This window comes from Vipera berus (genome assembly GCF_964194415.1).
Source record: "Vipera berus genome assembly, chromosome: 8".
Taxonomy (NCBI): domain Eukaryota; kingdom Metazoa; phylum Chordata; class Lepidosauria; order Squamata; family Viperidae; genus Vipera; species Vipera berus.
This window is the reverse complement of record NC_138211.1, coordinates 9199305-9343483: the sequence shown is the minus strand read 5'-3', so window position 1 is coordinate 9343483 and position 144179 is coordinate 9199305. Positions and strand designations below refer to the sequence as shown.

Here is a 144179-nt window from a genome sequence, read left to right as displayed (position 1 = left end):
TGTTGGAAGCCGGCAGTGAAGATTGCAAATGGAGAACACATGAGCCTAAGACATTGCAACCATCGCAAATACATGTTGGTTGCCAAGCAGCAGGAATTGGATCACGTTACCTTTGGGATGCTGCAACAGCTGTAATAGTAATAGCACTTAGTCTTTATATACTGCTTCAGATTGCTTTGCATGGGGTTCAACCAAGCACACACAGCTCCATGGAATGGTGAGCGTACGCACCTGCCAGTTGTGGACCCATCCTAATTTAGCTATTGGAGTGTGGTTAAGCATTACCAGGGAAGGGGGGAATGCAAAAAAAAATCCTGGAAGTTCCCTTATGATAAGATACAGACCATGTTCAAACTCAAATCCTGCAGATTAGGAAATAGAGATGGCGCATTCCTGGGATCTGGTCCTTGATAGAAAACTGGTACCAGAAAGTAACCACCAAAGAATTGCTGTTGAGCTGTATGGCATTTGGTTTGGGACCCTCTGGGATACCATAATTCCTTCTCTATTTGGACAGTAGAAATAAATATCGTAGTATGTATCTTGGGGACAGAGATGACCTTCTTCTGGTGATCCAGCTGATGCAAATGATTTCTGAAAGGCTAGTCAACTATTTGTCCCCTTAGCCAAGTGTTTATTGGAGTCATTAGATGGCAGACAGGCAGATAAACAGACATTTGTGATTTGCATGTGTCAAGACTTAATATTCATAGGGAAATCTACACTGAATAGCTGATTGTTGGAAATGGGACATATTTTATCATTACTTCCACAGTTTCATTTAATTTCATGTGTGTGTGTGTGTGTGTGTGTGTGTGTGTGTGTGGTGTGTGTGAAGAGAAAGAGGGGGACAATGAGAGAGACTATGTGGGTGTGCATACACATACACACACATACATAAACACACATACACATACCCATCTTCCTGATAAAAGAAGAGAACCAGTGTTTAGAAGAATGAACAAGCACAAACTGAAGGATTATACCTCTCACAATTCATGCTTCTTTACCAGAACCAGAAATATGTCTATAATACTACAACCGTATCCCAAAACAAGCCATCACATCTTTAAAGCAATGGACTAATCAGGTCCTTTTTCTGCAAAAGTAGCCTTTAGAAGCTGGGGGAAACACACACACACAAAAATTGAAAGTAGTGAAGAAAAATACGTGCTGAATTGAAAGGTCATGTCGGAACACCACAGACTGCTTTTTTATGGTGTGTTGCAGAGGTCATGATGGTCGCAACAGATGCTTTCATACATTGTCCCTTCTTTCAATGAACCGGTGGTATTACATGGCATTTTAGGGTCAAGGCACCCTTGTAAAAATACACTTTTCATTTCTCCACCTGAAAAAGAAGAAACCAATTAGCACATTTACAGCATTGGTTGCACCACAAACCCTGAAGAATTATGCAAGAAACCTCCTTAGCATAACTTTCCCCCTTCTGGTACACACACACGCTCGTGTGCACACACAAACACATGCACAAACAAGCTATGGGCTTCCATTCCTGATTTGGATGGAAATTCTTAGAGCTGAGATAGTTTGTAAAAGAGAATAAAGATGCTTTAGCTCATAAATATTTATTGTATTTTTAATAGAATAATGTGTGCCATGTGCAGAAAGAATATTTTTATCAGAGTAATACCAGATTTTAAGTAGAAACACACATACCTTCAAAATATTTGATAATGTGACATGGTTGACGCGGGTTGGCGATACACGTTTTTGACTCATTGTTACTGACACATCTTGAAGGAACCTTTCTAAGATTTTTGCACTTGATGCAAGTAAGAGCTTCAGCTGCTGGAAAAAGAAGAAGAACAATCAAGGTAATTTCTTTACCGCTCATTTTCCCAATTGTTTAGCTGAGTAGCTGGTACCAACAGAATTTTGGGTTGTGGGTGCTCCAACACTACAGGTTTTTAAGAAGAGTGTGGACAACCATTTGTCTGAAATGGTATAGGGTTTCCTCAGTGGTGGGATGGAAATATGTCAACAACCGATCTCTGTGTGGATGCCGCTTCAGAAGTCACCCTGGGCAACAAAAAATTAGCTATCGGTTCTGCCGAACTTCTGCAAACTGGCTGAATCCCACCACTGGGTTTCTTGCTTGAGCAGGTGGTTGTCCTAGAGGTTCTTCTAGGCCCTTTCCAACACTGTTTTTCTGTTATTAATCTTGGACATTTTTTCTATCCATTTTTAAAATGTAAAACTGAGCGGAAACTTCCCCGCAGTTAAGTCAATACTACAATGGTCAAAAGAGTAAGCGATGTGGGACATAAAGCCCCAATCAGAAGCAGTATGCAGTATACAAGCAGTGGGATGCTTGGTTCTTGACTCAACTAAATGGAGAAAATGAGTTGTCGTTAGTTGCGAAGTCTTGTCCGATCCCTCGCGACCCCATAGACAACGTTCCTCCAGGCCTTCCTGCCCTCTACCATCTTCTAGCGTCCATTTAAGCTCACGTCTACTGCTTTAGTGACTCCATCCAGCCACCTCCTTCTTTGTCGTCCCTTTCTTCTACTGCCCTCAATCTTTCCCAGCATTAGGTTCTTCTCCAGTGAGTCCTTCCTTCTCATTAAGTGGCCAAAGTATTTGAGTACAGTACCCAAAAAATATACCCTTTGCATTGATACTGTTCAAAGCTCTAATTTTGGCTACTTACCCAAGGCAGAGCAGAGAAGGATGGCAATTGAGAACCACAAAGCTTTGCTCATGGTTTCTTTCCTTCCAGCAATTGTTACTTTGAAGTAAGGTTGAAAGATTTGGTGGAACTTTGACTGGTATTGATGAAGATAATCCTGACTTGTTATTGAAGTCAGTATTCTAACTCACAGAGACATGCTTTCAGAGCAAGTCACAGATGGATGTTAAGTTCTCTGGCTAATGAAGATGGTGTTATAAATACTCCAAAATTACAATAAAAATCTTATGACCAAAAATCCACAATAGCCCAGTGCAGTATGTTCTGTGCCTCATTGTAGACTACACCTGAATGCTTGATTATGACATTATGAACACTTTCTTAATCATCTGGAACTTACACTAAAATTAGACTCAATTGCCAGATTAACAATAGAAAGGTATTTTGAAGCAAAAAGTAGCATATTTAAGACAAATTTTCTTTCTTCTATTCTACATTCTGCTGCTTTTCCTCTCCAAATGGTGGCCTCCAACAGCTATCATCCATTTTAAAAGTCAATTATCCATTTATTTTTGAAGGCTCACTAACATTGAAGAAGTACAGTACCGTTATCTTGCACTGAGTTATCATGAATGTTTCTGGGTATTGAATTTTCTGAAAGAGATTGACAGGTTGACCGGTTGTAAAATTTCCTGGACAGCAACCGAGATGATGCTGAGACATTTCTCAGTGTACACTATGACTCTCACCTCCATTCACTTCCGTGGTGCCAACAGAGCTTGTGGAGACAGTAGACATGTTTGTGATTTGAATTTATGTTGAGATGTATGGCATTTGGTTTGGGACTTTCCAAGATACCATGATTCCTTCTCTATTTGGAGAGGACACTGCATATCATTGTATGAACCTTGGGAACAGTAGTGACCATCTTCTTGTGATCCAGGTAATGGAAATGATTTATGGTGGGATAATAAACTATTTGACTTCTTAGTGGTGTTTATTGGAGTTATTAGATGGTAGACAGGCAGACAGATAAAAAGTTGTTTGTGATTTGCATTTTGGAGTTGGCAGCATTTTATATTAATTGGCAAAACTGTCTTATATATTTCATGGCTGGAAATGGGACATATTTTGTCTTTGGTGTCCTCATTTAATCTAATTTCATATTACACACACACACACACATATTAGATTAAATTATATATAATTTAATATAAGATAGAAAGATAAAGTGCTTTTTTTGTCATAGAACGCACTGGAACAGCGTTCTGGCACGTTTTTTCGATGAATTTTCCAAGTTTTAAAAGTAACTTCTGAAAATTTTATGTTTGGTCCACGTGGACTTGAATTGCCCTGTTGAGCGTAGTAGTTTGGCGGCAAAATCGTTAAAACGATGCATGCAGTCTGCTTATGTGTTGAGTCCAATGCATGCGTATTTCATCTGCGGTGGTTGTGATGGCACTGCTTGGCTTGTGATTGGTCATGTGGTCACGCGCTGAGTGCTTACTGCGGGCAGCAACTGTTATGTTTCGTTATACAGTTCCACAGTTTCATTTAATTTCGTGTTTGTGTGTGTGTGTGTGTGTGTGTGTGTGTGTGTGTGTGTGTGAAGAGAAAGAGGGGGAGAACGAAAGAGACTATGTGGGTGTGCATACGCATACACATACAAACACATACATAAACACACATACACATACCTATCTTCCTGATAAAAGAGGAGAACCAGTGTTTAGAAGAATGAACAAGCACAAACTGAAGGATTATACCTCTCACAATTCATGCTTCTTTACCAGAACCAGAAATATGTCTACAATACTACAACCGTATCCCAAAACAAGCCATCACATCTTTGAAGCAATGGACTAATCAGGTCCTTTTTCTGCAAAAGTAGCCTTTAGAAGCTGGGGGAAACAAAAAGAAAAAACAAATGAAAGTAGTGAAGAAAAATACGTGCTGAATTGAAGGTCATGTCGGAACACCACAGACTGCTTTTTTATGGTGTGTTGCAGAGGTCATGATGGTCGCAACAGATGCTTTCAAACATTGTCCCTTCTATCAATGAACTGGTCGTATTACATGGCATTTTACGGTCAAGGCACCCTTGTGAAAATACACTTTTCATTTCTCCGTCTGAAAGAGAAGAAACCAATTAGCACATCTACCTTATTGGTTGCACCACAAACCCTGAAGAATTATGCAAGAAACCTCCTTAGCATAGCTTTCCCCCTTCTGGTACACACGCGCACGTACACACACACACACACACACACACACACACAAACAAACATACGCACAAACAAGCTATGAGCTTCCATTCCTGATTTGGATGGAAATTCTTAGAGCTGAGATAGTTTATAAAAGAGAATGAACATGATTTGGCTCATAAATATTTTACTGTATTTTTAATAGGATAATGTGTGACATGTGCAAAAGGAATATTTTTATCGGAGTAATACCAGATTTTAAGTAGAAACATACATACCTGCAAAATATTTGATAATGTGACATGGTTGACCTGGTTGGACGATACACGTTTTTGATGCATTGTTACTGACACATCTTGAAGTAATCAATTTAAAATTTTTGCACTTGATGCAGGTAAGAGCTTCAACTGCTGGAAAAAGAAGAAGAACAACCAAGGTAATTTCTTTACCTCTCATTTTCCCAATTGTTTAGCTGAGTAGCTGGTACCAACAGAATTGTGGGTTTTGGGTGCTCCAACACTACAGGTTTTTAAGAAGAGTGTGGACAACCATTTGTCTGAAATGGTATAGGGTTTCCTCAGTGGTGGGATAAAAATATGTCAACAACCGATTCTCTGTGTGGATGCCGCTTCAGAAGTCTGTTCTCACCCTGGGCAACAAAAAATTAGCTACCGGTTCTGCCGAACCTCTGCAAACTGGCTGAATCCCACCATTGGGTTTCTTGCTTGAGCAGGTGGTTGTCCTAGAGGTTTTTCTAGGCCCCTTCCAACACTGTTATTCTGTTATTAATCTTGGACATTTTTTCTATCCATTTTTAAATTGTAAAACTGAGCGGAAAGTTCCCCGCAGTTAAGTCAATACTACAATGGTCAAAAGAGTAAGCGATGTGGGACAGAAAGCCCCACTCAGAAACAGTATGCAGTATACAAGCAGTGGGATGCTTGGTTCTTGACTCAACTAAATGGAGAAAATGAGTTGTTGTTAGTTGTGAAGTCTTGTCCGATCCCTCGCGACCCCATAGACAACGTTCCTCCAGGCCTTCCTGTCCTCTACCATCTTCTGGAGTCCATTTAAGCTCACGCCTCCTGCTTCAGTGACTCCATCCAGCCACCTCCTTCTTTGTCGTCCCTTTCTTCTACTGCCCTCAATCTTTCCCAGCATTAGGTTCTTCTCCAGTGAGTCCTTCCTTCTCATTAGGTGGCCAAAGTATTTGAGTACAGTACCCAAAAAAATACCCTTTGCATCAATACTGTTCAAAGCTCTAATTTTGGCTACTTACCCAAGGCAGAGCAGAGAAAGATGGCAATTGAGAACCACAAAGCTTTGCTCATGTTTTCTTTCCTTCCAGCGCTTGTTGCTTTGAAGTAAGGTTGAAGAATTGGGTGGAACTTTGACTGGTATTGATAAAGATAATCCTGACTTGTTATCGAAGTCAGTATTCTAACTCACAGAGACATGCTTTCTGAGCAAGTCACAGATGGATGTTAAGTTCTCTGGCTAATGAAGATGGTGTTATAAATACTCCAAAATTACAATAAAAATCTTATGACCAAAAATCCACAGTGCAGTATGTTCTGTGCCTCATTGTAGACTACACCTGAATGCTTGATTATGACATTATGAACACTTTCTTAATCATCTGGAACTTACACTAACATTAGACTCAATTGCCAGATTAACAATAGAAAGGTATTTTGAAGCAAAAAGTAGCATATTTAAGACAAATTTTCTTTCTTCTATTCTACATTCTGCTGCTTTTCCTCTCCAAATGGTGGCCTCCAACAGCTATCATCCATTTTAAAAGTCAACTATCCATTTATTTTTGAAGGCTCACTAACATTGAAGAAGTACAGTACCGTTATCTTGCACTGAGTTATCATGAATGTTTCTGGGTATTGAATTTTCTGAAAGAGATTGACAGGTTGACCGTTTGTAAAATTTCCTGGACAGCAACCGAGATGATGCTGAGACATTTCTCAGTGTACACTATGACTCCCACCTCCATGCACCTTCCGTGGTGCCAACAGAGCTTGTGGAGACAGTGGACATGTTTGTGATTTGAATTTATGTTGAGATGTATGGCATTTGGTTTGGGACTTTCCAAGATACCATGATTCCTTCTCTATTTGGAGAGGACACTGCATATCATTGTATGAACCTTGGGAACAGTAGTGACCATCTTCTTGTGATCCAGGTAATGGAAATGATTTATGGTGGGATAATAAACTATTTGACTTCTTAGTGGTGTTTATTGGAGTTATTAGATGGTAGACAGGCAGACAGATAAAAAGTTGTTTGTGATTTGCATTTTGGAGTTGGCAGCATTTTATATTAATTGGCAAAACTGTCTTATATATTTCGTGGCTGGAAATGGAACATATTTTGTCTTTGGTGTCCTCATTTAATCTAATTTCATATGAACACACACACACACACACGTATTAGATTAAATTATATATAATTTAATATAAGATAGATAGATAGATAAAGTGCTTTTTTGTCATAGAACGCACTGGAACAGCGTTCTGGCACCTTTTTTCGATGAATTTTCCAAGTTTTAAAAGTAACTTCTGAAAATTTTATGTTTGGTCCGCGTGGACTTGAATCACCTTGTTGAGCGTAGTAGTTTGGCAGCAAAATCATTAAAATGGTGCATGCAGTCTGCTTGTGTGTTGAGTCCAATGCATGCGTATTTCATCCGCGGTGGTTGTGATGGCACTGCTCAGCTTATGGCACTGCTCGGCTTGTGATTGGTCGTGTGGTCACGCGCTGAGTGCTTACTGCGGGCAGCGACTGTTATGTTTTGTTACACACCACTGATTAACAAGATGTGAGTTCCAGCACCTTTTTTCTTACCTAGAAAAGATTTGACAATTTTACACTTTTGATTTGGTTTAGCAGTGCAAGGCAATGACGGTTTCTTAGTGACAACCAAATCCTATCTTAAATCATCTTCATTTCTCGCAGGTAAGAGCTTCAGTTGCTGGGGGAAAAAGAAGCAGGATATAGATTGTATAAATATAATTAATTTCCACAGCTCCAAAATTTCTTTACCTCTCATTTCTCCAAAGGTATAACTGAGTAGTTGGGACCAATGTTATTGTAGAAAAAAATAATGGAATGGGGGGGGGAAATGAGAGGGAGGCATGCATTGATTCACACGAAACCCCATATTTTAAGAATACCACAAAAGTTCAAGATAAAGAAGGTTTAGTAATCTTGGATGATGATCAGTGAATCTAGAATACTGTTCAGCTTCCTGAATGGCAGAGTACAAGGGGAAAATGATACATTTCCATTATATTTCTTAAATGCTCAACAGAAACAGCAGCATCAATTATGACATGGAAAACTATATACATCCGTGAAAAAAATGTAAAGAATTTAGAATATTGTAAACCTCTTTTTTTCATTCTTAGCTCAAGTTGCCAGATTCCTGTACTTAAAGCCACAGTGGCTTCTCAAGTTCTGGTTCACTTTATGGACCTGAAATATTGAACATTGTGTGTATGGTATATCATTATGGTAGACGTGTTTCCACAGAAATGTGGTTTTGAAGGGCTTAAGAACTTTGGGCTCGCATATATGATTCTGAATATTTTTTTCCAGTTCAGTTCCAGGTTATATTCATCTCCACCATTTCTTTTAATCCATTTGTAAGTGAAAACCTGAACTGAAACATCCCATCAATTCAGTCAACGCTACAACTGTCAAAAAATTAAAAATATGGACATAAACCACTCTTCAGAAAATGTATATTCACTGACAAGCAGTGAGACACTTGGTTTAAATGGACAAAATGAAGGAAATGAGTACAGTACCCCAAAAAATATGCCCTTTGTGTCAATACTGTTCAAAGCTCTAATTTTGGCTACTTACCCAAGGCAGAGCAGAGAAGGATGGCAATTGAGAACCACAAAGCTTTGCTCATGGTTCCTTTCCTTCCAGCAATTGTTACTTTGAAGTAAGGTTGAGGCATTTGGTTGAACTTTGACTGGTATTGATGAAGATGATCCCCAAAGTCAATATTAAAACTCACAAAGATGTATTTTTTGAGCAAGTCACAGATGGATGTAAGTTCACTGGATAATGAAGATGGTGTTATAAATGCTTGAAAATTACAAGAAAAATCTTAGGGCCAAGAATCAGCAATAGCCCAGAACAGTATTTCTGTGCCTCGTTGTAGGCTACACCTGAATGCTTGATTAAGACATTAAGAAAACTTTCTTGATCAACTGTAACACCAGCTGCCTGCAATTAGTGCAGGTTCGAGTCCCACCAGGCTCAAGGTTGACTCAGCCTTCCATCCTTCCGAGGTAGGTAAAATGAGGACCCAGATTGTTGGGGGCAATTAAGCTGACTTTGTAATAATGCCGCTGGGGTGTGTGTGAAAGCCCTAATAAGCAGGCATATACATAGAATGAAGGCTACTGCTAAGCTTGTAAGCTGCCCTGAGTCTTCGGAGAAGGGCGGGATATAAAATGGAATTAAAAAAAAATAAATAAAAAAACTGGAAATAGGCTGAAATTAGATTCAGTCACAGATATTATGCTCCTATTGGTAAGACTCAAGTTCTGTTAGGACCCTTCTTCTCCAGTCTGGGTGTATCTTAGGAAAACCCTTGTGTCATTTCCAAAGCATTTGGAGACTTTCTTGGGCCAAACATGTGCTTTGACATCACCAAATTAACAGCTAAAAGATGATCTGAGGCAGAAAATGAGCACATATAGGAAACGTTCTCTTTCTCCTATGCCATATTCTGCTGGTTTTCTGCTACAAATGGTGCTCTTGGCCACTGCCGTGAAATATGATGCTGGCTACCAGCTTGCTTGCTCCATTAAAGACATGTTATTTATTATTATATAGGGTGTCCTTGGTACTCTCTGAGCTTTGTTGTTCTCTTGCAGATATTTCTTTAACATTGATGAAACTTCTGCAAGAAAACAACCCAGCTCAGAGGATACCAAGGAACTCTCATTTCAACCTTCAGCTGTAAATATTCTCCTTATCATAGTACTTAAAGGAAGTGGTAAAGACTTTACATTTCAGTTATTGACGCTGGGCCCTTTCACAACTATTTCTGAGTTCCATAGATCGTATGTGTACCAGTGAGTGAGAGCTAGTGAATTAGAACAAAATCTATGAATTGTCTTCTGGATATATGTATACAAAGCAGTAATAAAAGGACAGATGCTTTTCAACAATTCTGTCCTTTGAACATAACTGTCCTTTTCCTGAAAATATTCCAAGTGGCTGAGTGCATTTCTTGGTTCCAGGGATATTGCTACCATAGATACGGGTAATCCCTGACTTACAACTAAACAAGGCAGTTGTTAAGTGAGTCACACCCAATTTTATGACCCCTCTTGCCACAATTGTGAAGTGAATCATGCAGCCATTAAGAGGACCTGGTTTCCCCATTGACTTTGTTGGAAGCCGGCAGTGAAGATTGCAAATGGAGAACACATGAGCCTAAGACATTGCAACCATCGCAAATACATGTTGGTTGCCAAGCAGCAGGAATTGGATCACGTGACCATTGGGATGCTGCAACAGCTGTAATAGCAATAGCACTTAGTCTTTATATACTGCTTCAGATTGCTTTGCATGCGGTTCAACCAAACGCATGCAGCTCCATGGAATGGTGAGCGTACGCACCTGCCAGTTGTGGACCCATCCTAATTTAGCTATTGGAGTGTGGTTAAGCATTACCAGGGAAGGGGGGAATGCAAAAAAAAAATCTTGAAAGTTCCCTTATGATAAGATACAGACCATGTTCAAACTCAATTCCTGCAGATTAGGAAATAGAGATGGCGCATTCCTGGGATCTGGTCCTTGATAGAAAACTGGTACCAGAAAGTAACCACCAAAGAATTGCTGTTGAGCTGTATGGCATTTGGTTTGGGACCCTCTGGGATACCATAATTCCTTCTCTATTTGGACAGTAGAAATAAATATCGTAGTATGCATCTTGGGGACAGAGATGACCTTCTTCTGGTGATCCAGCTGATGCAAATGATTTCTGAAAGGCTAGTCAACTATTTGTCCCCTTAGCCAAGTGTTTATTGGAGTCATTAGATGGCAGACAGGCAGATAAACAGACATTTGTGATTTGCATGTGTCAAGACTTAATATTCATCAGGAAATCTACATTGAATACTTGATTGTTGGAAATGGGACATATTTTATCATTAGTTCCACAGTTTCATTTAATTTCATGTGTGTGTGTGTGTGTGTGTGTGTGTGTGTGTGTGTGTGTGTGTGTGAAGAGAAAGAGGGGGAGAACGAAAGAGACTATGTGGGTGTGCATACGCATACACATACAAACACATACATAAACACACATACACATACCTATCTTCCTGATAAAAGAGGAGAACCAGTGTTTAGAAGAATGATCAAGCAGAAACTGAAGGATTATACCTCTCACAATTCATGCTTCTTTACCAGAACCAGAAATATGTCTACAATACTACAACCGTATCCCAAAACAAGCCATCACATCTTTGAAGCAATGGACTAATCAGGTCCTTTTTCTGCAAAAGTAGCCTTTAGAATCTTGGGGAAACACAAAAAAAAAACAATTGAAAGTAGTGAAGAAAAATACGTGATGAATTGAAAGGTCATGTCGGAACACCACAGACTGCTTTTTAAGGTGTGTTGCAGAAGTCACGATGGTCGCAACAGATGCTTTCAAGCATTGTCCCTTCTTTCAATGAACCGGTCGTATTACATGGGATTTTAGGCTTACCGCACCCTTGTGAATATACATTTTTCATTTCTTCGGCTGAAAAAGAAGAAACCAGTTAGCACATCTACCTCATTGGTTGCACCACAAACCCTGAAGAATTATGCAAGAAACCTCCTTAGCATAGCTTTCCCCCTTCTGGTAAACACACGCGCGCGCACACACACACACACACACACACACACACACACACACACACACGAACAAACAAGCTATGGGCTTCCATTCCTGATTTGGATGGAAATTCTTAGAGCTGAGATACCGGTAGTTTGTAAAAGAGAATGAACATGATTTGGCTCATAAATATTTTACTGTATTTTAATAGAATAATGTGTGCCATGTGCAGAAGGAATATTTTTATCGGAGTAATACCAGATTTTAAGTAGAAACATACATACCTGCAAAATATTTGATAATGTGACATGGTTTACCCGGTTTGGCGAAACACATTTTTGACGGATTCGCACTGATACATCTTGAAGTAATCTGTTTAAAATTTTTGCACTTGATGCAGGTAAGAGCTTCAACTGCTGGAAAAAGAAGAGGAAAAATCAAGGTTGTATAAATATAATTAATTTCTATATCCCCAGAATTTCTTTGCCTCTCATTTTCCCAATTGTTTAGCTGAGTAGCTGGTACCAATAGAATTGTGGGTTGTGGGTGCTCCAACACTACAGGTTTTTAAGAAGAGTGTGGACAACTATTTGTCTGAAATGGTATAGGGTTTCCTCAGTGGTGGGATGGAAATATGTCAACAACCGATTCTCTGTGTGGATGCCGCTTCAGAAGTCTGTTCTGGCCCTGGGCAACAAAAAATTAGCTACCGGTTCTGCCAAACTTCTGCAAACTGGCTGAATCCCACCATTGGGTTTCCTGCTTCAGCAGGTGGTTGTCCTAGACTAGAGGATCTTCAAGGCCCCTTCCAACACTGTTATTCTGTTATTAATCTTGGACATTTTTTCTATCCATTTTTAAAATGTAAAACTGAGCGGAAAGTTCCCCGCAGTTAAGTCAATACTAAAATGGTCAAAAGAGTAAGCGATGTGGGACATAAAGCCCCACTCAGAAAGAGTATGCAGTATACAAGCAGTGAGATGCTTGGTTCTTGACTCAACTAAATGGAGAAAATGAGCTGTTGTTAGTTGTGAAGTCTTGTCCGATCCCTCGCGACCCCATAGACAATGTTCCTCCAGGCCTTCCTGTCCTCTACCATCTTCTGGAGTCCATTTAAGCTCACGCCTCCTGCTTCAGTGACTCCATCCAGCCACCTCATTCTCTGTCATCCCTTTCTTCTACTGCCCTCAATCTTTCCCAGCATTAGGTTCTTCTCCAGTGAGTCCTTCCTTCTCATTAGGTGGCCAAAGTATTTGAGTACAGTACCCAAAAAATACCCTTTGCATTGATACTGTTCAAAGCTCTAATTTTGGCTACTTACCCAAGGCAGAGCAGAGAAGGATGGCAATTGAGAACCACAAAGCTTTGCTCATGGTTCCTTTCCTTCCAGCAATTGTTACTCTGAAGTAAGGTTGAAAGATTTGGTGGAACTTTCACTGGTATTGATGAAGATAATCCTGACCTGTTATCAAATTCAGTATTCTAACTCACAGAGACATGCTTTCTGAGCAAGTCACAGATGGATGTTAAGTTATCTGGCTAATAAAGATGGTGTTATAAATACTCCAAAAATTACGATAAAAATCTTATGACAAAAAATCCACAATAGCCCAGTGCAGTATGTTCTGTGCCTCATTGTAGGCTACACCTGAATGCTTGATTATGATATTATGAACACTTTCTTAATCATCTGGAACTTACACTAAAATTAGACTCAATTGCCAGATTAACAATAGAAAGGTATTTTGAAGCAAAAAGTAGCATATTTAAGACAAATTTTCTTTCTTCTATTTTACATTCTGCTGCTTTTCCTCTCCAAATGGTGGCCTCCAACAGCTATCATCCATTTTAAAAGTCAGGCTACACCTGAATGCTTGATTAAGAAGTTATGAAAACCTTTTTAATCAATGGGAAAATACATTGAAATTAGACTTAGCCACAGATATTATGCTCCTATTGATAAGACTCAAATTCTGTTAAGGCCCTTCTCCACCCTGTGTCTCTCTTATGATAACATTTGGACTATTTTCAAAACAATTGGAGATTTTCTTGGGTGAAACCCATGCCTTGAAATTAGCATATATTCTAAGACAAAAAGTAGTATATTTAAGAAAAAAATTATTTCTTCTACTCCCTATTCTGCTGCTTTTCCTCTCCAAATGGAGGCCTCCAACAGCTATCTTCCATTTTAAAATTCAACCATCCATTTATTTTTGAAGGCTCATAATATTCTAATATTTTTTACATTATTTTAGTTTGTTCTTATCATTATATGCATTCATTAATAACAAGCTGAACATGAATCAGGAGTGTGGGACATCTTCTAGAAGACAATAGAGAGTGCACAGCCCAGTGCCAAATGTATTGCAGGGTCTGTGGCATTTGGAGGGATAAAATTACCAAACTGTGGTGTAGATCATTTTTAGATGAAATCTGAGATACTAGATCTCCGCAAGTTGTTAAGTGAATGAGATGATTGGGATTGGAATGAGATGAATGGGACAGTTCACCATGGCCAAAGCACTGGGGGACATTTCAATCAGGGATAACTAAACATAAGATAACTGTACTGTTATTTTCCACTGACATTAATTTTTGTCATCCACATTTCATTGTCTCCCTTCTTTAGCATCCTTTCTGTAAAGATTCTATTCCAGCATTACCACACTAATATTAAAGAAGTACAGTACAGTTATTTTGCATTGAGTCATCCTGTGTTAAATTAGACCATGGGGAGTTGTCCATGGCAAGGTGGCCATGATGAATTGTCCTATCTTGAGTTGACCGAGGCAAGCTGGACATAGCAATACCGCTATGGCAAGTTGTCCTACACCCCCTTCAGGATTCCCTGATTCCTTCCCTATTTGGGTAAGACAAGACATGTGATGTTGATGATCTTCTTTGTTGTGATCCAGCTAACACAAATTAACTATCCTGGGTTGTCCTTAGTTGTGAACTAAGTTGTGTTATGGAACTCCTATGGAAAGTGTGCAAGTTCTCAGGTTGCTCAGATAGAAAGTAAAGTGTTCAAGATACCAAACCATTTGAAATGTGTTCTGGAACTGCAAGTTAGGTCTATTACTCTTATCACAATTCTTATGCAGAATAGAATAGAATAGAATAGAATAGAATAGAATAGAATAGAATAGAATAGAATAGAATAGAATAGAATAGAATAGAATAGAATAGAATAGAATAGAATAGAATAGAATAGAATAGAATAGAATAGAATAGAATAGAATGGAATGGAATGGAATGGAATGGAATGGAGTGGAGTGGAGTGGAGTGGAGTGGAGTGGAGTGGAGTGGAGTGGAGTGGAGTGGAATAGAATAGAATAGAATAGAATAGAATAGAATAGAATAGAATAGAATAGAATAGAATAGAATAGAATAGAATAGAATAGAATAGAATAACAGAGTTGGAAGGGGCCATGGAGATCTTCTAGTCCAACCCCCTGCACAAGAAGGAAACCCTATACCATTTCAGACAAATGGTTGTCCAATCTACAAGTATTCTTTAAAACTTTCAGGGTTGGAGCATTCACAACTTCTGGAGGCAAGTTGTTCCAATATAACTATTTTATGTACATTTGGATTATTCATTTTTGACAATACTGTGTTCTGTTCTAGTGTGGAATGCTGCCTTGACCAAGATAAAAGAAGAAATATCTTCTTTCTGCACAAGGAGATAGGATTGCTCAGGGATGAAAGGACAGCCAGCTACATTTGAGATGGAGAAAACATTTTGTCCTAACTTAATAAAATAGAATAATAATTCTATTATAGAGTACTACTGTGTCCTATTCTAATACAGTATTAGAAATAATACTGTAAAAATTTCAGTATTGGAAGGCATATCTCTATTTTGTAACCTCAACCCTTCATTATCTCAAGGAAATAGCTGGATGGAAGTGTGTTGTTTAGATCTGATTCTCCAGGATCTTTTCAGAAAGGATTCCATCCTACTAGAATTGGAATATGAAAGAAATCTGCCCCAGTTTTAATCAGACCAGAAAAGAGAGTTTAAGTATGTGTGCTGTACTGCAGCATGGATGTTCACCCTGAACATCTCATCAAAAATCACAAAAACGTTCCAATTGATCCCCAAAAGTAATTTATTTGCACATCATTTTGGAGAATGCACTGTTTATTGAAGGGATAGATAAATAAATAATCAATTATCCACATATCTGACATTTGTGATTTTCATTTTGCAGTTGTCAGCATTTAATATTGATAGGCCAATCTATATTAAATGTTTAATTGCTGGAAGTGTGATATATTTTATCATTAGTTCCTTAATTTAATTTAATTTAATTCATGCATACGTGTCTTCCTGATAAAAGAGAAGAACAAGCATTTAAAAGAGTAAACAAGCACACAACTGAAAGGATTATGCCGTTCGCAATTCATGCTCCCCCACTGGAACCAGTAAATGCCCGTAATACTATAATTGCAACCCAAACAAGCCATCACATCTTTTCAACAATGGACTGATCAGATCATTTTCCACAGCACGGCCTTTAGAAGCTTGGAGAAAGTAAAACACAACTGAAAAAGTTAGAGAAGAATATGTCCTGAAGTGGTGGTAATGTTGGAACACAATGAATTGCTTCTTTTATGGTACATTGCAAAGGTTAGTGTTGCAACAAATGGTATCAGTAGGACCGTTATTTGGATGGAGAACAGTCTGATCACATTCCTCATTAGGCTCAGTGCATCCTTGTGTAACTATATTTTTCATTCTTCCTTCTGTTAAAGAAGAAAATATATTAGCACATCCACATCATTGATTGCACAACAAATCCTCTGGAACATATCCAAGAAGCCCACTTAGAATAGCTTTCTCCTTCCTGGTATCCCAAGATATTGATATCCAAAGGGCAAAGTGGATGAGAAATCTGGAATTGAGACAGTCTGTAAAAAGTGGAATGTAGTTGATAGCTAGAAAGTAGAAACCACATACCCCCTATCTACATTCTCCTCTACCCACAGCACAGAAAAACAAAGGGGTTGTAAATGCTGTACTGTATTTCAGTTGGAAACTGTGTGATGTGTGCAGAGAGAATAGTCTTATCTGAATAATACCAGATTTTAAGTAGAAGCATACATACCTAAAAAAGTGTTTATAATTTTACACTTTTGACCTGGTTCAGCAATACAAGTTGTTTGAGGTGCACTCCTACAGCCAACTCCCACCTTAAATCTGTCACATTTATAACAGGTAAGACCTTCGGCTGTTGGAAAGAGAAGCAGCAAAATTTAGGATGTATCAATATAATTCATTTCTATAGCTACAGAATTAAAGAATATTCATTTCCCTGATATTTAAACTGCGTAGCAAGTATCAGATTACCACCGTGTACTTAAAGACACAATCGCTCTTCATAAGCAAGTTTACTTTACGGAACTATAATATTGAACTGTGTATTTTGCTATGATGGACATGTCTACACACAAAAAAAAATGTGGTGATTCCAACAGGGCTTGATTACTCTAGACTCACAACTTTGTTTCTGAAGCTTTTTTTTTTGTTGTTGTTTCATTTCTGGTTTTATTCATCATAAATTAAAGTGTTGATCTCCACCACTTTTTCTACTCATTTTTAATCTATAGAACTGAGCGGAAACGTCCCATCAGTTAAGTCACATTACAACTGTCAAACAATTAAAAATATGGGACATAAACCACTCTTTAGAAAATGTATTTTCCCTGACAAGCAGTGGGACACTTGGTTTACGGCTCAGCTAAATGGACAAAGTGAAGGAAATGAGTAAAGTACCCCAAAAATATACTCTTTGTGTCAATATTGTTTGAAGCTCTAATTTTGGCTACTCACTCAAGGCACAGCAGAGAAGGATGGCAATAGAGAACCACAAAGCTTTGCTCATGTTTCCTTTCCTTCCAGCACCTGTTGCTTTGAATAAGGTTAAAGAATTGGTCGAACTTTGATAGGTATAGATGGAGATGATCCTGAACTGTTATTGAAGTCAGTATTACAACTCATACAAAGATACTTTCTGAGCAAAGTCATAGATGAATGTAAGTCCTTTGGACATTGAAGATGGTGTTATAAATACTCCAAAATTACAATAAAAATCTTATGACCAAGAATCAGCAATGTCCTGGTGCAGTATGTTCTGTGCCTCGTTATCGGCTACACCTGAATGCTTGACTATGACATTATGAAAGCTTTCTTAATCAACTGGAAAATACATTGAAACTAGACTCGCTCAAAGATGTTGTATTTGTATTGGTACAACTGTATCTTATGATTACCCTTGAACCATTTGCAAAGCAATTGATGACTATCTTGGGCCAAACATGTGCCTTGAAATTGCCCGATTAACCTCATTTGAACAATCTGAGGTAAAAAGTAGCATATTTAAGAAAAAATCTCTGTCTTCTGAGGGGTCCTTGGTTCTCCTTGACCTTGATTGTTTTCTTGCAAACATTTCATTACCCAAACTAAGTGCGTCAATGCAGATGATGTTACTTAGTTTGGATAAGGAAATATCTGCATGAAAACAACCAAACTCAAAGACCTTCATGGACCGCCATTTCAGCCCTGAGCTACAAATATTTTCCTTTATTGGTATCTTTCTTCAAAATGTGATTGGTGTTCCATTTTAAAATTTAAGCATCCATTTATTCTTGCGGGATCATGTTCTTTGAAATATAATTTTATTAGAATTATAAATGCAGAATAAAAACCAACAAGAATCCATTTTAATTGTTCAACTGTGGTTCTCAATCATAGGCTGATATTAGAAGCATTTAATAATAAGTTGTGTGTTTGTTCCTGTGGATCATATCTATCTTGGGACAGCCTGTATTTTGGTATTATTATTTTTACTTCTTCCCTAAGTGTTGGCATCAAATACCACAACTGCCTTTTCAAGAAGCCACATAGGAATTGCATTACCTGGAAACATCCTTGAAACCTATTTTTCTACATATCCACAATCATTTTGAGCAGAGTTCTTATGATCTTTTTTACACATTCCACCAAAGTCAAGACACCTGGGTTTCTCCAAGATAGAAAAACTTTTCCAAGGAGGACATTTATGTTCGCAGACATTCTGGGACTGATTTTATCACTTAAAATATGTTATGGAGGTTTCACTTTTCGTTATTTATGCTGTGTTCCCCTTCACCAAAGACAGACCCCTAATCAGGATGGAGAAGACGACTAGGAAATGTGGAATATTCCTTTACAGTCTATCTGGTTTGGAATAAACTCATCTCACTCATATATGGCGGATCATGTTCATATAAGATCCCTAGAACGTACTCCTATGTTATCATCCTAATTCCTGCTGTGGCTGAAAGTCTAGCTTTTTCCACTCAAAAACATAAAAATGTTTAATCTTTCACAGAGCTCCTCCCCCCTCAAAAAAAAGGTCACAAACCATATTGATGTGAATGTTTAATTCTCTTACAAGAACATAGTGACATATCTCCATCCCTTTTCAAATGCATCGATCTGTGTGCTTCTTCCAAACCTCTACTGGTTTACATCATTCTTTCTTCTCCATTGCATTGTTTCCATTTTGTAGTTCAGTCCTTGCCAACTTATCCTGCTGGCCAAATTTAGATCGAATGGAAGAAGCAAAAGTAGAGGAAGATACATATTTTATTTTCTAATGGCTTCTTGTACAGTTCCTGATGTTGAAAATGAAGCTTGACCATTGCTAAATTGTACACCCACTGCATCTACTGTTTTTACAGCCATTCATTTTGTGTTAGAAGACTTCTAATTTACAGAAATGCAAAGATACCAGGTATCTGTTTTTGCTTTATGGATGAAGTGCCCATATCCAATAAGTGAATGACTTGTGAAAAGAAAATACTGGAAGAAACCCGTTCTTCGGAGAATCTCTTTGGATCTGAAAAAGATCTCCATCTCCATCAAATGGGTTCAAGGAAACCACATTTATTTCACCTTCCATAAGAATTTAAAGCCGCAGTTCTCCCTTAGCAGCAGGCTTCCTTTGTCTGTTTCCTTTTTTTTTCTGTAGAAAAAAGCCAAGGCATTCAGAGTTATACGGACCACAGAGATGGATATTTAAAAAAGGAGTCCTCAACTTACAACTGATCACTCAGCAACCATTTTAAGTTACAACAGACTCCACTAAAGCTACTTACAATCCAATTTCAAAGGTACAACACACAAACACACAGAGAGTCACATCATTTCATTTTGGGTACTTAAGTGCATTATACTGCAACATTTTTTTAAAAAAATCAAAATCTGTTAAACTTAAAGAATGCGTTAAAAAAAATATCTGGGAGACTTTACTCCTGTGGAATTGAGATTTCCACAATGTCCAGATCAGTGTTATTCACAATTTTGTGCTCGTTGCAGCATCCCCACAGTCATGTGGTCATGATTTCTGATGCTTCTTAACAACTTCCCACAAGCAAAGTCACTGGGGAAGCCGACAGGAAATCAGAAGTCTCTCTTGCTCCTACTGCTTTCTTGTTTACTTATGGTCCTTCTGTTTATCCTTTCAGGTAAGTAAATATTGACTTGGAGTTCATTTGCCAGTATAATTATTTGTCTATTTACTGAGACTACTCTTCACATATACACACGCACACATGCGCGTGCACGCTCACACACACATCCCTTCTCACCCTTATGGGTGGTATGCATCTTTCTCAATCTCGGGTCCTCCTCTACCATACACAGGTAGTCCTCAATTTACAACAATTGAGCCCAAAATTTCTGTGGTTAAGTGAGACAGTTGTAAAGTGAATTTTGCCCCATTTTACAACCTTGTTGCCTCAGTTGTTAAGTGAATCACTGTAGATGTTAAATCAGTAACACACTTGCTAAGTGGCTTCCCAATTGACTTTGCTTGTCAGAAGGTCGCAAAAGAGGATGGTGTGGTCATAAGTCACTTTTTCCAGTGCCATTGTAACTTCGACTGTTGTAAGTCAAAGACTATCTCTGTATGTGTGTATACACATATACCTTGTCCAATGGATCTTAATGGAAGGTGAAACAATAAAGGAAATTGAATGTGGTTGGCAGGCATTCTGCAAGCTAAGCATAATTTTCAAGAACAACCTCCCTCTATGCTTGAAGAGAAAAGTTTGCAATCAGCGTGTGCTACCTGCTCTAACATATGCCGGTGAAACATAGACAGTAACCTCACAATCGATACAAAAGCTAGGAACGGTGCAAAGACCCATGGAAAAATACGTGCTCAGCATCACAAGACAAGATAGAAAGAAGGATTAGAGAACAAACAAAAGTATACACCAAGAGAGTAAAAGAATTGAACTGGAAATGGGCTGGCTACATAGTAAGAAGAACTGATGGCAGGTGGACCAAGGCAGTTATAGAATGGATCCCACTTGATAAAAAGCATCCACAAAAGAAATCTAAAACAAGATGGACCAATGACATCAGCAAGTATTGTGGGCTCAATTGGCAAAAGAAAACTCAGGCCTGTATAAGGTTGGAAACATGCGGGAAAGGCCTTCATCCTGCAGTGGATAGAGAATGGCTAAAATGATGGTGGTAGTAGTGGATGTGTGTGTGTGTGTGTGTGTGTGTGTGTGTGTGTGTGTGTGAATTCATCATCATTTTAGCCATTCTTTATCCACTGCAGGATGAAGGCCTCTTATACATGGAAAACAACTGATTTGACCTATAAACTGCATTAAAATCTAATTGTTTCTTTACCAAAGTGGGTTCCTGAACAGGCAGCTCTTGTTCCTTCTTGGTGGAAGACCCATGCTTGCTGGTTTTATATTTCACAGGTTTTACAGGTGAGTCTTCCGTGGAAGAGCTTTCCGTCTCATCACTTTGCTGCAAAGAAGAAGACGATTCTCTCTCCTGGTCATCTCCGTTCCATTGCAAGCCAACTGCAAGACACATTGAGTTATAAAACGTTGCTAGTTTTATGGAAAGCTACCTTGACTGCAGCCACAGGCAATTTTCCTTAAAGGACATATGAAATGGAACGTTAGCTATATTCAGTCCGCATTTTTTGGGCATCACATTTTCAATTCTATGTGCAGAATTCAGTTCTGAGAACTTGTCATTCCTAATAAAGCAAACAAAGCTAAGATCTTCAAACTTTTAGAACTTCTTGTTTCTACCACACATGTGAACCCCTCAATTACTGTCAGTTCATAATCCACAGTAAATCCCTTTTTGCAAAGGGCAATATCATTATTTCAATCAACCTGTTTCTATCCTCGGAGAGATATTTTATCCGGCCACATCACCTCCATTTTTCTCTTTACAGCATGCATGGGGAACTAAGTGAAAAACAATAAGCTACTGAATATAGTTGAAGTTCCAATATAAGGCTTAATTTAAGATTCAACTAAATCTGGTTTTTCTTGCAGATTTTTCCTAGCAAAGGAAGTGGAGGAAGAATGGAAGGAAACATGAATTCATGCATTAAATATTTGTAATTAAATCTTTGCTAAACCTGGACTATGTATGTATATCTTCAGCCCAAACCTATCCATAATTGGATGGAGGTCTCTAGATTATTATTGACTGCAATATCCCATGCTCATATGGTGTGGGTGGTGGATATATATTTACACAGTCTAGAACTGAGAAAGTGACAATTCTGAAGTCACTCTTCCAGATTCTATACATAAAGGAGGAGTCATATGTGTGCAACTAATCTAGCACCTTAACCACTATACTACATTGGTTTTCATGCACAAACACACAAATTGGATTTGCAGATTAGAGTTTTAATAACAAACCATGGCTGGTTGTAATCATCTTGATTCATAACACATAATAGCATGTAGCTCACAGTTCGCCGACAGTTTCTTAATTATAATTGCTGGGTTCCCACAATACATTAATCCCAAACCAATCCAAACATATAACTGTACAATGTATAAACCGAATCTTAAACCGATCTGCAGGCGATCACAGCAAAACCTCTATAGACAGCATATTAGACAAATATTTCAAAATTCAAATAAATTTATTGTAATCATTAACCAGCAGAAAACATGTTTTCAGAAATTATACACACACACACACACATATATATAAAGATATCTCTCACAACACATTTGAGCAGATCTGAAGACCCACTTAATAGAGCCAAGATCAACTTCAGATTGTCTCAAGGACTTTGGATGTTTACCTGTTACATGTTGTCCAGCAAGGTATATGGGTCCAGATCCTGATTTTAGCCTAAATGTGATGGGAGGAGTCAAATCAAGCCCTGCTAGAGTAGCCTTTAAAACATAAAAAATTCATAGTCTGAGAAGCTATTCAACATTTCAATTAAGGAAAAATACAAAAACCATTAATGCTAACTTGAAAGACTGGACAGTGACTACCAAAGTCTACTGTTGCATCCATTGGAGGAGGTCAAGATGTTCTATAGCTGAACTGCACACGATAAATGTTTTAAAGAGTGCAACTATAGTCGCTAGAAAACTTTAGACGAAAAGCTAGATAGAAGGTGTTTGGAATTATCAAATGAGACATCCTAAAAAAATAATTATGATGATATCACTCACCATTGGAAGTACAGAGAGTTTCAAGGTTGCAATACGCACTGGAGTAGAATTTGTGCTACCCTTTGGTGGCAAGATCTCTACAACATTGAATTCATCCTTGGCGTTTTCCCCAAGGCAGATCTACTTGAAAGAAAGGCAGAGTCACCAGTGCTAAAAATATCAGAAGGACCTTCATTTCTGAATGTAGAGTTCTGGAGATAGTGTCTCACCAACAGACATTCTCTGACCAAGAAATGTGTTCAGTTTAGCCCTCATAAATCCTAAATATATAGCTCTTGAGGGTGAGATGACTGATGTTTTGACTTAATATGTTGCATAAACCTGTGTCATTCTAATGTATAAACCAGTGGTTGTTTATGTAAATTCAAATAACAATAGCATTTAGATTTATATACTCCTTCATAGTGCTTTACAGCCTTTTCTAAGCATAGGACCCAGATTGTTGGGGGCAATAAGCTGACTTTGTAATAATGCCGCTTGGGGGGGGGGGGTGGCGAAAGCACTAATAAGCAGGCATATACATAGAATGAAGGCTATTGCTAAGCACATTGGTTTGTGCTTAAATTGTAAGCCGCCCTGAGTCTTCGGAGAAGGGCGGGATATAAATGGGATTAAAATAAATAAATAAATAAAATATTGTCCCCAACAATCTGTGTCCTCATTTTACCAACCTCAGAAGGATGGAAGGCTGAGTCAACCTTGAGCCGGTCAGGATCGAACTCCTGGCAGTGGGCAGAGTCAGCCTGCAATGCTGCATTCTAACTTCTGTGCCACCATGGCTTTATAAATAACTTTACTGTGGTCATTAACCAGCAAAAAGAAAGAAAGAAAAAGATTAAGCAAACCATTTCACTGCATCCTTACTGGATAGTATAACCTCTTAGCAAGACTTTTTACGCAGTCCCAGACCTCTGAAATTTTATACATGAGGCAGAAATATTCCTAACCATTTGAATGAGGGAACTGGTTATGATAAAAAAAAAGTTTATTTACTACTTATGGTACTTCTATGGCACTATCCATTTTCCTCAAGCTGTGTCTTCATGCACCCCACAAGTATTCCATAAAATCTACAAGAGACCCCTGGATCTAAAGAAAAGCCCTGTGGAAGAGTTAAAAACCAGATTGTGTTTTGTATCTGTCATTTTCCTCTGAGGATTCACAAAGCCCCTCACCCAGAGTCTTTTGGAGGGGCAAACTATAATTCAAGATTCAAAATGCCCAAATTGGTGAGCGTTTTTTGTTTTTTTAAAAAAAAATGGGATGCTTTGAAACTAAGCTGTTAAATATATAAGCCCCAACATTATTTCAATGCTTTGCGTTCAACCGTATTTTGATCTCAACAGAGGAGAGGAAAACCACGGATGCAGCAGGCAGTAAGAACAAAACAGATGTGAAGCAGAGGGACCCATGAAGGAACATTCTGACCGCCACTCCCCCACCCCTTGGATTCTGCCTCCAGAAAGAAAGAAAGAAAGAAAGAAAGAAAGAAAGAAAGAAAGAAAGAAAGAAAGAAAGAAAGAAAGAAAGAAAGAAAGAAAGAAAGAAAGAAAGAAAGAAAGAAAGAAAGAAAGAAAGAAAGAAAGAAAGAAAGAAAGAAAGAAAGACCAGCCATTCACTTACTGTTCTTAGAGCTAACTGCTGCTCGCACGACCACTCTTCCGGAGTTTCAAATGTATAGACTGGGTTTTCCCTGCTGAGCTGACATCCTGAATGGGGAAAAAAAGGGGGATGTTAGAAAATTGTTTGGCCAACTCACTCTCTCCGATGGATGGCTTAGATTTGATCAAATCCGGAGAAAACATTTCTTACCCCAGATTACACAAACAGGCTTTTCTGAGCAAAAACTCTCATTGGTAGCAGAACTGGCTTCCAAGGCCATTGCTTCAAGAAAGATCCTCTTTAAAAAGACAAAGACAAGAGACTGTGTAAATTCTGGGCAGTTAAGCAGATGGACCGTTGAAAACGTATTGCAAAAGGGCCACATTTTGCTTCTTTGGGAATTTAATTGCAACTTGAGTCGAGCAAAAGCAGTGCTTATTTACTTTTGCTGGCTAAATGTCTTAGGCTTGTCTTACTTGCCTGCAAATAATCAAATACATAAGAATGCAACTGCAATTGTTGCCAGGATTCATAAATAAGATTAAACCATTTCACCTACAAACAAGTAACATTATAAAATCCATTTCTTGAGAAAGAACGTGCTCTCACTTAATACATTTTAAAAGAGATTATCTCCAATGAATATTTGGAAAATAAATATTATCAAATTTCAAATATCCACATTACAAAGCTCTGGGTCAAAGATCCCTGACACAACCTCCTGCAATGGTGTGCAAGTTAACCTGTTACTAAGTTAATCCGCTACCAAGTTAACCTGGTATCCAAGTTAACTTCTCCAAAAAGTTTCTCTCTCACAGTCTCTTTTTCTTTTCCACTTTAATTTTTAAATAGGGACACCAAGTCCAACTAGATGCTCTTTTAGAGACCATGTTTCAGCTGAATAAACAAGGGGGAAAAACACCACAAATTAGATGGTCAATTTGTTGAAACTATGCTCAGACAAAAAGAATGTATGTTTTTCTCCATTTTTTAGTTCAGATCAGCAGAACACACAAAATTTTCATGCAAGTAACTCACCCAGGTCTCAGAATGAACCACCAAAGGCGGCTTTGAACAGACATCCTTTATAAAAGGGAAAGCACATGCTTAACCTCTTAGGCCAATCAATTAAGCCTTGCACCTAGAATAAAAATTCTTAAAGAAAACCAACCCACCCCTATTACAATCTCTCTCACATTAGGGAGGGCTATAAACCAACTTTCTTCAAGCTGGTGTTCTACAACCACCACCACCTTAATCTGTAAATTCCAGTAACTTTGGTAGATAGCCCAGCATACTATACCTGAAGTGCATTGTGTAAAGGAGGGGAGGACAAGTTTAGCCATGATTTATTGAATTAATTACAATTGGCAACCAAACAACAAAAGAATCTACACCTAGGTTTGGGGCTTATGAGGTACATATAGCCTTTAGGGATCTCCTCCCCACCAACATTTAGAATGTAACTTCATTGTGCAGAGAAAGCTCGGTATGGCCTTCAAGCTGGCAGAAGTGGAACATCTATGCACTAGGATGCTGGTTTGTTGTGCAAACCTAGCTTATTACTTTGAGAATATGTTCCAGGTAGACACATTCTGTATTGATGGTTTATGGTTACAGAACTACGGAGTTACAGAACTGATGGTTACAGAACTGCAGAGAAAGATAACAAGCAAAGGAAGCCTTTTTATTTTTACAATGATTTGGATTCCCATCTTATTTTAAACCATAACATTTCTTTGGCTCGGAAGCAGCTTATGGGAACACAGTCCTTCTGCTTGTAAACCGAATTTTATGGCTCAGTGTAATGTGTGAGCACAGCCAGCTAATCAACAAGCCATGATTAAAAGTGTAATGATTCTAAAATGATGTATGAGCACAGCTGTTTGACTTTTTATCTTTGTTTGTGCTTGAATCCATGTGCAGGTGTTTCTATCTTGTCTTGTGATGCCGAGCATGTATTTTTCCATGGCTTTTTGCGCCACTCGTAGCTTTTGTATTGATTGTGAGGTTAGTGTCCATCTTTCGGGTTAGTGTCCATGTTTCAGAAGTATAGATTCGTGGACCTATACTTATCTTGAAATCATATTTCTATTATCCAAGAGAGAGATAGAGGGTTCTTGTAAAAGGATCAGCAGATGATAAGAAAATGTTGAAGTTTTCGTTGCTCCCATCTGGTGGTCATCCAGCTTTTTTGCAAGCCAAACTTTTGCAAAATGCAAGAGCAGAAGGTCACAAGAAAAACGTTGTCATGCAAATATCTCGATGCTGGGCTTTCGTTCTAAGCCTGTTTCCTTTCACATTCTGACTTATGGATTGCAATAATCTGTGAAGCAGCAAATTATCTCATGCCAAATCTTACGACCGTAGGTTCTGTAATTGTGACATTCTTGCATGCACCCAGCTTCAGAACTGATCACAGTTTTTGCTGGAAGGAGAAGAAGAAGAAGAAGAAGAAAGAACTTTACGAGTCATAATTCGAAGTACCTGATCCCTTTCTAGGTTATTATCTGGGGATCTTTTCTTGTTACCCCTAAGTCTGAAATCAACATGATCCATATTAAGTTTGGCACAAATAGCAAATCTCTGGTTCCATGTTTCTTCCCTTTTAAAAAAAATAGATTTTTTTTAGAATTTTCCAGTAGAAGTATAAAGAAAGAATAAAAGAATAAGAAAACAAAGAGTATAGAAAATAAGAAAATGAAGTAAGAAAAGAAAAGATAGGATTATAACTTCCATCCTTCTTTCTGTTGAGGAATTATCCCCTTACTCTCCCCCGCCCTTTTTTTATCCCCAAATTCATGTATCATCAATGCAGTCTTTTCTTCTTTCAATAAAAAGTGCATGGAAGGTTTCTAATCTTTTAAAAGATTCTCTATTATTTTTTGTCTTGACCCAGAGTCACTTTGGATAGTGAGATGGGTGGCACATAAATTTAATGAAGAAATACCTTTAATGATAAATAATAAATCAAGCTAATTTCATGCTAATTCAGGAAGCTGAAATCACCGTCATCTCTCTGAATAATAAGATCTTCATACCAATAATCCAGTCTCCTGAGTGAGAAGGAAGAGAGATCTATCTCACAGATTTAATCTGTGGTCTCCCTGCATTTATTGAAATGACATCTCCCCTTGCACACTTACAAAGGTAGAGTTTCAGTGTGTAGCAACCTGCTTCTTCTCCTGCCCAACACAATTCATTTTCTGGAGGGCAAATCCCCTTTGAAAGTGGCCTGAGACAGTGGAAACACCAAATAGCATTTGCTGCGAAAGAAACGTAAAGGTTCAAAGGTGGAGAAGATCGTGAAAATTATTCTAAGAAATTACCATTACAGATGAAGCTTCATGAAGTTTGAGACCGAGAGTAGATACTTTATGTGTTTGGATATGTGATGTGAATCTGGTTGGTAGGTGCTGGGAGTTATAGTCTAAGAAACTGTGGGAAGTCAGCTCCCCAGGGAAGGAAATATTAAAAGGGCAGGAAAATATATTTCCTCAAGGAGGCAGGAAAGCATGCCCACTTTTCTTAATAGCCCCAGGTCTCCCTCCTCCAAGCAGGGACCTGCTCTATAAAGATAGAGATGGAAATCCAGGGAGCTAGGAGATTAAGAAGACAAAGACACCTAAAATCTACATACCCCACCCAAAGTCTAAGACAGGACATAATAGGATTAACTCACAGATGCCAAAGGGCAAACTCAGAATACATGACACAGGAAATAGCCTCAAACAGGAACAGGAAACCACTCCAAACAAAAGGCTCAAGAGGGTATAAAAACCCACTCCCTACATGTGGTCAGTCCTCTTTTCTGCCAGCCATCTTCCTGTCTGGTTCTCCTTTTTAATAAACTACAACCTTCTTCCTAAAGCAGTCACCCATGTTTGTTTCCAGCTTGGACTGAACCACGATGAAGACTTCTCTTCCAACAAAACTAAGGCACTGAGTTTGGGAAGTGTGTAACCTGCAGTAAAGTTGTTACTTGATCTCAGAAATAGCATCTGAGCATAATTTTATTTAACATCTTGTTTTTCTGTGTGTGGACTGAGTTCTTTCTCTCATGCAGAAATATTAAAATACAAAATCTTTCCCTCATCATAATCTGCAGCCTAAACTTTTATATAGCCAAGGAGAAAAGCACATCGCCTACTATCTATGGAGATTCTCAATCATCCAGGTCATGTTTGGCCCCGTGATTCTTTCTCAGCTCTGAAGAACTGAAGAAGCTTCTTGGATGAGAAGTTAAACAATTTCAAACAAAAAACCAAGAAAATCTAGTTGCCATTTGGTAAAAGCACCTTTGAGACATCTCCTACTGTATCACCTGACTCAAGAGAAATAAATCCTAATGCTTTATATTACCAAAATAAATCTGCTTGACCTGAAAAGTCCCATTGAACTTTCAGCAGGATATTTGTGCTACCATCAAGAAGTCATTACTGGAGTAATAAAAGCAAAACATTGCTTTTGTTACTCCAATGTTAGACTTTCATTAGACAGTCAAATCCTACTTAACATCTTAGATGAATCAGAGTGCTAACTCAGGCAGTTCTGAGTTGGACAGTTGACATACAACATGGTAAGGGATGGTTTTGAGACTAAAAATTGTATTTCAATTTGTCCTGTTTTTCTTCATAGACATACCTGAGTATAGATGAAAGACCATCCATGGCCCATAGATTAGAAATTTATTCATCATCTGTGGTTGCTGTTTCAAAACACAAGGTATCCTAGATGGGTTGTTTAAAGAACTCTGCAATTTTGTGAGGTGAATGAGAGAAGAAACAAGGTCACAAGAAAAGTTTAGCTAACCTTTCAGACAATACTTCCTGAAACAATCAACTCAAAACTTGAGGAAGGACTGATCTTTGACAGCCTCACTAACAATACCATGCACGTTGTGAAAGGAAAGAGATTGACATATTGCACATTATTGCTGTATCATCTTACCTTTCTACAGTATTCAGTTCTTTGCCTTCTGAATCTCTAGTCAAGTTCTAATACTGCAAAAGAAGATTCCAGAAAGTCCCTAATGGCCTGATTTGAAACAAGGATTGATTGTAAAGGATGACATTCTCTCATTCCTGCAACATAGTGATAGGCATATGCAGTGGTGGGATTCAGCCGGTTCGCACCACTTTGGCAGAACCTGTACCTAATTTTGTGTTGCCCAGTCCCAGAATGGACTTCCGGAAGCAGCATCCACACAGAGAACCGGTTGTTCACATATTTGAATCCCACCACTGGGCATATGGTGTGGTCTCAGCCAAGCAGATCAAACAAACCTCCCACAGAAGAATTTATTAGGCTTTTGATAGCATCAGCTGGTGGGAGAAAAAATATGAGGGGTTGTGGTTCGCTCATCAAAACTGCTTATCTAGCAATCTTTTTGAAAAATTATATCAGCTCAGTGGTTAAGACACTGGGCCTGTTGGATGGAAAGCTGGCAGGCCAGGTTTGAGATGTGAGAGGCACGTGATGGGGTGAGCTCCCGTCCTCGCCCCAGTTCCTAACAACTTTGCAGTTCAAAAGCATGCAAATGTGGGCAGATAAGTAGGTACCACGTCAGGTAACAGCACTCTGTGGCATGCTGGCCACAGGACCATAGAAATGTCTTTGGACAGGACTGGCTCAATGGCCTTGAAGCAGAGATGAGCGCTGCCCCCTATAGTCATTTACCTTTACTTTCTAAAGTAGTTCTGATACACAATAGGGCAGGGGTGTCAAACTCGTGATGTATCAGAGCTTTTTCCCCATTGCCGGCAATGAGGTGGGCGCGGTTTTGTTGTGACGCATCCAGCCCATGGGCCGGCAGTTTGACACCCGTGCAATAGGGTAACCACCATCTACTCAATTCTGTGCAATTTGAACACACTATATCACAATACAAAAGCCATGGTGGCACAGTGGTTAGAATGCAGTGTTGCAGGCTAACTCTGCTGACTGCCAGCAATTCAATCTTGACCGACTCAAGGTTGACCCATCCTTCCATCCTTCCAATGAGGACTCAGATTGTAGGGGGCAAGAAGCTGATTCTGTAAATCACTTAGAGAGGGCTGTAAAGCACTGGGAAGCAGTATATAAGTCGAAATGCTATTGCTATACTGAGTCGTATCAACATGTAATAATGTCTGTGGCATATCTGCCTTGTTAAAGATGTACTTCCTACTCACAAAAGGAACCCAAATTCACATAGGACATTTAATCACAACGTGTTGAATAAGCCATAGTAGCTGGATTCATACATGGCTCTCTCATGGTGCATGATTTATAGAACATGATGTCACACTTTGTTGTTCTGACAGTAGCAAGCAAATACTGCGATATGAAAACCCACATTAAGTACGATCATTTTGCTGTACTTTACTAAATCAAGGAAATGTCTGAGGATCAATGGAAAACTCAAAACTTCTGAAGGCAAAGAGTTCCACTGGTTTATTCTTCTCACTGTCAGGAAATGTCTCCTTTGTTCTAGGTGGGATCTCTCTTTGTTAAGGTTCCACCTTTACAAATAAGTTGGCTCCCTCTTCTCTGTGACAGCCCCTCAAATATTGGAAGACGGATGTCATGTTACCCCTAGTCCTTTTCTTTATTGGACTAGACCAGGGGTAGGCAACCTTGGCTCTTTTATGACTCATGGACTTCAACTCCCAGAATTCCTGAGCCAGCATGGCTCAGCTTGGAAACCTCTCCCTTTCCCCTCAGCATGGCTGGCTTAGTAATTCTGGGAGTTGAAGTCCACGAGTCATAAAAGAGCCAAGGTTGCCTACCCCTGGACTAGACATACAGCACATTCATTACTATTAGCAAAACACATTTGAGAGAAGAAGAAATTATTTATTATTCAAAGTACCATTGACAGATTTTAGTGTTACAGCATCTGTTGTTCAAGGCTACTCAGTCCTTTTCCCCCCCCTCAGGATTCCAGCCATAAAACTAACTGTTGCAATAATCTGTGTAACAACAAATCATTCGAGACCCTTCAGGAGGTAACTCATCTGGTGTAGCCCTGCAGTTTTCCATGCAACCGGCTTCAGAAACGATCAAGCTAGTTCCTGGAAAAAGGTAAAAAGAACATAAAAAAACTTGGTTTTGTTACTGCTGGCTTCCATACCTTAAATGTTCTTCCATGCTTTGAATAGCATTATAATTGCATACGATAATATGATAATTGTATACATCTATGTAATGTTGTGGCCCACTCCATTTCATTGTATTGCCTAAGAAGGCAATAAACGTGGTCTTCTTCTGACTTTAGTCTAACAGCAGAAATTCCTGGTGAATTGGTTTGTTGACCCAATGATAGACATAATGATTTCTGCTTCTTAGATAGTTCAATCAACCATCAACTCCCCTCAGATTTCAGCTCTTACATTAAAATAATTTACCATTGATTCCTTACTTGGTATTCTCTTCACTAGAATTTGAAGAAGCAGAATAGAAAGAGTATTGACATTTTTGAATTTTGCTTTGTAGAAGACGCCTGAGAATACCCTGGACAGCCAAGAAAACAAATGGATGATTGAACAAATCAATCCAGAGTTTTCTCTTGAGGCAAAAATACAAGGATGAATCCTACTCCAGACACCTGGGAACAGCAAGCTCTCTAAAGAAGATTCCAGTGCTGCTAGAGATGGAAAGAAAGAGAAGAGGACAGCTAACAGCAAGGTAGACATACGCAGTTACAGCTGCAGTGAGCACACCACTGGAAAATCTGAAGGACCAAGTTAGAAAGAGATCATCCCAAAGAAAAGTATATGTGCTTGCTCAAGGTCAATGCCAACTTGATGGCACACAATCGATCAATCAATCAATCACTAGAGTTCTCCATAATTTGTGCTATTACAATATGTTGAATTTCATATGAATGAAAGTTCATTTGAAATTGTGCTGCCAAAGGCTGAATATCAGCAATATTCGGAGCTCTGCAAGAAGGATAAAAATGTATCTTGAGATCGATGGGCTTCAGACACAAAAGCTATCCTAAGAAAAGTGGAAATCTGCCCCCCTCAATATTAAATGAAAAGATGAAGACAAGGCTAACTTGAAGGGTGCTGTGCAATTAAGGCCAAAATTTTATTCTAGCCCTCTTACCAAAAAAGATGTTGTAGATATAACATGCAATATTTTCACCAGCCCAACAGAATTCATATTGCCCAATACATTTCTGAGAATGTAGTGACCTGGTACATTCGAAACACCAGAAGGCATTTGCTGCAAAAAGAGATTAGGGGGAAAAATTCATAGGAAATGGGTGTGGGTGGGAGAACTTTAAAAGCCATGAAATCACAGGACATGTAAAGCATTGTTAGCTATTAATACAACTAAAACAGGAGGATATAACCTACACTGTCCAGAATGCTCACTTGCATCTACCTCTCATGAAGACATACATTTTATATACATTTTATAAATATATAAGAAGACCATGAGAAGGATGTTTCCAAGCCAATTCCATTCTTGAACTCTACTGTACAAGTAGTCCTCAACCTACAACAGTTCATTTAATGATCATTCAAAGTTACAATTACTCAGGAAAAGTGACTTATGACTGTTTCTCACACTTACGACCATTGCAGTATCCCCATGATTGTGTCATCAAAATTCAGATGCCTGCCATGACCCCGGTTGCAGTGTCCCGGGGTCATGTGATCACCCTTTTGAGACCTTCTGACAAGCAAAGTCAACGGGAAGCCAGATTCACTTAACAACCCGGTTATTAACTTATCAACTGCAGTGATTCACTTAACAACGGAGGCCAGAAAGTTCGTAAAATAGAGCAAAATTCACTTATGTCTCACTTGACAACAGAAATTTTGGGCTCATAAGTCGTAAGTCACCCACTGAGAACTACCTATACTGATTTATAAAATGTTCTGATTATATTTCAAGATCTGAAATATTTTCTCCAGCTTTTCTGCAAGGGCTGAAGTTTAAAGACTTACCAGCGGATGTGATGAAAAGCATGCAAAGCACATAATTCACTTGTCTATCCATCATCCGTTGCTGTTGCTTGCATTCAAGAGATATCACCACTGTGACTTTAGTGAAGTGAAAATAATAATAGGAATAATGCCAGACCACAATGTAATGGGATGGCAAAAGAAGCTACAATGATTTGGGGGGGGGGGCTACAGTGATTTGGGAGATCTTCAACTTACCCTGTGACTGATTTGCAGCTGGTGCAGGTAAAGGCAAATTAATCATACATTCTGCAAGACAAGGGCAGATGCATTGCTACCTCACCTGATTTTCCCACTTAGCAACTTCCGGACTCAATCTCCAATAAAATCCCAATACAGCAAACAAAGATCTCACAAAGGTCATAATGATTGGAATGATTAGAACTAGATGGACCAAAGTTTGGACGTTTTCTTCTTTTATTCTCCCACTTTGGGTACGTTGTGATAGGCACACACTGTGGTACCAGTCAGTAGGAAGGGCTGACTCTAAATCCGGAGGTCTAGAGAGATACGATAAAATCAACACAGAGATTCAAAAGATTTGGTATTTTTACCCAACCACTTTTATTGGGAAATAATGAGAGTCACCTTGCGGCAAAATGGGAGGCAAAAATTAATAATAAACAAATGTAACCCAACAGTCATTAACTTAGGTGGGCATAATGTGATTTGGGAGGGTGAAGTCTCCAGGAGATGATTTTCGATAGTTTACTTGTACTAGATGAGCTACTTGGGATTTAAGGGGGGAAAAAACTATTTCTTAAATCTGTTTCATTCAAATTAAAAATTGAAAGCTACAGTAAATGTCCCATAGGGACGAAGGCAAACTGGGTTACTTTATCATCCCTGTCTGGCTCATGTGAGGTCAACTGGAAATAGCATTTAGACTTACATACAGCTTCACAATGCTTTACAGCCCTCTCTGAGCAGTTTACAAAGTCAACATATCGTCCGCAACAATCTGTGTCCTCATTTTACTGACCTCAGAAGGACAAAAGCTGTTTGAGCCGGTCAGGATCGAACTCCTGGCAAGTTATCAGAGTTAGGTTGCAATACCGCATTCTAACCACTGTGACACCACGGCTCTTAGAAAACACGTGTAAGTATGTAATTAGAAATAAGATGTAACATGTATTCTTACTAGTAGCAGCTAATCAAAACCATATAATTTACTGCTTTTTATAAAATGATAAAGTTAATATTGAGCAGTATAAAGTTCAGCCTGTTAGTTTGGCCCTCCACACCGGTCCCAGTTTCTCACATGGCTCCTTGGGAAAATTAATTGTCTGCCGCTGGGCTAAGGGAACCATCTCTATTTCCTATTCTAGGACACTGTCTGCCATCTGAAATTAGATATACAATTATTTCCAGTAGGGCCAGCATTAAATGAGTATGCAAAATGGACGATCCATCAGTATCCTTTCGTAGAACCCAGAACCTGTCATAGAGAGTGGATCAAAATCTCTTTGCTCCTCTCTTTCTCTCTCTCTCCCTCTCTCTCTCCCTCTCCCCCCCCCCTCTCTCTCTTAGTTTGGGGAAATGTAAGGCGACAATTGTGTTTTAGAAAACCTTCCAGCCCTTTTCTTATTTGGACAATGTGCCATGTGCCTAGGGCAAGACTAGAATTCACAGTCTCCTGGTTTCTGCCCTAGTGTCTTAACCAAGTGTCCAAAGTGACCATTTTGAGAGAGAAGGATGCTTGGGATGAGGAAGCTTCTCCTTTATGCAGGACCTAACAATCAGTGGAACAGAAATTGCCTTCAGAAGTTGTGCGTGCTCCATCACTGGAGGGTTTTAAGGCGAGATTGGACAATCGTTTGTCCAAAATAGTATAGGGCAGGGGTAGGCAACCTTGGCTCTTTTATGACTTGTGGACTTCAACTCCCAGAATTCCTGAGTCAGCATGGCTGGTTCAGGAATTCTGGGTATTGAAGTCCACAAGTCACAAAAGAGCCAAGGTTGCCTACCCCTGGTATAGGGTCTCCTGTTTGAGCAGGGAGTTGGACTAGATGACCTCCAAGATCCCTTCCAACTCTGTTATTCTATTAAGCCAAAGTTGGCACTTACGTTATATGGGTTTGCACACCCAGGTGGCAGCAAGAGCTTGAGTAAGCTGAGATGTCATCAAAGTATGTGTTATAGCCTTAAGATGCAAGCTGCCTATTTTGTATATTTCCATGCAATTTCATTACTTGGGACTGTTGTAACTGATTATTGCAAAATAAAATCCAGATTGTCTTCATGCTGTCTGTTATCTCCACAAACATACAGGTTCACTTTGGGGAAAAGAGATGTTTATCATCTGAAATTGCGAGGAAACGAGATAAAGGTAGTCCTTGACTTACAACAGCTCACTTAGTGACCATTCAAAGTTACGACGGCAGTGAAACAAATGACTTATGACTATTTTTCAGACTTTTGACTGTTGCAGCATCCCCAGAGTCACGTGATTCACATTCGGATGCTTGACAACTGACTCACATTGACGGTTATGCAGTGTCCCAGGGTCATGTGATCCCCTTTTGCAATCTTCTGACAAGCCAAGTCAATGGGGAAGCCAGATTCACTTAACAACCGGCTTACTAATTTAACAACTGCAGTGATTCATTTAACGAGAAATGTCATAAAATGGGGCAAAACACTTAACAAATTTCTCACCTTGCAGCATAAATTTTGGGCTCAGCTGTGATTGTAAATTAAGGATTACCCTGTAGTCCTTTTGGAGAAAAATGAGGGTGGAAGAAATCAGAGAAACAATAAAACCAGTCTCTAATTGGAAGAGAAAGACAAAGCAAGATATATTTATATTGTTCATTTTATATTTTATTCATTGTCGTTCCCTGCAAAAACCAAACCGTGCCTACGGGAAGCAGAGAATACAAGCTCAGGTTTATTAGGCTGTTTTACATTGTTTCTCCAGGATTAGAGAATAAAATTTCTTTATCACGGAGCATGCTAATCAGCTCACCAGGATAAGAGTGCCTTTGTCACAACCATTAACTGTTTTGTAAATGAATTGGTGTTTGCTACATTTGCAGATGGATTAGATTTGCTTCTACGAGGTTTCATTGTTGGGAAATTGCTATTCAGAAACATCCGGAAGGCAAAGAAACCTCCTGTACTTCATCTATTAATTAATTATTCACAATGTCATAGTCTTGGTGGTTTCACTTCTATCCTTTACCATCAGAAGTATCATCCCACCATGACTGCAAAAATCCAATATCCACATTAGCGTAACATCCCATTTATGTGATAAACTCAAGTGTGATTCACCATAGCTTATACCAGAGGTCTCCAAACTTGGCCACTTTAAAGATTTGTGGACTTCAACTCCCAGAGTCCCTCAGCTGAAGTCTGGGAATTGAAGTCCACAAGTCTTAAAGCGGCCAAGTTTGAAGGCCCTGGCTTATACCTTCAAAAAATAATTGATTTTAAGGTGCCACAAACATCTGTATTGTTTTGGCGACCTTCAAGAGAACTACAAGCAACATACAGCCTGTCATTGCTGGTCCAAACCATCTTTGACTTTTTACCTCAGAGTTTTTACCTCAGGGAGGAAAACATCAGCCCTGATGTAACACGGAATGATTTGGTGATAGCTCTGTGTAGCTGTTGGGTAGATAAGACACTTTGGCTTTCAAAATTGTTCATCTATCACCCAAAAGGAGAGAGATTAACAAAACCAGCAAAGTTTTAACATTTTGCCAAGGTTATTGTATAACTTTGTCTGAAAATTACATCTCCCCCCCCCTTCCCTCATTCCCTTAATTTTCAATCTTGTGAATACAGGTAATCCTCATGTAGTGACTGCATCATTTAACAACTATTCACAGTTAGTGATGAAGAAGTAACTTGCAGCTAATCCACCCTGAGCCTAGAGCACTAAATGTGTCAACAACCCTGTTTCCTGGCTTTATTGCCAACCAGTCAAGTATCTCTGCTGCTATGTATATTAATTTTGGATAATTTTATTGTTTTTAATTGTTTTTAGCATTTTAATTGTAACATACTTTTTTGAATTGTAAGCCGCCCAGAGTCATTGATTGAGATGGGAGTGGCTAGAGAAATTGAAATAAATAAATAAATTTTCTATGACCTTGGTGGGTGTGGAAAACAGAGAAAAACTGAAATCAGCTGGTAAGCACAGTTAAGGTTTCACTTAACAACCACTTTACTTAACAACCAAATAGCCAGTCCCAGTTGTGGTCACTAAACAACAACTACCTGTAGACCATTGTACAAAAACCTAAAGCAGAAAAGCTTACTGGAAAGTTATAGTGTAAAGCCGCATCCCAATGGGTACTTCAACCCACATAAAGACATAGGAAGTCTCCATCCACCACCCATATTTGTATATGTATTTGTGTCAGTGTTTGGAAGATACATATCGGTTGTCAGCAGCAGAATTGCTGCCAAGATTGAAGTTAAAGAAACTGCCAAACGTTATATTTGTTACAGTAATCTGTCTTGCAGCAAAAGGTATATCTTATATAGTCATTGCTGAACTGAATAGTATCTAGGCAGTAAGAGGTGCAGCCTTGACTTATTCTCTGAATGTGTCCTCCTGTAAATGAAAAGAAAGGTGAGGGATTAGGATTGTCTATATATTTATGGCAATTGTTATATTCTCACATTTTATCCCTACAAGATAGGTTCTTTACTCCGCAGTTCCTAAGGAGCAACTTCTTCCATTCTTTCTGTATGGATTTCAAAGCCAATGTTAGAACCATGGAGTTATGTTGTAGAGATACCTAGAGTAGGGTTCTCTGCAACATAACTCCACTGACTTTGAATCCTATTCTAGGTATGATAATGATAATGATAACTTTATTGTCACTTTGAATGTACACCAATCGGCATACATCAAAATGAAATTTCGTTGCATACAGCTCTCAAAGGGTCAAAGGTATCTCACCTAACCAGAATGGAAAGGGAAACATATTGGAGGAAATTGTATTTGTGGGATCCCTGGTGCTCTCTGAGCTTTGTAGTTTTCTTGCAGACATTTGATTACCAAACTAGGTAACATCATCAGTGCTCAGATGATGTTACCTAGTTCAGTAATGAAACGTCTGCACGAAAGCCACCAATCTCAAAGAGCACCAAGGAACCCACAGTTCAACACTGAGGTACAAATATCCTTTTCTATTGGTAAAAATTATTTGTTTAGAAGAATGTTTCTGTCCGGTGTCAGTTAATTTAACTTATTCCACCATTGCGTCTCACCTTTTGAGTTTCTTTGAATGAAGCAAAATTGTTTTGTAGACACTTTGCAGCTGGATGGTCTGAAACATTTATTGTCCCTTCTAACTGAGTAACACTGGTGACATATCAGCCCTTCAGCTGCATAATGCAAACAGAAGAAGGAATGAGGCAAAAAAATAAATAAATTCTAATAAGTAAAATAAGGTCTCCTAGGGTTCAGAGCAACTTTTGATGATTTAATGTACACGTTCATGATGCTGTGGTTCTTTTGTACCAATGTAGAAGGGTTTCTTTTACTACAGCCAAGATAAATTTTCAACTTCCTAGTCTAATCTATAATTTTTTTATAGTTTTTATAGGTTTCCTTATGGTTTCTATTCAAGTATTAATCAACTACAACCCTCCTTAGCCATTTCAAGAGCATCATGAATACTGCCATCTACTATGAATACAAGTGCATAAGAAGGGAACTAATTTTTTGCACTTTGTCGATTGTCTCTCTCTGTCTGTCTGTCTGTCTGTCTGTCTGTCTGTCTGTCTGTCTATCTATCTATCTATCTATCTATCTATCTATCTATCTATCTATCTATCTATCTATTCTTTATAAGCATACCTGTTGGAAAGGACAGCAATACCAAGAAGACAAGGATCAAAATCTGAGTCAGCGGAAATTTCATTCTGAAAATGTTATTCACACATCTGAATATGTGAAAAATGTACACAAATTAGGCATATTTTATTGGTTGGTTGCTTTTTTCATGCAGATACTGAGGTAATATATATCAACAGTATTTAAGGTTGACTCAGCCTGTCATTCTTTTGAGGTTGGTTAAATGAGGACCAAGCTTGTGGCAGGCAATTCACAAATAATTGTAAACCGACCAGAGTGCTATAAGCCACAATAGAACAGAGTGGAGTGGAGTGGAGTGGAGTAGAACAAAGCAGAACAGAAGAGAGTAGAACAGAACAGAAAAGGTTTTATTTGGCCAAGTATTATACACACAAGGAATTTGTCTCTAGTGCAGAAGCTCTCAATGTACATGCAAAGCAACAGAATAATAATCATAATATCATACCAGTAAGCATCTACTGCACCATGGGGCGATGTATTAACCAAATGCCTTGTAGGTTAGCTGATCCTTCAGTGAATTGCATAATATTTCAGGTACTATTAACAGCCAGAATGCAAATAGTTTGTAATTAAGTACATCTTCCTTCAGCAATATAGGCACTTTAGAAGTGTCTCAGATTATGTGCTAGATCACAGCAGAGGCAATTACCTTTGGAGTTTCATGAAGACCAGGAAGAAATGTTCTGAAACAAACACACTTGTTTGTTGCTTACAATAGTTGAATGAGCAATGATTAACTCAAATTTGGAAGTCGGTCACTGCGTGGGCAAGACAGGTATTTTCTTGGGACCATAGCGCACTCTGTAATCAGTTGCAATGTATTTACCTGTACTCACCTTAAATACAAAGGCAATGGAGGCTGGCTTAACTACACCTATATCTGCTAGCAACAATTAGTTGCAATACTAACTTGCATTTCAGCTTAATCATCCCTCAAGGCACTCCAGAAAATAAATGTTGCCTGTTGATCTGTATAATAGTCGATTCCTATCTGAAGTTTATAGACTTGATCATTTCAACACCTTGGGTGATACTTGGAATGCAGCAAATATGAAAGAAGAGGCTCAGAAATCTAGATCAGATCAATCTGAAACCATTCAGATCAATTTTCTGAGTCACAGTTCAAATTGGGACAGATACTCTGTATGGGGTAGATTTTTATGCAGCTGGAGAGCTGACAAGCCAGGATTGAGACCTGAGCTTTTCAAGATGGGGTGTTACTTGCTCAGCTCCTGACCACCTAACAATTTGAAAGCATGCAAATGCAAGTAGATAAATGGGTATCGCTTTGGTTGGAAGGATTCTAGAATTCTGCGTGCCTTTGGCGTATAGCCATGTTGGCCACATGACCACGGAAATTGTCTTTGGGCAACACTGGCCAAGAAAGGGAAATGGGCACCATGCCCTAGAGTCGGATGCGAGTGGCAGGGAAACCTTTACCTTTTTACTGTACAACTAAATACAGCTTTTGTTTATAGTAGCTCAAGACGACACCTCTGGAATAGCTGATTCTTTCCATTTTGTTGATGTACAAAAATAATTATGGTATATCCATTGCCCATCAAACATATTGAAATAGGACCCATTTATACATTCCCAACCACTACGTAATTGGAGTGCATAGATGTATCTAGAGTCAAGGCCAGTCTAGGATGAAGGAGGCATATAAGGGTCAGGGAACCGCAAATTCAAATTATTCCCAACCATTAGAAACTTAATTGAGTTAGGGTGGCCAGTAACTCTTTCCCTGCCCAGTCAACCTCACAAGGTGATCCTTCTTAGAGAAAAATCAGGAGTGCTACCTGTCTGGAGTTTCCAACGATGTGACATAAATAAAATGACCCAGTTTCCAAAAATATACCCAAGCTACAAAACATGTCTTCAGCCATAAACTGTGTTGGCGCATTTATTTCTACCAAATTTGTGGAGCCACACTATTTTCTTAATGCTCAGAAATTCTTCAGTACTATTGAAAAATAGTTTGACAAGATCACACGAGGGAAGCGCAAGTTGTTTTTCAGGTCCACCATCTTTGGTGGCAATAAGGTTCACAAATATATTTATTCATTGCTTTATTTTGTTTTTTTTTTAAAAAAAATCACATTGCTGAACGTGGTTAAGTAAAACTGGTCAGCACCATGGTGAGAACAAAGGTTCGTGTCTCCATTCTTCTCTGTGTTCATAATGGTCCAATCAAGCAGCATTCAGACATGAGGTAATAAGAGTCTGAAACATCTGGAACATCTAGTGATCGGATGCAGGAAAAACTGCTGATCTTATCCCATTCCTATTTACACATTTTTAGTGCTCAACAAGACAGATGTTTTTATGGAAGAGACATTGGACATAGAGAAATATTTTAACAAATCACCTTAATAACATCTGTCATGTTTTCTTTCCTTTATTCAAAGTGAAAAATTAAAAAACAAAGTAGAAGAGAAACGTGTCACTTCCCACCCCCAGCAACACTTGACCAAAAACTAATTTCAAGCTAAGCCAGGTGTTCTGAGAGGGAGTTTGTGCTGGAGTTTGAAAATTCAACAACCTTGCTCCCTGGATTGTATACAAAGCAAGTGTTTACATGGTGCTGGTTTCCATTTAATTTCCTTCTTCTGCTCTTTGCAAAAATCCAGTTTGTATTCTTGTGTAATGTTTTGGAAAAAAGAAGAATACATTCCCATCTAGAAAAGGCAGCGTGCCAAAACATTCGAATTAATCTGTATAAAGTAGAACGCAAGCTAAAAGCCTGAGAAGTGTAAGTCACTGGAAATTTTCATGACAGTTACCCTAGGAAAAATGCGTAATTATGTCTCATCACAGTATTAGCTTACCAGTTGGCTACTGGTCAAGTCAGAGCATAGAGCAGGGGTAGGCAACCTTGGCTCTTGCATGACTCGTGGACTTCAATTCCCAGAATTCCTTCCTGAGTTGAAGTCCACGAGGCCTAAAAGAGCCAAGGTTGCCTACCCCTGGCCTAGAGGAACGGGCAATGAGTGTGTGAATTTAGGGTATGCCTCAGCATTAATGTCCTATGGCTGAAAACAATGTCACCAAATTCTCTTTTTTTTCAACCATCAGGCAGTCATGTCACTGGAAGCCATAACTTCTGTGGGCTAACAACATCATTCAGTTTCTCTTTGATCTTCAGGAAATGCCTTTTGAACTCCAAACCATCACCCTGTGTGGAAAATGAAGAGGGGGGAAAAGCTTAGCTTCAAAATATCGATCCTGTACAAAATACTGCATTCTGACATACTTAGCCTCCTATAAATAAATAAGAAAAATATTACCTAAAAGCCTTTTTTAGAGATTAGGAATGAAAGAATGATCAGCTCAAATTCTTACTATGTTTGTAGGAGGACAGTATAAATGTACAGTTTAATCGTTCTAATAATCGTGGATTTATACACAATGTTTTGATATGCTATACTACAAGCTGCTTAGTGTCCTATAACTAAAGCAGAGTACAGGTAGTCCTCAACTTACAACCACAAATTGAAGCCAGAATTTCTGCTGTTATGTAAGGTGGTTGTTAACTGACTTCTGTCCAATTTTACAACCTTTTCTGCCACAATTGTTAAGCAAATCAATACAGCTGATAACTGAATCACGCAGTCATTAAATGAATTAACTTCCTTCCATTGCCTTTGTTTGTCAGAAGCCGGCTGGAAAGATCGTACATTGCAACTGTTTGATCCCAAGATGTTGCAACCAACGCAAATACATCCTGATTGGCCCAGCACCCAAATTTTGATTAAATGACCGTGGAAATGTTGCACTGATTATGAGCGTGAAGACTGGATGTAAGTCACTTTTTTCAGTGCCTCTTTAACTTTGAATGACCACTAAATGAATGGTTGTAACCTGAGGAGTGACCTGTAGAAGCACTGCTGCTTATTACTACTTGTTTACTTTGTAAACAAATCTATTCCGCGTGCAAAAATGACTTTCTTCTGCCTAGGCTTAGACAATATTGCTAAAATAGACTTACCTTTGACAATCGGAAATCCACAAGAATTTTCTCATCCATTTCCACCAGGTTTGCTTTGAAAATTAGTTTGTTGTTTCTTCGGTCCATGGTTGATATGGTAACCTTTCAAGAGAAAGAATGATTTGACCAGAAGGGAAGGAGTAATGTTAAGTCTTCTGGGAGGAATTGCTTTCTTGCTGTGATGGGGCTGACATGAAATCTCACAATATATAATAAGCATTTGTGTGCTCTTTACTGAAGCACGGCAGCCTCATAAATGGTTTTCTCCCAAGCAATATTTTTGAGTAAATAAAGAACTTCCCTGGCTATGAAGTAATCACAAATAAACATCCTGGGAGAAATAAAAACAGGATTGTCCCTAAGTCACCCAGCTGCCTAAGGTAGGACTAGAACTCTCAGTCCCCTGGTTTCCAAGCCAGCACCTTAGCCATTACAGCAAACTGGCTCGTTTGTAATTATAATATATAATAAAATTAGTAGTAGCTAAGAATTGCACAGATAGCATCCACATGCAGTTCTAACTAATTACTTATTCCTTTGCTTATTCAAGCAATACACATACACACACACACACACACACACACACTTCAAGGTGTTGCTTTTATACCTGGTTTGTGCAACCTTTCTTCCAGATGTAGCCCATCTTTTCACAAACCTCCTTCAAGATTTGATAGGACTGGTCAGCATCCAATTTCAAAAAGAAACGGGTCATCCTCTTTACTAGACGTTGCCAGGGGTTCTACGAGAGAGACGAGACAGAAAATGGCAGAAACCGAGCAATTCAGCTGATTTGCCTGGAACTAATGTGATTTCCAAAAATTAGTTGTAACATATTCATTGAAACTATGAAATTATCCCTTTAGTTTGGTTATGGGTTGTTGTTTATTTTCAAAATTATTAAATTCCAAAGGAAAAGATGGAGTTTAAACAGAAAAGGAAAACACAATATAGAGGTAGTTCTCGGCATACAACTGGGGTCAAAATTTCTGTTGCTAAACAAGGCAGTCAAGGAAGCGATGCCTGATTTTACAATGTGGTTTTTTTTCCCTCCATAGTTGGGAAATTACGATTGTTAAGTGAATCATGGGGCCATTAATCAAATTGAAAACTGTTTGTTGGAAGCTGGTTGGGAAGGCTGCAAACGGCAATCATGTGTACCCAGAATGCTGCAACCGTTGTAAATATACGCCAGTCGCCAAGTGCTGCAGTGATTTGTCAGGGCAAGGATTGGCCGTACGTCACTTTATTCACTGCCTTTGTAACCTTGAACTGCCACTAAATGAATGGTTGCAAGCCAAGGACTTCCAGCAGTGATTGAAGAACAAAGCGAAGCCAAGCGTTCCATTGGGCATCCTTACCTGTGATGAACCTGGAGTGCCTAACAGCTGGCTGTTTAGCAGCATATGCTCAGGGCGGGTGGGTTGAGAGAAGCTAATCCCTTGCACCAATTTCTCGATATTGCCTGGGCTGCTGTCCCATAAGGAGAGCCCAGTTCTTGGTTCTGGCTGGGAATTGGAACAGATCTTTTTTTCCTCGCTGCCACAACAGAAACAGATCAGGTCATCACAATGTTAGCGTGCATCGGTTTTCTAGTTGTCTAGCCTCTTCTTAAAAACTTCCAGGGTTGGAGCATTCACAACTTCTGGAGGCAGGTTGTTCCACTGATTAATTGTTCTAACTGTCAAAGTAGTTATCGTATTTTTAAGAAAGCAGAGTTTTGCCTTCGCTGGACTGCAGTAGCCTTTGTTTTACATAAGACTATTAAAGCTAATCTTGGATACAACCTATGTTTCATTCCTTTCCTCCCCCCCCCCACCACAAAAAAGTATATTCCAGACCTAAGCATATTCCAATAGGGTCATCACTAACCAATCAAAATATACAGCCAGCACATCCCAAATTGAAGAGTTAATCCAGACCAGCCAACTATTCAAAAGGAGCATTTCGGTTTGATAGAGAAGACAGGCAGAACGTTGTGATGGTGCAAGTCCATCAGAACCTGGGAAAGCTGGTGGCCTTCCACTGATACACATCATTGCAACACCTAGCCTAGAATCAGCATGCTTGATAAGCAGCATCTCCGCAGGAGTTCAGGCCAGCAATTTTCAAGCCTGACTAGAAGATTCTAGAGATTGAACTTGCCAATCTGTACTCCACTTCTGATCTCCCATCCTGCCTAGAAGAATGTCCCAATTTCCATCCTGTCAGCCATGATGTCTACGTGTATTGTAGGGAACGAATGAGAACAACTCACACCACAAAAACGTACAGAAACGGTGCTGTTTCTGTGAAGTTAAATGCCGTAGATCAGACATGTCAAACACAAGGCCCGGGGGCTGGATATGGCCCGCGAAGTGGTTTCATGTGGCCCGCGAAGCCATCCTGGAAACAGTGAGGGAATGGCCCCCACTGCCTTGGCCCTGGTCCAGAGACCCTCCTTCTGCCAGAGACCCTCAGATCTGTCCCACTCCTGCCCAGGCCCCCATAGGCACCCTTGATGCGAACGATGTAGAGCTGGTCACACCCACCCAGTAGGCCATACTCACTCTAGCCACGCCCACCCAGTAGGCCACGCCCACACTGGCCACACCCACCCAGCCCCTTGAGGGCAACCACAATGCTGGTGCGGCCCTGCCGTAGATTATTAGATGCTACAGACACACCTGTGTGCATCTTTTACTGGAGAGAAATCCATATCTGATCTAATGTGTTTAGAAAAACCTCCTGGAGAATCGGAAGGCCCTCCTGAAGAAATCCGGGACCGCTTTATGCCTACAAAGACAGAGATGCCATGGTTAGGATCTAAACAAAAGCAATTCAAGTTAAATTAAGACTTTCAAGGCCAGGCTAGGGTCGGTAGCTCTCTAGGGCTGTTGACCAGCTTAAATTCAACCAATCCATCTTTATTAGTCACAGAGCAGCACATTCAAGCTTCAAGGAAAAACAAAGTCCAGTTGCTTTTTGAAAAAGCGCTTTTGGGACAACCTTGACCTGGATGAATGAGTATCTCAATCTCCTATAGACCAAAATACACTCACCTTTCCTTAAAGGTTTTGTGTACCATCTGTCTTTTTTAATGTCTGCAATAGTAAGCCTGGATGAGGGGTTTTCATTTAAGAGTTTGAGGAGCAAGGCTGCAAATAAATAAATAAATAAATAAATAAATACATACATACATACATACATACATACATACATACAAAGAATTAAATGATACAAAAGCAATTTCAATTAAAATTATTGCAAAACATCTTCAAGCAAAAGTTTTTAACACTGGATTTGCAGTGTTCTTTGGATAACGAATCTGAGTGTATAAAAAAATAAAGCCCCAATTTTTCCTGGGTTTCTTCCAAAAGGACATTACAAATCAAGGGAGGGAGAAGTCAGAGATAATTTCCCGGTTTAGAGGCAATGATTATTTAATCCACTGAGGTACCAAGGGGCAATGAATCAATCTTCTTCCATGGTGAAAGATATGTCTTTCTTTCTTTCCAATCGCAATATTCTTGACAAGTATCAGCAGGCTGGTCCCAGGGCAATTCTGCAAGAAAGGGAACCACATTTTTTGAGACAAATTGAAGAAAAACACAAAAAGTTACCCAGAAGATTCATAATTAATCCACATTCCCAATGCATAGATGTCTGCTGTTCATTATAGAACGGAATGGAACAGAGTAGAGTAGAGTAGAGTAGAATAGAAGCTGGAAGGGACCTTGGAGGTCTTCTAGTCGAGCCCCCTGCTCAAGCAGGAGAATCTATACCATCTCAGACAGGTGATTGTCCAGTCTCTTCTTGAAAATTTACATTGATGGAGTGCCCATGTTTTATAAGAAGAATTCCTGTAAAGAAAAGCAACTAGACCATGAGTAGCTCTTACCGCCTGCCAACATCGCAGTGAGCACGATTCCACAGGACCAAACATCAACTGGCTCAGCATGGAATTCTTTCTTTTTCAGGACTTCGGGGGCCAGATATGGAAGCGTGCCACATATCTTGTTCAACAGTCGCTCAGAGCCGTTATATTTAAATACCGTAGCAAGCCCAAAGTCTGAGATCTTGAGGTTGTCTGCACAAAACACAAGGACACCGCATCATCCTTCACGCTGGCTTAATTCAAATGAAATCACCAAAAACCACTCAAGTTAACCCAGAAAAATTCCAGGCAGCTGAAGAAGCGGCGAAAAGATCTCCAGGTAAAGAATAGAGGTGCCATTTCCAGCATTTCGCTCATGAGCTAAATGCAGAGATCTTCAAACTTGGCAACTTTAAGACTTGTGGACTTCAACTCCCAGAATTCCTGGGAGTTGAAGTCCACAAGTCATAAAAGAGCCAAGGTTCCCCACCCCTACCCTAGAGTAAGAAGCTCTGTAGCAGGCAGCCTCTGCAATCCATATCCATCTGGGAGTTGGAAGCCTGCTAACTGTCCCTCTCCTAACTGCAAAAGGAATTCTGCAGAAACTTAGCCCTTCACTCTGATTCTCCGTCCAATCAACTTTTTCTTTCATTCAGATAAAAATTGGTAGAGTGAAAGATTACAGATTTTTTTTTAATGTGACAGACAAAATATAGAGCAAGGGTGTCAAACTGCAGAAGCCGCGCCCACCCCATGGCCGGCAATGGCAAAACCGACACGTCCCGATACGTTGCATGACATCACGTGACATCGCGAGTTTGACCTGTCTGATATAGAGGGTGTCTCTCTTAATTCAATCCCAGTGGGATTCCCAAGATTAGTGGGTGAATAACAGCTGAAAAACATAAATTTGGACTAGGAGTAGTTTGTCTGAAGACTAAAATGAATCCTCTGTTTCCTGGAGAGAAGCTCCCCCCCCCCCCCGCGTTCCCCTATAGCCCTAAGGTTTTAGGGTACAGAAGAAAAATTATGTACCTCTTGCATCAAGTAGCAGATTTTCTGGCTTAATATCCCGATGGGTCACTCCTATGCTATGGAGGTAGACCTTATAAAAAATATAATTCTATTAATTCTTTTCACTCACATACCAACTTCAAAACAGAATGTGAGAGAAATCAGTGAAAAGTCAGCATAAAGAAACTCACCACGCCGGCAATTAACTGATGGAAAAATTTCTGTGCTTCTGATTCTGGCATGCCAATATCAGGTTCTGACAATAGAACAGAATAGAATAATAACTTTATTGTCACTTTCAATGTACACTAATTGGCCTACATTAAAATGAAATTGTGTTGCATACAGCTCTCAAGGGTCAATAACATTTCCCCACTAGAATTCTGCATTTTAAGACAGTATAGCTGGAGATGCTAATCCTAGTAGAGAGAGTAAGCTTTAGAAAGAGGTATTTCATTCTGCAACTTGACTCAGTTGTATTTATTAATTTGCAGCCCATATCATTTCGAAGCAACTCTGGGCAGTTACACCATACAAACATTAAAATTAACCATAATAAATATGCCTAACCCAGGGGTAGGCAACCTTGGCTCTTTTATGACTCATGGAATTCTGGGAATTGAAGTCCACCAGTTATAAAAGAGCCAAGGTTGCCTACCTCTGGCCTAACCCAATAAAACGACAATAACATCAAAGTAAAATCATGGTCAGAAGATGGGGAAGGAGGGAGGATCAGCTGCTAATTAACCATGTAATTTGGAATCTTTTAAACTGATATGAATTTATTTTAAGGTTGGCTTGCTATACATATATTTAAATAACCGTGAAAGAAAAAGACAACCATCGTTGCATTTAAACCAGGTCCTTATTGGAAAGGCAGTTTTATATTGCAAGTCTTTTAAATTCTTCTACATTTTCATTTTAAACTGAACCCAGGCATAAGTTGCATAAAATAAGCAACAGATTAAAAAAGAGACCATCTAACTAACTCCTCTGCAAACAAGAGATGCCTCTTCTTCAACCACCTTGCAGAAATGGCTTCATTTCAGAATGCCAGTTATTATTTTTTTAACAAGATACATACACGGTGCTCAGTCACAATGAAAATTGCTTGGTTTAGTTTTGGCATGTCATCGAATTCAACCATGGTTTACACGGACAAACAAGCCACAAAGAAGCATATAAACTGGGTTTTATAAACTGTCCCATGTAGACAATTTAGTACGGAGAGCACTTGTCTACAAAGTCTCTAAGAGTCGGACATGACTGAATGGTTAAAACAACAATAAATTGTCCCACTAGGAAAAAATGGGAAATAGATCAAAGGCGAACTAAAATAATCCAACCAGTTTGAGTTGCCTTTCTTAGAGCTACATAGGAATTCACGCAAGGTTCCTCCATGGTAAAATAACACTATCCTCCCTAGATTGCACCGAATCTCAGCCAGTGTGGCACCTTACAAATTCTCCCATACCTATTCGGTCAAAGAGTTCGCCCCCGCTGCAATATTCGAGGAAGAGATATTGAATAGTGCCTTCTCTTCGATGTCCATAGAATTTCACAATGTTCTCGTGATTCAACATTTTGTTGATACAGATCTCCTTCCTGATCTGTTCTGGACATTCAACAGCACATTTTATGTCCACCATTTTCACTGCCACTGCTTCCTCAGTCCGCCTATTCACAGCTAGTTGAACTCTGAAAGAGGAGACCAAAACAGGGTTGCAAATTAAGTCTTCTACCCTGGAAATTAAGATCACTATAGCTTTGCCCACCACCCATGTTTCTTCTACAGAAAACAGCATGGTTTTTCTCTTCCTTAATTCTTCAATGTCGTGGATTACTATTCGCAGCTCACCCTTTTTCTACAGGGTTTATCTGAGCCCCATGTTTTATGCATTCACATAAGCTACTTACTCTCCATAAGCCCCTTCACCGAGAGTCTGCACTAAGTCCCAGTCTTCCACAAACGGCACTGCCATTTTCACAACCAGCACATCTGCTACAACTATTTGAAAACAAGAAGGCATTTATTTATTTAGCACATGTATACAGCTGCCCATCTCACAAAAAACATGACTATGGGCAATGTACAAGTAACAACAGATAAAAACTCCACATAAATAAAATAAATATATAATGCCAAGAATTACAAAATACGGCTGCCAGATACTTCTTCAGTTCATTTATTAATAAACAGGAGTAATTATAGATAAGCAAGCCCAAGAAGGTGAATCTAAGATATACCTGCTCCTGTGAATCTTGCATCAGAAAAAAAAATGCTTTGGAAGACACAGGGGGAGAGAAAGGCATGAGCCATCACAAGCTACTCCCTCCTTAAATAAAACAAATTCAATCTGTGGCCCAGAATCCATTGATGCAACCTACACACACATTTTTACATATTGCAAGAAGCAATGCAATCTTCTCCAGACCTGAAGACAGACTGATGAAGGAAGGACAGCTCCTGGTCCATCTTCTGGACCAGGGGCCTTCAAACTTGGCCCTTTTACGACTTGTGGACTTCAACTCCCAGAATTCCTCAGCCAGTGTTAAGTCCACAAGTCATAAAAGGGCCAAGCTTGAAGACCCCTGCTCTTACCTCTAAACCCCACAGCTGCACCATCAAGAAGCATGGGAATTACACTCTAGTCCAGGGGTCTTCAAACTTGGCCCTTTTATGACTTGTGGACTTCAACTCCCAGAATTCCTCAGCCAGTGTGCCTGGCTGAGGAATTCTGGGAGTTGAAGTCCACAAGTCATAAAAGGGCCAAGTTTGAAGACCCCTGCTCTAGTCTCTCGAGCAGTTGTTCTCAAGCTTAGCAACTTATGTTGTGTCGACTTCAACTCCCACAATTCTCCAGGCAACCTGGCTGGGGAACTCTGGGAGTCGAAGTCCACATCTATAAAAGTTAGCTTTAGGGCGCATAAACTGTCAAACCTGTTTAGTAACAAGTACCCGGGTGGCCAACCAAACCCAACCAACCCAAAGGCCATCCAACCCAAAGCCCCATCCAGGCACAAAGGTGCACTTAACAGCAGACTCGGGTCCACATCTATAAAAGTTACTGATCAGTCGTGGGGGGGGTGGGTGGGTGGGGGTGGGGCTGCCCCTAAAGGGAGATTCCCAAAGCAACCCACTTGCTCAACCAGCAGCTAAGGCTAAACGTTGGGGGAGGAGGGCGGTGGGGGGGAGAGCTGAAAACGGGAGAAAGGAGCGGAGTCGAACATACAAGGGAGCTGCCTTCCCCAACCGGGCGCCCCCTGGCTTTGCAACTCCCGATTCGGCTGGGGGGAAATGCAGCCAGCTCCACCCACCCACCCACCCAACCCCAGGCAGGTCGGGAGGGCCTGCCCGTCCAGAGCCCCTCCCGGGACAACAAGCTCCCCCCTCCCCACGACACCAGCCTCTCCCCTCCCTCCGCTGCTCGGTTGGACCGACCGACCGACCGAGTCCCGGCGGCTCCTGCCTGGCGGCGCCCGCCCTCCAGCCGGCCGGCCTGCGCGCGCTCACCCGAGCCCTGCTCTTCCGAAAACGCCGCTTCCTTCCCGCCAAAGCGCGTCGCAAGCCGGGCGCCCAGCAGCAGCAGCCGAGGCGAGGCGGAGGATTCCGGCGCCGGCTCCGCCCCTTGCCCGCCCGGAGCTGAAGGCGAAGGCGAAGGCGAGCGGGGCGCAGGTGGCCGGTGTTGTGGCGCGGGGTGCCCGGGGAGAGAGCCTGCCTCCTGCGTGCCCCGCAGCTTTTTTTTTTTTCTCCAAGCTTGGCAAGTTTAAAAAAACAAAAACAAAGAAGACTTGTGGACTTCAACTCCCAGAATTCCCCAGCCGGCATAGTTGCCTGGAGAATTCTGGGAGTTGAAGTCGACCCAACTTCTAAACTCGCTGAACTTGAGAACAACGATTCCCACGCTTACTGCGGGATGGACAGGAAAGAGGAGGCTAGACTCCCGGATTACACCAAATTGCTGGTTCTTGGTCCAGAAGATGGATGGAAATAACCAGGAGCTGCCCTTCCTTCGTTGGTCTGGGGAAGGTTGCGTTGCTTCTTGCGGCATGTAAACAGTGTGCGCGCGCGCGTGTGTGTGTGTGTGTGTGTGTGAGAGAGAGAGAGAGAGAGAGAGTTGGATCAACAATGGATTCTGGGGAAGGTTGCATTGCTTCTTGCGGCATGTAAACAGTGTGTGTGCGTGTGTGTGTAAGTTGGATCAACAATGGATTCTGGGGAAGGTTGCATTGCTTCTTGCAGCATGTAAAGTGTGTGTGTGTGTAAGTTGGATCAACAATGGATTCTGGGGAAGGTTGCATTGCTGCTTGCGGCATGTAAACTGTGTGTGTGTAAGTTGGATCAACAATGGATTCTGGGGAAGGTTGCATTGCTTCTTGCGGCATGTAAACAGTGTGTGTGTGTGTGTGAGAGAGAGAGAGAGAGTTGGATCAACAATGGATTCTGGGGAAGGTTGCATTGCTTCTTGCGGCATGTAAACAGTGTGTGTGTGTGTGTGTTGGATCAACAATGGATTCTGGGGAAGGTTGCATTGCTGCTTGCGGCATGTAAACTCTCTCTCTCTCCCAATGGATTCTGGGCCAGACTGAATTTGCTTTATTTAAGGAGGGAGTAGCTTGTGATGGCTCAAGCCTTTCTCTCCTGTGCCTTCGAAAGCATCCTTTTTTTCTCTTTTAGTAACTTTACAATTACTAAAGGTAACTTTTATCGAGCTGGACTTCAACTCCCAGAATTCCCCAGCCAGCATAGTTGCCTGGAGAATTCTGGGAGTGGAAGTCGACACAACATAAAATTGCCAAGCTTGAGAAGGACTGCTCTAGAGTGTAATTCCTACCCTTCTTGGGGCTTAAAGGGAAGAGGATTCTAAATTACCAGATTACACCAAATTACCGTTTCTTGGTCCAAAAGATGGATAGAAATAAGCAGGAGCTGCCCTTCCTTCATAAGTCAGGTCTGGGGAAGGCTGCATTGCTTCTTGCAACATGAAAAAAAAAACCTTGGCAGTTGACGTCTACAAGTCTTGAAGTTGCCAAGCTTGGACACCCCTTGCTTTAAGCCTTGGGGGGGGGAAAATGGGGGTCTCCTCTTTGGAAGCAGGTGGGAAATTCCTTGAGTATGTGAACTGGACACCTTGGAGCACCCAAGAGTGATCTCCCAGGCAATGCACACCACCAGAATCTCCAATTTAAGGATTGCTGCCTGCTAAGATTTTAGGGTGCCCCAAGGCATCAGATGGGGTGGTTGAGGGCAACCTGTTTGGTTTTAAGGTACCTAGAGTAGACATTCTGCTTTTGTTCCTATTTTAATTTATTTAAAAAGTTGGGGGCAAGCGATATTTTTTCCCCAGGCTTTCGTCATATTCCTCATCATCTGGATTAGAAACTCCTGAACAGGGCAGGTAAGGAAAGCAAGCAGGTAAAGCAGGCAGAGGTGGCCATTCCAAGAGATGTGTTATGCTTGCCCCAAAGATACAAAGCCTGGTGCAAAATGTCCAGAAGTGCAAGGAATACTTTATGTGCAAAGCCAAGGGGTGCGTTGCTTGGGCTTGTTGGCACAAGTGTTTAGAGATTATTTTTCACAAGCGATCGGGGAACATTTCTGAAGGCTTATATAAACGGTTCAGACTTCTGAAAAGTCACCAAATATTTGTGTGTCTGTTTAAAGGCAGCCTACAGCTGAGACAGGAAAGTGGCAGAGTTCCTAAAATAATATAAAATGCCACTTCATGCAATAGCTTGTGTTTTCTTTATTGCAGCAGCCTTCTGGGCGATACCCAATGAAATCTCAACCAGGGATTACTTAATTTTAAGGCTCTAAGACAGGGGTCTTCAAACTTGGCTGCTTTAAGACTTATGGACTTCAATTCCCAGAATTCCTCAGCCAGCCATGAAGTCCCTAGCACAGGGGTAGGCAACCTCGGCTCTTTTATGACTCATGGACTTCAACTCCCAGAATTCTGGGAGTTGAAGTCCATGAGTCATAAAAGAGCCGAGGTTGCCTACCCCTGCCCTAGCAGAAATCTTCCAGATTTCTCCCCCATTTTATTTTTTTATCAAAAGTAAAACAGGAGCATCCTTCAATCATATAGCTATTTCTTTTAAAAAAACACCTAAAAATTTCTGAAAGACTACTGTATGCAAAATTTACCGAGTGTTACGGTGATGTCTTTCATAATTTTTTTTTCTTTTCATCATGAATATCTTACATCATATTGTACAAAACCAAATGGTTAAGTAACAGACCAAATATGTTCATTTGTGTCATTAGAGTGTGCAGGAATAAAAAATACTACAGGAGAACTAGTTGGGAGAACTAATTCAGTTACTGGCACCCTCTTGAGCTATAAATATCTGGCCATTTAGATCAGCTGTCAAACTAGGACCATCTAGAGTCTAGACCTATTGAGCAGAAATTCTTAGTATCCCCAGTTTAGAGAGCAATAGAGTAAGGAAAACTGATTTAACTACAACTATAAATTATCAAGAGAAGCTGGAAAGAAATGAACAAGAATCCACATTTTCCACACCCTTTTAATTATCCTTTCATAAAGCTACTCCTTCTGATTTGGTAGCAGGTTTGTATTTATAAAAATCATAATACAGATTCATTACATGAAGATGGGATTCCTTGGGCAATTAAGCCCCAATTCCATGCCTGCAAAGAGTATAAAAACCATCTGTTTCACAAAGGCTCGATCAGTGCTTATTATGGTACATCTGAAGGCAGGTTACGTTCTTGACAATCCACGATTATCCAAGTCCTTTACCTGTTAAAACAAAATTTTATTTTTTAGGTTTTTTCATTTCAATGTTATTTGTAGAAGGTATTAAAAACTAATGAAAGTTTTAATGAAAACTTTACTGCAACCTTCCCTGCCAAAGTCAATGGGGGAAATCAGATTGGTTTAGTGATCGCTCAATTCATTTAACTGCAATAATTTGCTGAACAACCTTGGCAAAAAGGTTGTAAAATCAGGCTCACCTAACAACAGTGGAAATTCTGGTCTGAATTGATAAGTTGAGGACTACCTGTAGTACAGATTAACTATCAGTTGTCATCCATCCTTCCATCCAATTTATTGACTGCCCATCTTACCACGGGGTAACTCTATGCTACAATTGTATGTGGTTGGCTTACTTTATATATTCGAACTAGCCAGTGTTCTGTGGTATAAGCTTCTTCCAAAACATCAAGCTCAAAGTCTTTGTTGCCAATTTCAGCATTTCTCACTCGGTCATAACCTGGTGGGCGTTCTAAAGACAAAGGAAAGCAAACAATGGCTGAAAAAGATTAACCAACCATTCCAATGAATTCCAATTATCTCCCTTTACAAAAAAACACATCCAAGCTTTTTAAAACTCTGGGTAGCCTTCTTTAAGGTAGTATTTAATCAATCATGCCTATGTCTTGTTCCATATCAAGCTCTCTCCATATCAGAGAATAGGAGCAGAGCAAAGAGGGTGCAAAATATGGTCACCTCGTGATATAAATTCCCATAAAGTAAAGACTATGAAAACGATTGGTGGAAATCCAGCTCCAGCGCAAATACAAATGGAATACAAATCTGGTCCAAGATCAAAATAATTCCCAAATACTCAAAACAGCACTTTTAGTGCTCAAGAGGCATGTGGAAGAATTCACTGGAGAAAGCAATTATCTTTGGAAGACGGTCAGTGGTAAAATCAGTCTGCCAAAGAACACGATGGCCGGACACATCAAAGCTGACACCAGCCAGAGTGTAGAAAAACTCAAATTAATACAGAATTGGAAGTTGTGAAGAGACCTGGCCCACAGAATCGCCAAGAGCCGGACACGACTGAATGGATAACATCATCAAGGTAAAATGAAATGAGATAAAATATTTGATGCACCTCAAGATTGCTACTATCTACCCCATGCTGGAGAATTTTTAAAAAACACCCTAATTTTCTCAAGAATAAAATAGAACAAGGCATCTAAGACATGGAACGTGCAGAGAACAGCATATAGAAAAAGGGATATGTCCCCCAAACTAACTCCTCAATAATGCTGCAAAATGCAGGCAAAATCACTCACTTGCTTCTGTATAGACCTGTCCAAAACGGTAGTAGCACATCTTGTACATAAGGCAGTTAAGCAGCACCGGGGAGCCCTCTCGGTCTACTCGGAACTCTCCGGTCGGTGTATAGTAATCATGTTCCTTTATGTGCTTGCCGGTGTCTGTGCTCCCTCCAATTCTCACCATCCACAAGAATTTGTTGATGTCTATGGAAAAAAAAGGCAGTGGATGAACCTGTTGCAATTCATCAAGGTTGAAGGCGTGTTTACCTTCCTAGTTATCATAAGATTCTCAAAAAAAAAATCAGCCTGTTGCTAAATTAACCACATTATACCAGCAGGAAAAGAAATATATATATCTCCGGATCAATGTTTCTCCACCTTGGCAAATTTAAGATGTCTGGACATCAACTCCCAGAATTCCCCAACCAGCCAATGGATGGTTGAGTAGTTGAGAAATATTGCTCTGGATTAACAAGGCCATCTGGTTTGAATTTTTTTTTAAAAGCAGAAAACATGAAGAATATGAAAAGCAATTTATCGGCAGCTGTACTGAGTTGGATTTATGTAGGGATGCACAAAATTCAGTGACTCAGGAGGTCCTTTCAAGGGAAATAATAAAAACATAGCATTACCATCTGAGGAATATCCAGTGAGGCCTCCAAATATAACTAGCACGTAACTGACATCCAATTCCCTCATGATCTCATAAGCCCGCTCTTCAGTGGACGCCATGGCCTGGAAACACACATCAGCTCATAAATTCAACCTTCATCAATTTGCTGAGCCATAAAAATATGCTGTTATTATTTTATGCAATTTACCCTCCACTACCTCAGTCATAATGGGTGCTAGCAATGTATGGGTAAAAAAAGAATGAATAAAGATCGAGCACCTGCATTCAGAATTCCTTGGAAGTATAAAGGTTAATTGTGATTTAAAAAACAAAAAAAAAACACCTTCACTATTCAGAATGCAAAGAAAATTAGGGAAAATCATTCATAAGCATTCAGCACCTACCTGTCCAACTCGGGAAATATGTGTATTGTTCCAAGTATTATTATCCACGAGGATGGTTCGATTTGCCATAGCTGTTATCTGATAACCATAATCCCACCACGACATCACTTTTGCATCCTGAGATCAAACAAAAAGGCAACATTTCAGTGAACGTGCAAAAATAGTAAGTATCGATGAGCTGATGGTGAAAATAGGCTGGTTACAAAACAAGTATTTTTCTGGTTTGTGTTGCAAGCTTTTCAATTGGATGAGAATGCCAACCTTCTAATTGCTAATCAAGACAATTAAATGACTTCGTCTGCATGCAGTGAAAAGATAAAAGCAAAAGAGTGAGCTTATTAACACTTGCAGAGAATTTGTCCTGTAGCTGCCTCAGAAATCTTGGTGATATGTAAGTGCTTTATATATTAGCTGACATGCAGACTTTAGACAAAAAACTTTGGTGGTAGGAAACAGATTTTTTTTTCTTTTTGCATTAAGAAAACCTACAGCCTGTTCCAATTTTCTTATCAACGTGCTTGAACAGAGACCAATTGTGCAAGTATTACCTCTGGTGTGTTGTGACGAAGCCAATAATACGCTTCTCTGAAGTCGTCGAAAATAATTCTGCTCCCATCACCACCACGAGCAGACAGAACTATTGAGGGAGAAGAGTAGGCTTCACTGGTTACCCAAGTCGAATGAAAGGTGTAAGTGATCAAGAAGAAGGCCATGACGAGGATCATCCCACTGGCAACCTAAGAAGCAACCGGAATCATGAAAATATGCCTAAAGTATTTTTTTTTGGGGGGGGGGGAAAGAACACTATTTTGTTAAAGGAACCTTTCAACAGGCATTCAGAGGCATCTATTCTCTGGCTGATAATCTAGAGACAGTTCCAATGATGTCACCTTCCATCTCTAGTCAAGTAGAACATTCTAAGCACAAGGCTATAAGCTGTATTTTAAATATGTGGCTGGAGACCTCAACGTATCAAACAATTATGCTTAGATCACCACTCACTTCATTTTTGATGGGGTAAGTAGAATCCTGTTGCTTTTTAGATTTCTTGTCGGGTCGGCTGATGTCTAGATTTTTCATGTAGGTCGACAACACTTGAGAAACACCAATGCCAGACAGAATGCACATAACTGGGGCCAGTACCAGCATGAGACGAACCTATTAAAACACCAGTTTACTGAGTACATTCAGCCATATGCATATACGTGATTTTTTGGGAGGTGAAATTGAAAAGCGGATCAGATAAGATGCCTGTTTACTCCAGTGCATCTTGTCTAATGTACCTATCCAGGAGTAAATTAAGACAATCTCTTTTATTTATACTAGTACATTCTTCCAAAAAACCCCAAATCCCATGGTAAACCAACATTCTGGACTCACCATCACAGCAGAGAAATACATGCTTGTGACGCCATACATGATTATGAAAATTCGGGCATCAGACAGATGGCTGAAACAGTAATACAGACCAACTATAAGATAAAAAGAGAATGGGTCAACTGCTAAGCGTAGAATAAGATTTGGAAAAAATCTGGTCAAACAAAGTTCAAGACTAAATTAGACATTTGCAGGATAAAAACTTCGAAGGCACCAAGTAAGATCTTCTGATCAACTTTTTTCCCCAACTATCTGCTTGAGACACTTCCCTAAGATCTTCCTTATTTTTCCAAATAAGGATCTGTGCTTTTTTTTAAAAAAAAAACAAATTTCAGCAGAACGTTGTTTACATGAAATTAAAATTTTACGAGTCAAGTCAAAGATCAGCATAGAATGAAGCAATTAACAGATTATTTTGGAAGTAACAGAGGATGAGCAAACAAGAAATAAGCTAAAATACACAATATTATTGTCACACATTTCTACACTATACAAACCTGGAAACATGAAAACAAGAAGCTGAAGATCAAAATAGTAGGATGACCAAGTGGTGGGCTGGTGCTCAGAAACTGAAGCAATGATTGGAATATTATTCTTTGCATAAGAAGGATCAAGCAAAGAGTAGAAGCGTCCAGTCCATGGAGAAATTTTTCCTGACAAAATTGAGAAATAATTAGGCTCAAAAAAGATATTAATGCAGCAGTGTTGTAATATCTTCAAGCAATATCTCAACATGCCTGCATAATGCTTGAATTATACACACTGAGACACACACAGATTCTATAACACATCTAGAAATTCAGTTTTGCTAAAAGATAAGAATCAAAATATATTTTTCAATTATGCCCAGAAAATTTAATCAGGATTACTGCTTCTTCTTCCTCAGACATATATTAAAGAGAATCGTTTTGACTAAATATAAAACTCTGCTACTACAACTCAGACTGTAATTATTGATCCAGAATTCTTCAAAGCTTCAATCACATGACTAATTAAGTCCCACTATTCGTTTGGTATTAAATAGTACCCAAACGTTGGAGAGTTTTAATCTATTTCCACATTTTGCTTTCATATAAGTAAATAGAACATTATTTTCAGGAAGTTCCAATGCCCCAAAACGCATGCTAACACAGTGAAGCTAACTCATGTGTCCAAAGATTTTTGAATCTCAAAAATAAAAAAAGAAGAGCTTCCAAACAAAAGCAGAGAAACTCTTCACTAAAATAGTTACTTTTCTGGATCCATTGGATTAAAGTTCCAATGAAACTGGACAGAAATACATCAGTACGCACTCTTAAGACCTGCAAGCATCCCCTTACCTGTTAACATCAAAACAGCTCCTATGGACAGAAGGACAAACCCAACCAAGGAGATCACGCTCCTGAAGAGAATCTCAAATTGCTGAGGATTCAGTTTGCTGCGCAGATAATCCACAAAGGCATGAATCTGACAGAGTCCAAAAACCCCCAGGGCAGCCATGTGTTCAGATGAAAGAACGGGCTATGGGAAGGAAGGAATAAGCCCAATTAAGCTACTTTTTTATGACAATCAATTGCTTTTGTTTGGCTAGCGGGCTACTGAGTTAGCTATCTGCTTCAACTACTGTCACTGTCAAATGGCCAAATTCAATAGGCAGCCAGTTCAAGAGCAGAAAAAGCTTTGCCATCCCCTTTTCCTCAATCTTTCAGATTTCTTACCTGGAAACCGACAAAAGAGATCTGCATTGAGAGAATAGTTCCTAAGCAGTATACGGTACAATAAGCCACGTAGATCCGGTGGGAGAACCGTCCAGTCAGCATCAGGACCAGGACATGAAGTGGAATTAGGTTGATTAAAAACACGTAGCCGCCCCAAGAAGAAACCTGGGGGGAAAAATCCAAATAGAACACAGAAATGATACATTTCGAAATGCCGCAAGCGTCTGATCGGGTTGGGATGCTAGAGATGAGTAACACAAAAGCTTTGCTTCCCTGAAAAATCTTACTGTTCTTAGCAGCTAAGCTTGAAGGTTGGCTATTCCTTTTAATATTAGCGTGCCTCTCTTTGTAACACAAGCAAAGCCAGGTCTCTGAGGGCTAATGTAAAGGTCTAAGTTAAAACTAGGAATAGGAAAGCATTGCTTGCTTTTTTGCCTTCATTCCTGAGGGTCAGTGACTCATTCCAGACAATCTCTCAGCTGAACTATCTAGCATGATTTTTGTGAAAATCAACATTGGGGAAGGAAAGAGAAGCATTCGCTCCCTTGGGCCCCAACAGGCAAGGTGTGATTTAAATTTAACAAATAACTCAGCTGCGAAAGAAAGAAAGAAAGAAAACCATCTAGTCTTTATTTAGCAATTTATAAAAATAGCTTGGCTTTGAGAAGTAATGCAAATGGAGGCTAAGAGGTACACGCGGTAGTCTGAAATAAGGAGAACAGTAGCACTAATTTCCCCCTTTCCTTCTCCAAGGACAGAGGCACATGCTTCAAAAATGGTGCCACAATAGTCCTTAGTAGCAAAGTTGGTGGCTTCAGAAATTTACAAAAATACAATGCTGCTTACAAATGTGCGAAGTATCAATATGTTGGGAAGCGATTCCAGGCCGAATTTTGTCTGTTTTGATGGGATGTCTCAAGGCGTCTGGTGAAAAGTTATCACTCACCATGTAGAAATAGGCGAGCGCGCAAATGGCCGCCCAGTAGATGGAGCCTGTCTTCACAGCTTTGATCCACATATAGTAAGTCAGAAGCATGCAGAATATAGCAATACCTGGAAATAAAGCAGATCTAAGTCAAACTTCAGTCTTTCAATCCAAAGGTGCAAAACCTGTCTTGCTACGTAAAAGAGTAAAAAGATACCGTAAAGTGGTGTTTTCCAATCTTGGCAAATTTAAGATGTGTGAACTCCCAGAATTCCCCAGCTAGCATATTTAAGTCCACACATCTTAAAGTTGCCAGAGCTGGTAAACATTGTCCAATAAAGTGTTGAGTTCTCAGAAAGAAAAGAGGACTGCTTATCATATATTTGTCTCCTAGTTTTTCTTCAATTTCACTTATTCACATTTCCAATTTATATCCCATTCAGGTACACTCAGCAACAGAACTCTGTAATTTTTAAAAACATCATGACATTTCATGAAGGTCACTATTAGTACTGTCATCAGCAAAGAGCCAATCTTATAATACATTTTAAAGGGTTCTTAAACTTTTGCATTATTTCTTTAGAACAGATTTTTTTTAAATAAAACTCCAAGAAGCAGATTCCATGTGAAAAATACTTTACAGTGAAACCAGAAATAAGACTTGAACTAAAAAGTAATTTTACTGCCAATAAAATTATTAAAACCAAAGCTTCCTTGTTTCATGCCAGGAACAAATGTTTTATATCTGCCTTAGCATCAAATGGTTAAAATTTTAATTTTATTAGTCTGATTTGAGAGATGAATGAGGATCATTTTTTTATTGAAAAGTTTTAAAATACATTTTGTCTTTAGCAATCCCCCCTCCCCCTCCCCTACCTATCCCTCCCTACCCCTACCCCCCTTTCCCCCCTCCCCCCCCGACTTCCCAGAGCTAAGTACAGGGTATAAAAACAAAAAAAACAATCATAAGCATCCATTTGCTACCAATAATAAATTCTTAAATCTATCACTCTCTAGCTCGTATAAGATAACTACAAGCAATACTAATATTTCATATAAAAAAAAGAAAATAGAAAGGAAGACCTATTCAAATGCTAAGTGAAACTTTTTAGTCCCATATTTGTTCTGGATATATTCAATCCATTTTTTCCACTCCATAATATAACGTTCTTGCGAGTGATCTTTCAAATAATGAGGATCATTAAATCAATACACATTAGCCTGGAGATGATTATCAACAAAGAGATCAAGACTGAACTAACCGGTCTTCAATCCTTGCTGTCAGAGATCTTGGCGTTTTCCCCCATAGCATTGCACAACAGAATAGTCCAGGGGTAGGCAACCTCGGCTCTTTTATGACTCATGGACTCCAACTCCCAGAATTCCTGAGTCAGCATAGCTGACTCAGGAATTCTGGGAGTTGAAGTCCATGAGTCATGAAAGAGCCGAGGTTGCCTACCCCTGGAATAGTCTATATTTGTTTCTATAAAGTATATTCAGTTGCCTATATAGTGCTTGTGTGACTGAGACCCTTCCTTCCTTCCTTCCTTCCTTCATTTATTCCAGGCTGAAATTATTAAGGACATTAAAAAAAAAACTGACCTCACCTTCATTATCATAGGAGCCTGCAACAGAACGAGAGATGTAACCAGGCACCACAGCAATCATAGCAGCGGCCAAAAGACCAGCTCCTGCATCCTAGGCAGAAAAAAAAAAGAAGACAGTCACTAAAGCTGACGTTATTTCCAAGATGTGTAAAGAGTGTCGGGAGGGAGGCTCCATATATTTCTTTGACGTGATCACTTTTCTTGCATTTATTATTATTTTTATTTTGTCAAAATAATAATTTTGTAAAGAAGTGATGAATAAAGGCTGTTACAAACAAGTTAACGGAAGTCTAAGTAAATTTCTGATTTGTAACCAGCAAACATCTTCCCATTGAAGCATCTAAAATATACTTTTATTTCAGTATTCAACATACGTGACCCTCCATCTTAAATCAACATGCATGAATGTTAAAACATGAATGAATGCATCTAAAAGCTTTGACAGTCTTTCAGCGCAACCTACCTAGGAATATTGTCTGTTTGTTTATTACATTTTTATCCAACTTTTCAAGGCAGAGAACATACATAATACTCCTCCCTCCTCCTATTTTTGCACAATAACCCTGTGAGGTGGGTTGGGCTGAGAGAATGACTGGCCCAAAGTCACCCAGCTGGCTTTCATGCCTAAGACAGGACTAGAACTCTCCGTCTCCTGGTTTCTAGCCAGCACCTTAACCACTATACCATAGTATTACACTTTTCTTTACTGCTTCCCAATATGCTAACATTGTACCAATACAGACCCCCCAAATATAATGATTGTATGAAGTTTGGCACAGCTTACAATTAAGACTGTTCTTGAATCAGCCAATCAATAGCTGAAAGGAAGAGGAAATCTAGAAATAAACGTTGCCAGTCTCAATGTTTCTATACAATGCACAGAAAGTATAGCCATCATTCCCAGAAGTCGGCTCTATCCTTCATTATTACCTTAAGTTCTTTGGTGAGGTGGTATGTTACTATGGTGGTGAAGGAAGAAAAGAGGGGAGCCAGAAACACACACACATTTCGGATGTCTATTGTAATGTGGAAGAAGTGCAGAACGTGATAGATGGCAGCTGATGTGATCATTAAACCTGAAATAAAATGAAGCAGGGATGTAATTTGCAAGGATTTTTATCGGTTTGCTGGATGCAAAAGTGGAAGTGTCATGTTTCGAGAGACTTAAGCAAAATCTGGACTGCTGAGGCAACTAGCTCTCAATATCTCTGGCTGACTATAGGCCCTCTTATAGATCAGTAAGCATGCTTTTCCCTATAAAATGAAGCCAATACCACACTGGGTTAATGATGTTTGGCTGCATTGCCTGAAAAATGAATGACACTTGCTTACCCCACTTGGGGGGGGATTTGTTGCATCTGTGATCCGCAGAACATCAGAAAAGAACTATTCCAAAATGTGACACCATTACAATATATTATTGTGCATCGGCTCTTACCTGGGTAGATGGTTCCACCTATGATCCTCCCCAGTGGATACCATGCTCTATCATCAAACCAGTTGTGAAATTTATAAAAACCCTCTTCTGCCAAGAAGCGAGTGGTGCGGTAGTTAAAATACCTGTGGGAGTAACAGAAATCTGAGTCCTTTGCTCGGAAGATTTTATTCTTTGCTGTTCCTCATATTGCAGACTTGGCCTTCAGTCACAGTACTTAGGTAGGAAAGCTCCCAGTTCTAATATACAAATTAACGCCAGCTTGATAAAAGCAGTTTTTCTCTTGGATTCTTATAGAATCCAAACAGAAATATTCCAAATGCATAAAGGATTAACCTTCTTTGCAGACAACCAAGAAAACGCAGCCTGGCTTTACATTTCTAAATATCATTACGTGCTCTCTAGCTTACTGTAACAACACAAATATTCCGTTTATACAAACTGCCCGTCGCCATACCAGACAGTTGAGCTATAGCATCCGATACATCCCATAACCATTCAATAGTAGTCCGTTATTTTTGAGTCAATCTCAGAGTTGTAAACATTCCTTTAGAACAGTGTTTCTAAACCTTGGCAACTTGGCAAGATTTGCGGACTTCAATTCCTAGAGTTCCCATGGCTGGACTGGGTAATTCTGGGAGCTGAAGTCCACACGGTTGCTAAAGCTGTTTTGGAAGAAACACTTCTATTATATCTCATACTCAAGATTCATAGTAAATCCAGGCAGAACTGGCTAGAATATTAATTTTATTGCAAAATTATCTGAATCTAATGTTAGTTCTTTGTCTTCCAGAAAAACACTCTCCCTAATATATTTTGAAGCCCTATTGCTGAAGCAGAACAACCTGTTTTATTATTTGGAACCTTAGTATTCTACACTAACAAAGCCTGCACCTGAACACACCAAGACAAATGATCTCTCCCATCAAATCAAGAGTCAAGAGGGATAATACTTACGGATCAAATTCATGAATGACACTCTCGAACCGTAACACAGAGAAAAGTCTAGTAGAAAAAGCTGCAACACAAAGAAAGAAATAGGCAGAGGTGATTATTTATTTAGTGTGTGGTTAATCATGGGGTTTCAATGATCTTAATATTAGTTATTTGCCTGTTGGAAACACACGAGGCTGGAAAGGTTGAACCAGACCAAGTCAAGGTTGATTATTTTTATTTTTTTTATTTATTTTAATCCCATTTATATCCCGCCCTTCTCCAAAGACTCAGGGCAGCTTACAATCTAAGCACAAATCAAATGTGCTTAGCAATAGCCTTCATTCTATGTATATGCCTGCTTATTAGGGCTTTCGCCCCCTCCCCAAGCAGCATTATTACAAAGTCAGCTTATTGCCCCCAACAATCTGGGTCCTCATTTTACCTACCTCGGAAGGATGGAAGGCTGAGTCAACCTTGAGCCTGGTGGGACTCGAACCTGCACTAATTGCAGGCAGCTGGTGTTACTTAAGGAGGCATTAGCCCACTGCTCCACCAAGGCTCTCTGAACAAAATGCCAAAGTTCAAAGTGGAATTCACATTAAAAACAACAACAACAACAGGTAATGGTTATAGCCATACGTTACTCTTGCCAGCTAGAGTTTTTAAAGCACAGACTTACAAAGAATAGCTGCCATGGACAGAATCAGGAGCTTGAGGAGGGTGTCTTGTTTTTCATACGACAAGCGGAGGAAACCTAACTTGGTCATTCTGGCAAAGGTAACCAAAGGTAACACTTAAATACCTGAAAGGAAAAAGAACCCAAAAAATTAAAGTACAAACACATTCTTAAAAGTCATCCCTTTATTAACACACCATAAGCAAATGCTGCATGGTGTGACAGCAGGATAGATTTCGTTTTATCAGGATCAAATCGTGTTGTTTCCTCAAAACAATGTACCATCCATCCATATAAATTAGCGTAATTCAATTTACACTTCCCAGAATCCAAGAGGAAATACATAAGAAATGTCCATTGCTTTGTTTAATCACAACCACCGTGATGGTTTAAGGATCTAAACAATCAACGCCAATTAAAACAAAGAACTGCTCTCTGAAGGAAGCTTTCTACGTTTTCATGTGTTCACAACAGAATCCACTGTTTAGCCCTTTTTAAAACTTCAAAAAGCAAAAGTTATGAAACACTACCCAAGGGTTGCCAAAAACATTCAAAGCAAACATTTCAGTATTACTTAAAATTATCTTTTTCCAACCAGTAGCCTGTGAGGGTGCTGACTTAGCATAAAGTTTATCTTCTGGATGTGGGTTTCACACAAAATTTCAGGTTTACAGAAGTTTGAAAAGGTTACGCTGACAAATAAAACTTAGAGTTTTTCTCATGCAACCTTTAAACACTGCTTAAAATAAATATTTGTTCGCTGGCCAAGTGGGGGGATCTAAAAGAACATGTACTTCATGAAAATGAAATCAAGAGGAAAGTTAATTGCTTAAAAAGCCAGGTGCACAGTTCATTTTTACTAACAGCTGCTCCAGGAGAAAAAAGAAACATAAGTTCTAATTCAACTTCCTGTCTGAAATCAGCTTCTTTCCAATCAAGTTTCAGTTGGGATTCAATAACAATCACAGATTTTCTTTTATCTTAAAACTACGTAGCAATGAATGAGAATAAGGTTTCCAATAAACATTCCAATAAAACTAGAATTATAAGGGCCACTATTCAAGTGCTGCAGTTACCAAATTATCAATTTAAATGCTCCCAATAAAAATCATAAACAGGGCCTAGGAAGGATCAGTTGAGAGCAAATGAGAGGGGTAAAACATTATTAACATCCCAGGCATAGGAGGTACTTTTCATGGTGCGTGAAGCAAGGACCTGGATGCATTTTCAGCTCTCTCTTGAAAAAAAATGGGAAATATACCCATCGCTTATATGCAGCTTAAGGAACTACTGAAAAAGAATCAGTGCAACAATATCAGACTTGCTTTTTTATAGTTAGTATATATCAACTATCGGCAATGTGTGGAAAATGGCTAATCTGCCTATTCTTAGCATCTAGCCAGACGGCTTTTAAGCACAGCTAGAAGTAATTTTTTTAAACCGATAATCCACCATCCTGGACCCTTCTGGATGCCAACCACAGACAACTGTCTGTGACACACACACACACACACACACACACACCAGGGACAAGCAAAGCTGTGAAACACTGAGGATGATGAGATCTGCCTTACAGGGAGGTAGAAATATCAAGGAAAGTGAAAAAAAGGTTCCTTAGGGGCCTGAGGCAAAACAAGAAGAGGGAAATGGGAAAAAAAGAAAAGGGGAAAAAAGGGGGGGCCATGCTCGAGTTCACATGGGTGGAGAAATCACACCTTAAGGCAGCGTTTCCCAACCTTAGGAACTTGAAGATGCGTGGACTTCAACTCCCAGAATTCTGGGAGTTGAAGTCCACGCATCTTCAAGTTCCTAAGGTTGGGAAACGCTGCCTTAAGGCTCCACAAGGCTTTAAAACAAGGCAGCCCGGTTCCTTCCTTCCACCTTCCTCCTGGCGGAGGGAGCGGGGCTGCCGGCACAGGCGTTGCCCGAGGGCACCCCGAGCTCTCTGCTTCTCGCTTCAAAGGGGTCCGGGGGAGCTTAGGAAAGCAGGGTTCCAACTGACGCTGCTTCCGCGCTAACGTGTGAAGTCATCCTGCCTGCGTGTTCAGGTTTAATTCATTCTCGGAAGGAGAGCTTTCGGGGAGAAGCCCATCTCGCGCGCACACTTCCCCTCTCCCCAGCCCACCCCCGTTGACTGGGAAGGATGGGCACCTTATTTTCCCTGAGGAGCTACTTTTCTAGCTGCAAGGCTCGGGGGCGGGGGGGGGGGAGAAGCGAGAGGGGCGGCGGCCGATGCAGAATGAAGCCGCGCAGCGCGATCGGCGGCCTGGGGAACCCCCCAGCCCTTTCCTTCCAGAGGCCGCCTCAGGCCGATCGCGCGTGAGGGGGGTCTCCATGACACCCACCGCCCAGCGGGGATCCCACCGCCCAGCCGTTGCCGCCCTCTTCCTCCTCCTCCTCCTCTCCCCCAGGCTGCAGCCACGCCGCCTTCCCCTTCCCCTTCCCCGCCTGAGACGCCCTCCGGGCCACCATGCCTCACCGGGGACTCAGAATTCGCTCTCCGCCCCGCTCCCTCCGCCATCCGCTCCACGAGCGCCCACTCCCAGCTCCGCAGCCCGCCCGCTTCCCCGAGCCCCGAACGGGAGATCGCTACTGGCCCAGGGCCACGTCGATCAGGACGGTGGGCCCGCCCCACGGAAAAGAGGACTGGGCCGAGGCCACGTCCGTCAGCGAAGCGGAAGTTGGAAGGACGAGCGCCGCCAGCTCCGTCTCCGATGAGAGGGGAGGCGGGCCGACGCGGGTTGGTTGTCCTGAAGGATGAGGGGGAGGCTTGGTTGAGGCGCGAGTAGTGACGTGTCGCTCTGGGTAACCGGCCTGAGCGAGACGGAGCTCGGAGGGGGCGTGGCCAGGGGTTTTCACGTGGCAGCAGGCGGCATGGCGAGTTCGCGGCCGGGATTAGCCGGCCGGGTTCCCAAAGTGCGTCTGAACGGCCAGCTTTAAGGATGCGGAAGTTCTTGCAGCTTTTCCCAGTCTTGATGCCTTCCAACTGGGACATAGTGCGACTGTCAGAATCCCGTCAGGATGGCCGCACCAGCTAAGCATTAGGGCAGGGGTAGGCAACCTCGGCTCTTTTATGACTCATGGACTTCAACTCCCAGAATTCCTGAGCCAGCTTGGCTGGCTCAGGAATTCTGGGAGTTGAAGTCCATGAGTCATAAAAGAGCCGAGGTTGCCTACCCCTGCATTAGGGCATACCTACTTTTAATGGGGGGGAAAAAAGGACTAGAGGTGACACGATAGCAGAATCTTCCAATATTTGAAGAGCGGGGGCGGGTCAATCTATTCTCCAGAAGCGCAGGACAAGGCAGGACAAGAAGCAACGGATGGAAACTAGGAGAGAAGCAACCTGGAACTAAGAAGAAACTTCCTGACAGTTAGAACAATTAACCAGTGGAACAAGCTGCCTCCAGAAGCTGTGAATGCTCCAACCCTGGAAGTTTTTAAGAGGAGACTGGACAGCCGTTTGTCTGAAATGGTATAGGGCAGGGGGTCTTCAAACTTTGGCCCCTTTATGACTTATGGACTTCAACGCTGGCTGAAAAGTTCTGGGAGTTGAAGTCCACAAGTCATAAATGGGCCAGGTTTGAAGACCCCTGGTTATAGGGTCTCCTGCTTGAGCAGAGAGTTTAATAATAATAATAATAATAATAATAATAATAATAATAATAATAATAATAATAATAATAATAATAATAAGAAGAAGAAGAAGAAGAAGAAGAAGAAGAAGTTGGAAGGGACCTTGGAGGTCATCTATTCCAACCCCCCGCTAAGGCAGGAAACCCTATACCATTTCAGACAAATGGCTGTCCAGTCTCTTCTTAAAAACTTCCAGTGTTGGAGCATTCACCACTTCTGGAGGCAGGTTGTTCCACTGGTTAATTGTTCTACCTGTCAGGAAGTTTCTCCTTAGTTCTAGGTTGCTTCTCTCCTTGACTAGTTTCCATCCATTGCTTCTTGTCCTGCTTTCAGGTGCTTTGGAGAATAGCTTGGACTAGAAGACCTCCAAGGTTCCTTCCAACTCTGTTATCTGACCTTACAGGGCCGGCCACTGTCAAAACTGACACCAGCCAGAGCACAGAACTCAAAGAAGCAGTGCAAGATCGAAAGAGATGGAGAAACCTAATCCATAGTGGGACGCAGCTGAAAGGATAACATCAACAACATTGCCAGCACTTCTGAAAGGCATCAGGCTGGCAGCAGCTTAAGGTTTTTTTTAATGGCCATTTTGTGGGTGTCTGATTGCTCACTGGTCATTTTATTATTAGAGGAAATTGATATGCCACTGATTTCAATTGGCATATTCCCAAATAAGCATACCTTGTTGATAGGGGTTTTACTTATGCAGGGACGAATATAATTTTTTTTTAATCTGTTTTTAACTTTTGTATCTCTGTTTTTTAATCACCCTGTAAACCGCCCTGAGTCCTTCAGGAAAGGGCGGTATATAAATGTGATAAAAATAAAATAAAAAATAAAATAAATAGCTTGGGGTACCATTTGCTCAACACTAAGACCACCTCCATCCAAAGTTTTTCTTCCCATTTCCTTCTCAAAAAGAGGCAGAGTAGCAACTGGGTGCAAGTGATGAGTCTGCATTTTAAAGATCCAGGTCTTAAGATAGACGGGAATAAGCAAGGTCCCTGGCTCCTAAGGGGAAGGCTGTGTTTGCACTATACACTAGATAAGCTAATATGGTGTGGCAAGTTGAATTCTGTAGGTTATAAGAACCCATTCAATGCATGTGCTTTGGGCAATCAATGTTATTGTGCAAACACATTAATTGGGGGAGGGCCTTCTCTGTGGGCGCTCCGGCTTTATGGAACCAGCTGCCGGTCGAGCTCCGGATGGCACCGGACCTTCGCTCCTTCCGACGCGGTCTGAAGACCCATTTATTTGGACAAGCTGGCCTGGCCTGATGGGGGATGTTAGGGTTTTTAATGGGGTTTTTTATACTGTTATTGTTCTTATCTGGGCAATTATTTAATTCTTTTTAATTTTTGTATTCTCTATTTATATGTGCCCTGTTCACCGCCCTGAGTCCCTCGGGAGAAGGGCGGTATACAAATACAATAAAATAAATAAATAAGTAAATAAATAAATTGTATTTATCCCAAGCTCAGTTTACCATCCAGCCCCAAGAGTAGTAATATAAATGTTATCAAAATTAAAATTTGGTCTTTCCCCATCCTATTTTTCAACCTGGTTCTACCAGACTTAAAGGGCAGCTTCAAGACACCTCTTTCAAATGTATTCTTTACAGGGTAATATTCGTACTTTCCAAATTCTCTAAATCAGCCCTGAGCGTTCTGATCTTCTGCTCCTTCTATTCAGTTGTTCCCTAATGACTGCTAGTTTTTGGAAAACTAGATATAAACAACTGTAATAAATAATAATTTTACGCACTTCATCAACAACAGCAGCATTTTCTTCCTCACCTGTCTCGACCTTTCACTCCCTTTTTTTTTTGGCAAATGAATTTCTTGGATTTATCTGATGATGTCTATTGGTCAGCCTCTGAAAAACGCTCCAGTTAAAAGGCAGAAATTAATCTATTCAAAGCAGATATCCCTATGCCATTTTTAAAAAAAATCTGCATAGACATCCCTAGTAGTTTTTCAGCATTTATGCAATTCTCCCTCATTCCCTGGAAACCATATTTTTATGGTTTCTGCTCCTATCTGCTACTTTTGGCCATAATGCCACGTTGGGTCATTTTCCGAGCAGAAAGGTTTGAATCGGGAACAGGAATTCTTTGAAAGTTTTATGTTTTTAATTCTGCTCTTCTCCCATCACCATCAAAATGAGTTTCATGATTCAGTCACACAATCACTCTTTATTTTTAATCCCATTTTCATTTAATGGTTCAGTGTGAAAATACAAGAGAAAACATTTATCTGTAGACTGACTTCAGTTCTACAAAAAACAGAGGACTTTTTTTTAAAAACAAAATCTCATAATGTTTAGCCATACAGAAACTGACATGCATAAAGAATACTGCCTAAGATCAGGACCACATTATACTTCATTGTGCATACACAATTACATATGTACACACACGGACAGATGAATACACATGAAGATCACATATCCTGAGCTGAGGAGTCCTTAATTTCAGTCGCAATTACAATCACACAGGAGCACTTCGGTGTACATCATTCTCACTCAGCTGGGACAATTATTCCAGGTCAGGCTTCCTATAAGTATTTGAGTTGGAGGCCTTAAAACTGACATCACCAAATTCTCTGTTCTGCATACTGGGCTTAGCACCGGTGGCCTGTATGTAGACGTGTGCAGAAGTCCTGCTGAAAACAACAACACCTATTTCTCCATAAATATCTTTCGGAATCTTCCTTGTGTGCCAGTCCTTCACCACCACCACCACCCCAAACAAAATCCATCCCCAGGATCCATAAATATGTTCCTTAGAAGCATTATTTCTTGCAAGATTTTAACAGTATATTGCCAACTTTACAACCCCAGACACAAGAATTAACGAGTTTTCACTTCAGTGCCTGACTTTACCCGTACACTTTTCAAATTTCCCTTTCAGAGTTCAGAAGGTGCTTTTCAAAAGCTCCAAGGACATAAGTAAAAAAAAAAAAAAAACCCAAAACAATACATTCTGTCCTTAAGATTAGGAATTTGTTGCATCCATCAAGCGCTGATCCCTTCAAAATAAAAACCAAATAAAGTTAAGAGGCCACCGGATGCCAGGAGGAGGAAAAGCCCTCTCACCCACCCACCCCCGGCCGACATCTTAACCTTGCACAAGTGTTACATGATACACTTCTCATTTCAGCACACAAGGGGGATTACAAAATCCTGACCTGAGGTAACCATATAAAGAACTACGATCATGGAGAAAAACCCAACACTTGTGGTAAAGACCCCATCAGCATCAGAAAGCTACGACAATACGCATTACAAAAACCATTCATCCTGGGGAATGGGGGGGGGGGAGGAGGTAAGGAAAGATACAAAAAAGTGCACAGAAACAGGCCCATCACACACTATAAAAACCAGAGAAGAACTTGGCTTCGAAATAAGCTCACAAGTGTTAAAAATCCAGGCTCCTCCCACCCACTCGCCCTCCCACCCACCCACCCAATGTATTTCCTTTTACCACTCGGTGAGATGCAAACCAAGGTCCAAACGGGGGCTTAAGAGAGAGATCACAAGGGAAAATGCACAAGCCTCCCGCCTACCCTTCCCGCCAGACCTTCACAGAATCACAGAAACACGTGTGTCGTCTGAACGGTTCTCATCCTCCCTCCCGGCCTTGGTTCAGTGTGCCAGGCGAGCAGGCGAGGAGCGTGGCGAGGGCAGTCGATCAGCAGACGAGGAGCTGCTCAGGCTGGACTGAAAATAAACCGTCTTGTGAAAGAGCTTGTTGCTAAGGAAGACGACCAAGGAAAAGAGGCGCAACTGGAAGTGGCTGAAATAGAAGACAGCCTCTTATTAGCTTCTTTAACCTCTATTAAGATCCCTTGAATTCACGGGCATACAAGTAGTCCTTGACTACTACTAGCCATCGTTGCTCGGTGACCATTCAGAGGCGCTGAAAAAAAAGTGACTTACTACCGTTTTTCGCACAACCGTGGCGCTTGGCGACTGGCGTGTATTTCTGATGGTTGTGGGCCCCCGGGATCACGCCATTGCCTTTTGTGACCCTCTGACAAGCAAAATCATTGGGGGAAGGTAGATTTGCTTTACAACCAGGTTGCTGGCAACTGCCGTGACTCACTTAACAACTGTGGTCATAAAATGGGGCAAAATTTACACGACAACTGTCTTGCTTAGCAATGGAAAATTGGGACTCAGTTGTGGTTGTTAAGTCGAAAACTACCTCTATTCTGCATTGGGGCCTTTCAACGTACAAAATCTGCCTAACCCCGATTAATGATGTCCGAGGACAGTTCTTACCATTTTTCTCTACTGATGAAATCTTTGCCAATAACGCAACCTTGTGGCAAGCTGGGCGGCAAACCAATTTAATAAATAAATAAATAAAACTTTTAGACCTAGGTCAGGGGTCAGGAACCTGAAACAGTGAAAGAGCCACTCGGAACCGGTTGCCTCACAAAAGGAAAAACTGGGAGCCGCAAAAAATGTGTGCACATGCGCGTACATGCGCACATGTGCAGAACAGGGTTTGACTGAAGAGTGGAGCCAAGGCGAGATATGCACCTACCCTGCATATTTGAATTGATTGGTTGAACTTTTTTAGTCCCACTTTTTTTTTGGGACTGCACATGGCAGAGGACTGGGAGCCGCAGGAGACGGCTGAAAGAGCCGCATGCGGCTCCGGAGCCGCGGGTTGCAGACCTGTGACCTAGGTATAAAAGCTTATAAGTAGCGCAGGTTTCTAAGTAGTACAATTTTTTTTCTGCTTGCAGTGGCTATCAAGGCAAAAAATGGTATACAGTATAATCTACTTTACTGGGGCAGAAGCCTTTTCATATATAGGTACTCCTTGAGTTATGTCTGATGAAAAAGGAAATGGATACCTACTATGCTCTTCCCGGTGTCTTCGATTCATTGGCGCTGATAATAAATAGAGGAAAAAGAATGGAGAACAAGCAGCCGCTGTGGGGAAGGGAGATGGGGACAAAAAACAGAAAATGTTATGTACAGGTCTCTGCAAACTAAAAAGGGAGAATGGGTAAACTACAGAATAGGAACACAATTCCATGCTACATATAATTGGCTGGATGAAAAGTCTCTTCTGAATGCAGATTTAGGACCAGCCACTAGGGAAGAAGTGAGTTTAAACCTTTCTATTTAGGGGCAGATTTTTTTACATCCTTAAAATTGAATCAAGTAAAGCATGTCATTATTAGCACTTATGCTACCAAGAAATTAACTAATTGCCCTATGGTTTTTAAATTATGGTAATCAGCTTAGGGCTGCCCTTAAAACAAGTATCATTGTTGTGATAAACTCCAGCTAGAATAAACCGTCTTAACAAGATCTGAGACTCCAAGCACCTACATACATGCACACGCATACATGTGTGTGAGAAAATGAAGAGGGCACTAGAGTGAAGGAACTTTTTTCCAAATGCTGTGCTTTAAGTTTAGGAAATGTCAGACTGTATTTATTGACCTGTATGCTCCTTCAATCACTGAAATAATTGCTCATCCTAAACCAAAAACATGGCCTTAGTTTTTATGTACCTTTTCTTAATTTTAATGGTGTTTATATTTATCTTTTACTGTTTATTAGCTGCCCAAAGTCGCTTTATTGATGAAATGGGTGGCATATACTTTTAATAAATAATTAAATACAAAATAACAAAGAACAATCCAAATATCCAGCATCCAGATGCTGTATCCACATTCTTCTTCATACAGCTTGCCACTTCATATAACTTCTCCTACATCACAACAATTCATTAAATTTATATACTATGTTTTTATATAGAAGAATCCCGCTTGTCCCCTACTCCTGATGCATGGAACGGCTCAACAAATCAGCAGCAGAAAGACCAGCATCCAAGTTCTGCCCAGATTAATATTCTGGAATAATTGGAAATATGAAATAGTACTGTACACTACTTAAAAGAAAGTGTCTTGGTTTTCTTGTGCTGTATCATGGAATATTCATTCATTCATGATTTAAGAGATTGTCTGACTGTAAATGACTTTTGAGTGGCTTACACTTTAAAAAGGAGGAAACGATAAAATAGAAAAACACATCATGGATGTCCAGAAGAAAAAAGCCATACATCTCAATTAAACCTTCATGGGCTCAGAAGAATATCCCACGACCAGCTTTTTCAAAGGCTTTGCTCCTATCACTGTTCCGAGGAATTTTCTTTCTCTCTTTCCCTATTAACATTTACACCAGGTCTCTTTCCATTAATTCCCCACCTACTTTTCCTCCTCTCCCTCCCACAGAAAAGAAAAAGGATGGCATGACTCCAGCTTCTCAGTAAGTCACCTGATAATGTAAGAAGACTGCATTGCAGTGAGAAAGGCCAGTGGTAACCCAAATCCAAAGTAATAAGGCCAGTTCCTTTCAATGTTGGATAATCGTTGATGCATTTCAACGCCTGGCAAGAGAAAAGCCCAAAACACATGGTTCAAAGCATTAACGCTGTGATACAATACTTGAGTTTCGTATTCTAGGAATTACGATCCCAATATTTTTTCCTAGATTATCTTCATATTCTAGGAAGTATTATGTAAATAACACCTCCATCCCATATACCAGTAGTTTATTGATCACTGGTGATAACGGAGAACACCAGCCACCACCAGCAACTGGGAGAGAATAAAATGCACTCTTAATTTTTCAGCTCTGCTTCTGCCACTGAAGAACTCTGCAAAGATCCTGTTGGAAGAGTGTTACTGGGATTTGCATACATTTGCGCCAAACAACCCCAACACTGAACAACAAAAAGAAAGGATTTTTTTCCCTTTTAGTTACACAGTGGAAAGTCAGCAGGACTTACCTTTATTAAACCAACGGTATTCAAAGCAATATAGTGAGTAGAGTAGGGACATATGAAGCAGACTAATTAACTGCCCAATGATATCAATAGGAAACAGGCTGACAATCATCCCCTGGGGAAAAATAAAACAAATTCAATTTGAAAGAGCATTCCCTTCCACAGAAAACTCAATTCTGTACCTTGTTAGAAAGCCCAGGAAACTAAACAAGTGAAGAGACAGTACGGGTAGCCCTCAACTTACAACCAATTGCTTAATGACCATTTGCATTGCAACAGATTCAAGTTACTCACAACGTTTTGACTGCTGCATGAACCCCCCACGGTCACATGTTTCTATTTCTGGCCCTTGGCAATTGGCTCACATGTATGACCAGTGGCAGCATTGTGACATTTATTGCAGTGTTCTGGCAAAAAATAATCCAATGGATAAAATGGCTTAGGACCTACCACCACATAGTCTCTTAATGACTGCACTTGCTTAACCACGACTATAAAAACAATCATATAATTGAATCTGGTCATATGGTGCCTCGACTTAATGACTGAAATTCCAGTCCAATTACGGTCATAAGTCAAGGATTAACTGTACACTTGAGTCTCGTCTTCCTTGGTACACTCTGCTCGATTCCCAATATTAGAGCATTGGATCCTAGGTCCCAGGGCAACAAAGTCCATGACCATCATTCTTGGCTAGAAGTCCAGCTATGCACATTCGAGCAACAAACCTGGCCTGTAGTTCTCTCGTGCATGGCAGGAGGAGATGATTCCAAGAACTCTCTGTTATAAACAGCTTTGAAAAAGTAGTAGTGTTAACCTATCATCCCAAAGCTTGTGGCTGGGAAAGAACTACCACATAAATCAAACTGGCTAGTGACTTCTTTATAAAAATATGGCATAATTCATTCCTTTTTTCTTTCTCAGTCTTCTCCACCTTTTCTCTACCTTGGGGTCTATTGCTTCTTAAGATCTGCCAAATCTACAGTTCTGCCTTTGGATGTCGCTCAAATACCAATGTCTATTACTCTTAAGTGTCTGGATAATCTGGATTGAGTGTTTTATGCCCATTCTTACCTGGATAAGAAAGAGAGCTTGCAGTAAGAGGTTAAACAACATGTCAGCAATGATTTTACTGACACTGGGGAAAGGCTGCGGTTTCCTTCCTGACACCTCAAATGCCAGATCAGCAATATCCTGAAACAGAAGAACCAGACTTACTTCTGAATAAAATGGAAGAAGATGGTTGTCTTGGAATATCCCTCAAAAAGCACAGGACAATACAGATAGTCCTTGACTAGTGATCATAACTGAGACCAGAATTCCCATTGCTAAGCATGGTGGTTGTTCACGCCCAATTTTAAGAGCTTTTCCGCCATGCTTGTTAAGCTAATCATTGCAATTATTAAGTGGACTAGGCCATCATTAAGTGGATCTGGCTTCCCCCTTGTCTTTGTCTGAAACTGGCTGGGAAGGTTGCAAATGGCAATCACACAACCCCAGGACTCTGCAACCATCAGAAATATGTGTGTTGCCAAGCACCCAAATTTCAATTGTGTGACCGTGGGGGTGCTGCGACAGTCGGGAGAGGAACAATTGTTAAGTCACTGTTATTTTTCAGTGCTATTGTAACTTCGAATGGTCACTACAAACGGTTGTAAGACAAGGACTACCTGTGTATCAAGGTACGTCTTAGGCAGGTAACCAAAGAAGCATTAAGTCAACAAGTTATTCATTTCCTCAAAAAAAACAACTTACCTGAAACCAAATGGCATTGACCACTTTACTGAGCACAAAGAGGGGGAGGACCCAAAGGGCACTGAAGATGGAGGTCAGGATAAATTCCAGCCAAGACCAGACATCGCCATGTAATGACGGATCACCTTCCAAAACAGAGTGTTTTCAACAGTAGTAAGTAAAAAGATTCATTATATCAGAAAAAGAAAATGCATCTTCCCTCTACAAATCTCATCTATTGGTCACAAGTTGATAGCAGATCAGTAAATGTAGCTAGGACCGTAATTATTGCTTCCTTTCATTCAAGAGTATTATTTCACCTTTACAAATATAGTGCTGTGTTCCAATTTTGAAAATTTGAGGCCAAGGGAAGAGAAGAGTAGGATAGATTCAATACAACAAATTATATACTTGTCCATCATAACGTAATTGCTTAGGCTAGACAAACAATTATTTACTTGACAAATGCCTTAAACGGTAATATACTTACCAATTACATGTGCTGTTGCTGACTGAAGCAGAGGTATGAAAACCCGATAGAACAAGAGGAGGCTAAGCTAAAAAACAAAATAAAACAACCACAACAAGGAATAATTCAGTTTTAATCACTATTTTTAAATGTGCGTGCTACTATGGGGAATGTAAGTTTTCTAAGATCCAGAAGGTGTAACCTGTTTTCTATAACTGATCTTCAAACCTGATATCTTAGCACTTATTTCATGGTTTTCCCCAAGTACATACACAAGTAAATATATGAATAATTTATCTTTACAAATGTGACAATTCCAGCACATGCATCAATAATTCTATGGGAAAATCATAATAGTGGGGGGAAAAACAGCAAAAAGAAACAGAAATTCTATAAACACATAAAAGTTCTTTGGATCCAAAGCCAAAAAGGAACTTTAGAAAAGATATAAAACCACATCCCATATCCCTAAGAACCCCCTTAAACAATTTGCACCTTTTCTAGGAGTTGCATAATGCTCTAGCTCCACAATTCCAGTAAAAGATGTACTTGAGACGACAAAACTTGTGGCCTCTTAACTCAAACATATATTTCCTGGGATTGCATGGCTATTTTTATTTATATTTATATTAAAATCTGATTGGGATAACACTGCATCTACCAAGGCTAAATAAATGTTAATTATCCCTTATCTGGGAAATAGTAATGATTTCAATCACTATTCAGTTTGCTTTTTCAGGCTGAAGCATTATCCAATTATAAACTTCAAGCAAGTAAGCCTATTTGCAAAAATAATAAAGCAATTGATTCAATTATGTTGCTGTTTTTTAAAAAGAAGCAAAATTATTCTTACCCAAAATACACCTCCATTCCATGCACAACACTGAAGTATTCGGCTTACTATCCGGGGTTCACTAAACAAAAGTAGAAGAAAGTGCAAAAACTGAAACTACATGTCTTTTCAAAAACACACCTGTTTAAACACAGAAAGAGAGGGGAATGCTTCAGATAGGGCAGCAGATTCTTTCAGCTTTGCAACCATAAAAATGCAAAAGTATAAATTTCCATTATCCTCATTAAATTTCAAATTGTTGAGAGCCTCATTTGGGGGGAAAAAAGGTGTTTTAAAAGTTGGGTTTTTACATTCCAGTTTTCTTTCTTTTTCTCTATTATTAGGTAAGCCTATACATTCACTGTCAATGTCATACAGATGTACATGTAGAATTGGTTGTTATTTAGCACCTAAGATAAATTTGCAGTCTTTTTTATTTCTTTTTCACAGTGTCAACTTTTTTAAAACATGAATTACAACTACAGAAGCTACTGGGCAAGAGACTAAAAATAGTATCTTAAAATCTTCATTCCAAATCTCTTCCTACAAAGAATCCTGTGGCTTTCGTGATGAAACTAAACAGCTACGTAGAACACAGCCGGCCCCTCAAATGACACTGGTAGAGAGTTCCACATAAAAGAATATTTCAAAATCCTCATTTAATTGGACAATATAAAATAAAAATCCCTACCAAAGTTTGCAGGATCCAGTTTGTACACAGACTATGTTAGCAGATGTGACTTCTAGGGGTTTGGTACCATTTTGGTGGTGGCGCAGTGGTTAGAATGCAGTATTGCAGGCTTTTCGGCTAACTGCCAACTGCCAGCAGTTCAAGTCCTACCGGCTCAAGGCTGACTCAGCCATCCACCCTTCCAAGGTTGATAAAGTGAGGACGCAGATTGTTGGGCGCAGTAGACTGACTATAAACCGCTTAGAGAAGGCTATAAAGCATTGTGAAGCGGTATATAAGTCTAAGTGCTGTTGCTATTGCTACCTTGAAGATAAAACACTGATAGATGATTACTAATGGCATGATGCAATCCCCATGATTGGAACTTACTTCTCTTGCTTCCTCTCTTCGCTTTGTGCTCTTCGCTGGGCAAGCACACTAGTTGCTCTTCTTTTCCGCTGCTCTTCCCTTTTTTGCTGGATCCGAGCATCCAGCTTGGAGATTGTACAGATCCCCCATATGGAATCTTTAATTCCCTAGAGACATAAACATATTGTTTCTGCTGATTTTTCTCTAAATGAGATGTCTAAGCAACTAACCAGTGATTTTCTAGTTAAGTCTAATTCTTTAAAGCAAGACTGGACAACCACTTGTCAGAAATGGTATACAGTTTCCTGCCTGAGCAGGGGATTGGACTGGAAGACCTACAAGGTCTCTTCCAACTCTATTATTCTGTTCTGTTATTCTGTTATTCCATTATCTGGTCACTGATATAATGGCATCACAGTTCAGGAACTCTCTCTTTCCATTTACTAAGAATCATAGAGTTAGATACATGGATACTATACTTGAGCTTAATCAAAAGACTGAGAAACAATCACAGAATTGGTACTGAGAGGGATTTTACTTGATAATTACACATAGTTCAAGTTTGTGCATAAAGTCCTAAAACTTCCCTTCTTCATACTGCCAAAGACAGATTTATGGGAGCTAACGTAAATATTAGTTGCTGAAACACTCTTGAAATCTAATCTTATCTTAAATCCGCTGTCATGTATAACAACAAAAATAAAAGGAAGCACTTACCCTGATAAGATCATTAAGGAAGATCTTGACACTATCTGCCATATCTATGCCAGCATTGTCTTGGCATCTAAAACTATCAACTACAAGGTGTAGGGAAGAAATAACCCCAGGCCTGTCTCATTGTGAAGACATAAGAAAATGGTAATCTGACAAAAGAACAGAAAAGATAGCTGTAAGTGAAGCAATGAAATCAATGTTATGATTATAAATGGAGCATGTTTGTCCTTAATCATTCTTACATTAATACGGATCCTGAAAATGTTTACTTTCCAAGATCATATTAAATGACTTTAAACATGTTTCTTCCAGACTACAATAAACATCAGTGCTTAAGATATTCCAAGAAGAAGCAACCACAAATAACACAATGCTCCAAATATTTAAGTCTCATGTTTAGGGTGTGGATGATACAATATATAAAATCTATGGCAGAAACATTTGAGGAAATCACAACAGCTCAGCAGCGATAGTTTCCATTAAACACAAGTGAGACCAACACCCACCCACAAACATGCCAAGCGGATTCTCAGCCCCAATGAGATGCCAGCCCAAACTATTCTGGTTCTCTAATTTCTGTCATTTTCTTTCTTATATTATTAATTTCTGTTTCTACAAATTAATAAATATAAAGGTACATTTTACTTAGCATTTAAACATTTTTAACAAAAAAAATATCACTAAATACAAAGTATCCACAACCAAAATGTTATCTTTCAAACATCTATCTTTTCTCATATTTTTCAAAGTTGTTACAACAACTGCAACAATGCTTCAGCATCACCAAAATACTACTGACTGAAGTAAACCAAAGTAAACAAGTTTAGCATTGTGAATATCAAGGTTTAGTTTTGCCTGGACTAAATTTAATGATCATGATTCTGGGGTTAATTTCTAGGAACAATCTGAAGAGGTGGGAGCAAAACTGCTTATAGGATTAAAATATTCATAACCTGAAGTAAGACGTAAGGTTTTGTGAAGAGGTTGATGCCAGGACAAAAATTAATTTGATTACTAAATTCAACTAAAGATACTATGATTATTGATAATGTTCCCTCCATAACAGAGGATCTGGATGCCAAGCCTATAGCTTTGGGAAACTAAAATAGGGTTCTGGAACATCAGGCTGTGACCTCTTCTATAAATAGCAAGGACTCCTAGCATGAAATGAACAATATAAAGAAACTTACTTTCTCATAAATCAATTCAGATCTCAACAACCAGTCAATTTAGATTACATAAAGTATAAATCAATACAATTTGAATCTAAACTTCTTTCAAATTAGCTCACAAATGGTTCATATTTCAAACCAGAACTACTTTGTCTGCAGCTGCAGTAGTAAGACTTAGATGAAAAGGATGAATTACAAACTTTCAAAGGTCTGAGGCTATTTGTAAGGAAAGCTTTCAGTCTCAAAGAACTGTTCAATTCTAGTACTTTGAGATATAACCTCAAGCAGCCCAAAACATTACATGTAGGAACCTCTCACTAAATCATGTCATTTGGGAACAGAACTACTACTACTTACTGTTCAGTACTCATTCATCCTCTTGCCAATTGCTCTAGAGAACTGTGTTTAAAATAATGTCTGAAAAGCAAAGGAAATCAAGCTTCAGTTTAGAAGTACTACGCTACTTTGTAGAACATGTTTATTTTAACTTTATTGAAGAACTGTCAGAAATGTCTGTGTTATCGCCCCAATTCCCAGAACAGAAATATCTAGTTCTGAAAAAATCATATATTAACTAAATTTACTGGACAACCTTGTAGGCGCAGCAAAGCCTGAAAAAATAACTTCATGACTGATAGTTTCTAATAGGCTTCTAATTACTGCACTAGACTGCTTCTGATAAGGAGATTAACTCAGAAGATTGTTCTTGTTTAATGTGCTGCAACAGACCACTGACATCTGAACTGCTTGCTAACAGTGTCTATTTCCTTGCTGAATGAGAAGGAAACTTTTCAAATTGAGTGCCTTAAAATATAAACATTTCCCTGCCAGTGGAGGAAAGCTTCAAAGTAATGGATCAGAAAACAGAAAAAAATAAGAGGGAAAAAGCTTCAATTCCAAAAAGCATTGGAATACAGCGGTGTTGGCTTGCAAAGCAGGTTCCAAATTTAAAGATTTGGGTGTAACGTGAAGAAGGGAGGAAAATAGCATGGGGAGAAGAAATGGAGAGTCCATGTGGTCCTTGACTTACGACCACAATTGAGCCCAAGTGCTCAATTGCTGAGACATTTGTTAAGTGAATTTTGCCCCATTCTACCTTTTTGCCACAGTTGTTAAGTGAATCACTGCAGTTGTTAAGTTAGTGACCGGGTTGTTAAGTGAATCTGGGTTCCCTATTGACTTTGTTTGTCAGAAGGTCACAAAAGAGGATCTCATGACCCCGGGGCACTGCAACCATCATAAATAGGAACCAACTGTCAAGCATCTGAATTTTGATCATGTGACCATGGGGATCTACAATGATCGTGTGAGAAATGGTCATCACTGACTTTCTTCAGTGCCACTGTTAACTTTGAATGGTCACTAAACACACTGCTGTAAGTCGAGGACTACCTGTAGCAGAGAGTCTCAGTAGCTCAGGGCTGAACTGCAGACAATGTTGTTGTTACCTAGCTGAGTAATGAAATGCCTGCAAGTAAACAACCAAGCTGAGAGAGAACCAAGGACTCCTCAGAAATGGAAAGATTGTGGGGGATGGGTTGATGTTGTTATTATCAATCAGACATGAAAACTGGTGAGGCCAGCTGCTTTCTTTTGGCCCAACCTACCTCACAGGGTTGTTGGTACTGTGAGGAAAACAGGAAGCAAGAGCATTTAAATACCACTGCCTTGATTTGTACAAAATAAAAATGAAATTATTATTAATTATTATTAATTATAATTACTATTATTAATTATTATTAATTATAATTACTATTACTATTACTATTATTATTACTAATTTTATTTATTTGATTTGTATACCGCCCTTCTCCCTAAGGACTCAGGGCGGTGAACAGTGACATAAATATCAAAATGCACAAATACAGAAATTGAAAACAAATTAAACCCTAATGTCCAAATTATTCCTGCAAAGGAGTCTTTGCACGTAGTAGCATCCATGAAAATAGATCAGGGCAAGGGCCCCCCCCGCTCAGGTGTCTCGAGAGGACTACAACTCCCATCATCCCCATGCACCACCCCTTGCCCGCCTCCCTGGGAGGAACCCGCCACAGACCCGGCAATGGCAGAAGGGGGGAAAATAGACCGACCCCCCCCCCGGCCTGAGGGACCACAGCATCCCTCCCGCCCAGCCGCGGGGGCACGACAGGAGCGGCGGGGCAAGCGGTGGGCGATGGGCTTTGTAGTCAGGCCCACGACGCGAAGTGAGAGGGGGCGAGAGGACGCCAAAAAGAGGGGGAAAGTGAAGCGAGGAAAATCCGCAATCCGTGGAAGCCCGAGACGGATCCCCGGAGAGAAAAGCGGGAAGCCGCTCCCTCCTCCAGCCAGCCAGCCAGCCCGCCCAGACGGCCACCGATACTTGCCAGCCCAGGCCTCCCGGGGTCCGCGACGGACAGGCCGGCACGGCCACCAGCCTTCAACTCCTCGGCCAGCGCCGGGCGGAGACGCCACTGCGCACGCGCGAGTCGCCTCACACCACTCTTCTTCGCCCTTCCTTCTCAAGCCTCGCCAGGAGGCAGCGCCCGCGCCAGGGAACATGCCGGGCTTGGATCCCGGCGATGCGCATGCGCCCTCCGGCAAGGAAGGACATGCGCAGTTTCAGAAGGCGCGAGGCGGCGAACTGGGATTGCGGCGGGCTCTCCTTTTTACCTCAGGCGCACGTGAGGCAGTTTCATCTATTCTTTTTTATATATGTACAGTGCTTTTTTTCTTAAAAAAAAAAAACAAGGTGCCGGAACTCAGAGGTGCTGTTCCTGGGAGCGACGCCGGAGTCTTGCTACGGCGTCCTTTGCACCCCCGCCCCTGCGGCTCGGAGCCACCTGCCGCGGAGATTCCCCTCCCCACAGCCGCCGTGGGGATTCCCCTCCCCGCAGGTGCCACGCCGCGGCCCGTGCTGAGCCCCCCACCCGGAGCTGCTCCGAACCCCGACCCAGAGCTGCGTTCCTCGTGGCAGTGGTCTCCGGCGCCAAGCAGCCTCTTTCCAACCACATCCAGAAAACTGGATGGCTCAGCTTGGAAAACTCTCTCTTTCCCCCTCAGCGTGGCTGGCTCAGGATTTCTGGGAGTTGGAGTCCACGAGTCATAAAAAAGGTTCCAAGATTGCCTAGCCCAGGGGTAGGCAACCTCGGCTCTTTTATGACTCGTGGACTTCAACTCCCAGAATTCCTGAGCCAGCTATGCTGGCTCAGGAATTCTGGGAGTTGAAGTCCACGAGTCATAAAAGAGCCGAGGTTGCCGACCCCTGGCCTAGCCCTTCAATAGGCTTTCAGAGGGAGCTTTTTTTTTTTTTTTGCAAAAAAAAAAGGTTCCGGAACGCCGTTCTGAGCTGGCCATGAGAAAAAAGCCCTGTTTATGTATATATTCCACTTCCCGAATACATTGCTCTGCATTTGTTGCTCCTTGTTGATGTACAAAAAATAGTACATGAACATTTTTGATGTACAAAAAAAAAATAGCTGTAGCTTTTAGAAATCATTATTTCTAAAATGATAAAATTATTCCCTATTATTCGTAGGAAAGCTTATACAGCAAACTGCAAGAAAGCTTCTACTCGGATTTAGTTCTGTCTTTTTAAACTGTGTGAGACTATCCCGTCCCCCAATATTTGAATAATGCGCACACATCCCAAAATGATTCCCTCAGAACTATAGAATACTGTAGGAATGCTACAGAAAGGGAAGATTTTATTCTGTATGTTTTGGATGATCCATTCCAGAACAGGGCTTCCTATAGTGTATGCCATATTCTGGTGGCTCCTCCAACATCAAGTCTGTTGTTAATGTGACCCATTTCTTGGAAGAGAAAGGTCAGTTGCCCTCTCAAAAGAGGGGGAGGATACAACATCATCTATCTCCAGTCTACAACACAGTCCTTTCAACAGGTCCAAGAAGGCTTCACACCCATTTGCACCACTCTGGTGACCCCGAGGGCACAGGTAAACATAATGGCCTCAATAACTCTAAAATGGGTGTCTAAACGCATGTCACCAGGAAACTGCGCCCACCCCATTACCGGCAATGGAGAAAAAGCTCCAATACATCACGCAACGTCATAAGATGTATTTCAATATTCTCTGTATCTGATATATTCACTGAATGTTCTGTTTTGAGAAGTCATGTTTGCAGTGTTGTCAATGGCCTGACAGAATAAAAGTAGCAATGGAAAGAGTACTTTAGAGAGACTATTGCTGTGCAAAGCATTTGTATGTTTATTTAAGAGAATGCTTAGAATTCAATGCATGCAAAGTGTTTCAGTGGGAGAGTCCATGAAAGTTTCAATTCCTTCCTCAGCTGTTGAATCTAGGTATTATCAAAGTATTGTATCAATCCAATCAAGAATTGGAGTCAGTGTTACCCTGGAAAGGAGACAATGAAAATCAAATTGATAACAGTAGATTTTTCAGTAGTGTGTGTAATCACTATGTGATCCCCATTGTCAATTGGATGTGGAAATGCTCACATAACCATTTGCAGAGAAAACCATAAAAACAAAAGACTACTTTTAGGGCACTTATGAAATTTCCTTTGGTGTTTTTAAGTTTCTAAATGTTTAATGAATGATCCCAATGATTACTTCCAGTTTCCCCTAATACTAGTTCAGGACGGAGAATGCAAAAGTACCCTACCAGTAGGTTTGCATTCTTTTAGGCATTCCTCCGAAGATAAGAAGCTGTTTTCATTCCCTCCACATCCACTAAAAAGAAACACCATACATGTTCCAAGTATGGCATTGAAAAAAAAACGAGGAACAGGAGACATACACATTCCTATTTTTGGTGGAAGTGTACATTTCACGGGAAGTATAACTGAAAGAGAAAAGAAGAAAATAAGACAGACTGTCCCTTTTGAAATAATCCAAAACATCATCACATGAAAATATATCCAGAGTGAATATTTGAGCATGTACTGGAAAAGTAGATCCTGAGCAATCCTCTCCAAACGTTAGAAAAACTGAAAACAATTTACCTAGCCTAACATGGCGAGAACACTCAAATGTGAGCCGTTGCCAGTTGCCATTTGAAGTCCTCAAAGAGCTGCTGTGCTGCTAAGAAGAGGCACGAGATCCTCATTCCTGAGATCCCAGATTTCTGGGATGAACTGAGAAGCTCATGAGAGAGGTTTCCTCCCAATTGCTTAAAGATTACGGTTTGTATTCCAGCAGACAGAAATAGAAACCCCTTGTGGAGCTGGGCATTCAACACTTGGAGGAAGGGCACCTGGAAATGGAAGGGTGGATGGCCATTCCTTTTCCTCCTCTTCCAAAGACTTCACGTGGACCTTCTCTTTGCCCAAATTTAAGTATTTGCAGAGTCTACTTATGGTGGATTCCCAAAATTGAATTTTTATTCTCTTTCTCTAAAGGTTGGAACCAAGTAGGTCTCTATAATTTATTTATTTATTTATTTTTGGGACTTATATGCCGCCCTATCTCCCAAAGGACTCAGGGCGGCTAACAACAATAAAAAACAACAGTACAAAAATTAAAAAAGAATTAAATAACAGCCCCAAAATAAATTAACTACACAGTTAAAAATTTAAAAATTAAAACATATTTAAAAACCCATCATCAATCCAGGTCAGCCTGATGGAAGAGAAAAGTTTTGAGGTCGCGGCGGAAGGACCGGAGTTCCGGGACCATCCGAAGCTCAGGGGGGAGTTGGTTCCAAAGGGCTGGTTTAGCTCAATAGTAAGGCTTATGAACCGCTTACAAACAAAAAGGGGGACAGCGGTGGCAGAGGAAATAGGATGAGTTAGGAGAGTTGTCAGGATGCTCAAATGATGCCAGGTCCGTTATAGAGAATGAGGCAAGCAAATTTGCACAAGTGAAACAACTGACTGTTCCTGTGAGGAATCTGTAATTTTCTTTGATTATTCAGTATTTTGCTTAATTCAAGGTGATTTCCTTTTATTGATTCAGTGCAGACACAAAACTACAAGAAAAAATAAAAAGCAGAAAGCTAGTTTTATGGCTCTTTAGCAAATTTATTTTTGCATTTTTACCATTTTAAAAAATCTGACTTTGCTGATTGTGTCCACTTATAAGCTCCTCTCCCTAGTTCAGGGCCTGGATTGCAGAACTGAGATCAAGATAACTTTGGGACTCAAGAGCTTTCAGATTAGTGACTGACGGACAAGACTAAAATACCATTTGTTTTAATTGGTTGCAAAGGAAAATATTAAAATGTCTTCCTTACTTGAATTTTGACATGTAGCTCTGCATTGAATCCAATTTACAAAGTTGTTTTTATTTCCTCCACATCCCCCAAAAAAGAATTCCTCACATTGCTTAGTTGCTGCGTTATAATAAAAACGACGAAAGGAACCTCTGCACTTTCCAACTACTACAGGCAAGAAACATATGTCTTGAGGGTCACCTGAAAGTGAAAAGAAGAAAATAATACAGACTGTCCCTCTTAAGGAAACCCAGAAGATCATTGCATGAATATATATTGTGTTCTGACTCCAGGGTGCAGGGCAGTGTGAATATTTGAGCATCTACTGGAAAAGTAGATCCTGAGCAATCTGCTCCAACCTTCAGAAAAAGTGAAAACAAGTTGCCAGCCCTAACATAGTGAGAAAACTCAAATTTGAGTCATTGGCAGTGGCCATTAGAAGTCCTCAAAGAACTGAATGGCAGCCTGACACAAACTGCTGTGCCCTTAAGAAGAGGCACCAAACTCCCATTCCTGAGATCCCAGATTTCTGGGATGGATTGAGAGAGTCATCAGGGAGAGCTTTGTCCCATTTGCTTGAAGGTTAGGGCTTGTATTCCAGCAGAAAGACAGAGCAAATGCGTCTAGAACTGGGAAGTCAACATTGGGAATAGAGGCACATGAAAGTGGAGGGGAGGGTGGGCCATTCTCTTTCCTCCACTTCCAAAGAGTTTGAATGTACCTTCTCTTCAACCAGGTCTAAGTATTGGGCGTTTGCTTAGGGTTGCAAAATTCATATATTGTTTATTTTCCAGTTCCCAAATACATTGCTATGAATCTTTTGCTTTTTTTGATGTACAAAAACAGTAGCTGTAGTTTTTAGGAAAAATATATTTGCTATAGCTTTGCTATTAATGATTTTGTGTGTGTGTGTGTGTGCCAAAAAAAAAAAGATTTCAATTTCTTTCTTACCAAGGCTTTTGCATTCTTTTATGCATTCGCTCAAAGTTAAGAAGTTATTAGTATTCCCTCCACATCCACTATAAGTGAACATCATACATGCCGCTTGGTGTGGGTTGAAAAAATAGCGAGCAGAAGGAGACATACACCATCCTATTGTAGGGATATATGTACATTTTGCGGGATATAGACCTGAAAGTGAAAAGAAGAAAATAAGACAGTCTCGAGTGAGAAAGTCATTAGGAAAAGCTTTTGTCCCATTTGCTTGAAGGTTAGGGCTTGGGTTCCAGCAGACAGAAATAGAAACCCCTTCTGCAGCTGGGCATTCAACACGGGCAGAAGGGGCACCTGGAAGTGGAGGGGTGACGGGACCAGCCTTTTTCCTCCTCTTCCAAAGACTTCACATATACTTCCTCTTCAACCTGGTTTAAGTATTTGTGGCGTGTGCTTAGGGTTGGAAAATGCACATGTTTATATTCCAGTTCCCAAATATATTGCTCTGCATCTGTTGCTTCTTGTTGATGTACAACAAACAGTAGCTGTAGGTTTTAGGAAGATATATTATTCATAGGATAATATATAAAGGGATATATCTAAAAGGAAATGCAACAAAATTTTACTCACATTTTGTTAACCTTTTTATACTGTGTCAAGATCTTCACTTCCCCCAAATTTGAAAAATACTCGTATCCCAAAGTGATTGTCCCAGAACTAAGGACTGACAGAGAATACTGCAGAAAAGGGACTTTTATTCTGTTTGGTTCGGATGTTCTACTCCAGAAACTGGCTTCCTAAAGTAAATCCCATGTGTTAAAGGTCCCTCCAACATCAGGTCTGTTGTTCATGTGATCATAGCTTGGAAGAGAAAGGGGCAGTGGCAAGCAGAATGCACATAGGTATGGAAGGACAAGGAAGTTCCTGCTACCTACCTACAGAAGAGGCATCCCGAAAGCAGAAAATGAGCAGTCCAAAAGTGAGGAGCACGCAATTTGAACGAATCATGGTGATGAAAACAAGTATCCAATGCTGAGTTGAGTCATTTTATAGCTTATCCAAGAGTGAAGTACACCTGGGCATTCATGTGGTTGGAACACCAAGGTCCAGTTCCCCAATATCTGATTAATGCTCAAATCCAAAAATGGTTACTTCAAGGACTGACTGGGAATATTACTGAACAGGGAGTGTTATTAGGAGTCAATAAAGTTCTTCCGAACGAGGGACTTAATTTATAAAAGTTTATTGACTTCTAAAGTCAATCCCTCGTTCATGTAGTTAGAACAAAGTGGTCATACGTAGTGATCCTGAGTACAGTTGCACCTGTCATCCATGAACAGGTCTACACGGAGCATGGCAAATGAGTAAGCAATTGTTCCTTAATTAAAGTGAATGTATGAGTGAAGAAATAAAAAGGAAAGAGGTACAATTACTTAGCACCACCTCCCCTCACTCACTATCTTTCTGTCCTTACAAACCACCTTTATTTTTACAAGCTCCATACTCAGCTATGTAGTTACACAATGAAATTTCTCTTCTTTTTCTTTCCGTAGTCTTATCTAATCCAACCACGACTCTTAACTTGATGCCACCTCATGAACAATTTGCTTTTCCTTCATTTACCTCTTTTGCAATTTCATTCCCATTTATTTCCACTAGCTAACTGTATCACATTAATTCACTTTTGTATTCATTTCACAACACAAAGTCTTGACCTTATCCCTTCTTGTTCTACCATACAAACAGTTTACGCAGCCCTTTTCCCTGTGTTTAGCTTCCTGGGTTTTCCTTGCAGGCTTCCCAGCTTTCAGTTCCCTAGAACAAAGTAGACAAAAGCACATTCTTATTACAGTCATTTTTTTCTTTCCTCAATGACATATAGGCGAGCACAAACATTTATCCAACTGTCTAACAGCATTTAAATATGTTCAAACTTAAAAGTGTTATCCCATTTTTACTACACATTTTTGCAAAGTTTTATGGCCAGCTCTACCTCTGATAGACCAACAATAAGCAATCCTTAAAACCCGCATGAACTGCTGCCTGAGTTGCTGAAGGATGACGAAATTGTGCTGCCCAGAAATTAGTGCTTGTGGTGCTGCTGCTGCTATTGCTATCTGAAGACGAGGAGTTTGAGCAAGGGTGCACCACTGGGACGGAAGAGCAGAGCAGAGCAAGAACATTCTGCCAGGCTCCTTGCAAAAAAGGAACCTCATTCCTCCAAATAAGCAGCACTGGGGCTGCTTCTGTTTAAGAAGAGCATGGCAACAGCCGATTGCTTACCCAGACTCCGTGTGCCTTTCCTTCCGATCTGAAACCTTGTGACTCTGGCCTGACGTAAGCCTCCCCCTCCCCCACCCGCCCCAAGTAAACCAGAGAGGAGAAATGGTGAGCTTATTCCACTTTATTGTAAGGCTGCGTTAAGAGAATCTCGCAAGTCTGAAAGTACGAATCTCCCACTGTTGCATTTTAACCACCTGATACGTTAGAGTGAACCTCTTCTAATTTTCTTTTTCTGCTTGTTATTTAGTTATGGGCTTCCCCTGGCATTTATCTGATCCTTAGTTAGGTAGCCATTTTTTCTCTCATTTTCCAAGATCATTCCGATGTGCCATTACATCACTTTCACTTTCACTCCCCTTCTGCCATATTCCCAAGGGAAACAAGTTGACAGCTATGAGAAGAAAATTTTATTTTTATTTGTTTTGATTAATTTTTATAGCAGTCCATCTCAACTAATTGACTATAGGCTGCAAACTTCTAAAATGTATGTGTGTTGTTCCACTCCACCACCCCCAAAAAATTCTCAAGATCACTAGTAACGTCCCTAAATTATCTCCTCCCATTTATGTGACAGCTGTCCCTCCCTCTGGAATCTGTGGTTCACACTCACATCTTGGTGCTTGGTGCTTGGTGTGGAAAGAGCTGGAAAGATTGGGGATCTCTGCATTGTAGGAAATGCAGCTGGACATTCATATGGTTTGAACAATGGGGTAGATATGTAGGGACCATGAGTACAGTTCTGGTATAACTACGCATCCTCATACTGGTTAAACGGTGCTCAAGAAAACATAACTTAGTGTAGCAATGTTGCATTTAATGAATTAAGGACATGGGGAAAGAGAAAAGGAAATACCTTACATCTTTTGTAACCTTAGATATACATCAATCGTTCTCACTACCCTTCAGTCATCGGGTGGAGTTCCTGACACATCTCAAAAGGATTGGCTGTGTGGAAGGAAGGCCAAGCAAATATTCCTGCCAGATCAGATGCTCGGGATTCTGTATTACCATAAGATGTATTTGAATATTCTGTCTATCTGATATATTCACTGAATATTCTCTATTGGGGTGTCCTGTTTGCAATATTGTCAATGGCGTGATACAATAAAAGGAGTAGTGCAAATAGTATTTCAGAAAATGTGTATTAGCATGTCAAAGTATTTGTATTTTATTTAAGAATTCAATGCATGGAAAGTGATTCAGTGGGAAATTCCATGGAAGTTTGGATTCCTTCCTCAGCTGCTGAATCCAGCCCCTCTCAAAGGATTCTATCAATCCAATCAAGAATTGTAGTCAGTGTTACCCTGGAAAGGAGACAGTGAAAATCAAGTTGACAAAGGTAGATTTTTCAATCGTGTGCGTAATCGCTATGTGATTCCCGTTGTCCATTTGAATGTGGAAATGCCCACATAACGATTTGCAGGGAAAAGCATAAAAACCAAAGGCTAATTTTAGGGCACTTATTTATGAAATATCTTTTGGTGTTTTTAACTTTGTAAATGATTACTGATTGAACCCAATGATTAGCTCCAGTTTCCCATAATACTAGTTCAGGACCTAGATCGCAAAACTTCCCTACCAGTAGGTTTGCATTCTTTTAGGCATCCTTCCGAAGTTAAGAAGTTGTTACCATTCCCTCCACATCCACTAAAAACAAACGTCGTACACGTCCCAGTTATGATGTTGAAAAAAAAACGAACAGTAGGAACCATGCACATTCCTATTTTTGGTTGAAGTGTACATATCTCGGGAAGTATAACTGAAAGTGAAAAGAACAAAATAAGACAGACTGTCCATTTTAAGGAAAGCCAGAAGATCATCACATGAAAGTATATCCAGAGTGCAGGGCAACATGAATATTTGAGCATCTACTGGAAAAGTAGATCCTGAGCAATCCTCTCCAAATGTCAGAAGAAGTGAAAACAATTTGCCTAGCCTAATATGGCGAGAACACTCAGATTTGAGTCATTGCCACTTGCCATTAGAAGTCCTCAAAGAGCTGCAGTGCAGCTAAGAAGAGGCACAAGATCCCCATTCCTGAGATGCCAGATTTCTGGGATGGACTGAGAAGCTCATGGGAGAGCTTTCCTCCCAATTGCTTGAAGGTTAGGATTTGTATTCCAGCAGACAGAAGGAGAAACCCCTTGTGGAGCTGGGCATTCAACACTTGGAGGAAGGGCACCTGGAAATGGAAGGGTGGATGGCCATTCCTTTTCCTCCTCTTCCAAAGACTTCACATGGACCTTCTCTTTGCCCAAATGTAAGTATTTGCAGAGTCTACCTATGGTGGATTCCCAAAATTGAATTTTTATTCTCTTTCTCTAAAGGTTGGAACCAAGTAGGTCTCTATAATTTATTTATTTATTTATTTATTTATTTTTGGGACTTATATGCCGCCCTATCTCCCAAAGGACTCAGGGCGGCTAACAACAATAAAAAACAACAGTACAAAAATTAAAAAAGAATTAAATAACAGCCCCAAAATAAATTAACTACACAGTTAAAAATTTAAAAATTAAAACATATTTAAAAACCCATCATCAATCCAGGTCAGCCTGATGGAAGAGAAAAGTTTTGAGGTCGCGGCGGAAGGACCGGAGGTCCGGGACCATCCGAAGCTCAGGGGGGAGTTGGTTCCAAAGGGCTGGTTTAGCTCAATAGTAAGGCTTATGAACCGCTTACAAACAAAAAGGGGGACAGCGGTGGCAGAGGAAATAGGATGAGTTAGGAGAGTTGTCAGGATGCTCAAATGATGCCAGGTCCGTTATAGAGAATGAGGCAAGCAAATTTGCACAAGTGAAACAACTGACTGTTCCTGTGAGGAATCTGTAATTTTCTTTGATTATTCAGTATTTTGCTTAATTCAAGGTGATTTCCTTTTATTGATTTAGTGCAGACACAAAACTGCAAGAAAAACAGTAAAAAGCAGAAAGCTAGTTTTATGGCATTTCTTTAGGAAATTTATTTTTGCATTTTTACCATTTTAAAAAATCTGACTTTGCTGATTGTGTCCACTTATAAGCTCCTCTCCCTAGTTCAGGGCCTGGATTGCAGAACTGAGATCAAGATAACTTTGGGACTCAAGAGCTTTCAGATTAGTGACTGACGGACAAGATTAAAATGTCATTTGTTTTAATTGGTTGCAAAAGCAAAGATTAAAATGTCTTCCTTACTTGAATTTTGACACATAGCTCTGCATTGAATCCAATTTACAAAGTTGTTTTCATTTCCTCCACATCCCCCAAAAATGAATTCCTCGCAGTTCTTAGTTGCTGCGTTAAAATAAAAACGATGAAACGAAGCTCTGCACTTTCCAACTACTACAGGATGCAAACATCTCTCTAGAGGGTCACCTGAAAGTGAAAAGAAGAAAATAATACAGACGGTCCCTCTTAAGGAAACCAAGAAGATCATTGCATGAATATATATTGTGTTCTGACTCCAGGGTGCAGGGCAGTGTGAATATTTGAGCATCTACTGGAAAAGTAGATCCTGAGCAATCTGCTCCAACCTTCAGAAAACGTGAAAACAAGTTGCCAGCCCTAACATAGTGAGAAAACTCAAATTTGAGTCATTGGCAGTGGCCATTAGAAGTCCTCAAAGAACTGAATGGCAGCCTGACACAAACTGCTGTACCCTTAAGAAGAGGAACCAAACTCCCATTCCTGAGATCCCAGATTTCTGGGATGGACTGAGAAAGTCATCAGGGAGAGCTTTTGTCTCATTTGCTTGAAGGTTAGGGCCTGTATTCTTTTTTTTTAAATTCCATTTATATCCCGCCCTTCTCCGAAGACTCAGGGCGGCTTACAAGCTTAGCAGTAGCCTTCATTCTATGTATATGCCTGCTTATTAGGGCTTTCACACACACACACCCCAAGCGGCATTATTACAAAGTCAGCTTATTGCCCCCAACAATCTGGGTCCTCATTTTACCTACCTCGGAAGGATGGAAGGCTGAGTCAACCTTGAGCCTGGTGGGATGCGAACCTGCACTAATTGCAGGCAGCTGGTGTTACTTAAGGAGGTATTAGCCCACTGCTCCACCAGCAGAAAGACAGAGCAAACGCGTCTGGAACTGGGAATTCAAGACTGGGAATAGAGGCACATGAAAGTGGAGGGGTGAGTGGGCCATTCTCTTTCCTCCACTTACAAAGAGTTTGAATGTACCTTCTCTTCAACCAGGTCTAAGTATTTGGGGCGTCTGCTTAGGGTTGCAAAATTCATATATTGTTTATTTTCTAGTTCCCAAATACATTGCTATGAATCTTTTGCTTTTTTTTGATGTACAAAAACAGTAGCTGTAGTTTTTAGGAAAAATATATTTGCTATAGCTTTGCTATTAATGATTTTGTGTGTTTGTGTCTGTGTGTGCCCAAAAAAAGATTTCAATTTCTTTCTTACCAAGGCTTTGGCATTCTTTTATGCATTCGCTTAAAGTTAAGAAGTTATTAGCATTCCCTCCACATCCACTATAAGTGAACATCATACATTTTGCTTGTGTTGGGTTGAAAAAATAGCGAGCAGAAGGAGACCTACACCATCCTATTGTAGGGGTATATGTACATTTCCGGGGATATACACCTGAAAGTGAAAAGAAAATAAGACAGTCTCTTTTAAGGAAACCTAGAGGTTCATCACATGAAAATAACTCTTTTGACTTCAGAGTCCACGGCAACATGAATATTTGAGCATCTAACTGGAAAAGTAGATCCTGAGTAATCTGCTGCCAACCTTAGAAAAACTGAAAATACTTTGCCCTAACATAGTGGGAACACACAAATTTGAGTCATTCCAGTTACCATTAGGAGCCCTACAAGGACTAAAGTGCAGCCTGGCAGACATTAGCTGATCTACCCTAAGAAGATGCCCAACACTTCCAGACTCCCATTCCTGAGATCCCAGACTTCTGGGATCGAGTGAGAAAGTCATTAGGAAGAGCTTTTGTCCCATTTACTTGAAGGTTAGGGCTGAAGAGGACTGAAGAGGAAACCCTTTCTGGAACCGCGCATTCAACAACGGCAGAAGGGGCACCTGGAAGTGGAGGGGTGATGGGGCCAGCCTCTTTCCTCTTCTTCAAAAGACTTCACATATACCTTCTCTTCAACCTGGTTGTTTATATTCCAATTCCCAAATACATTGCTCTGCATCTGTTGCTCCTTGTAGCTGTAGGTTTTAGGAAGAATATATTATTCAAAGGATAATGTATAAAGGGATATATGTAAAAGGAAATGCAACAAAATTCTACTCCGATTTTGTTTAACCTTTTTATACTGTGTCAAGATCTCCACTTCCCCGAAATTTGAAAAATACTCGTATCCCAAAATGATTGTCCCAGAACTAAGGACTGACAGAGAATACTGCAGAAAAGGGACTTTTATTCTGTTTGGTTCGGATGTTCCACTCCAGAAACTGGCTTCCTAAAGTAAATCCCATGTGTTAAAGGTCCCTCCAACATCAGGTCTGTTGTTCATGTGATCGTAGCTTGGAAGAGAAAGGGGCAGTGGCAAGCAGAATGTACATAGGTATGGAAGGAAAAGAAAGTTCTTGCTACCTACCTATAGAAGAGGCATCCCGAAAGCATAAAATGAGCAGTCCAAAAGTGAGGAGCACGCAGTTTGAACGAATCATGGTGATGAAAACAAGTATCCAATGCTGAGTTGAGTCATTTTATAGCTTATCCAAGAGTGAAGTACACCTGGGCATTCATGTGGTTGGAACACCAAGGTCCAGTTCCCCAATATCTGATTAATGCTCAAATCCAAAAATGGTTACTTCAAGGACCGACTGGGAATATTACTGAACAGGGAGTGTTATTAGGAGTCAATAAAGTTCTTCCGAACGAGGGACTTAATTTATAAAAGTTTATTGACTTCTAAAGTCAATCCCTCGTTCATGTAGTTAGAACAAAGAGGTCATACGTAGTGATCCTGAGTACAGTTGCACCTGTCATCCATGAACAGGTCTACACAGAGCATGAAAAATGAGTAAGCAATTGTTCCTTAATTAAAGTGAAAGCATGAGGGAAGAAATAAAAAGGAAAGAGGTACAATTACTTAGCACCACCTCCCCTCACTCACTATCTTTCTATCCTTACAAACCACCTTTATTTTTACAAGCTCCATACTCAGCTATGTATTTACACAATGAAATTTCTCTTCTTTTTCTTTCCATAGTCTTGTCTGATCCAACCATAACTCCATGCCGCCTCTTGAACAATTTGCTTTTTCTTCATTTACTACTTTTGCAATTTCATTCCCATTTATTTCCACTACCTAACTGTATCACTTTAATTCACTTTTGTATTCAATTTACAACACAAGTCTTGACCTTATCCCTTGTTGTTCTACCATACAAATAGTTTACGCAGCCCTTTTCCCTGTGTTTAGCTTCCTGGATTTTCCTTGCAGGCTTCCTAGCTTTCAGTTCCCTAGAACAAAGTAGACAAAAGCACATTCTTATTACAGTCATTTTTTTCTTTCTTCAATGACATATAAAAGGTAAAAGTTCCCCCGCACACGGGTGCTAGTCTTTTCCAACTCTAGGGGCCGGTGCTCATCTCCGTTTCAAAGCTGAAGAGCCAGCACTTCTCCGAGGACATCTCCATGGTCCGTGGCCAGCATGACGCGGTGGCTCAGTGGGTTAGGATGCTGAGCTTGTCGATCAGAAGGTCAGCAATTTGGTGGGTCAAATCCCGAGTGCCGCGTAGCAGAGTGAGCACCTGTTACTCGTCCCAGCTTCTGCCAACCTAGCTGTTCGAAAGCACGTAAAAATGCAAGTAGAAAAATAGGGACTACTACGGTGGGAAGGTAACAGCGCTCCGTGCGCCTTTGGCGTCAATGACATATAGGCAAGCACAAACCTTTATCCAGCTTTCTACCAGCATTTAAATATGTTCAAATTTTAAAGTGTTATCCCATTTTTACTACACATTTTTTCAAAGATTTATGGCCAGCTCTACCTCTGATAAGGAGACCAACAATAAGCATTCCAGAAAACCCGCATGAACTGCTGCCTGAGTTTGTTAAAGATGACAAAGTTGTGCTGCCCAGAAATTAGTGCTTGTGGTGCTGGTGCTGCTATTGCTATCTGAAGACGAGGAGTTTGAGCAAGGGTGCACCACTGGGACGGAAGAGCAGAGCAGAGCAAGAACATTCTGCCAGGCTCCTTGCAAAAAAGGAACCTCATTCCTCCAAATAAGCAGCACTGGGGCTGCTTCTGTTTAAGAAGAGCATGGCAACAGCCGATTGCTTACCCAGACTCCGTGTGCCTTTCCTTCCGATCTGAAACCTTGTGACTTTGACTCTGGCCTGACGTAAGCCTCCCCCTCCCCCACCCGCCCCAAGTAAACCAGAGAGGAGAAATGGTGAGCTTATTCCACTTTATTGTAAGGCTGCGTTAAGAGAATCTCGCAAGTCTGAAAGTACGAATCTCCCACTGTTGCATTTTAACCACCTGATACGTTAGAGTGAACCTCTTCTAATTTTCTTTTTCTGCTTGTTATTTAGTTATGGGCTGCCCCTGGCATTTATCTGATCCTTAGCTAGGTAGCGATCTTTTCTCTCATTTTCCAAGATCATTCCGATGTGCCATTACATCACTTTCACTCCCCTTCTCCAAATTCCCAAGGGAAACAGGTTGAAGGCTATGAGAAGGAAATTTTATTATTTTTATTTGTTTGTTTGTTTAATTTCTATAGCAGTCCATATCAACTAATTGACTCTAGGCTGCAAATTCTTCTAAAGTGTTTGTGTGTTGTTCCACTTCCCCCTCCTCCAATTCTCAGGATAATTAGTGTCCCTAAATTATCTCCTCCCATTTATGTGACAGCTGCCCCTCCCTCTGGAATCTGTGGTTCACACTCACATCTTGGTGCTTGGTGTGGAAGGAACAGATGCCGTTTCCTCTTACTCAGGCTTTTGCTCTTCCCGAGGCTTCCTGTACCCCATAGATGAACTCTTCGTGCTCATCTTGATTATCACCTAACTCCTGCAAGACCAGTACTAGCCAAGGAAAGGTGTGTTCATTCATATATTGATTATGAAAACATTATACCAATTATGGAGCACGCACATCTATTCCTGACTCCCAAAGCATTTCCTGTCCCAAATTCATTGAAAAGATCTGCAAGGCCGTCCTTACAGATCCATTCCCTCTATTTTTATGTCTTTTATGTATTTATCCTACCGTTTTCCATTTCTGCATGTAATGTTATTCCTTTGAATATTTCAGTTTTTAAGTTCTTTTATGTTTTGTTTTTGATTTGAACAAACATCTTTATTTCGGTTAGAAATTTAAAAAAATGGGAGTGCAGTGGATCTGCAAGTTAAACATTACCTGCTCCTCCCATTATAGTGATGTCAGGTGGAAGGAAGAAAGGGATTTGTCCATATATTTGGTTTAGCATTTTTCTTTCATAAATACCAGCTTCCCAAATTTTGAGTTATACCCTCATCTCTAACGTGTCCCTCCTCATCTAACTAAATGTCTTCCATGAAAATGTAGCAATCCTCCAAGCAATGTTCATGCTGTCCCTTATGCTAATCCCAAAAGTAAGATGTGATTGGGAGTAATTCATCCCTGGTCATCCATTCCAGGCAACTGTTTTTTAAAGTCAATCTAACATATGGAAAGGGGACTTTCCACCATCTAGTCTATTTAATATCATCATTCATTGGTATGGAGGGAGATCAGATTGTGGATATACACAACTCCGTGTTTGGTTGGAAAAGATATCTAAGTTTTGGTTAGAAGCAACCTAAAACAAAGTGAGCAAGTCGGAATGAACATGCAGTAAAATACATCCTGGTGTTGAAAACAACAGGTGCTTGCTCAGTCAAGCCACTTTTTATATGCACTATTGCAGGGATCCCCAACCATTGAGAACCGGGCTGCACAAGAAATGGGCGAGCGAACAAAACTCCACTCCCGATGCTTGTACAAAACCATCCCTTCTCCCCCACAACCACAGCTGCCGCTAACCCTACTGACCCTGAGAGCTGGAAAGATTGGGGATTGCTGCATTGTAGGAAATGCAGCTGGACATTCGTATGGTTTGAACAATGAGTAACTATGTAGGGACCATGAGTACAGTTCTGGTGTAACTAAAAAGGTAAAGGTAAAGGTTCCCCCGCACATGTGTGCTAGTCGTTTCCGACTCTAGGGGCCGGTGCTCATCTCCGTTTCAAAGCCGAAGAGCCAGCGCTTGTCCGAGGACGTCTCCGTGGTCATGTGGCCGGCATGACTAGACGCCAAAGGCGCACGGAACGCTGTTACCTTCCCACCGTAGTGGTCCCTATTTTTCTACTTGCATTTTTACGTGCTTTCGAACTGCTAGGTTGGCAGAAGCTGGGACGAGTAACAGGCGCTCACTCTGTTACGCGGCACTCGGGATTCGACCCGCCAAACTGCCGACCTTCTGATCGACAAGCTCAGCGTCCTAACCTACGTATCCTCATACTGGTTAAGTGGTGCTGAAGAAAACATACCTTAGTGTAGCAATCTTGCATTTAATAAAGACGTGGAAAGAAAAGGAAATACCTTACATGTTTTGTAACCTTAGATACACATCAATCGTTCTCACTACCCTTCAATCATCCGGTGGAGTTCCTGACACATCTCAAAAGGGTTGGCTGTGTGGAAGGAAGGCCAAGCAAATATTCCTGCCAGATCAGATGCTCGGTATTCTGTATTACCATAAGATGTATTTGAATATTCTCTCTATCTGATATATTCACTGAATATTCTCTATTGGGGTGTCCTGTTTGGAATCTTGTCAACGGTGTGATAGAATAAAAGGAGTAGTGCAAATAGTATTTCAGAAAATGCATATTAGCATGTCAAAGTATTTGTATTTTATTTAAGAGAATGCTTAGAATTCAAAGCATGGAAAGTGATTCAGTGGAAAATTCCATGGAAGTTTGGATTCCTTCCTCAGCTGCTGAATCTCAAAGGATTCTATCAATCCAATCAAGAATTGTAATCAGTGTTACCCTGGAAAGGAGACAGTGAAAATCAAGTTGTCAAAGATAGATTTTTCAATCGTGTGTGTAATCGCTATGTGATTCCCGTTGTCCATTTGAATGTGGAAATGCACACATAACGATTTACAGGGAAAAGCATAAAAACAAAAGGCTACCGTAATTTTAGGGCACTTATTTATGAAATATCTTTTGGTCTTTTTAACTTTGTAAATGATTACTGATTGAACCCAATGATTAGCTCCAGTTTTCCCCAATAGTTCAGGCCTAGATTGCAAAATTTCCCTACCAGTAGGTTGGCATGCATGTAGGCATTCCTCAAAGGTTAAGAAGTTGTTTTCATTCCCTCCACATCCACTATAAAGAAACGCCAGACACGTCCCAGCTGCTGGGCTGAAAAAATAGCGACCAGCAAAAGAGAAGCACGGTCCTATTATTATATCAAGTGTACATTTTTCAGGAACTGAAAGTGAAAAGAAGAAAATAATACAGACTGTCCCTCTTAAGGAAACCCAGAAGATCATTGCATGAATATATATTGTGTTCTGACTCCAGGGTGCAGGGCAGTGTGAATATTTGAGCATCTACTGGAAAAGTAGATCCTGAGCAATCTGCTCCAACCTTCAGAAAAAGTGAAAACAAGTTGCCAGCCCTAACATAGTGAGAAAACTCAAATTTGAGTCATTGGCAGTGGCCATTAGAAGTCCTCAAAGAACTGAATGGCAGCCTGGCAGACACAAACTGCTGTGCCCTTAAGAAGAGGCACCAAACTCCCATTCCTGAGATCCCAGATTTCTGGGATGGACTGAGAGAGTCATCAGGGAGAGCTTTTCCCATTTGCTTGAAGTTTAGGGCTTGTATTCCACCAGAAAGACAGAGCAAACACGTCTGGAACTGGGAATTCAAGACTGGGAATAGAGGCACATGAAAGTGGAGGGATGAGTGGGCCATTCTCTTTCCTCCACTTCCAAAGAGTTTGAATGTACCTTCTCTTCAACCAGGTCTAAGTATTTGGGGCGTCTGCTTAGGGTTGCAATATTCATATATTGTTTATTTTCCAGTTCCCAAATACATTGTTCTGAATCTTTTGCTTCTTGTTGATCTACAAAAAACAGTAGCTGTAGTTTTTAGGAAAAATATATTTGCTATAGCTTTGCTATTAATGATTTTGTGTGTGTGTGTGTGTGTGTGTGCCAAAAAAAGGATTTCAATTTCTTTCTTACCAAGGCTTTTGCATTCTTTTTGGCATTCGCTCAAAGTTAAGAAATTATTAGCATTCCCTCCACATCCACTATAACTGAACATCATACATGCCCCTTGTACTGGGTTGAAAAAATAGCGAACAGAAGGAGACATACACAATCCTATGGTAGGGATATATGTACATTTCCGGGGATATGCATCTGAAAGTGAAAAGAAAAAATAAGACAGTCTCTTTAAGGAAACCCAGAAGTTCATCGCATGAAAATAAACTGTTCTGACTCCAGAGTCCATGGCAACATGAATATTTGAGCATCTAACTGGAAAAATAGATTCTGAGTAATCTGCTGCCAACCTTAGAAAAAGTGAAAATACTTTGCCCTAACATAGTGCGAACACACAGATTTGAGTCATTGCCAATGGCCATTAGAAGCCCTACAAGGACTAAAGTGCAGCCTGGCAGACATTAGCTGATCTACCCTAAGAAGATGCCCAGCACTTCCAGACTCCCATTCCTGAGATCCCAGACTTCTGGGATCGAGTGAGAAAGTCATTAGGAAGAGCTTTTGTCCCATTTGCTTGAAGGTTAGGGCTTGGGTTCCAGCAGACAGAAATAGAAACCCCTTCTGCAGCTGGGCATTCAACACGGGCAGAAGGGGCACCTGGAAGTGGCGCAGTGATGGGGCCAGCCTCTTTCCTCCTCTTCCAAAGACTTCACATATACCTTCTCTTCAACCTGGTTTAAGTATTTGTGGCGGGTGCTTAGGGTTGGAAAATGCACATGTTGTTTATATTACAGTTCACAAATACATTGCTCTGCATCTGTTGCTCCTTGTTGATGTACAACAAACAGTAGCTGTAGGTTTTAGGAAGAATATTCATAGGATAATATGTAAATGGATATATCTAAAAGGAAATGCAACTAAATTCTACTCTAATTTTGTTTAACCTTTTTATACTGTGTCAAAATCTCCACTTCCCCCAAATTTGAAAAATACTCGTATCCCAAAATGATTGTCCCAGAACTAAGGACTGACAGAGAATACTGCAGAAAAGGGACTTTTATTCTGTTTGGTTCAGATGTTCCACTCCAGAAACTGGCTTCCTAAAGTAAATCCCATGTGTTAAAGGTCCCTCCAACATCAGGTCTGTTGTTCATGTGATCGTAGCTTGGAAGAGAAAGGGGCAGTGGCAAGCAGAATGTACATAGGTATGGAAGAAAAAGAAAGTTCTTGCTACCTACCTATAGAAGAGGCATCCCGAAAGCAGAAAATGAGCAGTCCAAAAGTGAGGAGCATGCAGTTTGAACGAATCATGGTGATGAAAACAAGTATCCAATGCTGAGTTGAGTCATTTTATAGCTTATCCAAGAGTGAAGTACACCTGGGCATTCATGTGGTTGGAACACCAAGGTCCAGTTCCCCAATATCTGATTAATGCTCACATTCAAAAATGGTTACTCCAAGGACCGACTGGGAATACTAGTGAACAGGGAGTGTTATTAGGAGTCAATAAAGTTGTTCCGAACGAGGGACTTAATTTATAAAAGTTTATTGACTTCTAAAGTCAATCCCTCGTTCGTGTAGTTAGAACAAAGTGGTCATACGTAGTGTTCCTGAGTTCAGTTGCACCTGTCATCCATGAACAGGTCTACACAGAGCATGAAAAATGAGTAAGCAATTGTTCCTTAATTAAAGTGAACGTATGAGGGAAGAAATAAAAAGGAAAGAGGTACAATTACTTAGCACCACCTCCCCTCACTCACTATCTTTCTGTCCTTACAAACCACCTTTATTTTTACAAGCTCCATACTCAGCTATGTATTTACACAATGAAATTTCTCATCTTTTTCTTTCCGTAGTCTTATCTAATCCAACCACGACTCTTAACTCGATGCCGCCTCATGAACAATTTGCTTTTCCTTCATTTACCTCTTTTGCAATTTCATTCCCATTTATTTCCACTAGCTATCTGTATCACTTTAATTCACTTTTGTATTCATTTCACAACACAAAGTCTTGACCTTATCCCTTGTTGTTCTACCATACAAATAGTTTATGCAGCCCTTTTCCCTGTGTTTAGCTTCCTGGGTTTTCCTTGCAGGCTTCCCAGCTTTCAGTTCCCTAGAACAAAATAGACAAAAGCACATTCTTATTACAGTCATTTTTTTTCTTTCTTCAATGACATATAGGCGAGCACAAACATTTATCCAACTGTCTAACAGCATTTAAATATGTTCAAACTTAAAAGTGTTATCCCATTTTTACTACACATTTTTGCAAAGTTTTATGGCCAGCTCTACCTCTGATAGACCAACTATAAGCATTTGTTAAAACCCGGATGAACTGCTGCCTGAGTTGCTGAAGGATGACAAAGTTGTGCTGCCCAGAAATTAGTGCTTGTGGTGCTGGTGCTGCTATTGCTATCTGAAGACGAGGAGTTTGAGCAAGGGTGCACCACTGGGACGGAAGAGCAGAGCAGAGCAAGAACATTCTGCCAGGCTCCTTGCAAAAAAGAAGAGCATGGCAACAGCCGATTGCTTACCCAGACTCCGTGTGCCTTTCCTTCTGATCTGAAACCTTGTGACTTTGACTCTGGCCTGACGTAAGCCTCCCCCTCCCCCACCCGCCCCAAGTAAACCAGAGAGGAGAAATGGTGAGCTTATTCCACTTTATTGTAAGGCTGCGTTAAGAGAATCTCGCAAGTCTGAAAGTACGAATCTCCCACTGTCGCATTTTAACCACCTGATACGTTAGAGTGAACCTCTTCTAATTTTCTTTTTCTGCTTGTTATTTAGTTATGGGCTGCCCCTGGCATTTATCTGATCCTTAGCTAGGTAGCCATTTTTTCTCTCATTTTCCAAGATCATTCCGATGTGCCATTACATCACTTTCACTCCCCTTCTCCAAATTCCCAAGGGAAACAAGTTGATGGCTATGAGAAGAAAATTTTATTATTTTTATTTCTTTGTTTGTTTAATTTTTATAGCAGTCCATATCAACTAATTGACTATAGGCTGCAAACTCTTCTAAAATGTATGTATGTTGTTCCACTCCACCACAACCCCCCAAAAATTCTCAATATCACTAGTAGCATCCCTAAATTATCTCCTCCCATTTATGTGACAGCTGTCCCCCTCTCAGGAATCTGTGGTTCACACTCACATCTTGGTGCTTGGTGTGGAAGGAGCAGATGTGTTTCCCTTACCTGGGCTCTTGCACTATTGCAGGGGTCCCCAACCATTGAGAACCGGGTTGCGCAAGCAATGGGCGAGTGAACAAAACTCCACTCCCGCTGCTTGTACAAAACCATCCCTTCTCCCCCGCAACCGCAGCTGCCGCTAACCCTACTGGTTCGCAGAGCTGGAAAGATTGGGAATGTCTGCATTGTAGGAAATGCAGCTGGACATTCATATGGTTTGAACAATGGGGTAGATATGTAGGGACCATGAGTACAGTTCTGGTATAACTACGTATCCTGATACTGGTTAAACGGTGCTGAAGAAAACATAGCTTAGTGTAGCAATGTTGCATTTAATAAATTAAAGACATGTGGAAAGAAAAGGAAATACCTTACATGTTTTGTAACCTTAGATTCACATCAATCGTTCTCACTACCCTTCAGTCATTGGGTGGAGTTCCTGACACATCTCAAAAGGGTTGGCTGTGTGGAAGGAAGGCCAAGCAAATATTCCTGCCAGATCAGATGCTCGGCATTCTCTATTACCACGATATGCATTTGAATATTCTCTCTATCTGATATATTCACTGAATATTCTCTATTGGAATCTTGTCAACGATGTGATAGAATAAAAGGAGTAGTGCAAATAGTATTTCAGAAAATGCATATTAGCATGTCAAAGTATTTTTATTTTATTTAAGAATTCAATGCATGGAAAGTGTTTCAGTGGGAAATTCCATGGAAGTTTGGATTCCTTCCTCAGCTGCTGAATCCAGCCCCTCTCAAAGGATTCTATCAATCCAATCAAGAATTGTAGTCAGTGTTACCCTGGAAAGGAGACAGTGAAAATCAAGTATTCAAACATAGATTTTTCAATCGTGTGCGTAATCGCTATGTGATTGCCATTGTCCATTCGAATGTGAACATGCCCACATAACGATTTGCAGGGAAACACATAAAAACAAAAGGTTAATTTTAGGGCACTTATTTATGAAATTTCTTTTGGTGTTTTTAACTTTCTAAATGATTACTAATTGAACCCAATAATTAATAGCCCCAGTTTCCCCCAATACTAGTTCAGAACCTAGATTGCAAAAATTCCCTTCCAGTAGGTTTGCATTCTTTTGGCATTCCTCCGAAGTTAAGAAGTTGTTTTCATTCCCTCCACATCCACTAAAAACAAACGTTATACATGTTCCAGTTACTGTGTCGAAAAAATAGTGAATAACAGGAGATGTGCACGGTCCAATTCTTGGGCGAAGTGTACATTTCTCAGGAAATAGAACTGAAAGTGAAAAGAAGAAGATAAGACAGACTGTCCCTTTTGAGGAAAGCCGGAAGATCATCACATGAAAATATATCCAGAGTGAATATTTGTGCATCTACTGGGAATGTAGATCCGGAGCAATCCACTCCAAACGTCAAAAAAAGTGAAAACAATTTGCCAACTCTAATATGGCGAGAACACTCAAATTGAGTCATTGCCACTTGCTATTAGAAGTCCTCAAAAGAACTGCTGTGCTGCGAATAAGAGGCACGAGATCCTCATTCCTAAGATCCCAGATTTCTGGGATGAACTGAGAAGCTCATGAGAGAGGTTTCCTCCCAATTGCTAAAAGGTTACGGTTTGTATTCCAGCAGACAGAAATAGAAACCCCTTCTGGAGCTGGACATTCAACACGTGGAGGAAGGGGAGCTGGAAGTGGAAGGGTGGATGGCCATTCCGTTTCCTCCTTTTCCAAAGACTTCACTTGGACCTTCTCTTCACCCAAATTTAAGTATTTGCAGAGTCTACTTATGGTGGATTCCCAAAATTGAATTTTTATTCTCTTTCGCTAAAGGTTGGAACCAAGTAGGTCTCTATAATTGAGCTCAATAAAGGGAACAGCGGTAGCAGAGGGAATAGGATGAGTTAGGAGATTTGCCACTATACTCAAAAGATGCCAGGTCTATTACAGAGTGAAGCAGACAGGTCCTCAAAAGGTAATAACTAGAAAAGAAGCCAGGTGCACAAACATAAGATGTGTCATTCCAAACACTGCAAGACAATTCATTGGTACTTGAATGCAGAATAGTAGCACCTTGCCAGAAAACATTTTCACGATGTAATGATATATAATACATTTTCTTTCATGAAGCATTGCAAGGCAGTCTGAACAAACAAAATTTCCAGGCATTGCACAAGTTAGAAGTGACTTTTCCTGTGAGGAATCTATAATTTCCTTTGATTCTTCAGTATTTTGCTTAATTCCAAACTGATCCCCCTTGATCAATTGAGTGCAGACACATAACTGCAAGAAAAACAGTAAAAACAAGGAAGCTACCTTTGTGACATTTCTTTAGGAAATTTCTTTTTTTGCATTTTTACCATTTTAAAAGATCTGATTTTGTTGATTGTGTCCACTTATAAGCTTCTCTCCCTAGTTCAGGGCCTGGATTGCAGAACTGAGATCAAGATAACTTTGGGACTCAAGAGCTTTCAGATCAACGATTGACGGACAAAACTAAAATGCCATTTGTTTTAATTGTGTGCCAAGGCAAAAATTAAAATTGCCTACTCACCAGAAGGTTGACATGTAGCTCTGCACTGAAACCAATTTAGAAAGTTGTTTCCATTTCCTTCACAACCCCCATAAATGAATTCCTCACATTTCTTAGTTGCTGTGTTATAATAAAAACGACGAAATGAAGCTTTGCACCGTCCTACTTTTGCAGGGAGATTACATATCTCTGGTCTTACATCTGAAAGTGAAAAGAAGAAAATAATACAGACGGTCCCTCTTAAGGAAACCCAGAAGATCATTGCATGAATATATATTGTGTTCTGACTCCAGGGTGCAGGGCAATGTGAATATTTGAGTATTTACTGGAAAAGTAGATCCTGAGCAATCTGCTCCAACCTTCAGAAAAAGTGAAAACAAGTTGCCAGCCCTAACATAGTGAGAAAACTCAAATTTGAGTCATTGGCAGTGGCCATTAGAAGTCCTCAAAGAACTGAATGGCAGCCTGGCAGACACAAACTGCTGTACCCTTAAGAAGAGGCACCAAACTCCCATTCCTGAGATCCCAGATTTCTGGGATGGATTGAGAGAGTCATCAGGGAGAGCTTTGTCCCATTTGCTTGAAGGTTAGGGCTTCTATTCCAGCAGAAAGACAGAGCAAATGCGTCTAGAACTGGGAATTCAACATTGGGAATAGAGGCACATGAAAGTGGAGGGATGAGTGGGCCATTCTCTTTCCTCCACTTCCAAAGAGTTTGAATGTACCTTCTCTTCAACCAGGTCTAAGTATTTGGGGCGTCTGCTAAGGGTTGCAAAAATCATATATTGTTTATTTTCCAGTTCCCAAATAGGTTATTCTGAATCTTTTGCTTCTTGTTGATCTACAAATAACAGTAACTGTAGTTTTTAGGAAAAATTTATTTGCTATAGCTTTACTATTAATGATTTTGTGTGTTTGTGTCTATGTGTGCCCAAAAAAAGATTTCAATTTCTTTCTTACCAAGTTTTTTGCATTCTTTTTTGCATTCTCTCAAAGTTAAGAAGTTATTGTCATTCCCTCCACATCCACTATAAGGGAACATCATACATTTTGCTTGTGTTGAGTTAAAAAAATAGCGAACAGAAGGAGACCTACACCATCCTATTGTAGGGGTATATGTACATTTCCGGGGATATACACCTGAAAGTGAAAAGAAAAAATAAGACAGTCTCTTTAAGGAAACCCAGAAGTTCATCGCATGAAAATAAACTGTTCTGACTCCAGAGTCCAAGACAAAGTGAATATTTGAGCATCTAACTGGAAATATAGATCCTGAGTAATCTGCTGCCAACCTTAGAAAAAGTGAAAATACTTTGCCCTAACATAGTGCGAACACACAGATTTCAGTCATTGCCAATGGCCATTAGAAGCCCTACAAGGACTAAAGTGCAGCCTGGCAGACATTAGCTGATCTACCCTAAGAAGATGCCCAGCACTTCCAGACTCCCATTCCTGAGATCCCAGACTTCTGGGATCGAGTGAGAAAGTCATTAGGAAGAGCTTTTGTCCCATTTGCTTGAAGGTTAGGGCTTGGGTTCCAGCAGACAGAAATAGAAACCCCTTCTGCAGCTGGGCATTCAACACAGGCAGAAGGGGCACCTGGAAGTGGAGGGGTGACGGGACCAGCCTCTTTCCTCCTCTTCCAAAGACTTCACATATACCTTCTCTTCAACCTGGTTTAAGTATTTGTGGCGGGTGCTTAGGGTTGGAAAATGCACATGTTGTTTATATTCCAGTTCCCAAATACATTGCTCTGCATCTGTTGCTCCTTGTTGATGTACAACAAACAGTAGCTGTAGGTTTTAGGAAGAATATATTATTCATAGGATAATATATAAAGGGATATAACTAAAAGGAAATGCAACTAAATTCTACTCCGATTTTGTTTAACCTTTTTATACTGTGTCAAAATCTCCACTTCCCCCAAATTTGAAAAATACTCGTATTCCAAAATGATTGTCCCAGAACTAAGGACTGACAGAGAATACTGCAGAAAAGGGACTTTTATTCTGTTTGGTTCGGATGTTCCACTCCAGAAACTGCCTTCCTAAAGTAAATCCCATGTGTTAAAGGTCCTTCCAACATCAGGTCTGTTGTTCATGTGATCGTAGCTTGGAAGAGAAAGGGGCAGTGGCAAGCAGAATGCACATAGGTATGGAAGGAAAGGTTCTTCCTACCTACCTTTAGAAGAGGCATCCCGAAAACAGAAAATGAGCAGTCCAAAAGTGAGGAGCATGCAGTTTGAACGAATCATGGTGATGAAAACAAGTATCCAATGCTGAGTTGAGTCATTTTATAGCTTATCCAAGAGTGAAGTACACCTGGGCATTCATGTGGTTGGAACACCAAGGTCCAGTTCCCCAATATCTGATTAATGCTCAAATCCAAAAATGGTTACTTCAAGGACCGACTGGGAATACTAGTGAACAGGGAGTGTTATTAGGAGTCAATAAAGTTCTTCCGAACGAGGGACTTAATTTATAAAAGTTTATTGACTTCTAAAGTCAATCCCTCGTTCGTGTAGTTAGAACAAAGTGGTCATACGTAGTGATCCTCAGTACAGTTGCACTTGTCATCCATGAACAGGTCTACACAGAGCATGAAAAATGAGTAAGCAATTGTTCCTTAATTAAAGTGAACGTATGAGGGAAGAAATAAAAAGGAAAGAGGTACAATTACTTAGCACCACCTCCCCTCACTCACTATCTTTCTGTCCTTACAAACCACCTTTATTTTTACAAGCTCCATACTCAGCTGTGTATTTACACAATCAAATTTCTCATCTTTTTCTTTCCGTAGTCTTATCTAATCCAACCACGACTCTTAACTCGATGCTGCCTCATGAACAATTTGCTTTTCCTTCATTTACCTCTTTTGCAATTTCATTCCCATTTATTTCCACTAGCTAACTGTATCACTTTAATTCACTTTTGTATTCATTTCACAACACAAAGTCTTGACCTTATCCCTTGTTGTTCTACCATACAAACAGTTTACGCAGCCCTTTTCCCTGTGTTTAGCTCCCTGGGTTTTCCTTGCAGGCTTCCCAGCTTTCAGTTCCCTAGAACAAAATAGACAAAAGCACATTCTTATTACAGTCATTTTTTTTCTTTCTTCAATGACATATAGGCGAGCACAAACATTTATCCAACTGTCTAACAGCATTTAAATATGTTCAAACTTAAAAGTGTTATCCCATTTTTACTACACATTTTTGCAAAGTTTTATGGCCAGCTCTACCTCTGATAGACCAACAATAAGCATTCCTTAAAACCCGGATGAACTGCTGCCTGAGTTGCTGAAGGATGACGAAATTGTGCTGCCCAGAAATTAGTGCTTGTGGTGCTGGTGCTGCTATTGCTATCTGAAGACGAGGAGTTTGAGCAAGGGTGCACCACTGGGACGGAAGAGCAGAGCAGAGCAAGAACATTCTGCCAGGCTCCTTGCAAAAAAGGAACCTCATTCCTCCAAATAAGCAGCACTGGGGCTGCTTCTGTTTAAGAAGAGCATGGCAACAGCCGATTGCTTACCCAGACTCCGTGTGCCTTTCCTTCCGATCTGAAACCTTGTGACTTTGACTCTGGCCTGACCTAAGCCTCCCCCTCCCCCACCCGCCCCAAGTAAACCAGAGAGGAGAAATGGTGAGCTTATTCCACTTTATTGTAATGCTGCGTTAAGAGAATCTCGCAAGTCTGAAAGTATGAATCTCCCACTGTCGCATTTTAACCACCTGATACGTTAGAGTGAACCTCTTCTAATTTTCTTTTTCTGCTTGTTATTTAGTTATGGGCTTCCCCTGGCATTTATCTGATCCTTAGCTAGGTAGCCATTTTTTCTCTCATTTTCCAAGATCATTCCGATGTGCCATTACATCACTTTCACTCCCCTTCTCCAAATTCCCAAGGGAAACAAGTTGATGGCTATGAGAAGAAAATTTTATTATTTTTATTTCTTTGTTTAATTTTTATAGCAGTCCATATCAACTAATTGACTATAGGCTGCAAACTCTTCTAAAATGTATGTATGTTGTTCCACTCCACCACAAACCCCCAAAACTTCTCAATATCACTAGTAGCATCCCTAAATTATCTCCTCCCATTTATGTGACAGCTGTCCCTCCCTCGGGAATCTGTGGTTCACACTCACATCTTGGTGCTTGGTGTGGAAAGAGCTGGAAAGATTGGGGATCTCTGCATTGTAGGAAATGCAGCTGGAGATTCATATGGTTTGAACAATGGGGTAGATATGTAGGGACCATGAGTACAGTTCTGGTATAACTACGCATCCTCATACTGGTTAAACAGTGCTCAAGAAAACATAGCTTAGTGTAGCAATGTTGCATTTAATGAATTAAGGACATGTGGAAAGAGAAAAGGAAATATCTTACATCTTTTGTAACCTTAGATATACATCAATCGTTCTCACTATCCTTCAGTCATCGGGTGGAGTTCCTGACACATCTCAAAAGGGTTGGCTGTATGGAAGGAAGGCCAAGCAAATATTCCTGCCAGATCAGATGCTCGGCATTCTGTATTACCATAAGATGTATTTGAATATTCTGTCTATCTGATATATTCACTGAATATTCTTTATTGGGGTGTCCTGTTTGCAATATTGTCAATGGTGTGATACAATAAAAGGAGTAGTGCAAATAGTATTTCAGAAAATGTGTATTAGCATGTCAAAGTATTTGTATTTTATTTAAGAATTCAATGCATGGAAAGTGTTTCAGTGGGAAATTCCATGGAAGTTTGGATTCCTTCCTCAGCTGCTGAATCCAGCCCCTCAAAGGATTCTATCAATCCAATCAAGAATTGTAGTCAGTGTTACCCTGGAAAGGAGACAGTGAAAATCAAGTTGACAAAGGTAGATTTTTCAATCGTGTGCGTAATCGCTATGTGATTCCCGTTGTCCATTTGAATGTGGAAATGCCCACATAACGATTTGCAGGGAAAAGCATAAAAACCAAAGGCTAATTTTTGGGCACTTATTTATGAAATATCTTTTGGTGTTTTTAACTTTGTAAATGATTACTGATTGAACCCAATGATTGGCTCCAGTTTCCCATAATACTAGTTCAGGACCTAGATCGCAAAATTTCCCTACCAGTAGCTTTGCATTCTTTTAGGCATCCTTCCGAAGTTAAGAAGTTGTTACCATTCCCTCCACATCCACTAAAAACAAACGTCGTACACGTCCCAGTTATGATGTTGAAAAAAAAACGAACAGTAGGAACCATGCACATTCCTATTTTTGGTTGAAGTGTACATATCTCGGGAAGTATAACTGAAAGTGAAAAGAACAAAATAAGACAGACTGTCCCTTTTAAGGAAAGCCAGAAGATCATCACATGAAAGTATATCCAGAGTGCAGGGCAACATGAATATTTGAGCATCTACTGGAAAAGTAGATCCTGAGCAATCCTCTCCAAATGTCAGAAGAAGTGAAAACAATTTGCCTAGCCTAATATGGCGAGAACACTCAGATTTGAGTCATTGCCACTTGCCATTAGAAGTCCTCAAAGAGCTGCAGTGCAGCTAAGAAGAGGCACAAGATCCCCATTCCTGAGATGCCAGATTTCTGGGATGGACTGAGAAGCTCATGGGAGAGCTTTCCTCCCAATTGCTTGAAGGTTAGGATTTGTATTCCAGCAGACAGAAGGAGAAACCCCTTGTGGAGCTGGGCATTCAACACTTGGAGGAAGGGCACCTGGAAATGGAAGGGTGGATGGCCATTCCTTTTCCTCCTCTTCCAAAGACTTCACGTGGACCTTCTCTTTGCCCAAATTTAAGTATTTGCAGAGTCTACTTATGGTGGATTCCCAAAATTGAATTTTTATTCTCTTTCTCTAAAGGTTGGAACCAAGTAGGTCTCTATAATTTATTTATTTATTTATTTATTTTTGGGACTTATATGCCGCCCTATCTCTCAAAGGACTCAGGGCGGCTAACAACAATAAAAAACAACAGTACAAAAATTAAAAAAGAATTAAATAGCCCCAAAATAAATTAACTACACAGTTAAAAATTTAAAAATTAAAACATATTTAAAAACCCATCATCAACCCAGGTCAGCCTGATGGAAGAGAAAAGTTTTGAGGTCGCGGCGGAAGGACCGGAGTTCCGGGACCATCCGAAGCTCAGGGGGGAGTTGGTTCCAAAGGGCTGGTTTAGCTCAATAGTAAGGCTTATGAACCGCTTACAAACAAAAAGGGGGACAGCGGTGGCAGAGGAAATAGGATGAGTTAGGAGAGTTGTCAGGATGCTCAAATGATGCCAGGTCCATTATAGAGAATGAGGCAAGCAAATTTGCACAAGTGAAACAACTGACTGTTCCTGTGAGAAATCTGTAATTTTCTTTGATTATTCAGTATTTTGCTTAATTCAAGGTGATTTCCTTTTATTGATTTAGTGCAGACACAAAACTGCAAGAAAAACAGTAAAAAGCAGAAAGCTAGTTTTATGGCATTTCTTTAGGAAATTTATTTTTGCATTTTTACCATTTTAAAAAATCTGACTTTGCTGATTGTGTCCACTTATAAGCTCCTCTCCCTAGTTCAGGGCCTGGATTGCAGAACTGAGATCAAGATAACTTTGGGACTCAAGAGCTTTCAGATTAGTGACTGACGGACAAGATTAAAATGTCATTTGTTTTAATTGGTTGCAAAAGCAAAGATTAAAATGTCTTCCTTACTTGAATTTTGACACATAGCTCTGCATTGAATCCAATTTACAAAGTTGTTTTCATTTCCTCCACATCCCCCAAAAATGAATTCCTCGCAGTTCTTAGTTGCTGCGTTAAAATAAAAACGATGAAACGAAGCTCTGCACTTTCCAACTACTACAGGATGCAAACATCTCTCTAGAGGGTCACCTGAAAGTGAAAAGAAGAAAATAATACAGACGGTCCCTCTTAAGGAAACCCAGAAGATCATTGCATGAATATATATTGTGTTCTGACTCCAGGGTGTAGGGTAGTTTGAATATTTGAGCATCTACTGGAAAAGTAGATCCTGAGCAATCTGCTCCAACCTTCAGAAAACGTGAAAACAAGTTGCCAGCCCTAACATCGTGAGAAAACTCAAATTTGAGTCATTGGCAGTGGCCATTAGAAGTCCTCAAAGAACTGAATGGCAGCCTGACACAAACTGCTGTACCCTTAAGAAGAGGCACCAAACTCCCATTCCTGAGATCCCAGATTTCTGGGATGGACTGAGAAAGTCATCAGGGAGAGCTTTTGTCTCATTTGCTTGAAGGTTAGGGCCTGTATTCTTTTTTTAAAAATTCCATTTATATCCCGCCCTTCTCCGAAGACTCAGGGCGGCTTACAAGCTTAGCAGTAGCCTTCATTCTATGTATATGCCTGCTTATTAGGGCTTTCACACACACACCCCAAGCGGCATTATTACAAAGTCAGCTTATTGCCCCCAACAATCTGGGCCCTCATTTTACCTACCTTGGAAGGATGGAAGGCTGAGTCAACCTTGAGCCTGGTGGGATGTGAAACCTGCACTAATTGCAGGCAGCTGGTGTTACGTAAGGAGGTATTAGCCCACTGCTCCACCAGCAGAAAGACAGAGCAAACGCTTCTGGAACTGGGAATTCAAGACTGGGAATAGAGGCACATGAAAGTGGAGGGGTGAGCGGGCCATTCTCTTTCCTCCACTTACAAAGGGTTTGAATGTACCTTCTCTTCAACCAGGTCTAAGTATTTGGGGCGTCTGCTTAGGGTTGCAAAATTCATATATTGTTTATTTTCTAGTTCCCAAATACATTGCTACGAATCTTTTGCCTTTTTTGATGTACAAAAACAGTAGCTGTAGTTTTTAGGAAAAATATATTTTCTATAGCTTTGCTATTAATGATTTTGTGTGTTTGTGTCTGTGTGTGCCCAAAAAAAGATTTCAATTTCTTTCTTACCAAGGCTTTGGCATTCTTTTATGCATTCGCTTAAAGTTAAGAAGTTATTAGCATTCCCTCCACATCCACTATAAGTGAACATCATACATTTTGCTTGTGTTGGGTTGAAAAAATAGCGAGCAGAAGGAGACCTACACCATCCTATTGTAGGGGTATATGTACATTTCCGGGGATATACACCTGAAAGTGAAAAGAAAATAAGACAGTCTCTTTTAAGGAAACCTAGAGGTTCATCACATAAAAATAACTCTTTTGACTTCAGAGTCCACGGCAACATGAATATTTGAGCATCTAACTGGAAAAGTAGATCCTGAGTAATCTGCTGCCAACCTTAGAAAAACTGAAAATACTTTGCCCTAACATAGTGGGAACACACAAATTTGAGTCATTGCCAGTTACCATTAGAAGCCCTACAAGGACTAAAGTGCAGCCTGGCAGACATTAGCTGATCTACCCTAAGAAGATGCCCAACACTTCCAGACTCCCATTCCTGAGATCCCAGACTTCTGGGATCGAGTGAGAAAGTCATTAGGAAGAGCTTTTGTCCCATTTACTTGAAGGTTAGGGCTGAAGAGGACTGAAGAGGAAACCCTTTCTGGAACCGCGCATTCAACAACGGCAGAAGGGGCACCTGGAAGTGGAGGGGTGATGGGGCCAGCCTCTTTCCTCTTCTTCAAAAGACTTCACATATACCTTCTCTTCAACCTGGTTGTTTATATTCCAATTCCCAAATATATTGCTCTGCATCTGTTGCTCCTTGTAGCTGTAGGTTTTAGGAAGAATATATTATTCAAAGGATAATGTATAAAGGGATATATGTAAAAGGAAATGCAACAAAATTCTACTCCGATTTTGTTTAACCTTTTTATACTGTGTCAAGATCTCCACTTCCCCGAAATTTGAAAAATACTCGTATCCCAAAATGATTGTCCCAGAACTAAGGACTGACAGAGAATACTGCAGAAAAGGGACTTTTATTCTGTTTGGTTCGGATGTTCCACTCCAGAAACTGGCTTCCTAAAGTAAATCCCATGTGTTAAAGGTCCCTCCAACATCAGGTCTGTTGTTCATGTGATCGTAGCTTGGAAGAGAAAGGGGCAGTGGCAAGCAGAATGTACATAGGTATGGAAGGAAAAGAAAGTTCTTGCTACCTACCTATAGAAGAGGCATCCCGAAAACAGAAAATGAGCAGTCCAAAAGTGAGGAGCACGCAGTTTGAACGAATCATGGTGATGAAAACAAGTATCCAATGCTGAGTTGAGTCATTTTATAGCTTATCCAAGAGTGAAGTACACCTGGGCATTCATGTGGTTGGAACACCAAGGTCCAGTTCCCCAATATCTGATTAATGCTCAAATCCAAAAATGGTTACTTCAAGGACCGACTGGGAATATTACTGAACAGGGAGTGTTATTAGGAGTCAATAAAGCTCTTCCGAACGAGGGACTTAATTTATAAAAGTTTATTGACTTCTAAAATCAATCCCTCGTTCATGTAGTTAGAACAAAGAGGTCATACGTAGTGATCCTGAGTACAGTTGCACCTGTCATCCATGAACAGGTCTACACAGAGCATGAAAAATGAGTAAGCAATTGTTCCTTAATTAAAGTGAAAGCATGAGGGAAGAAATAAAAAGGAAAGAGGTACAATTACTTAGCACCACCTCCCCTCACTCACTATCTTTCTGTCCTTACAAACCACCTTTATTTTTACAAGCTCCATACTCAGCTATGTATTTACACAATGAAATTTCTCTTCTTTTTCTTTCCATAGTCTTGTCTGATCCAACCATAACTCCATGCCGCCTCTTGAACAATTTGCTTTTTCTTCATTTACTACTTTTGCAATTTCATTCCCATTTATTTCCACTACCTAACTGTATCACTTTAATTCACTTTTGTATTCAATTCACAACACAAGTCTTGACCTTATCCCTTGTTGTTCTACCATACAAATAGTTTGCACAGCCCTTTTCCCTGTGTTTAGCTTCCTGGGTTTTCCTTGCAGGCTTCCTAGCTTTCAGTTCCCTAGAACAAAGTAGACAAAAGCACATTCTTATTACAGTCATTTTTTTCTTTCTTCAATGACATATAAAAGGTAAAAGTTCCCCCGCACACGGGTGCTAGTCTTTTCCAACTCTAGGGGCCGGTGCTCATCTCCGTTTCAAAGCTGAAGAGCCAGCACTTCTCCGAGGACATCTCCATGGTCCGTGGCCAGCATGACGCGGTGGCTCAGTGGGTTAGGTTGCTGAGCTTGTCGATCAGAAGGTCAGCAATTTGGTGGGTCAAATCCCGAGTGCCGCGTAGCAGAGTGAGCACCTGTTACTCGTCCCAGCTTCTGCCAACCTAGCTGTTCGAAAGCACGTAAAAATGCAAGTAGAAAAATAGGGACTACTACGGTGGGAAGGTAACAGCACTCCGTGCGCCTTTGGCGTCAATGACATATAGGCAAGCACAAACCTTTATCCAGCTTTCTACCAGCATTTAAATATGTTCAAATTTTAAAGTGTTATCCCATTTTTACTACACATTTTTTCAAAGTTTTATGGCCAGCTCTACCTCTGATAGACCAACAATAAGCATTCCTTAAAACCCGGATGAACTGCTGCCTGAGTTGCTGAAGGATGACGAAATTGTGCTGCCCAGAAATTAGTGCTTGTGGTGCTGGTGCTGCTATTGCTATCTGAAGACGAGGAGTTTGAGCAAGGGTGCACCACTGGGACGGAAGAGCAGAGCAGAGCAAGAACATTCTGCCAGGCTCCTTGCAAAAAAGAAGAGCATGGCAACAGCCGATTGCTTACCCAGACTCCGTGTGCCTTTCCTTCCGATCTGAAACCTTGTGACTCTGGCCTGACGTAAGCCTCCCCCTCCCCCACCCGCCCCAAGTAAACCAGAGAGGAGAAATGGTGAGCTTATTCCACTTTATTGTAAGGCTGCGTTAAGAGAATCTCGCAAGTCTGAAAGTACGAATCTCCCACTGTTGCATTTTAACCACCTGATACGTTAGAGTGAACCTCTTCTAATTTTCTTTTTCTGCTTGTTATTTAGTTATGGGCTGCCCCTGGCATTTATCTGATCCTTAGTTAGGTAGCCATTTTTTCTCTCATTTTCCAAGATCATTCCGATGTGCCATTACATCACTTTCACTCCCCTTCTCCAAATTCCCAAGGGAAACAGGTTGAGGGCTATGAGAAGGAAATTTTATTATTTTTATTTGTTTGTTTGTTTAATTTCTATAGCAGTCCATATCAACTAATTGACTCTAGGCTGCAAATTCTTCTAAAGTGTATGTGTGTTGTTCCACTTCCCCCTCCTCCAATTCTCAGGATAATTAGTAGTGTCCCTAAATTATCTCCTCCCATTTATGTGACAGCTGCCCCTCCCTCTGGAATCTGTGGTTCACACTCACATCTTGGTGCTTGGTGTGGAAGGAACAGATGCCATTTCCTCTTACTTAGGCTTTTGCTCTTCCCGAGGCTTCCTGCACCCCATAGATGAACTCTTCGTGCTCATCTTGATTATCACCTAACTCCTGCAAGACCAGTACTAGCCAAGGAATGGTGTGTTCATTCATATATTGATTATGAAAACATTATACCAATTATGGAGCACGCACATCTATTCCTGACTCCCAAAGCATTTCCTGTCCCAAATTCATTGAAAAGATCTGCAAGGCCGTCCTTACAGATCCATTCCCTCTATTTTTATGTCTTTTATGTATTTATCCTACCGTTTTCCATTTCTGCATGTAATGTTATTCCTTTGAATATTTCAGTTTTTAAGTTCTTTTATGTTTGGTTTTTGATTTGAACAAACATCTTTATTTCGGTTAGAAATTTAAAAAAATGGGAGTGCAGTGGATCTGCAAGTTAAACATTACCTGCTCCTCCCATTATAGTGATGTCAGGTGGAAGGAAGAAAGGGATTTGTCCATATATTTGGTTTAGCATTTTTCTTTCATAAATACCAGCTTCCCAAATTTTGAGTTATACCCTCATCTCTAACATGTCCCTCCTCATCTAACTAAATGTCTTCCATGAAAATGTAGCAATCCTCCAAGCAATGTTCATGCTGTCCCTTATGCTAATCCCAAAAGTAAGATGTGATTGGGAGTAATTCATCTCTGGTCATCCATTCCAGGCAACTGTTTTTTAAAGTCAATCTAACATATGGAAAGGGGACTTTCCACCATCTAGTCTATTTAATATCATCATTCATTGGTATGGAGGGAGATCAGATTGTGGATATACACAACTCCGTGTTTGGTTGGAAAAGATATCTAAGTTTTGGTTAGAAGCAACCTAAAACAAAGTGAGCAAGTCGGAATGAACATGCAGTAAAATACATCCTGGTGTTGAAAACAACAGGTGCTTGCTCAGTCAAGCCACTTTTTATATGCACTATTGCAGGGATCCCCAACCATTGAGAACCGGGCTGCACAAGAAATGGGCGAGCGAACAAAACTCCACTCCCGCTGCTTGTACAAAACCATCCCTTCTCCCCCACAACCACAGCTGCCGCTAACCCTACTGACCCTGAGAGCTGGAAAGATTGGGGATTGCTGCATTGTAAGAAATGCAGCTGGACATTGGTATGGTTTGAACAATGAGTAACTATGTAGGGACCATGAGTACAGTTCTGGTGTAACTACGTATCCTCATACTGGTTAAGTGGTGCTGAAGAAAACATAGCTTAGTGTAGCAATCTTGCATTTAATAAAGACGTGGAAAGAAAAGGAAATACCTTACATGTTTTGTAAACTTAGATACACATCAATCCTTCTCACTACCCTTCAATCATCCGGTGGAGTTCCTGACACATCTCAAAAGGGTTGGCTGTGTGGAAGGAAGGCCAAGCAAATATTCCTGCCAGATCAGATGCTCGGTATTCTGTATTACCATAAGATGTATTTGAATATTCTCTCTATCTGATATATTCACTGAATATTCTCTATTGGGGTGTCCTGTTTGGAATCTTGTCAACGGTGTGATAGAATAAAAGGAGTAGTGCAAATAGTATTTCAGAAAATGCATATTAGCATGACAAAGTATTTGTATTTTATTTAAGAGAATGCTTAGAATTCAAAGCATGGAAAGTGATTCAGTGGAAAATTCCATGGAAGTTTGGATTCCTTCCTCAGCTGCTGAATCTCAAAGGATTCTATCAATCCAATCAAGAATTGTAATCAGTGTTACCCTGGAAAGGAGACAGTGAAAATCAAGTTGTCACATTTTTCAATCGTGTGTGTAATCGGTATGTGATTCCCGTTGTCCATTTGAATGTGGAAATGCACACATAACGATTTACAGGGAAAAGCATAAAAACAAAAGGCTACCGTAATTTTAGGGCACTTATTTATGAAATATCTTTTGGTCTTTTTAACTTTGTAAATGATTACTGATTGAACCTAATGATTAGCTCCAGTTTTCCCCAATAGTTCAGGCCTAGATTGCAAAATTTCCCTACCAGTAGGTTGGCATGCATGTAGGCATTCCTCAAAGGTTAAGAAGTTGTTTTCATTCCCTCCACATCCACTATAAAGAAACGCCAGACACGTCCCAGCTGCTGGGCTGAAAAAATAGCGACCAGCAAAAGAGAAGCACGGTCCTATTATTATATCAAGTGTACATTTTTCAGGAACTGAAAGTGAAAAGAAGAAAATAATACAGACTGTCCCTCTTAAGGAAACCCAGAAGATCATTGCATGAATATATATTGTGTTCTGACTCCAGGGTGCAGGGCAGTGTGAATATTTGAGCATCTACTGGAAAGGTAGATCCTGAGCAATCTGCTCCAACCTTCAGAAAACGTGAAAACAAGTTGCCAGCCCTAACATAGTGAGAAAACACAAATTTGAGTCATTGGCAGTGGCCATTAGAAGTCCTCAAAGAACTGAATGGCAGCCTGGCAGACACAAACTGCTGTGCCCTTACGAAGAGGCACCAAACTCCCATTCCTGAGATCCCAGATTTCTGGGATGGACTGAGAGAGTCATCAGGAAGAGCTTTTCCCATTTGCTTGAAGTTTAGGGCTTGTATTCCACCAGAAAGACAGAGCAAACACGTCTGGAACTGGGAATTCAAGACTGGGAATAGAGGCACATGAAAGTGGAGGGATGAGTGGGCCATTCTCTTTCCTCCACTTCCAAAGAGTTTGAATGTACCTTCTCTTCAACCAGGTCTAAGTATTTGGGGCGTCTGCTTAGGGTTGCAATATTCATATATTGTTTATTTTCCAGTTCCCAAATACATTGTTCTGAATCTTTTGCTTCTTGTTGATCTACAAAAAACAGTAGCTGTAGTTTTTAGGAAAAATATATTTGCTATAGCTTTGCTATTAATGATTTTGAGTGTGTGTGTGTGTGTGTGTGTGTGTGTGTGTGCCAAAAAAAAGGATTTCAATTTCTTTCTTACCAAGGCTTTTGCATTCTTTTTGGCATTCGCTCAAAGTTAAGAAATTATTAGCATTCCCTCCACATCCACTATAACTGAACATCATACATGCCCCTTGTACTGGGTTGAAAAAATAGCGAGCAGAAGGAGACATACACAATCCTATGGTAGGGATATATGTACATTTCCGGGGATATGCATCTGAAAGTGAAAAGAAAAAATAAGACAGTCTCTTTAAGGAAACCCAGAAGTTCATCGCATGAAAATAAACTGTTCTGACTCCAGAGTCCATGGCAACATGAATATTTGAGCATCTAACTGGAAAAATAGATTCTGAGTAATCTGCTGCCAACCTTAGAAAAAGTGAAAATACTTTGCCCTAACATAGTGCGAACACACAGATTTGAGTCATTGCCAATGGCCATTAGAAGCCCTACAAGGACTAAAGTGCAGCCTGGCAGACATTAGCTGATCTACCCTAAGAAGATGCCCAGCACTTCCAGACTCCCATTCCTGAGATCCCAGACTTCTGGGATCGAGTGAGAAAGTCATTAGGAAGAGCTTTTGTCCCATTTGCTTGAAGGTTAGGGCTTGGGTTCCAGCAGACAGAAATAGAAACCCCTTCTGCAGCTGGGCATTCAACACGGGCAGAAGGGGCACCTGGAAGTGGCGGAGTGATGGGGCCAGCCTCTTTCCTCCTCTTCCAAAGACTTCACATATACTTCCTCTTCAACCTGGTTTAAGTATTTGTGGCGGGTGCTTAGGGTTGGAAAATGCACATGTTGTTTATATTCCAGTTCACAAATACATTGCTCTGCATCTGTTGCTCCTTGTTGATGTACAACAAACAGTAGCTGTAGGTTTTAGGAAGAATATTCATAGGATAATATGTAAATGGATATATCTAAATGGAAATGCAACTAAATTCTACTCCAATTTTGTTTAACCTTTTTATACTGTGTCAAAATCTCCACTTCCCCCAAATTTGAAAAATACTCGTATCCCAAAATGATTGTCCCAGAACTAAGGACTGACAGAGAATGCTGCAGAAAAGGGACTTTTATTCTGTTTGGTTCGGATGTTCCACTCCAGAAACTGGCTTCCTAAAGTAAATCCCATGTGTTAAAGGTCCCTCCAACATCAGGTCTGTTGTTCATGTGATCGTAGCTTGGAAGAGAAAGGGGCAGTGGCAAGCAGAATGCACATAGGTATGGAAGGAAAAGAAAGTTCTTGCTACCTACCTATAGAAGAGGCATCCCGAAAGCAGAAAATGAGCAGTCCAAAAGTGAGGAGCATGCAGTTTGAACGAATCATGGTGATGAAAACAAGTATCCAATGCTGAGTTGAGTCATTTTATAGCTTATCCAAGAGTGAAGTACACCTGGGCATTCATGTGGTTGGAACACCAAGGTCCAGTTCCCCAATATCTGATTAATGCTCAAATCCAAAAATGGTTACTTCAAGGACCGACTGGGAATACTAGTGAACAGGGAGTGTTATTAGGAGTCAATAAAGCTCTTCCGAACGAGGGACTTAATTTATAAAAGTTTATTGACTTCTAAAGTCAATCCCTCGTTCGTGTAGTTAGAACAAAGTGGTCATACGTAGTGATCCTGAGTACAGTTGCACCTGTCATCCATGAACAGGTCTACACAGAGCATGAAAAATGAGTAAGCAATTGTTCCATAATTAAAGTGAATGTATGAGTGAAGAAATAAAAAGGAAAGAGGTACAATTACTTAGCACCACCTCCCCTCACTCACTATCTTTCTGTCCTTACAAACCACCTTTATTTTTACAAGCTCCATACTCAGCTATGTATTTACACAATGAAATTTCTCTTCTTTTTCTTTCCGTAGTCTTATCTAATCCAACCACGACTCTTAACTCGATGCCGCCTCATGAACAATTTGCTTTTCCTTCATTTACCTCTTTTGCAATTTCATTCCCATTTATTTCCACTAGCTATCTGTATCACTTTAATTCACTTTTGTATTCATTTCACAACACAAAGTCTTGACCTTATGCCTTGTTGTTCTACCATACAAATAGTTTATGCAGCCCTTTTCCCTGGGTTTAGCTTCCTGGGTTTTCCTTGCAGGCTTCCCAGCTTTCAGTTCCCTAGAACAAAGTAGACAAAAGCACATTCATATTATAGTCATTTTTTTCTTTCTTCAATGACATATAGGCGAGCACAAACATTTATCCAACTGTCTAACAGCATTTAAATATGTTCAAACTTAAAAGTGTTATGCCATTTTTACTACACATTTTTTCAAAGTTTTATGGCCAGCTCTACCTCTGATAGACCAACAATAAGCATTCCTTAAAACCCGGATGAACTGCTGCCTGAGTTGCTGAAGGATGACGAAATTGTGCTGCCCAGAAATTAGTGCTTGTGGTGCTGGTGCTGCTATTGCTATCTGAAGACGAGGAGTTTGAGCAAGGGTGCACCACTGGGACGGAAGAGCAGAGCAGAGCAAGAACATTCTGCCAGGCTCCTTGCAAAAAAGGAACCTCATTCCTCCAAATAAGCAGCACTGGGGCTGCTTCTGTTTAAGAAGAGCATGGCAACAGCCGATTGCTTACCCAGACTCCGTGTGCCTTTCCTTCCGATCTGAAACCTTGTGACTTTGACTCTGGCCTGACGTAAGCCTCCCCCTCCCCCACCCGCCCCAAGTAAACCAGAGAGGAGAAATGGTGAGCTTATTCCACTTTATTGTAAGGCTGCGTTAAGAGAATCTCGCAAGTCTGAAAGTACGAATCTCCCACTGTCGCATTTTAACCACCTGATACGTTAGAGTGAACCTCTTCTAATTTTCTTTTTCTGCTTGTTATTTAGTTATGGGCTGCCCCTGGCATTTATCTGATCCTTAGCTAGGTAGCCATTTTTTCTCTCATTTTCCAAGATCATTCCGATGTGCCATTACATCACTTTCACTCCCCTTCTCCAAATTCCCAAGGGAAACAAGTTGATGGCTATGAGAAGAAAATTTTATTATTTTTATTTCTTTCTTTGTTTAATTTTTATAGCAGTCCATATCAACTAATTGACTATAGGCTGCAAACTCTTCTAAAATGTATGTATGTTGTTCCACTCGACCACAACCCCCCAAAAATTCTCAATATCACTAGTAGCATCCCTAAATTATCTCCTCCCATTTATGTGACAGCTGTCCCCCTCTCAGGAATCTGTGGTTCACACTCACATCTTGGTGCTTGGTGTTGAAGGAGCAGATGTGTTTCCCCTTACCTGGGCTCTTGCACTATTGCAGGGGTCCCCAACCATTGAGAACCGGGCTGCGCAAGCAATGGGCGAGTGAACAAAACTCCACTCCCGCTGCTTGTACAAAACCATCCCTTCTCCCCCGCAACCGCAGCTGCCGCTAACCCTACTGGTTCGCAGAGCTGGAAAGATTGGGAATGTCTGCATTGTAGGAAATGCAGCTGGACATTCATATGGTTTGAACAATGGGGTAGATATGTAGGGACCATGAGTACAGTTCTGGTATAACTACGTATCCTGATACTGGTTAAACGGTGCTGAAGAAAACATAGCTTAGTCTAGCAATGTTGCATTTAATAAATTAAAGACATGTGGAAAGAAAAGGAAATACCTTACATGTTTTGTAACCTTAGATACACATCAATCGTTCTCACTACCCTTCAGTCATTGGGTGGAGTTCCTGACACATCTCAAAAGGGTTGGCTGTGTGGAAGGAAGGCCAAGCAAATATTCCTGCCAAATCAGATGCTTGGTATTCTCTATTACCATAAGATGTATTTGAATATTCTCTCTATCTGATATATTCACTGAATATTCTCTATTGGGGTGTCCTGTTTGGAATCTTGTCAATGGTGTGATAGAATAAAAGGAGTAGTGCAAATAGTATTTCAGAAAATGCATGTTAGCATGTCAAAGTATTTGTATTTTATTTAAGAGAATGCTTAGAATTCAATGCATGGAAAGTGTTTCAGTGGGAAATTCCATGGAAGTTTGGATTCCTTCCTCAGCTGCTGCATCCAGCCCCTCTCAAAGGATTCTATCAATCCAATCAAGAATTGTAGTCAGTGTTACCCTGGAAAGGAGACAGTGAAAATCAAGTGTTCAAACATAGATTTTTCAATCGTGTGCGTAATCGCTATGTGATTGCCATTGTCCATTCGAATGTGAAAATGCCCACATAACGATTTGCAGGGAAACACATAAAAACAAAAGGTTAATTTTAGGGCACGTATTTATGAAATTTATTTTGGTGTTTTTAACTTTCTAAATGATTACTAATTGAACCCAATAATTAATAGCCCCAGTTTCCCCCAATACTAGTTCAGAACCTAGATTGCAAAAATTCCCTTCCAGTAGGTTTGCATTCTTTTGGCATTCCTCCGAAGTTAAGAAGTTGTTTTCATTCCCTCCACATCCACTAAAAACAAACGTTATACACGTTCCAGTTACTGTGTCGAAAAAATAGTGAATAACAGGAGATGTGCACGGTCCAATTCTTGGGCAAAGTGTACATTTCTCAGGAAATAGAACTGAAAGTGAAAAGAAGAAGATAAGACGGACTGTCCCTTTTGAGGAAAGCCGGAAGATCATCACATGAAAATATATCCAGAGTGAATATTTGTGCATCTACTGGGAATGTAGATCCGGAGCAATCCACTCCAAACGTCAAAAAAAGTGAAAACAATTTGCCAACTCTAATATGGCGAGAACACTCAAATTGAGTCATTGCCACTTGCTATTAGAAATCCTCAAAAGAACTGCTGTGCTGCGAATAAGAGGCACGAGATCCTCATTCCTGAGATCCCAGATTTCTGGGATGAACTGAGAAGCTCATGAGAGAGGTTTCCTCCCAATTGCTTAAAGGTTACGGTTTGTATTCCAGCAGACAGAAATAGAAACCCCTTCTGGAGCTGGACATTCAACACGTGGAGGAAGGGGACCTGGAAGTGGAAGGGTGGATGGCCATTCCCTTTCCTCCTTTTCCAAAGACTTCACTTGGACCTTCTGTTCACCCAAGTTTAAGTATTTGCAGAGTCTACTTATGGTGGATTCCCAAAATTGAATTTTTATTCTCTTTCGCTAAAGGTTGGAACCAAGTAGGTCTCTATAATTGAGCTCAATAAAGGGAACAGCGGTAGCAGAGGGAATAGGATGAGTTAGGAGATTTGCCACTATACTCAAAAGATGCCAGGTCTATTACAGAGTGAAGCAGACAGGTCCTCAAAAGGTAATAACTAGAAAAGAAGCCAGGTGAACAAACATAAGATCTGTCATTCCAAACACTGCAAGACAATTCATCGGTACTTGAATGCAGAATAATAGCACCTTGCCAGAAAACATTTTCACGATGTAATGATATATAATACATTTTCCTTCATGAAGCATTGCAAGGCAGTCTGAACAAACAAAATTTCCAGGCATTGCACAAGTTAGAAGTGACTTTTCCTGTGAGGAATCTATAATTTCCTTTGATTCTTCAGTATTTTGCTTAATTCCAAAGTGATCCCCCTTGATCAATTGAGTGCAGACACATAACTGCAAGAAAAACAGTAAAAACAAGGAAGCTACCTTTATGGCATTTCTTTAGGAAATTTCTTTTTTGCATTTTTACCATTTTAAAAGATCTGATTTTGTTGATTGTGTCCACTTATAAGCTTCTCTCCCTAGTTCAGGGCCTGGATTGCAGAACTGAGATCAAGATAACTTTGGGACTCAAGAGCTTTCAGATCAACGATTGACGGACAAAACTAAAATGCCATTTGTTTTAATTGTGTGCCAGGGCAAAAATTAAAATTGCCTACTCACCAGAAGGTTGACATGTAGCTCTGCACTGAAACCAATTTAGAAAGTTGTTTCCATTTCCTTCACAACCCCCATATATGAATTCCTCACATTTCTTAGTTGCTGTGTTGAAATAAAAACGACGAAATGAAGCTTTGCACCGTCCTACTTTTGCAGGAAGATTACATATCCCTGGTCTTACAACTGAAACTGAAAAGAAGAAAATAATACAGACTGTCCCTCTTAAGGAAACCCAGAAGATCATTGCATGAATATATATTGTGTTCTGACTCCAGGGTGCAGGGCAGTGTGAATATTTGAGCATCTACTGGAAAAGTAGATCCTGAGCAATCTGCTCCAAATTTCAGAAAAAGTGAAAACAAGTTGCCAGCCCTAACATAGTGAGAAAACTCAAATTTGAGTCATTGGCAGTGGCCATTAGAAGTCCTCAAAGAACTGAATGGCAGCCTGGCAGACACAAACTGCCGTGCCCTTAAGAAGAGGCACCAAACTCCCATTCCTGAGATCCCAGATTTCTGGGATGGATTGAGAGAGTCATCAGGGAGAGCTTTGTCCCATTTGCTTGAAGGTTAGGGCTTCTATTCCAGCAGAAAGACAGAGCAAATGCGTCTAGAACTGGGAATTCAACATTGGGAATAGAGGCACATGAAAGTGGAGGGATGAGTGGGCCATTCTCTTTCCTCCACTTCCAAAGAGTTTGAATGTACCTTCTCTTCAACCAGGTCTAAGTATTTGGGGCGTCTGCTAAGGGTTGCAAAAATCATATATTGTTTATTTTCCAGTTCCCAAATAGGTTATTCTGAATCTTTTGCTTCTTGTTGATCTACAAATAACAGTAACTGTAGTTTTTAGGAAAAATTTATTTGCTATAGCTTTACTATTAATGATTTTGTGTGTTTGTGTCTGTGTGTGCCCAAAAAAAGATTTCAATTTCTTTCTTACCAAGGCTTTTGCATTCTTTTATACATTCGCTCAAAGTTAAGAAGTTATTTTCATTCCCTCCACATCCATTATAAGTGAACATCATACATTTTGCTTGTGTTGGGTTGAAAAAATAGCGAACAGAAGGAGACCTACACCATCCTGTTGCAGGGGTATATGTACATTTCCGGGGATATGCACCTGAAAGTGAAAAGAAAAAATAAGACAGTCTCTTTAAGGAAACCCAGAAGTTCATCGCATGAAAATAAACTGTTCTGACTCCAGAGTCCAGGACAAAGTGAATATTTGAGCATCTAACTGGAAAAATAGATTTTGAGTAATATGCTGCCAACCTTAGAAAAAGTGAAAATACTTTGCCCTAACATAGTGCGAACACACAGATTTGAGTCATTGCCAATGGCCATTAGAAGCCCTACAAGGACTAAAGTGCAGCCTGGCAGACATTAGCTGATCTACCCTAAGAAGATGCCCAGCACTTCCAGACTCCCATTCCTGAGATCCCAGACTTCTGGGATCGAGTGAGAAAGTCATTAGGAAGAGCTTTTGTCCCATTTGCTCGAAGGTTAGGGCTTGGGTTCCAGCAGACTGAAGAGGAAACCCTTTCTGGAACTGCGCATTCAACACGGGCAGAAGGGGCACCTGGAAGTGGAGGGGTGACGGGACCAGCCTTTTTCCTCCTCTTCCAAAGACTTCGCATATACTTCCTCTTCAACCTGGTTTAAGTATTTGTGGCGTGTGCTTAGGGTTGGAAAATGCACATGTTGTTTATATTCCAGTTCCCAAATATATTGCTCTGCATCTGTTGCTCCTTGTTGATGTACAACAAACAGTAGCTGTAGGTTTTAGGAAGATATATTATTCATAGGATAATATATAAAGGGATATATCTAAAAGGAAATGCAACAAAATTCTACTCCAATTTTGTTTAACCTTTTTATACTGTGTCAAAATCTCCACTTCCCCCAAATTTGAAAAATACTCGTATCCCAAAATGATTGTCCCAGAACTAAGGACTGACAGAGAATACTGCAGAAAAGGGACTTTTATTCTGTTTGGTTCGAATGTTCTACTCCAGAAACTGGCTTCCTAAAGTAAATCCCATGTGTTAAAGGTCCCTCCAACATCAGGTCTGTTGTTCATGTGATCGTAGCTTGGAAGAGAAAGGGGCAGTGGCAAGCAGAATGCACATAGGTATGGAAGGACAAGGAAGTTCTTGCTACCTACCTACAGAAGAGGCATCCCGAAAGCATAAAATGAGCAGTCCAAAAGTGAGGAGCATGCAGTTTGAACGAATCATGGTGATGAAAACAAGTATCCAATGCTGAGTTGAGTCATTTTATAGCTTATCCAAGAGTGAAGTACACCTGGGCATTCATGTGGTTGGAACACCAAGGTCCAGTTCCCCAATATCTGATTAATGCTCACATTCAAAAATGGTTACTTCAAGGACCGACTGGGAATACTAGTGAACAGGGAGTGTTATTAGGAGTCAATAAAGTTCTTCCGAACGAGGGACTTAATTTATAAATGTTTATTGACTTCTAAAGTCAATCCCGCGTTCATGTAGTTAGAACAAAGTGGTCATACGTAGTGATCCTGAGTACAGTTGCACCTGTCATCCATGAACAGGTCTACACAGAGCATGGCAAATGAGTAAGCAATTGTTCCTTAATTAAAGTGAATGTATGAGTGAAGAAATAAAAAGGAAAGAGGTACAATTACTTAGCACCACCTCCCCTCACTCACTATCTTTCTGTCCTTACAAACCACCTTTATTTTTACAAGCTCCATACTCAGCTATGTAGTTACACAATGAAATTTCTCTTCTTTTTCTTTCCGTAGTCTTATCTAATCCAACCACGACTCTTAACTCGATGCCGCCTCTTGAACAATTTGCTTTTCCTTCATTAACCTCTTTTGCAATTTCATTCCCATTTATTTCCACTAGCTAACTGTATCACTTTAATTCACTTTTGTATTCATTTCACAACACAAAGTCTTGACCTTATGCCTTGTTGTTCTACCATACAAATAGTTTACGCAGCCCTTTTCCCTGGGTTTAGCTTCCTGGGTTTTCCTTGCAGGCTTCCCAGCTTTCAGTTCCCTAGAACAAAGTAGACAAAAGCACATTCTTATTACAGTCATTTTTTTCTTTCCTCAATGACATATAGGCGAGCACAAACATTTATCCAACTGTCTAACAGCATTTAAATATGTTCAAACTTAAAAGTGTTATGCCATTTTTACTACACATTTTTGCAAAGTTTTATGGCCAGCTCTACCTCTGATAGACCAACAATAAGCAATCCTTAAAACCCGCATGAACTGCTGCCTGAGTTGCTGAAGGATGACGAAATTGTGCTGCCCAGAAATTAGTGCTTGTGGTGCTGGTGCTGCTATTGCTATCTGAAGACGAGGAGTTTGAGCAAGGGTGCACCACTGGGACGGAAGAGCAGAGCAGAGCAAGAACATTCTGCCAGGCTCCTTGCAAAAAAGGAACCTCATTCCTCCAAATAAGCAGCACTGGGGCTGCTTCTGTTTAAGAAGAGCATGGCAACAGCCGATTGCTTACCCAGACTCCGTGTGCCTTTCCTTCCGATCTGAAACCTTGTGACTTTGACTCTGGCCTGACGTAAGCCTCCCCCTCCCCCACCCGCCCCAAGTAAACCAGAGAGGAGAAATGGTGAGCTTATTCCACTTTATTGTAAGGCTGCGTTAAGAGAATCTCGCAAGTCTGAAAGTACGAATCTCCCACTGTTGCATTTTAACCACCTGATACGTTAGAGTGAACCTCTTCTAATTTTCTTTTTCTGCTTGTTATTTAGTTATGGGCTTCCCCTGGCATTTATCTGATCCTTAGTTAGGTAGCCATTTTTTCTCTCATTTTCCAAGATCATTCCGATGTGCCATTACATCACTTTCACTTTCACTCCCCTTCTGCCATATTCCCAAGGGAAACAAGTTGACAGCTATGAGAAGAAAATTTTATTTTTATTTGTTTTGATTAATTTTTATAGCAGTCCATCTCAACTAATTGACTATAGGCTGCAAACTTCTAAAATGTATGTGTGTTGTTCCACTCCATCACCCCCAAAAAATTCTCAAGATCACTAGTAACGTCCCTAAATTATCTCCTCCCATTTATGTGACAGCTGTCCCTCCCTCTGGAATCTGTGGTTCACACTCACATCTTGGTGCTTGGTGCTTGGTGTGGAAAGAGCTGGAAAGATTGGGGATCTCTGCATTGTAGGAAATGCAGCTGGACATTCATATGGTTTGAACAATGGGGTAGATATGTAGGGACCATGAGTACAGTTCTGGTATAACTACGCATCCTCATACTGGTTAAACGGTGCTCAAGAAAACATAGCTTAGTGTAGCAATGTTGCATTTAATATATTAAAGACATGTGGAAAGAAAAGGAAATACCTTACATGTTTTGTAACCTTAGATACACATCAGTTGTTCTCACTACCCTTCAGTCATCGGGTGGAGTTCCTGACACATCTCAAAAGGGTTGGCTGTGTGGAAGGAAGGCCAAGCAAATATTCCTGCCAGATCAGATGCTCAGCATTCTGTATTACCATAAGATGTATTTGAATATTCTCTCTATCTGATATATTCACTGAATATTCTGTATTGGGGTGTCCTTTTTGGAATCTTGTCAATGGTGTGATAGAATAAAAGGAGTAGTGCAAATAGTATTTCAGAAAATGCATGTTAGCATGTCAAAGTATTTGTATTTTATTTAAGAGAATGCTTAGAATTCAGTGCATGGAAAGTGTTTCAGTGGGAAATTCCATGGAAGTTTGGATTCCTTCCTCAGCTGCTGAATCTCAAAGGATTCTATCAATCCAATCAAGAATTGTAGTCAGTGATACTCTGGAAAGGAGACAATGAAAATCAAGTTATCACAGATACATTTTTCAATCGTGTGCGTAATTGCTATGTGATTCCCGTTGTCCATTTGAATGTGGAAATGCCCACATAACGATTTGCAGGCAAAAGCATAAAAACAAAAGGTTAATTTTAGGGCACTTATTTATGAATTTTCTTTGGTGTTTTTAACTTTCTAAATGATTACTAATTGAACCCAATAATTAATAGCCCCAGTTTCCCCCAATACTAGTTCAGAACCTAGATTGCAAAAATTCCCTTCCAGTAGGTTTGCATTCTTTTGGCATTCCTCCGAAGTTAAGAAGTTGTTTTCATTCCCTCCACATCCACTAAAAACAAACGTTATACATGTTCCAGTTACTGTGTCAAAAAATAGTGAATAACAGGAGATGTGCACGGTCCTATTCTTGGGCAAAGTGTACATTTCTCAGGAAATAGAACTGAAAGTGAAAAGAAGAAGATAAGACGGACTGTCCCTTTTGAGGAAAGCCAGAAGATCATCACATGAAAATATATCCAGAGTGAATATTTGTGCATCTACTGGAAATGTAGATCCGGAGCAATCCACTCCAAACGTCCAAAAAAGTGAAAACAATTTGCCTAGCCTTATATGGCAAGAACACTCAGATTTGAGTCTTTGCCACTTGCTATTAGAAGTCCTCAAAAGAACTGCTGTGCTGCTAAGAAGAGGCACGAGATCCTCATTCCTGAGATCCCAGATTTCTGGGATGAACTGAGAAGCTCATGAGAGAGGTTTCCTCCCAATTGCTAAAAGGTTACGGTTTGTATTCCTGCAGACAGAAATAGAAACCCCTTCTGGAGCTGGACATTCAACACGTGGAGGAAGGGGAGCTGGAAGTGGAAGGGTGGATGGCCATTCCCTTTCTTCCTTTTCCAAAGACTTCACTTGGACCTTCTCTTCACCCAAATTTAAGTATTTGCAGTCTACTTATGGTGGATTCCCAAAATTGAATTTTTGTTCTCTTTCTATAAAGGTTGGAACTAAGTAGGTCTCTATAGTTTAGCTCAATAAAGGGAACAGCGGTAGCAGAGGGAATAGGATGAGTTAGGAGAGTTGCCACTATACTCAAAAGATGCCAGGTCTATTACAGAGTGAAGCAGACAGGTCCTCAAAAGGTAATAACTAGAAAAGAAGCCAGGTGCACAAACATAAGATGTGTCATTCCAAACACTGCAAGAAAATTCATTGGTACTTAAATGCAGAATAGTAGCACCTTGCCAGAAAACATTTTCACGATGTAATGATATATAATACATTTTCTTTCATGAAGCATTGCAAGGCAGTCTGAACAAACAAAATTTCCAGGCATTGCACAAGTTAGAAGTGACTTTTCCTGTGAGGAATCTATAATTTCCTTTGATTCTTCAGTATTTTGCTTAATTCCAAACTGATCCCCCTTGATCAATTCAGTGCAGACACATAACTGCAAGAAAAACAGTAAAAACAAGGAAGCTACCTTTATGGCATTTCTTTAGGAAATTTCTTTTTTGCATTTTTACCATTTTAAAAGATCTGATTTTGCTGATTGTGTCCACTTATAAGCTTCTCTCCCTAGTTCAGGGCCTGGATTGCAGAACTGAGATCAAGATAACTTTGGGACTCAAGAGCTTTCAGATCAACGATTGACGGAGAAAACTAAAATGCCATTTGTTTTAATTGTGTGCCAAGGCAAAAATTAAAATTGCCTACTCACCAGAGTAGGCTGGGAAAGATTGAGGGCAATAGAAAAAGGGGACGACAGAGAATGAGGTGGCTGGATGGAGTCACTGAAGCAGTAGGCGTGAGCCTAGATGGACTCCAGAAGATGGTAGAGGACAGGAAGGCCTGGAGGAACATTGTCCATAGGGTCGCGATGGGTCGGACACGACTTCGCAACTAACAACAACAACTCACCAGAAGGTTGACATGTAGCTCTGCACTGAAACCAATTTTGAAAGTTGTTTTCATTTCCTTCACAACCCCCATAAATGAATTCCTCACATTTCTTAGTTGCTGTGTTATAATAAAAACGATGAAAGGAAGCTTTGCACCGTCCTACTTTTGCAGGGAGATTACATAGCTCTGGTCTTGCATCTGAAAGTGAAAAGAAGAAAATAATACAGACTGTCCCTCTTAAGGAAACCCAGAAGATCATTGCATGAATATATATTGTGTTCTGACTCCAGGGTGCAGGGCAGTGTGAATATTTGAGCATCTACTGGAAAGGTAGATCCTGAGCAATCTGCTCCAACCTTCAGAAAACGTGAAAACAAGTTGCCAGCCCTAACATAGTGAGAAAACTCAAATTTGAGTCATTGGCAGTGGCCATTAGAAGTCCTCAAAGAACTGAATGGCAGCCTGGCAGACACAAACTGCTGTGCCCTTAAGAAGAGGCACCAAACTCCCATTCCTGAGATCCCAGATTTCTGGGATGGATTGAGAGAGTCATCAGGGAGAGCTTTGTCCCATTTGCTTGAAGGTTAGGGCTTGTATTCCAGCAGAAAGACAGAGCAAACGCGTTGGAACTGGGAATTCAACATTGGGAATAGAGGCACATGAAAGTGGAGGGGTGAGTGGGCCATTCTCTTTCCTCCACTTCCAAAGAGTTTGAATGTACCTTCTCTTCAACCAGGTCTAAGTATTTGGGGCGTCTGCTTAGGGTTGCAAAAATCATATATTGTTTATTTTCCAGTTCCCAAATACATTGCTCTGAATCTTTTGTTTCTTGTTGATCTGCAAATAACAGTAACTGTAGTTTTTAGGGGAAATATATTTGCTATAGCTTTGCTATTAATGATTTTGTGTCTGTGTGTGTGTGTGTGTGTGTGTGTGTGTGTGCCCCCCAAAAGATTTCAATTTCTTTCTTACCAATTCTTTTGCATTCTTTTCGGCATTCGCTCAAAGTTAAGAAGTTATTGTCATTCCCTCCACATCCACTATAAGTGAACATCAAACATTTTGCTAGTGTTGGGTTGAAAAAATAGCGAACAGAAGGAGACCTACACCATCCTATTGTAGGGATAAATGTACATTTTGTGGGATATAGACCTGAAAGTGAAAAGAAAAAATAAGACAGTCTCTTTAAGGAAACCCAGAAGTTCATCACATGAAAATAAACTGTTCTGACTCCAGAGTCCAGGACAAAGTGAATATTTGAGCATCTAACTGGAAAAATAGATCCTGAGTAATCTGCTGCCAACCTTAGAAAAAGTGAATATACTTTGCCCTAAGATAGTGCGAACACACAGATTTGAGTCATTGCCAATGGCCATTAGAAGCCCTACAAGGACTAAAGTGCAGCCTGGCAGACATTAGCTGATCTACCCTAAGAAGATGCCCAGCACTTCCAGACTCCCATTCCTGAGATCCCAGACTTCTGGGATCGAGTGAGAAAGTCATTAGGAAGAGCTTTTGTCCCATTTGCTTGAAGGTTAGGGCTTGGGTTCCAGCAGACAGAAATAGAAACCCCTTCTGCAGCTGGGCATTCAACACGGGCAGAAGGGGCACCTGGAAGTGGAGGGGTGACGGGACCAGCCTCTTTCCTCCTCTTCCAAAGACTTCACATATACTTCCTCTTCAACCTGGTTTAAGTATTTGTGGCGGGTGCTTAGGGTTGGAAAATGCACATGTTGTTTATATTCCAGTTCACAAATACATTGCTCTGCATCTGTTGCTCCTTGTTGATGTACAACAAACAGTAGCTGTAGGTTTTAGGAAGAATATATTATTCATAGGATAATATATAAAGGGATATATCTAAAAGGAAATGCAACAAAAATTTACTCACATTTTGTTAACCTTTTTATACTGTGTCAAGATCTCCACTTCCCCCAAATTTGAAAAATACTCGTATCCCAAAATGATTGTCCCAGAACTAAGGACTGACAGAGAATGCTGCAGAAAAGGGACTTTTATTCTGTTTGGTTCGGATGTTCCACTCCAGAAACTGGCTTCCTAAAGTAAATCCCATGTGTTAAAGGTCCCTCCAACATCAGGTCTGTTGTTCATGTGATCGTAGCTTGGAAGAGAAAGGGGCAGTGGCAAGCAGAATGCACATAGGTATGGAAGGACAAGGAAGTTCTTGCTACCTACCTACAGAAGAGGCATCCCGAAAGCAGAAAATGAGCAGTCCAAAAGTGAGGAGCACGCAGTTTGAACGAATCATGGTGATGAAAACAAGTATCCAATGCTGAGTTGAGTCATTTTATAGCTTATCCAAGAGTAAAGTACACCTGGGCATTCATGTAGTTGGAACACCAAGGTCCAGTTCCACAATATCTGATTAATGCTCACATTCAAAAGGACCGACTGGGAATACTAGTGAGCAGGGAGTGTTATTAGGAGTCAATAAACTTCTTCAGAACGAGGGACTTAGTTTATAAATGTTTATTGACTTCTAAAGTCAATCCCGCGTTCATGTAGTTAGAACAAAGTGGTCATACGTAGTGATCCTGAGTACAGTTGCACCTGTCATCCATGAACAGGTCTACACAGAGCATGGCAAATGAGTAAGCAATTGTTCCTTAATTAAAGTGAATGTATGAGTGAAGAAATAAAAAGGAAAGAGGTACAATTACTTAGCACCACCTCCCCTCACTCACTATCTTTCTGTCCTTACAAACCACCTTTATTTTTACAAGCTCCATACTCAGCTATGTATTTACACAATGAAATTTCTCTTCTTTTTCTTTCCGTAGTCTTATCTAATCCAACCACGACTCTTAACTCGATGCCGCCTCTTGAACAATTTGCTTTTCCTTCATTAACCTCTTTTGCAATTTCATTCCCATTTATTTCCACTAGCTAACTGTATGAGAAGAAAAATTTATTATTTTTATTTCTTTCTTTGTTTAATTTTTATAGCAGTCCATATCAACTAATTGACTCTAGGCTGCAAACTCTTCTAAAATGTATGTATGTTGTTCCACTCCACCACCACCCCCAAAAATCTCAAGATCACTAGTAGTGTCCCTAAATTATCTCCTCCCATTTATGTGACAGCTGTCCCCCCCTCGGGAATCTGTGGTTCACACTCACATCTTGGTGCTTGGTGTGGAAGGAGCAGATGTGTTTCCCCTTACCTGGGCTCTTGCACTATTGCAGGGGTCCCCAACCATTGAGAACCGGGCTGCGCAAGAAATGGGCGAGCGAACAAAACTCCACTTCCACTGCTTGTACAAAACCATCCCTTCTCCCCTGCAACCGCAACCGCAGCTGCCGCTAACCCTACTGGTCCACAGAGCTGGAAATATTGGGAATGTCTGCATTGTAGGAAATGCAGCTGGAGATTCACATGGTTTGAACAGTGGGGTAGATATGTAGGGACCATGAGTACAGTTCTGGTATAACTACGTATCCTGATATTGGTTAAATGGTGCTGAAGAAAACATAGCTTAGTGTAGCAATGTTGCATTTAATATATTAAAGACATGTGGAAAGAAAAGGAAATACCTTACATATTTTGTAACCTTAGATACACATCAGTTATTCTCACTACCCTTCAGTCATCGGGTGGAGTTCCTGACACATCTCAAAAGGGTTGGCTGTGTGGAAGGAAGGCCAAGCAAATATTCCTGCCAAATCAGATGCTTGGTATTCTCTATTACCATAAGATGTATTTGAATATTCTCTCTATCTGATATATTCACTGAATATTCTCTATTGGGGTGTCCTGTTTGGAATCTTGTCAATGGTGTGATAGAATAAAAGGAGTAGTGCAAATAGTATTTCAGAAAATGCATATTAGCATGTCAAAGTATTTGTATTTTATTTAAGAGAATGCTTAGAATTCAATGCATGGAAAGTGTTTCAGTGGGAAATTCCATGGAAGTTTGGATTCCTTCCTCAGCTGCTGCATCCAGCCCCTCTCAAAGGATTCTATCAATCCAATCAAGAATTGTAGTCAGTTTTACCCTGGAAAGGAGACAGTGAAAATCAAGTTGTCAAAGATAGATTTTTCAATAGTGTGTGTAATCGCTATGTGATTCTCGTTGTCCATTTGAATGTGGAAATGCCCACATAACGATTTGCAGGGAAAAGCATAAAAACAAAAGGTTAATTTTAGGGCACTTATTTATGAAATTTCTTTTGGTGTTTTTAACTTTCTAAATGATTACTGATTGAACCCAATGATTAGCCCCAGTTTCCCCCAATACTAGTTCAGAACCTAGATTGCAAAACTTCCCTACCAGTAGGTTTGCATTCTTTTAGGCATTCCTCCGAAGTTAAGAAGTTGTTTTCATTCCCTCCACATCCACTAAAAACAAACGTTATACACGTTCCAGTTACTGTGTCGAAAAAATAGTGAATAACAGGAGATGTGCACGGTCCTATTCTTGGGCGAAGTGTACATTTCTCAGGAAATAGAACTGAAAGTGAAAAGAAGAAGATAAGACAGACTGTCCCTTTTGAGGAAAGCCAGAAGATCATCACATGAAAATATATCCAGAGTGAATATTTGAGCATCTACTGGAAAAGTAGATCCTGAGCAATCCACTCCAAACGTCAAAAAAAGTGAAAACAATTTGCCTAGCCTTATATGGCGAGAACACTCAGATTTGAGTCTTTGCCACTTGCCATTAGAAGTCCTCAAAGAGCTGCAGTGCTGCTAAGAAGAGGCACAAGATCCTCATTCCTGAGTTCCCAGATTTCTGGGATGAACTGAGAAGCTCATTGTTGAATCGCGTGGTCTCACAAATTAAGGACGCTCAGGATGGTGTGCAGCGAGTCTTTATTGTAGTGAGGATTCACGCTAGCTCCAAAGGGGTTACCTGGCGTACCTTTATACCTGCCCAGGTGAATGCCAACCAATAGATTCAAACCTAGGCTTCCCGCCAGTGCAGGTAGCCAATAGATTTAAACCCTGGCTTCCTGCCAGGACTGGCTATTGCCCGGGGCTGTCAAACTTGTTTAAACCAGGCTTTCCTGCCAAATGCGGTTATAGCCTGGAGCTGTCCATCCCCGCACCTCCTGCTGAGCTTAACAGCCTGTGTATGCTGAGACTGCATACACTACACCCCTTCCCCCATAGTGAGGAGCTAACCCCTGCCCATTTCCTTTCTCACAACTATATACAATATTTACAATTTTTATTATTCTCCTCGCCCTCCCCCTTAGGTCCGTACGTAGTCAGAGAGGTAGACTGGGGCCTTGTGTGTTCTGTTGGATCTTCTCAGGTTTGGCCCACCTGTTGGCGTATTGTTGTTTGAGTCTCTTTTATTATTGTCCGGCCGAGCCAGTTGGTGTGGTGGCCTGCTATGTGTTGGTGTGGGTGGTGTGGTTTCCGTGGGCTCTGTGGGCCTGGAGGTTGTGTCATCGGTTGCCCTGTTCCCCTTGTCCTGCCCTCGCCTGGAGCAGGCTTGTCCTTGTGACCCCCTTGTGTCCATCCTGGGTTGTTGTCGTGGTGGCTCCACTTCCTCCGGCCCCATCTCCTGATTTCCCTCCAGGATCTTTTCAGGAGCCCTTGGTCTCAATTGATCCAGGTGCCCCCTCCACTGGAGTCCCCCCTCCACCCTTACGTTGTAAGAAAGGGGCCCCGTTTAGTCCAATATCTCCCCTGGTACCCATGGGTGACCTGTGCCATAGTTCCTAGCCCAGATGGTGTCTCCCTGGTTGAACACTCTGTTGAGGCTTGGGGTTCCGGCGTCTGCAACCACTCTGTCTGGGTGGAGTCTGTCCAGTGTGGTTATTAGACGCCTGCCCCATCAGAGTTCTGCTGGGCTTTTACCTGTTGCGGCGCAGGGTGTGGAATGTTGGTGAAACAGGAAGGTGGCCAGTCGTTGCTTCCAGTCCCCTTGTATGATGCGCTTGAGGGCGTTTTTTCTTGTGCATACAAAACGTTCTGCCAACCCATTACTGGCCGGGTGAAAGGGGGCAGAGGTGACATGTCTAATGCCCAAGGTCCTCAGGAACACCTGAAAGTCCGATGAAGTAAACTGTGTTCCGTTATCTGATGCTATCACATCAGGGAGCCCATGAGTTGCAAACAGGCCCCTGAGTACTTGAATGGCCCCTGCAGTGGTCATGTTACCTACAGGTACCACTTCTAGCCATTTTGAGTGGCTGTCCACTGCGACAAGGAACGTATGGCCTTGGAATGGTCCCGCATAGTCAATGTGCACCCTGGACCATGGGGTGTGTGTCTCTTCCCATTTGTGTATTGGGACGTGTGGCTGCTTAGTACGTGATCTTTGGCAAGTGTAACACCCTGCTACTAGCCCTTCTATCTCCTTGTCCAGCCCAGGCCACCAGAGGTAGCTCCTGGCCAGTGCCTTCATTCTTACTATCCCTGGGTGGCCCTCATGCAAGGACTGTAGGATTCTTTCCCTTAGCCCTTGTGGTATGATGACCTGGCTTCCCCATAACAGACATCCCCTATGGGTGGACAATTCGTGTCTCCTGGAGAAGTATGCTACGAACTCCTGGCCTGTCGATTTGTCCAACCACCCTGTGCTCACCCATGAGTGTACCCGGCTCAGAATTTTATCTTTGGGTATTTCTGCAGCCACGTCTTTGGCGTTGAGGGGGCATTCTGGCAGATCTTGAATAGCCAGTATTTGGGCTGCCGGTGCTGGGTCTGGTTCTATGTCCCTTAGTGGGAGTCTGCTGAGGCCATCAGCGTGCCCCATCTCCTTACCTGGTGTGTGTACTAATTTACAAGAGTAGGCTGACAGGAAGATGGACCAGCGCAGCATTCTGGGTGACAGGATCTGAGGTGTTTGTTTGTCTGTTGTAAATAGTCCTAGTAATGGTTTGTGATCAGTGAATATTGTGAAGTCCCTTCCGTAAAGGTAATCGTGGAAATTCTTGACTCCAGCAACCACTGCCAGCACCTCTTTGTCTATCTGAACATAATTTCTTTCGGCTGCTGACAGGGTCCTGGAGTAATAAGCAATGGGAGCCTGTGTTCCGTTCTCCTCCAGATGACTGAGCACTGCTCCTATCGCATAGGGGGATGCATCACATGCGATGCAGATTGGTTTGGTTTCCACAAAATATGTGACTGTGGCATTTCCTGCCAACAGTCCTTTTAGTGCATTGAATGCTTCTGTGTGGGCAGTAGACCAGTTCCAAGTTGTCTGTTTGTCTAATAGCCTGTGTAGGGGTTCTGCTATTGTTGCCTTATGTGGTAGGAATGCATGGTAGAAGTTGAGCATTGCCTCAAAGAGCTGCTGTGCTGCTAAGAAGAGGCACGAGATCCTCATTCCTGAGATCCCAGATTTCTGGGATGAACTGAGAAGCTCATGAGAGAGGTTTCCTCCCAATTGCTTAAAGGTTACGGTTTGTATTCCAGCAGACAGAAATAGAAACCCCTTCTGGAGCTGGACATTCAACACGTGGAGGAAGGGGACCTGGAAGTGGAAGGGTGGATGGCCATTCCCTTTCCTCCTTTTCCAAAGACTTCACTTGGACCTTCTCTTCACCCAAATTTAAGTATTTGCAGAGTCTACTTATGGTGGATTCCCAAAATTGAATTTTTGTTCTCTTTCTATAAAGGTTGGAACCAAATAGGTCTCTATAATTTAGCTCAATAAAGGGAACAGCGGTAGCAGAGGGAATAGGATGAGTTAGGAGAGTTGCCACTATACTCAAAAGATGCCAGGTCTATTACAGAGTGAAGCAGACAGGTCCTGAAAAGGTAATAACTAGAAAAGAAGCCAGGTGCACAAACATAAGATGTGTCATTCCAAACACTGCAAGAAAATTCATTGGTACTTGAATGCAGAATAGTAGCATCTTGCCAGAAAATATTTTCACGATGTAATGATATATAATATATTTTCTTTCATGAAGCATTGCAAGGCAGTCTGAACACACAAAATCTCCAGGCATTGCACATGTTAGAAGTGACTTTTAATAATAATAATAATAAACCTTTATTGTCAAAGTACAACATGTGTACATTGAGATTAGCTGAGCCTCCCCCCCCCCGTGCTCTCTCCCCCCAACACACAGTGACAACAAACCCTCTATCCCACCACACCATGTGAACCAACTACACCACACACCGGCCTCCCAAGTCAATTCTGCATAATATTATGTCTCATTTAAAAGCCTAACAGCCCACGGATAAAAGCTATTTTTCAGCCTGTTGGTACGGCTGGCTATATTCCTATATCTCCTACCGGATGGTAGGAGAGTAAAGAGATACCGTCCAGGGTGTGAGTCATCCCTGAGAATCTTCCTCACTCTTCCAAGGCAATGAGCCCTGGCGATGTCATCCAGTGGTGTCAGGGGAGAGCCCACAATGTCTTGTGCTGTGCTCACTACCCTCTGTAATACTTTCCTGTCCGCGGCTGTCAGACCATCA

The 144179-nt window shown here is 40.5% G+C and overlaps 5 protein-coding genes and 2 long non-coding RNA genes across 8 annotated transcripts in view; all 7 read right to left on the bottom strand.

The window, feature by feature from the left end:
- Positions 1-41605: 41605 nt before the first annotated feature.
- On the bottom strand, positions 41606-52245 carry CHEK1 (checkpoint kinase 1). The gene is made up of 13 exons (XM_081333794.1): positions 52016-52245; positions 50419-50509; positions 49976-50199; positions 48693-48757; positions 48523-48592; positions 47512-47700; positions 47071-47175; positions 46673-46768; positions 46298-46406; positions 44993-45170; positions 44242-44373; positions 43635-43736; positions 41606-42821 (listed from the first exon to the last, which is right to left on the bottom strand). The coding sequence occupies exons 2-13, from the start codon at positions 50481-50483 to the stop codon at positions 42726-42728; spliced, it is 1431 nt and encodes a 476-aa protein (XP_081189920.1). The 5' UTR covers positions 50484-50509; positions 52016-52245; the 3' UTR covers positions 41606-42725.
- Positions 52246-55014: 2769 nt separating this feature from the next.
- Positions 55015-68801, bottom strand: STT3A (STT3 oligosaccharyltransferase complex catalytic subunit A). The gene is made up of 18 exons (XM_081334030.1): positions 68692-68801; positions 66216-66338; positions 65558-65618; positions 64604-64725; positions 64096-64241; positions 63166-63256; positions 61580-61686; positions 60634-60798; positions 60256-60436; positions 59434-59589; positions 58940-59031; positions 58562-58717; positions 58108-58296; positions 57560-57676; positions 57175-57277; positions 56558-56746; positions 55640-55755; positions 55015-55268 (listed from the first exon to the last, which is right to left on the bottom strand). Exons 2-18 carry the CDS (start codon positions 66301-66303, stop codon positions 55230-55232), a joined length of 2118 nt encoding a protein of 705 aa, XP_081190156.1. The 5' UTR covers positions 66304-66338; positions 68692-68801; the 3' UTR covers positions 55015-55229.
- A 4532-nt stretch (positions 68802-73333) lies between these two features.
- Positions 73334-85090, bottom strand: EI24 (EI24 autophagy associated transmembrane protein). 2 transcript variants are annotated; one of them, XM_081333369.1, is made up of 13 exons: positions 84985-85051; positions 84233-84288; positions 82983-83042; positions 81457-81602; positions 80761-80906; positions 79722-79782; positions 78890-78956; positions 78421-78545; positions 77740-77859; positions 76669-76780; positions 76155-76266; positions 74724-74798; positions 73334-73647 (listed from the first exon to the last, which is right to left on the bottom strand). In XM_081333369.1, exons 4-13 carry the CDS (start codon positions 81496-81498, stop codon positions 73497-73499), a joined length of 1011 nt encoding a protein of 336 aa, XP_081189495.1. In that variant the 5' UTR covers positions 81499-81602; positions 82983-83042; positions 84233-84288; positions 84985-85051; the 3' UTR covers positions 73334-73496. The 2 variants fall into 2 exon arrangements, with proteins under 2 accessions (XP_081189495.1, XP_081189494.1); XM_081333368.1 differs by lacking the exon at positions 84233-84288 and having other exon boundaries at positions 84989-85090.
- Positions 85091-86342: 1252 nt separating this feature from the next.
- On the bottom strand, positions 86343-90856 carry LOC308671443 (kunitz-type serine protease inhibitor A-like). The gene is made up of 5 exons (XM_081333623.1): positions 90666-90856; positions 89749-89928; positions 88819-88998; positions 87250-87429; positions 86343-86979 (listed from the first exon to the last, which is right to left on the bottom strand). Exons 1-5 carry the CDS (start codon positions 90736-90738, stop codon positions 86975-86977), a joined length of 618 nt encoding a protein of 205 aa, XP_081189749.1. The 5' UTR covers positions 90739-90856; the 3' UTR covers positions 86343-86974.
- Positions 90857-107060: 16204 nt separating this feature from the next.
- Positions 107061-111206, bottom strand: LOC308671547. The gene is made up of 4 exons (XR_014027231.1): positions 111093-111206; positions 109872-110051; positions 108933-109112; positions 107061-107198 (listed from the first exon to the last, which is right to left on the bottom strand). It is a non-coding gene; the product is annotated as an uncharacterized lncRNA (long non-coding RNA).
- A 15980-nt stretch (positions 111207-127186) lies between these two features.
- Positions 127187-130170, bottom strand: LOC308671546. The gene is made up of 3 exons (XR_014027230.1): positions 129973-130170; positions 129034-129219; positions 127187-127300 (listed from the first exon to the last, which is right to left on the bottom strand). It is a non-coding gene; the product is annotated as an uncharacterized lncRNA (long non-coding RNA).
- Positions 130171-133715: 3545 nt separating this feature from the next.
- LOC308671301 (thrombin inhibitor hemalin-like) overlaps positions 133716-144179 on the bottom strand; it is a gene marked incomplete at its 5' end in the record, with an annotated part of 32882 nt that continues 22418 nt past the window's right edge. The window contains 3 exons of the mRNA XM_081333407.1: positions 133716-133854; positions 135785-135964; positions 141597-141824. Coding sequence (XP_081189533.1) covers positions 133844-133854; positions 135785-135964; positions 141597-141824 — 419 coding nt within the window. The 3' untranslated portion in view covers positions 133716-133843. The remainder of the gene's footprint in view (positions 133855-135784; positions 135965-141596; positions 141825-144179) is intronic.

What these genes read in the sequence shown, in the direction of transcription:
- CHEK1 (XM_081333794.1), bottom strand. Translation starts at nt 50,483, where the DNA reads ATGGCAGTGCCGTTTGTGGAAGACTGGGACTTAGTGCAGACTCTCGGT. An exon ending in CGAACTCTTTGACCGAATAG is followed by an intron (nt 48,758 to 49,975) that starts GTATGGGAGAAT and finishes TTCTATTGTCAG; the next exon opens with AACCTGATATTGGCATGCCA. An exon ending in GATTGATTCATTGCCCCTTG is followed by an intron (nt 46,769 to 47,070) that starts GTACCTCAGTGG and finishes ATTTATTTGCAG; the next exon opens with CCTTGCTCCTCAAACTCTTA.
- EI24 (XM_081333368.1), bottom strand. Translation starts at nt 81,498, where the DNA reads ATGGCAGATAGTGTCAAGATCTTCCTTAATGATCTTATCAGG. An exon ending in GAAGAGAGGAAGCAAGAGAA is followed by an intron (nt 79,783 to 80,760) that starts GTAAGTTCCAAT and finishes ACTTTTGTTTAG; the next exon opens with TGAACCCCGGATAGTAAGCC. An exon ending in CAGTCTTCTTACATTATCAG is followed by an intron (nt 74,799 to 76,154) that starts GTGACTTACTGA and finishes CCTTCCCCACAG; the next exon opens with CGGCTGCTTGTTCTCCATTC.
- STT3A (XM_081334030.1), bottom strand. Translation starts at nt 66,303, where the DNA reads ATGACCAAGTTAGGTTTCCTCCGCTTGTCGTATGAAAAACAAGACACC. An exon ending in TCTTGTTTTCATGTTTCCAG is followed by an intron (nt 59,032 to 59,433) that starts GTTTGTATAGTG and finishes TTTATCTTATAG; the next exon opens with TTGGTCTGTATTACTGTTTC. An exon ending in GGCTAGTTCGAATATATAAA is followed by an intron (nt 55,269 to 55,639) that starts GTAAGCCAACCA and finishes TTGTTTTAACAG; the next exon opens with GTAAAGGACTTGGATAATCG.
- LOC308671443 (XM_081333623.1), bottom strand. Translation starts at nt 90,738, where the DNA reads ATGATTCGTTCAAATTGCGTGCTCCTCACTTTTGGACTGCTCATTTTC. An exon ending in TCGGGATGCCTCTTCTGTAG is followed by an intron (nt 89,929 to 90,665) that starts GTAGGTAGCAGG and finishes TTTCACTTTCAG; the next exon opens with GTCTATATCCCGCAAAATGT. An exon ending in AGCTACATGTCAAAATTCAA is followed by an intron (nt 87,430 to 88,818) that starts GTAAGGAAGACA and finishes TTTCTCTTTCAG; the next exon opens with TTATACTTCCCGTGAAATGT.